This window comes from Eutrigla gurnardus (genome assembly GCF_963514095.1).
Source record: "Eutrigla gurnardus genome assembly, chromosome: 16".
Lineage (NCBI taxonomy): Eukaryota > Metazoa > Chordata > Actinopteri > Perciformes > Triglidae > Eutrigla > Eutrigla gurnardus.
This window is the reverse complement of record NC_139927.1, coordinates 4,334,490-4,477,005: the sequence shown is the minus strand read 5'-3', so window position 1 is coordinate 4,477,005 and position 142,516 is coordinate 4,334,490. Positions and strand designations below refer to the sequence as shown.

The 142,516-nt window shown below is 43.3% G+C and overlaps 9 protein-coding genes across 15 annotated transcripts in view; 6 read left to right on the top strand and 3 right to left on the bottom strand.

Annotated features, from left to right (window-relative positions):
• Window positions 1-21,379, bottom strand: part of plcb1l (phospholipase C beta 1-like) — a 95,758-nt gene extending 74,379 nt beyond the window's left edge. The window contains exons 1-2 of one of the 2 annotated variants that reach the window (XR_014598516.1): window positions 21,035-21,379; window positions 17,348-17,425 (exon numbers count right to left, since the gene is read on the bottom strand). Coding sequence is in view for 1 of the 2 variants with exons in the window: in XM_084030380.1 (XP_083886506.1) it covers window positions 17,348-17,425; window positions 21,035-21,133 (177 nt within the window). In the remaining variant the exon portion in view is untranslated. The remainder of the gene's footprint in view (window positions 1-17,347; window positions 17,426-21,034) is intronic. The other variant, XM_084030380.1, reaches the window with a different exon arrangement.
• A 25,189-nt stretch (window positions 21,380-46,568) lies between these two features.
• Window positions 46,569-52,546, top strand: bmp2b (bone morphogenetic protein 2b). The gene is made up of 3 exons (XM_084031187.1): window positions 46,569-46,991; window positions 47,836-48,206; window positions 51,261-52,546. Exons 2-3 carry the CDS (start codon window positions 47,849-47,851, stop codon window positions 52,169-52,171), a joined length of 1,269 nt encoding a protein of 422 aa, XP_083887313.1. The 5' UTR covers window positions 46,569-46,991; window positions 47,836-47,848; the 3' UTR covers window positions 52,172-52,546.
• Window positions 52,547-74,847: 22,301 nt separating this feature from the next.
• Window positions 74,848-84,100, top strand: fermt1 (FERM domain containing kindlin 1). The gene is made up of 16 exons (XM_084030384.1): window positions 74,848-74,947; window positions 76,433-76,587; window positions 77,086-77,183; window positions 77,770-77,905; window positions 78,005-78,142; window positions 78,557-78,740; window positions 78,823-78,925; window positions 79,018-79,125; window positions 80,003-80,134; window positions 80,330-80,379; window positions 80,562-80,686; window positions 81,378-81,484; window positions 82,300-82,524; window positions 82,596-82,720; window positions 83,315-83,456; window positions 83,561-84,100. The coding sequence occupies exons 2-16, from the start codon at window positions 76,437-76,439 to the stop codon at window positions 83,732-83,734; spliced, it is 1,998 nt and encodes a 665-aa protein (XP_083886510.1). The 5' UTR covers window positions 74,848-74,947; window positions 76,433-76,436; the 3' UTR covers window positions 83,735-84,100.
• A 1,844-nt stretch (window positions 84,101-85,944) lies between these two features.
• trmt6 (tRNA methyltransferase 6 non-catalytic subunit) lies at window positions 85,945-92,035 on the top strand. Its single transcript, XM_084030587.1, has 12 exons — window positions 85,945-86,220; window positions 86,318-86,448; window positions 87,031-87,140; window positions 87,251-87,342; window positions 87,424-87,507; window positions 88,452-88,576; window positions 88,665-88,835; window positions 89,047-89,189; window positions 89,668-89,753; window positions 90,215-90,317; window positions 90,776-90,862; window positions 91,454-92,035. The coding sequence occupies exons 1-12, from the start codon at window positions 86,114-86,116 to the stop codon at window positions 91,616-91,618; spliced, it is 1,404 nt and encodes a 467-aa protein (XP_083886713.1). The 5' UTR covers window positions 85,945-86,113; the 3' UTR covers window positions 91,619-92,035.
• A 302-nt stretch (window positions 92,036-92,337) lies between these two features.
• chgb (chromogranin B) lies at window positions 92,338-96,849 on the bottom strand. Its single transcript, XM_084030586.1, has 9 exons — window positions 96,703-96,849; window positions 96,547-96,593; window positions 96,370-96,460; window positions 95,519-96,050; window positions 94,307-95,386; window positions 93,908-94,174; window positions 93,713-93,812; window positions 93,359-93,469; window positions 92,338-92,485 (listed from the first exon to the last, which is right to left on the bottom strand). Exons 1-9 carry the CDS (start codon window positions 96,749-96,751, stop codon window positions 92,405-92,407), a joined length of 2,358 nt encoding a protein of 785 aa, XP_083886712.1. The 5' UTR covers window positions 96,752-96,849; the 3' UTR covers window positions 92,338-92,404.
• Window positions 96,850-104,788: 7,939 nt separating this feature from the next.
• Window positions 104,789-115,423, top strand: LOC311026574 (solute carrier family 23 member 2-like). 4 transcript variants are annotated; one of them, XM_084030216.1, is made up of 13 exons: window positions 104,789-104,933; window positions 109,152-109,277; window positions 109,822-109,979; window positions 110,997-111,156; window positions 111,342-111,523; window positions 111,690-111,810; window positions 111,897-112,053; window positions 112,652-112,905; window positions 112,984-113,148; window positions 113,332-113,440; window positions 113,533-113,628; window positions 113,845-114,056; window positions 114,861-115,423. In XM_084030216.1, exons 1-13 carry the CDS (start codon window positions 104,874-104,876, stop codon window positions 114,897-114,899), a joined length of 1,839 nt encoding a protein of 612 aa, XP_083886342.1. In that variant the 5' UTR covers window positions 104,789-104,873; the 3' UTR covers window positions 114,900-115,423. The 4 variants fall into 4 exon arrangements, with proteins under 4 accessions (XP_083886342.1, XP_083886341.1, XP_083886344.1 ...); XM_084030215.1 differs by lacking the exon at window positions 114,861-115,423 and having other exon boundaries at window positions 104,790-104,933; window positions 113,845-114,598; XM_084030218.1 differs by lacking the exons at window positions 104,789-104,933; window positions 114,861-115,423 and adding an exon at window positions 107,671-107,764 and having other exon boundaries at window positions 113,845-114,597.
• A 4,264-nt stretch (window positions 115,424-119,687) lies between these two features.
• LOC311026985 (uncharacterized protein) lies at window positions 119,688-122,316 on the bottom strand. Its single transcript, XM_084030716.1, has 3 exons — window positions 122,067-122,316; window positions 120,441-120,616; window positions 119,688-120,252 (listed from the first exon to the last, which is right to left on the bottom strand). The coding sequence occupies exons 1-3, from the start codon at window positions 122,206-122,208 to the stop codon at window positions 119,803-119,805; spliced, it is 768 nt and encodes a 255-aa protein (XP_083886842.1). The 5' UTR covers window positions 122,209-122,316; the 3' UTR covers window positions 119,688-119,802.
• A 973-nt stretch (window positions 122,317-123,289) lies between these two features.
• Window positions 123,290-136,212, top strand: gpcpd1 (glycerophosphocholine phosphodiesterase 1). 3 transcript variants are annotated; one of them, XM_084030728.1, is made up of 20 exons: window positions 123,290-123,304; window positions 124,408-124,481; window positions 124,965-125,055; window positions 125,196-125,274; window positions 126,314-126,389; window positions 126,993-127,034; window positions 127,371-127,494; window positions 128,207-128,450; window positions 128,532-128,694; window positions 128,774-128,903; window positions 129,664-129,718; window positions 129,807-129,899; window positions 129,994-130,071; window positions 130,356-130,395; window positions 130,495-130,553; window positions 130,636-130,701; window positions 130,781-130,917; window positions 131,136-131,271; window positions 131,900-132,060; window positions 134,820-136,212. In XM_084030728.1, exons 2-20 carry the CDS (start codon window positions 124,433-124,435, stop codon window positions 135,016-135,018), a joined length of 2,022 nt encoding a protein of 673 aa, XP_083886854.1. In that variant the 5' UTR covers window positions 123,290-123,304; window positions 124,408-124,432; the 3' UTR covers window positions 135,019-136,212. The 3 variants fall into 3 exon arrangements, with proteins under 3 accessions (XP_083886854.1, XP_083886855.1, XP_083886853.1); XM_084030729.1 differs by lacking the exons at window positions 123,290-123,304; window positions 134,820-136,212 and adding exons at window positions 123,992-124,268; window positions 133,832-133,871; XM_084030727.1 differs by lacking the exon at window positions 123,290-123,304 and adding an exon at window positions 123,995-124,268.
• A 1,380-nt stretch (window positions 136,213-137,592) lies between these two features.
• Window positions 137,593-142,516, top strand: part of napbb (N-ethylmaleimide-sensitive factor attachment protein, beta b) — a 5,974-nt gene continuing 1,050 nt past the window's right edge. The window contains exons 1-11 of the mRNA XM_084031229.1: window positions 137,593-137,775; window positions 139,430-139,509; window positions 139,753-139,869; window positions 140,183-140,229; window positions 140,529-140,606; window positions 140,710-140,765; window positions 141,127-141,211; window positions 141,292-141,396; window positions 141,482-141,550; window positions 141,647-141,697; window positions 142,318-142,516. The exon at window positions 142,318-142,516 is cut by the window's right edge and continues 1,050 nt beyond it. Coding sequence (XP_083887355.1) covers window positions 137,675-137,775; window positions 139,430-139,509; window positions 139,753-139,869; window positions 140,183-140,229; window positions 140,529-140,606; window positions 140,710-140,765; window positions 141,127-141,211; window positions 141,292-141,396; window positions 141,482-141,550; window positions 141,647-141,697; window positions 142,318-142,419 — 891 coding nt within the window. The 5' untranslated portion in view covers window positions 137,593-137,674 and the 3' untranslated portion in view covers window positions 142,420-142,516. The remainder of the gene's footprint in view (window positions 137,776-139,429; window positions 139,510-139,752; window positions 139,870-140,182; window positions 140,230-140,528; window positions 140,607-140,709; window positions 140,766-141,126; window positions 141,212-141,291; window positions 141,397-141,481; window positions 141,551-141,646; window positions 141,698-142,317) is intronic.

Sequence of the window (142,516 nt, the reverse complement as noted above, 5' to 3'; positions counted from 1 at the left end):
AAGAGGCTGACGAAAGAAACACAGAGAGAGCTGCAAACAACCAGAGGAGACAGTGTGTTTCTGTGTGTGGGAGGGAAAGGATTTTGTGGACATTGTGTTGTGTCTGTATGGATCGTGTAAAGACACTCCTGTCCTACTCTATAGGAGGGACCATTACATCGTAAATCAATTCTGCTTCTCACAGATTAAATGCTTTATTATGAGGTGCGAAGTGGAGAGTGACAGCAAACATGGGAGAGAACAGAGGTGTGGCACGCCAAAGAGGTCTCAAGAAAAAACTGGAGAGACTGGTGTATCCATGAGGAGGCCCAAGGCCCTCTCTAGTCTGAGAGACCACTATCTAGTATGAGAGACCACTATCTAGTCTGAGAAACCACTTCCTAGTCTGAGAGACCACTATCTAGTCTGAGAAACCACTTCCTAGTCTGAGAGACCACTATCTAGTCGGAGAAACCACTATCTAGTCTGAGAGACCACTATCTAGTCCGAGAAACCACTTCCTAGTCTAAGAGAACACTATCTAGTCTGAGAGACCACTATCTAGTCTGAGAAACCACTTCCTAGTCTGAGAGACCACTATCTAGTCGGAGAAACCACTATCTAGTCTGAGAGACCACTATCTAGTCTGAGAAACCACTATCTAGTCTGAGAAACCACTTACTAGTCTAAGAGAACACTATCTAGTCTGAGAAACCACTATCTAGTCTGAGAAACCACTATCTAGTCTGAGAAACCACTATCTAGTCTGAGAGACCACTTCCTAGTCTGAGAAACCACTATCTAGTCTGAGAAACCACTATCTAGTCTGAGAAACCACTTCCTAGTCTGAGAGACCACTATCTAGTCTAAGAGAACACTATCTAGTCTGAGAAACCACTATCTAGTCTGAGAGACCACTTCCTAGTCTGAGAAACCACTATCTAGTCTGAGAAACCACTATCTAGTCTGAGAAACCACTTACTAGTCTAAGAGAACACTATCTAGTCTGAGAAACCACTATCTAGTCTGAGAAACCACTATCTAGTCTGAGAAACCACTATCTAGTCTGAGAGACCACTTCCTAGTCTGAGAAACCACTATCTAGTCTGAGAAACCACTTCCTAGTCTGAGAGACCACTATCTAGTCTAAGAGAACACTATCTAGTCTGAGAAACCACTATCTAGTCTGAGAGACCACTTCCTAGTCTGAGAAACCACTATCTAGTCTGAGAAACCACTATCTAGTCTGAGAAACCACTTCCTAGTCTAAGAGACCACTATCTAGTCTGAGAGTCTGATAATCTAGTTCTGATCCAGGTCTTCCTTCCTTCCTTCTCTTCTTTTCAACACTTTCGATCCCTGAAGTGGATCCCCACCATGCATGAACGTGATTGGCCGGCTGGTAGATCCCGTTTCTAACGTCTAACCTTCACTGAGAGGGAAGAAGAGCTGGATCTCAGCTGAGACAGATGAGGCGTCTCTCTCCCAGCCACGACTCAAGGTCGAGACCAGGAAAATGATTCTTTATTCTATTATTACATCGTCACGGAAACAGTTATTCATTATCCCTGAGTCGTCTTTAACAGAGACAGCAACCTCCAGATTTGACCTGAGAAGTTTGGATACATCCGGAGTATTCACTTTATTTTATTCAGTTTGTCTTAGTCTTGCTGAGTCATGCTTCCACACACTTAATGCAGGGATTATAAAACGTAGGTCAGCAGGTAATGTGGGGGTTTTTGTCGTACTTTGAGTCCTGACTTAAAAGAAGTTATTCACAAGGTCGAGAAAATATGATCACAAATATATCTTTATTGATTTAAATCGACTCAGATTCTTTATCATCTCTATTTATCTCTATTTATCCTCTATACAGTTCCATACACTTAACTTATTTTATTTTACTTGTATTCTTATCCCTACTTTCTATATATTTAACTAAGAGTTTTTGGTTTATCTTATACTTATACTTAAGCTGCTGGAAATCCAATTTCCTTGCGGGAGTCATCCCAAAGGGATCAATAAAGAGAAGTCTATCAATCTGAATGTTGATCATGAAATACACATAAAAGTCATAACAACACAAATGAAGTCATAAATATGTACGGCATCACTTTGAGTTCTGGATCTGATGGGGAGGATGACGAGGGGATGACGGAGGAAGAAGAAGGAGGAAAGGCAGTAAGGAAGGTGTGAGGGAGGAACAGCTATGTGTGTGTGTGGGGGGGGGGGGGGGGGGGAGGCCGAACGATGGAAGAGCGAGGCTAGGCCGGGTCAGGCTACGCAAAACAGCTGCAGGAAGCTTTGTTCTGTGTTCTGTACATCACTCTCACACACACACACACACACACACACACACACACACACACACACACACACACACACACACACACACACTCACACACACACACACACACACACACACTCTCTCTCTCTCTCTCTCACACACACACACACACACACACACACACACACACTCCAACTCCTCATCAATCAGCGGCGTCTGCCGTGTTCAGTCATTCTAACGCTCGGGGAGCTGAGAGCGATGATGTGACTGGCTCTTCGGCTCACGCTGGTCACCATTTTTCTAGCTAGCTAAGACCAATCAAATGTGGGACACACACACACACACACACACACACACACACAGTGACGGATGGAATGTGGCGAGGCAGACCGGAGGGAGTGTGCTCCTCGCTGATAGATAGCAGAACCGAGTGGGATGACAAGAGAAAGCAAAGCTGCCTCCCTCATCTGTCCATCATCCTCTCGTGTTCCCTCTCTCACTGTCTTTGTTACGCTTCTGGCTGGACTTTTTTTTACTCTTCATGTTATTTATTTTATTTTAAGACATGTGTCTCTCCGTCTCAACTCTCCTCTCCGTGGACATCTGCCTCCTCCTTATCCCTCTTCGCCTCCCGTCTTCTCGGAGGGTTCTTGACAGCAGCTCCCGCGTCGATGGATGACGCTTCACATCTCGTCTCCTTCAGATTCGCCTTTTCCGACACATGCTAACACGCCGGCGTTTAAGTCTGCTCCTCCGTCCTACCACCAACTCATATCTCAGATGCCCGTCAAATCAGTCCACACTTGGAATGGATTTAACACAAACTCACAGACTACGATGCACACACACTGTCAATGTCATATATTGTGATTCTGAAAAGCACGTCTCCGGATTCTTTGGATATTCTACGCATTCAAGAAAATGGGCATTCATGCACACTGTGTGCTGGTCTATGGGCTGGAAGTGATCATCGGCCTTTGCCAAGGCTCTCCACTGAAGTCCTTTGAGAAATGCCTGCCAGTGGCAGATACAGCGGCCGCTCTGGCTCTCATCTTTCACATCACCTCATTTAGACGCCTCCTAAGTGAATTCCACCGGCTCTTTGAAGTCGGGACAAAGTGGACGGCTAAGAGAAAGGCATTTTCTGCCTCTCTGCTTCTCCAGCATCCTTCCTCAGACCCTCTCTGGTTATCCTTCCACCATCGTCTATCTCTAACTAGCAGTTTGATCAGGAGGCGGAAACACTAAATACGGGACTAACACGGTGATAACACATTAACTATTCAAACGGCAGTGCAAACACCAGACCACGATTAAAGTCAATCAGTTTGACCGACTGCAGAGCAGGACACGCTGGATTATATATCATATAATACAATAAAACAATATAGCAGGCAATATTTATTTTAAATACAAACATAATGTGTTGCTGTGTTCTTACTGGAACATTTTGTAATTGAAGAATACACTTGTGAGTTCTCTTTAGTGGACAAACACATAGGTTGTCTGTGAGAAACGGAAATGACTCAGACTATAGACGGATCCGAGTTGTAGGTAAGTAAGTAAACATGCCGTCATCTTACGTGTAAAACCCTCTAAAGTACACAGTAATGTATCGTGGTGGGACAATATATCGAAATATCGTGATACTCCCCGCTGCGATACGTTATCGATACACTAGCGCCAAATATTTTTTATTAAAATATGCAGAGAAACTGACCACAGTGCAGTGAAAAAACACAGTATACGATTAATTCCTGTTTTTGCATTTCGCAGTATTTTTCTCCTTCAGATACACAGATATCGTGATGCATATCGTAGATGATTATCTTGCAACGTATCGAGTATCGTGATTATCATCGTATCGTGAGTTACACATTGATTCCCTCCCCTAGTTTTGTAAGGATTTTATTTTGCACAATTGTCACATTGGAAATGTAGTTTTAATCCCAAACAGTGACTCATCCTGCAGGATATTCTAGTTTGGTTTCTGTGAATAGAAAGCTGAGTCAGCGTCAGAGAAGAGGACCAGAGCAGGGTGCCGGCCTGGACTACACATGAGGTTTAGGTAAGTCCTGTATTGGCCTCCTCGTTAGCGCTCTTATCCGTCGGCGGAGGTGATCGCCAACCGAACGTCAGTCAACTCAGACGCCAAGTGCTTTATTTCCCTCATTTGTGTCAAAAGCCCACAAGCAATTATGTGTTTTTCGTCGACAGGTCCTAAAAGCATTTGATTCAAATCGAGTAGCGAAAGCCGCAGATAACGCGAGCAGAGGCTGCGGAGAAGAAATGTGTGTAAAAAGGTTTCACCGCCACTCCTGCTTCCGCCTGTCTGCTAATGTACTGATGAAAACTAATTCTCTGGTCTAATGGGCGAGGTGTTGTCGGCTCCTCTCCCTCCTGTCTCCTAACTGCTGCACTCCCTCATCCGGCCCTCGTGAGCAGCATCTCCGAGCTGTTTAAACGCCATACCTCCTTATCATCCTACCAAATTGAAATAAGTGGAGGAAAAAAGGGCGACTGACCCACATTTGTGACACACTTAGTTTTTGCTCGAGCGGGAAAATGGAGCGGGGAGAGGAAAGAGGGAAGAGGGGGAAATTTCGAGGACGGACACAAAAGAATGATTGCTTAGCAGAAAAAAAGCTGCTGGATTCAACCCCGGCACTCTATTTAAATGTCAAAGTAAATTGTGGCGACAAGCCATGCCTGCACTTTGAGATAAACATAACAATGTGAAGGTGGGGAAGTCTGTCACGGCAGGTCGGGATTCAACACCTTCTGTCGAGGCAAGTGTCCTTTTCTGGCCCTTTGTTTGCTTTCATCAGGATTTCTTTGTGTGTTTTTATAACTTCAATTGAAGTTTGTAGATGTATCTATAGAGAGAGGTTAATAATCTACAATAAAGGGGGCACAATGAGGTGCCTCAGTGTGTCGGTAATAAGCTTCCCAATAGTCGGGCGATGGAGAGACAGCACCCAGAAAACGCCCGGCTGTTGGCAATTATGAACCTTTAAACATCACAAGCTCATCCGATGTGATCATTACGATTACCTCGACACCAAAGCCATCAATACAAGTTGAGAGTGAACTAGAGATGTTCCGATACCATTTTCCCTCCCGATACCGATTCCGATACTCGTGCTGTGGGTATCGTCCGATACCGAGTACAGATACCGATACCAGTGTGTTTAGCGTGACGCCTCTTCAAATGTTTGATTAAGTTGCTGGTGTTCAAATTTGCAACACTCGTGCAAACCCCTTGAAATTGAGTCTTTGCATACGTTGCATGTCGCCGTCTTACCGGTGGGAACATCCACTGTGAAGTACTGCCAAACCGCCGACATGATGCGCTAACATTAGCTCCTTTTAGCAGGTGTCAGGTGATCAATTCTTCACAGAAGAAAAGCTTACGGAGCTAACCAGTAAATAAATTCCTATTTCTAATAAATTACGTGGTATCGGATCGATGCCAGCATTTTCGGCAGAATCGGAGGCATTTCCGATACTGGTATCGGAATCGTAACTCAGAAACTCAACCCAGAAAACGCCTGGCTGGTGATAATTATGAACCTTTAAACATCACAAGGTCATCCGATGTGATTACTACGATTACCTCGACACCAAAGCCATCAATAAAAGCGTGAACACAACTTCCTGTATGCATCCCTTCCCAGCATGCTTGTGAACGCTGACCGTCTTTGCTCTCCCTTTAACTATCGGCATTAAAACCCGTCTCTTAGCAGACGACCGTCTCCGTGATTGGTCATTCATTTATGTGCAGGAAAAGCACTGGAAATCGCTCGAAAGCAGAGATGCCAGTAATTGGCTTATTAGCATTAGCAAATGGGACTCGAGTGAAAGTCATCCACTGCACTGATTCAAGCAAAATGAATTAAATGCAATTTATTGAGGGCTTTAACTGAATATGGAGAAAAACAGCTTGAAACATTAGAGGGGAGGTGGGGGAGAGAGAAGGAGGGGGGGAGAAAGACAAATGGCAGCTCTTCATATATTAATAGGGTTATTGAATTAATGCAGAGCGCCTATGTTCACTGTTATGAGAATGAATAAGCTGGCAGGCTCATAATGTTGATCTGCACTTTAAAGCCATACGTGATTTCTTTTTTTTCTTCTATTAGCCGGCTCCTTGAAGTCTCTTTCAGCATTCCTCAACAGGAAGCTGATAATCTTGTTGACTACCAGCACAATCTCCAGTCTGATAAAACGTACCATATTTTCTCTGTTTGTTAAGAAAGAAGCATGACGAGAGCCTTGATAAGGCCGAGTGGCTGCAAGTCAAACAGGGGGCAAACCTTTTTTATTTCATGACTCTCACTCATCTAACATTAACGGACAAAGCAATAAAGAAAAGTGCCTTTAGGTAATCATCCTCTCTATTATGCACAGACTCAACATTTTGGATGGCTTTTATTGTGAAAATCAACTGTTTTATTTATTAATCCGATTTGTAAAGACGTGGTTTTGTGAGTTTCAAGTGGATGTTTGTCAGCGCATGAAAAATAGATATTTTTGCAATTGTTGGCAATGCAGTAACTTACAGTAGTCTCTCTCTCATTGAGTATTCTCTCTCTTTATCAGGGAATTTGCCATCAAAGCCAACTTCACCTTTTGCCAATTTTACATCATTCCTCAGGGGAGAAAGGAATAATTTATCTGTCTTCTATTAATTTCAGTTTCTCATCATCTCTCTGTTCTGAGTGACGGCAAAGATGAAAGAGAGAGAGAGAGAGAGGGAGAGAGACAACGGGGGACTTCATCGCTGGGCGACCAACACCGAGCACTCAAAGACAAAAACAGAAGTGAACTAAACCGAAAAAAAGAGAGAGAGGTGTCTTCTCTTCCTATCAGAATCTTCCGAGGCGTGTGATGGGTGTGCATGTGAGCCTTGACATGTTAGGAGCGCTTGTCTCTTCCCGTCTTGGAAACCTGGTGTTGGATTTGATCCGTCGTTCATTCTAGTCCCTCGGTCCGACAAACACGAACCTCGACGGCGTTTTGGATTCAGAGGGGAAATGAGACGGATTGAGGATTATCAGATACAGTCAAATGTATCTTTGCAGCATTTACACCTGCTTACTGCTTAGCTCCGGCTAAGCTCCTCCCATCAAAGCTTCGCCCGTCAAAGCTTCGCCCGTCAAAGCCCGGGATGAGACAGGACGGTAGCGTGTTCTCGTGCTGAGAGCTCGTCTACAGAGGGACTTCAAAGTGGTTTGGCTGAATGCCTTTATTTGAAAGGGCTCCCTGAGGAAGGCAGCCACCTGGTGCAGCAGCGATGGCAGTCAAATCGCAGCAACAGGAGGGGGGATGTTTGAGTACTTTGCAGCATCAAAAAACAAGCTGCACGGATTGGATTGTCATGGCAACTGGGCCGGGTTAGCATCTGAAGCGGAAGGAACGGGAAGAAAAGAAGAAAAGAAGGGAGAGCGAGTCGGTCGGCGTCTCTTTGTGTAGCGGTTGACTCATTAAACACGCTCCTAACAAATCTTAAAACCAGAAGCGTCGGCGTTTAAACGTCTAAGCCATAAATTCTCTGAAGAGATCGATTTTTGCATAATTAAAAAAGCAGCGGCGCAGATCAATGACGGGGAGATTTTTTTCTGATTCATCCCTTCTGACTCGTGTTGGCAGCACTTTATCTAACTCACGGGAACAGTTTATCAGAGATCCATACGCGACTGTGACCTCGCACGTCTGACCCCGCGACCCCAGGGTCAGGCCACCGCTCCACCGCAGCATGCACATCACAGCTGACCTTTTTATTGACTGTGCATATAACAGTCAATGTCCAGCCAACATCACATTAGGAAAAATACTCCAAATCATCCACAGGGGAGTAAAATAAGAAAAACACTGGCTTCGTGGGGAAATCAGAGTCCTCCAATACACACTGGTGCCCATAAAGATGGAATATTTAGTTTTCAGACACAATCCTCTGTTTATTCCTATTTAAACGCATCAGAAATCACTGTAATCAGGTGCAATGATTACATTATATGTCCCAATTATACAATGGCATATTAGAGAGAAAAAAAGGAGCCGAGAGAGGTGCAATATTCCCCCAAAAATATGTCACTTTTTAAATATATATATATATATATATAGCCGATATAAACAAGTTGCTTGGTTCCCGTCAAGACTGGATGTTTGCCGTTGCTATGAAAACACGTTGGTATGATTCATTAGAAACATAAACGTACATTCATGGGAAGTTAGCATCGTAATAAACACTTCTTTCCTCTGAATATTGCCCCCCTCTCTCCACTCCATTTCTCTTTTGCCCTAACACGCCGTCGTACAATCACCCAGGTGAAATTAACACATGCATAACGTTTGTTTTGCACAATAAAAGACAACACATTTGCTAAATATTCCAACTCTGTGAGCGACCCTGTCTAAGACGTCAGAGTGAGGTCTCTTTCTGGATTCTTGTGCAGCCTTCCGCTGGTTCAGCCTGGTGGCACTGCCATAAACACGCTGACACTGACGGATTCAGCCGTGTGTTGTGATGCAGAGGTCGACCGCTCACTTCCGTCGCAGCCATGCAAATATCTAACTGACAGCTACAGCAGCAGCCCGGCCTCCGCTGCACATTTAAATCTATTCAAATCACGGCTCATCACAGTGACAGGGAGGTCTGTTAGGTTACAGAGCATCCACTTCTCACGTTTCATGGTCAAGCTTTGGCTCGGCGTATTTACTGCAAAATAAAGTTGTTTTTATGTATTCCTTGGTATCAGTTATCTGGTAGCCACTGGCAAAGATGATCTATTAATCACCTTTTTAACAAGAGTTGTTTCATTTCATCGTTGATAAATAAAATCACTGGTGTGAAATGGAGGGGCTGGCTTCCCTCGGAGCACAGCAGCTTATTATTGCACCAAAACCAATAAGCGATGCTGGCAGGTAACAATTACGAGGTAATCAGCAGGTCCAAAGAGAGTAATGACGGAGAGACGGACAGACAGGCAGAGAGACAGACGGGCGGAGACAAAGACACGACAGAGACGGAACAAAAACAGCGAGAGCGAGGCGGACCTTTACGGCTGATTGCAGTCTATTGAGGAGAGATGAAGTCGATTTGCTGGCATCACAGATGACCATATATCAAGAGTCATCCTCATCCAATCCATCCATCAAACAGCATCCTGGGTGACCAGTGTCAACATAATAATAATATTAATAATAGTAGTAATGATAGAGATCACTTTTGAATAAACAACACAGAAATAGGCCACCATGAATATACCTGGACCTGTGAGAAATTGAGCTTTATCATCAATCTTTATATTTTATACGAGCAATTCATCTGACAAAATGTACTTACATGATACATTTAGTTATATCGTCATTAAATCATCAACGTCTAATATACGACTTGTTTTCTGTTTTCCAGATGCCTGCTTATGTAAATCAACTGGAGTACTTTTAATGTCTTATTTCCTTCAGTCATAATTACAAGTCAGAGACATCAAAATGAATGAATCCCAGAATAGAGAGCAAAGCATACATTCTGGGCCAGTTGGATGTCACTGACATCACAGGCCTTTTTATATTATGTGTATTATCTGTGCATGTCTTCCAATTGAAAACCCAAAAGCCTTTTTCTTTAATCCCAGTCCTCAGCAGTGAAGTACCATCATTAAAAACACAAACTTGGAGGCAAATACACATGGTGGTCTCTTCACATTTAGCATTCAAAGAAATAATAGTAATAAAGTGATGCTGTGCTTAAAACGGCCAAAAAATGAATTGCTGTGCTATTAAAGTCATGTTTTAAAAAAATCTAAAAATCAGGGGATCTACCAGGGATCCTCCTCTGGTTGTAAAAAAGTCTGCATCTCATTGATGTATTATCTCAGTAAACATCGTAAACATGAGTTTATGGTCTCAATTCATTCAGTACATTATGGTCCAGTTGGAGTCCAACAGACCAGAAAGCAGTTATTTTGGTTTAGGAGGGGGCGATTTAGAGGTCAAAGAGTGTTTTTGTTTTAAAACTTCGTCCAGTACTTGTGTACAGTCTGTGCTTTAGAGGCGTTGATTGCTACACTGCAGGGCGTATTTACATATATTAAAAAAGACAAGTACAGGTGAGAGTACAAATAAAGAAAATCAAAAAGGGCAATACGTAGAATTGCACCAAATTTTAGCTATAGTCTGTTTTTTTTCCAGCCTCTATATCCCTTGAAATTCTAACTGACTGTGGGCCATTACCGATATCCTTCAGTGGCTGCCGCTCAACATCATTTTCCAGCCGCGTGATTGGTTGAGCTTATCACCTGAATCCAGGGTGTCTGAGCTGCCCAGACAGAGGCTCTGCGTCGCTAAATCACCTCTGTTGCCCCGGCAGACTCTGCGGACGGCAGACTCATACTGAGCAGCGAATGCACCGAGCAAGCCTTTAATCAGCCACAAGGCTCCAAAAAGACCAAAAAAAACCTCTTTACGGATCTCCGGCTGCAGGTTTTGTGAACGGCTTCAGTTGTTCTGGAGGGGAAATGAGGAGAACCCCCTCCCCCTTTAGTGTTACTCTTTTCACGCCTGCTTGAGCTTTGGTTTGTGTGCCCGTAGAGCAACACAGCGTGGCGGAAAAGAAGTCCTAATCGGTATTCAAAGTGAAAAACACGACTAACTCAAGCGCAAACAAAGCCTTCTGAAGTCACCCAGGAAGTGCTAATCCAAAAAAAGGGCGTTTGTAACGCTTTTCTTCTTCTAAGCACTCTTTTCCTTTTCTCTCTGCTTTCGAGTCGCAGCTCTGATAAAGAGTGACTCACTCTTCAATGCCAAGTCTCGGGTGTTCCGGGTGGGTGTTGTTCAGGGCACCTAAAACTGATCGTAATGTTATATTCTGCTGCTGGCGTGGAGTGGCTGGATCAACTCGTGAGTCGTAATGTTTAAGTGCCGCAGTGACAAAAACCAATGTGGATCCAATAAATAACATCTATAAAGACAGCTGAGGCCAATGACCCCGCCGTGACCTTTTTTTGCTGTAAACTTAAAGCCTTTCAGGGTTGATTGCGAGGCCTAACCCTCTCTGTGTGGCTGATACAGTATCTACTGGAGCTAATATACAAGTTTTACCCCGTGTGGAAAAGATTTTCCTCATCTTTCATGAGGACTAAATTTAAGGGGAAAGGCTTGTTTTGTTGACGAGACACTGACAGCGAACCTGTCACACAATAGGAAACTCCATGTGGCGATGACAAGTTGATTTCAGCATGAATAATTAATCCATCAAAATGACAATCAGGAGCGCTGCAAGAGTCGCTAACTCATCCAGTCCAATCTTTCAGCGCGTTTAGCAGCAGACAGTAAATTGTTCACCGTTGCCTCCTGTGTTCCCGGTAGTTATGGTTACGGACCTCGACTGAAATGCATTTTGTAGCGCAGAAACAATAAACATTTGACCCGGACAGAGAGAGAGAGACATCAGTCTCAGACTCACGTTGTGACCTGAATACTGCCCATCATTTGGATGCAACCCGACAGCTGGAAAGGCACATCTGTAAACGCAACGAGACTTTGCCAGTTTATGTGACTCGCCCCAGATCTCGACCGGATCAGATGACCCACATCAACCTAACGCGATCTGATATAGGACACGGTTTTCTATACTTGACATTACTCTCTTTATGGGTCCAATCAAATGAAACCCTCCCTCAGCGATGTCACCAATACGTTAACGTGGCGTGAAAGTGACTCGTTAAAGTGGCATCAGGCAAAGACGAACCGGATCGCTTCCTTCAGAGCCGAGCAACTACCAACAAAAGAATGTCAACTAAATGCCAGTTTGAAACCCTTCGTTAGTCCGAGGAGTTTTATCTATTAATAACTGGCAGGGAAAACAAAGAGCTATCCTCTTACTGCTGCCGTAAACCGAGCCTTCGCATCCTCATACAAGGTGAGACAGGATTGTATCATGAAAGTGTCATTATTCTATACACGTTAGATTGTGCAATCAACTATTATGATATGAAAAAAAACGTCTATTGCCACTTTACGTCAAATTAACTGAAACCATTTCACAGCTGATGAAGCAGACGAGTCGTTTTCTCCTTCGTGATCGTCTTCTTGTTTCTTCTTTTCTCCGTGTTTTTCCCCTCCGTCACCTTTTCTCACCATCGGTTCGGATGAAATAAGGCCTCTGGGTGCCAGGCTGTAACTTGGCAGGGGTCACAATTCACTTTCAGTAGATTGGCTGCAGATTTATGCCCCATCCCTGACTGCCGTATAGTGCTGACGGAGGTGCAGGAGCAGCAGCCTCAGTAATCACGGAAAATTGCTGTGTTGGGAGAAACAGATGCGTGAACTCTGCTATGATAGAGCGGAGAGAAGTGTGTGTATGCATCAAGTGTGTGTGTGTGTGTGTGTGTGTGTGTGTGTGTGTTTTAATATGAACCCAAAACATTTGAGGCTCATATAGATATGCTCTTCACACACAGCCAGCTGTCGGGGCTCCAAACCTCATCCAATGCCATATATATATATATACAAACACACACACAAACACACACACACACACACACGTTGAGTGCTCGTTCGGCGCTGAAATTGGCACACCGCTGAAACACAAATCTCCCGAGAAAAAGCATTTAACCTTTTTTTTTATGACCGCAGCCTGAGAACACACGAGCACAAGGAAACAATGATATCAGTTTCAAAGCGACAACATTCTCCAGGATGCGAGCGGGGGCCGAGAAAGGGGATGTGACATTTCCAAGGTGTGTGCCGTCGCATGGCAACCATGGCAACTAAACCAAAAGGCTGTTCAGTTTGAGTCAGTCCACCTCTCAGTGTTGAATAGCTCCTCCCCCTCCTTTGGAAACATGCGTAACCAACTGGAGCAAAAATTATTTTTAACCTACGAAAAAAAAAGGGCACCTGTTCCTGGTTCCTGAACATTACAGGAATGTTGGCATGCTGGTGAAGGTGGCGTCGTCTTCGGTGACTCTGTGTGGGTGATGGGTGTGTTGTGTTGATGCAGGTGAGTTTCTTGAAGCATATATATATATATATAGATATATAGATTAATGTTTAGATGTGTTGTGAATGCAGTACTTTACCCTTTTTCATTTTATTTTCAATATTTATTCCAGTGAATTTCATGGGAATTAATAAAATGGAGAGGCTGTTTTGAATTAAATAGTTTTGACTCAATTTGTCCTCTGATCAATATCATCTGATGTACATATACAGGTACTTGTGTTTAAATCTTTATATATATATCGCAATATCGTGATATTGTGATACATATCGTATCGTGAGGTACTTGCCAATACTCATCCCTAATACTCACACCTATATATATATATATATATATACATACATAACGTAGTACACGGTCAGAAGCTGAAGAAGTACAAACGTGTTTATCTGTCACCAACAAAATTCAAATACACTGCCCATTTCAAAGGAAGTGGGAAAATGAAACCTCCCAAAATATGCATTATTGCAAAACTCTGAACAAAGAAGAAGTATATTCAAGTTCCCTGTTTTGAATGGGGGTGGGGGGGTGGGGAGGGGGCTGAACCACCTGAGGGGTTTGTTATCTAATAGCTAATAGCTAACTGTTGCTGTATCCCTACATACCACCTATGTATGACCTCCCGCCAACATTTACGACACTGTGGTTAATGTATTTCCAGTGGACGGCAAGACGTTGACAAAAGGGTCACAAGCGTAGTTGTTCATTTGCATCGAGGCAGTTCTACTGGTGTTGTTGTTACTGTCGTTGCCATGGTCACCATCATTATCATGCAGAAGCACCGCCGCGGCGGTTGTTGTGGGACAGTGAAAGTATACACAACAGTGGAATCATCCGAGGTGAAGGAGAGAGAGCCTGCGGAGACGCAAGAAAGCCGGCCAAATGGACTCAAGCAAACCAAACACATACAAACACGGGAGAGTGATGACGGCGGGGGTTTACATAGCGGTGCCCTGTTTAGGAAAACACAGCGGTGTGCAGAAATGGAGACGAGAGCTCACACACACAGGAACCCACAACGGTTTGCACCTGTTTCCATCCGCATGGAGGGGAAGGAAGAGATCGCATGACGATATCAGACTTTATTGAGTAGCATTGTTCAAGTCACGCTTTTTGGCAAGCGTCCATTATCGGAGATAAAAAAATCTAATTAAGTCCGGGGTGCGTTCGCTCGTCTCCTGGGCCGCTGCCATCATTAAGTCACCTTGATTGCCGCGACGGAGGCGATCAAGAATCAATAAAAGCACGTTATTGCACATTTTGTGACGAGCCTTCCATAGAAGCACGACTGTGTTTGAAGCTGAGTGCATCGATATGAAACGGGAGGAATGAACGGTGAGTCATCAGCATAAAAGGCTATCCAGGAAGGGAACATCACGCCTAAACACATCTGACATTGAGTCGTCCCCGCCGTTATGGAGCTAAACTTTGCCTTTCTGACCTGAAACATGGCTGAAGTCCACTGTTGGATCAGAGTCCGACAAGGAGAGCTCATGAAACGAGAGGCTTCGGGATTAGCAGCTTCCATCACACGCCAGCACACTCTACACAAAGTCAAGTCTCCTTTATCAGGTCCAAGTCACGTCCCAAAGTTTGCTTTATGGAATTAAGCTTTAAACAATCATAGACAGCCAGTGTCAGACAATGCCCATTGTTTATTAATACTGAAAGCTTAGCCGCTGGCTAATGTCAGCTAAAGCCACAGCTGTCCATTAACGTTACCTTACTGGTTTTTGTGCGGCCTCAAAATGTCAAACAGTTTAGTTGTTTATGTTTTAAACTGTGTTTTGAATGTTGCCCCTGGCAACAGCATGGTCTTCATAATCGAGAGGGAGAGTCTGATGTCGTGTGCACAATAATAACTCCAAGTCTATATTTATTGGCAGAAAAATGAAATGTTGATTTGCTTTTTTTATACCATCAGTTTTTAATCTTTGGGCTTATAAAATCAGAGTCAAATCACATTTATGATTTAAACTAGAGAGTCAATAAAAATCCACAAATATGCGTCAGGGCTCCGGTGAAACGTAAAAACAGGGAAAAAACGGGAAACATCAGTGACAGCGTGCGGATGAAAGCGAGTGCTGAGTACAGTTCTGCTGTGCTTCTGAAGAATCTGAGGAATGCTTTTACTCTGCAGGCCATCAGGCATCAGGAGTCTCTAACAAACACACACACACACACACACACACACACACACACAACTGGACACGGCATCGCGGCTTGTTTAAGTTGGTCTGCCGGCCAGATGTGCAATACCAGCATGGATGGTGAGAGAAGGAATATAGCGGGTGTCTTTTTATGCCCTCAGAGAGTTTGTGTGCAGAGCTTGATTTTCATGTGTGAGAGGCAGAACACCCAGCAGGCATCATCAGGGATGGAAAAGGTGACTTTTAATCCCCGGCATAGGCATAAAAAGTAGAACATTTTTAAAGATTTACCTTCAGGAAGTATGCTTCTAAGTCCTACTTCTCCTTACTGAACAAAAGTTTGGCATTTTAACTATCAAACTTTATAAAAATAAAGGAATATTTCACTTCTGGAGACCAAAAAAAGGTAAAAGATCTCAATAGACTGTAAAACTGAAAATAATCTCATTTGCTATGAAGTTGAAAGCCTTAATTTCATTTGAACAGGTGAGTTAAATGAATATTTATTAGCTGTAGAGACCATCATCGCCAAACTCATGAGGCCATTTGAGGAACTGCAAGTTTTTAACACTTCCAGTTTGGCTTCATATACATATATATTCCCCCCACACTTCCAGCAGGTCACCAACACAATAGGACCCGTCTCTGTTACCAAACAGGAGTTTCCTCCTAGACGACATGTGTATGTATATGAGGGACGGAGGTAAACGCCTCCGTCAGCACTCCTCGTCTGATCTCCGGTACGGCAGCAGAGAAACACCCTCATCCAGGCAAACACAAAATCAATGCCAGCTATTAATTAGTCTCCCCCATACTGCCTGTGCTGATACAGATATACACACAGATAGAACAGGGACGCATCATCTGCCTGTTTGAAGCCATCATGTTGAAGAATAGAGGCAGACTTGTACTGAAGCTTCAAGTAAGAAACACGCTTTCAAGGTTAAACTGAGATTACAGAGACTGATAAGAGTCTGGTATCTTTAATTTCATGAGGTTGGTTATGAGGAAACATGAACTTTGACATCACTGGGGAGGAGACAAAAAAATAAAACACAATGCACGATGGGATATTCTCACAGGTGTCACGTTAACAGCACAGTGGAGGTGCAGCAGTTCACATTTCTGTGCTTTTCCCCAAAGACTTCCACAGAATCCATGTGAGCCCCTCCCTTCCTGGTTTGCTGCTACGATTATGAATGAAAGATTCATAAATGGCTACGAGGAAGTAGGCGAGTTAATTGGAAGACGCTAACACGTAACGTGCTGAACTCAAACTTGTCAGGCGGCTTCTGATCCTCTTTTTCTAATAAGCTGAGCTCCAGTATCAAAAAATGATGGCATGGCTACCACAGACTTTTAATGGCGTTGCTATGGTAACGACTATGCAGTGATAAAGTTGGACAGTTTCAATCATTTTTTGTTGTTGTTGTTGTTGTTGTTGTTGGTAATACAGCAACTCTTCAAGCAGGAAGAACGGCAACGCAATCTAAAAACCACAGATATGAATTCTCCGACGGCTGGACGGCGTAACGAGGGCGGGTATCCATCCCAACATGCTTTCAGCTCCTCAAATAACGGCAACAACGGTTTCACTTTCACTTCAGACAACAAACAGAAAACACTCGACTTCCTCGTTGCCGATCATCAGGGTGTGAACATTTGTGTTTTTTTACTTCCTTTACTCACTAAGAGCATTCAGCATTTCAAAACTGAGATGGGATAAAACAATTACTGATGCTGTTATAATAACTGTTATAATAACTGTTGGCATGAATCTCGGCCCAGAGGCGAATAAACAATGGTGTGATTCGATTTTAAAACGATAAATAAATAAGAGGTAGGACTGCAGAAAGTGTGAGTGAAAGATGAGTTTCACAGATGCCAGCTTCAAGGACGAGAGGTTGGAGCGCGGTGTCTTACCTTGTTCTGGTCGGTCCAATACAAGAAGTAACCTTTGGGGTCGACTGTTAGGGTCACCGGGGTCACGGTGGTGGAATCCTGCAGGAAAAGGATAAAAAAAAACACACATCTGGGGTCAATGTGTGTGCGTATTCCTGTGTATTCTCTGGGAAAACCAAGTCATTGTGTGTACTACCACTCACATACCAGAATCTGAAAAAACAAGCACACGATCGTTTCACGTGAACTGGCGTCACCGCGAGGAGCCCGAGGAGTCCCGGTGTGCAAGTGTGTGTTCGTTTGAGACGCCTGAAAGCACACACTGCAGGTCGCTTCACACCTGATGTTTCTGTTTTTTTTTCCACCTCTTGTAACAGACAAATGCTTTCCCACAGTTCCCCCCCCCCACACACACACACACACACACACACACACACACACACACACACAGTTTGACCCTGAGGCATACATGGCAACACCAGATATTATTGGATGCTTCTATAAAAAGAAAGAGCCTTTGCTTTTGTGTGTGTGTGTGTGTGTGTGTGTGTGTGTGTGTGTGTGTGTGTGTGTGTGCGTGCGTGTGTGTGTGTGTGTGTGTGTGTGTGTGTGTGTGTGTGTGTGTGTGTGTGTGTGTTGGGCACAACAGTAGCATATTGTCCTCCTCAATCAGCCACGGCTGTGAGATCACAGAGAATGGAAACCGCATTTGCCGCACAGAGCAAGAAAAATCTTCAAAGTGTCTTCATGAGGCTTCTAATGATGCCCCCCCCCCTTTCCTTTTTTAGTGGCATTGGGAGACTCGGCTAATGGTCTGCATCTGCCGCCACGCTTCATATTTGGGCGTGACCCCGTGTGACTTGCGAGTGTAGGATGTCATGAAGCGGAGGCGTCCGTGTGTGGAGATCGGACACTATTAGAGCTCTGAAAAATCATGTGTTTTTTAAAAAAACAATCACGCTTTATGTCACCTGGAACACCTGGAACACCTGGAACACCTGGAACACCTGCTCCATGACGGACCTCCACCCAAACCTGCCCCTCCTGTGTGGACCCACGAAACTGAAGAGTCAAAAGTGACTCGTCGGATGTCAGAACTGCATCCGAGGCATTTTGTGATCGGAACGTTCGCCATGGCAACCCATCGTCCCCGAGAAATCTCTGAAGAGACTTAAGAGGAATCGTTTTTTTTTGGGTTCCCGTTCACATGATTGCGCAATCTGCAGCACACACACACACACACACACACACACACACACTAACGGCCCGAGGACAGGGAAATAAAAAATAAAATAAAAAAGCCTCATGTTGCCAGTTCTTTGAGACAGCATCTCATCCTGCAGCCTCACATTCTCAAACGTCTTCGATTTAGTTTTCACAGATGAATCTCTCTCATCCCACATCACTTAGCCATAAAAACTTTATACAATCATAATGAGTCTGATGAGCACTTATACAGTAGGCTCTTTATAGTTCCAATAAACTCCCCCCCCCCCCTCTTGTGGTGATTGATGGCTGGTCTGTGATGTCGGAGGGAAAGACAAGAGGAAGGCTTGAGAGCACTGGGGATCTGCCTAATGGTGTGAGAGAAGTCATTTTCACCAGCTCTCTTTCTTAATGTGCTAACTCTCCATGGCCACCGCTACAAACACATTAAAGCCATTATCCACTCTTAAGCAAAACATTTCCTCGTGGGTTTTGCACATTTCCGGAAAAAAACATGACATTGTGGATTATGGTTTCCGAGTGATTTGCTGAGTTTACCACATCCGGAGTGGTGTTGTTTTTTGGTGCCATTGGAGGATTTTAGTCATTTATGGGAAGACATTAGGGCACCACTTTTGTTTTTCTGAATTAAGATGACATCAGTGATCGTACAAACATCCTGAGGGAACCCAACACTCAATGTTTCATTTCTTAATGGAAGAGTTTGTACAAGGAGATTTGGAGCACAGCAGGTTTCTATTGTGTACTAATGTCATATTCTACTACTTTTACAAGACGTTAGGCTCCCTGTGGAGCCTGATAATAACATACTCAATATGCACCAACCAGAATGGCCTGATAAGCCTATAAAACTCTCTTTTACACATCATCTGTCGCACATCTCACATCCTTCCAGTCGCTGTGTGAGATCTTTAAGATGGACGTCCGCCTGGCAGCCACTCTAGAGAGCGGCGTTACGACACTCCTCGGTGCTGGAGTGTGATTTGAAGTGTAATAACAAAACAATCCAGGCCAGGAGCGAGCCTTTTCTTGAGCCACAGCAACAGCCAGCCAGTCTGGAGAGGCAGCATCAAGATGCAACGCGTGTATGTGAGGGAGGCTGGAGAGGTCTGGCACTTTTCAAGAGGGGTTTTTTTTTGGGTGATTTCTCCTCAATTTTCACCAGAAGGCCAGACAGTCGATACGTCAACACGTTCTGCCTCCACAGACATGAAATCTGTCATTTTCACTTAAACAAACAAACTCATACACATTCAAATATTGGAAATTGCTTTGACAATTTCCTGTGGGAAGATGTTAGAGTGGATTCCCTCCCCCCCCCCCCTCTCCGCCAGCAAACCAAAGGCTGAGATAAGATGGAAAATAATTTAATTCAATCCGTTTCTCTTTTTTTTTCACTGACGATGTATAAAGCGTTATCTGTCCGGTCCTCCTCTGTGATTCTTTCCACCGAGTGGCAGAGAGGAGAGGAAATGGGGAGGAAGGAGTGCATGGGAAATGAAACGGGGGAAGGTATCCACGGTTACGTGTGTTTTCACAGGAAAGGCCTGGTGGGCATTCGATTCTGGAGACGAGCCCACATGTACAAACTACAGTACACAAACACGGCTGTTAGGGGAAACAGACCACCCCCCTCCTCCTATCTCACAACTAACCAACCTGATTAGTTATAACTGTAGAAAAACTTCTTATCTGGGAGACTGATGATTGACAGAGTGTTGCATAATCTCCTCTGCCTTGAAATCACCTGAGATTCAGGGAAGAGGATCATTTTTTTACTGTGTTTTTTCATTTTTCCGGATGAACTACAACTTCACCTGAATGCCTGAGCTGATCTGCATCCTTAATGAGATTCCATTCATCATTCTAAGGGCTTACACAATACAGAGATGTTTGTAGGAATATGCAAATGAGATGGACGTCATAAAAGGTGCGGAGGCAGAGAGTGAGGTCACTGAGCCAGAGGTTAGTTAGGTTGTGGAGGTGCAGTGCGCCATCCCTTAAAGGACACTTCTCTTGCGTGTGTGTGTTTTTTTTCCGCCTTCTACTCAAACAGAAGCGCAATCAATTGTGATCAAGGTCATTTCACTACACGGTCAGACAGGCAGACAGACAGGCAGACAGACAGCCGGTGGGACGCACGGACGCATGGCAGCACAACCAAACACCATCGATATCCAACTCTTTACGCTGCAGATGCGCGTTGAGCTAATTAAACGTAGTTAATTGATAATTAATAAATAAATAAGTAAAGCTTTCAGGCGAAGGGGGAGGGGTGCGCGCAATTCAAAAACATTTAATGAAATGTAAATAAACGGAGCGCACATTGTCACACACACGATCACGCACGCGCACACACATTGTAAATTGAAGAAATGTAAACAAAGCTCACGTCACGTTAGCTGCTTTATGGCAGTAAATGTGTGTTGCATGGTGTTGTCATGTATTCCGGTGGGATGCACAGATGAAACATGTACTCACATCATCCCATTTCATGAATTTGTTGCCTCTTCTCAGGCTCTCGGGCACGGACACCGGCTTGAGCTGCAGCGCGTGAACTCCCGGCTGTGCCCCTGCCATTGATCCGTCTACTCTTCTCCGGTACGAACGAGTCACTTCACTCCACGCTCTCCTCTGCTCTTATTCCCGACGCGGTGCCTTTTCTCTGGATAAACGCAGGCTGACGGAAGCCCCTCCACTACTGCTGCCTGTATGTCATGCCCGCATTGACGGTGACGGCGGCGGCGGCGGCGGCGCGTCCTCGGCTTTTGGAGAGTTGTGTGGAGGAGGCGGACGCAGGCGCAGCGCAGCGAGGCCACTAACTGACTGACTGGGCTGACTGAACGACATGCAGCTAAAACAGACCGGGAGAGAGAGAGGGAGAGAGAGACAGAGAGGAGGAGGAGGAGGAGGGGATCTGAATGAGTTACACGTCTGGGTTCAAATTGTACAAGTCCAGCCTGCAGGGACGGGATCGATGCTGGAAGTGATCTAGCGCCTCCGTGCGTCCGAGGCCGGATGAGGGGAATCATGAGTGACCTCAGCGTGGATGAGCAGCTACAGGGTAGGGCAGGTGCATGCAAAAGATTCAATGCATTCATATGTGAATGATTAGAGGGATGAGATGTCATCAGTATTTACCCTTTGGATGGAGAAGACAGACTGGTTCTGATATTATCACTGGACTCTACAGCTTTGAATTGGACATAAACTCAACTAGAATATAGGGATTTCAGTCCATCAGCTCATATGTGATGGATTATTATGTGGATATAGTTTGTATTTAGCGCCTACACGCCTCTGACGTGGTCACTAAAGGCACTCAGGTCACAGGTGGATGCAGGGTGGAGCTTCTGAAATGCAATATTTTCAGAAGCAGTGGCAGCAAACTCACTTTCATTCAAATAAAAAGTAAGGGAATCATATATTTCCAATATAATATCCCATGAAGGCTTTGAAATATGTCACGATGATCCTGGTTAATGTGATCTATCTATCCTCACCAGAAGGCAACTGCATGAGGGGGGGGGGGGGGGGGTGCTACTTTAATTTAAGAAATCCGTCCACACCCATCAGCTGGAGTGGACTCTGGTTTCTGCTTCAGTGCCCACACATGGCTGCCGGCCATCTTACTTCTTCATGACTAAACTTCTTCAAAGTTCCGAGTGTGTCACCGCCGTGGGGACTTTTATTTTTATTTTAACTTGCTTATTAAATAAAACATAGAGGGCCTCTGGGTTTCCTCCCACCCACGCTCTTTCTTCTCTACTGTTTCCTAGAAGAAGGGACTATCCGGCCACGCGTCCGTCCCCTGACCGTCAAACTCCTCAAACCTGTCAAACCTGTCGAAGTCTGACTGGCACTTTTCATGTCAGTCGTAATAGCGGTTTGTTGGAGTTCGCCTCCTGTCCTTAATGATTGATCTGTAGTGACAGCTCGGGTACCAGGCCATGAATAGAGTCGTCTGAGAGAAGAACAACCTTCAAGACAATATTATCTGATGACAGACTTGTTTCAATGACAACAACAAATACACCAAATACTGAAACGCAGAGACAAATGTCTTTACGCCCCAAAATGAGTCATGTTGCCCTCCATGCCCTCCATGCCTCAGACGTCGGCTCCCGTCATCCGTCTTATCAGCCCCGAGGTTCCAACTGAATCAGCCACAGCACCCAAACAAACCTCGAACTAAGGGGAGAAAATAATTGGATTGTCGTTATATAAAAGTCCCTGTTACCTTCTTTCAGAGAAACACTGAGCTTTAAAATGAAGTTTTTTATTCTTTCCTTTTTGTTGAAAGAAATAAAATGAGGAAAGTTATGCATCAGAAGGATCTCAGGCAGAGATTAGAATAAAGAATTATTCATAAATAATTCAATCAATCAATCAGGAGCTCCGAAAATGATGATGTGTGTTTGACAAAGTTGGAGATCTCATCTCCTGGAACCTCGACTTGTCCTCTAAGCCGTGGTCGGGATTAATTTCCCAGAGAGCGGCTCCTTCTTGAACGGACTTCCTGTCGAGCAGCAGGACTGGATGAACCTGTCGGGGAGCCGAACCGCAACAAAGAGCCTCCTCGGAAACATGTTGCAGTTCCATAGCAAATTGGTCCCAGAAGTCAGACAGCATTCCTGTGCTGGAATCCAACCCCGACCCCGGGTTTACTGCGTTCATGTTTGTGAGCAAAATATGGGATTCAAAAAGCAGCAGCAAACATGCAAAGATACAGAGGAGAGGATGTAGATGCTGCTTTGCAAAAAAAACAAAGGCAATTTTGTGAACTTATACTGCAAAGCATGTACAAACAGACATTTTCATGATTAGGCTGTATAACTGCATGGTCTAGGACTGAAAATCGGATGCCTGGTTTGCCCGGCAACCACTTTTTTTTAGAGTTAGTGTTGCAGCATAGATATCCAGCACACACACACACACACACTGCTCATTCACAGTCCCTCACACTGCTGTTGGTGGAGGAGGCGAGACGGCTGATTTGCTTTATATGCAGTGACAAGACAGAAGGAACAGCAGTGCAGCAGCAGCAGCAGCAGCGACTCGGCGTTCCTGTGCCCATGATGAGGAACAGGTGTTCTCAAATGACTGCCTGCTGGAGCTTTCATTATCGATATCCACTCAAGACTTCCTCCCCGAGCTGCACATTCAGCACACTGAATTATGGACTCGTCACACCAGCACGCCTCCTCTCTCCGCCAAGTTGATTTTGCTTCTTTCATTCGTGCTTTAGATGCCAAGACATGTCAATGTCGAGTGTTTGTTTTTTGACAGAATGCCTGTTCGTGAAGTGACTATAATAAACGTTGGTGGCTCGAATGGGGTTCATTTCTCCCTGAAGAGTTGATGTGAGGAACGTCGAGGAATACAGGTGTGAATGTGGACACGATGCCTCTGGGAAAAGGCGAAGGGTCTGTTTAGGTTGATGCCAGTATTGTCCTCTCTATGAACCCGAACAGAGAGTAAACCAAAGAGGCACATTAGCGGCATCTTCTGGACATCTGCTGTCACTGCACTTTGTGTCTGACGTTGAAAGATATTATTATTATTTTATTTTTTTTACCACTGGAAAATGATTCGTGCATACAATCATATAAAGTGTATTAAAAACATTTTTAAAAATATATATATATTCAAATATATAACTGTATATATATATATATATATATATATATATATATATATATATATATATATATATATATATATATATATATATATATATAAATATATAAACATAAAGAAATACAGACAGTCACGTTGACTGATTTTTGGCTATTCCATTAAATAAAAGAAAGACAAATCAGGTTGTTTCCTCACATTTGTCCAAAAAATAAAAAATGCAGTATTGCCATGAGCTACTCCTGCTAATGCCAACTTTCCCACGACGGCCGAATACAACCACAGAAATGACTGTAGAGAAGTAGCAACCCTGGTATACATGCTACGGCCTTTTCCCACCGTTTCCACTCACAGAATCGTCAGGTGACACATTTATATCAACATATATGCCCAACCCTGATTGTCTCCTTATTCATATACAACTAAACGAGAAGTCATTCCACAGTTTAACCATAAAACCACCTGATGAGTTCATCAGTTGGAGGACGGATGCAGCCGTTTTACTGTTTAACACGTCAGAATACAGTAAACTACTAAAAAAATAAACATGGGGGGAAAAAAACACATGAAACCTCGTTAAAATGTCTTACGTATCAGCCACATCCCACGGACTGCTAAATTCACACTTAAGTGGTTATAATTTGACTGTAATAAAAAAAAAAAAAAAAGGTTTTATTGGTCCGAATGTAATTGTTTCCTGTGCTTTCTGTTGTGGGTTTTTTGAGAGACGCGTCACCAGCGCGGCGGCCCACTGCTAAATTCCCTCCTCACAACTACTCGGACAGGAAGTTTCCATCCACAGCCTCCGGTATTAGACATGTGTGTATGTGTGAAAAATCAACACACCCATTTACAGAAGGAGGTAGGGGGGATTAAATCCTATGAAGCTGCGTGGTTTCCAACTTTTCTCTTATGCACCTGTGAAAGGGAAAACACTCAGTAATTCATGGGCATCCCTGCTAATTATGTGACTATAGTCTATTTACTTCTGTATTATGAAACCATCAGCCTTGGGATTCTAAATGGGTTCAGTTCAAAGAGTTCCTCCACCACTCGTACTTATAAAATAGTGAGTAAGTACTGGCAGGCCTAACTACTACTTAGTGAATACGAGCTCTTCAAAGAAACTGGGGATGTGGTTTCTAGCCTATAAAAAGACCAAAGCCGTACTTGGACTTTCAAGGCTTCCAGCGTGAGGGTGGGGGTGGTGGGGGGGGCAATGCATCAAGTTCACCAACAGGGGGTGCTGTGGCATAACATTCCCACCATGCTAGCTCTCTCTCTCTCTCTCTCTCTCTCTCTCTCTCTCTCTCCTCTGCTTACGATTAAGAATAATCCTTCTCTCAAGGTTCAGGAACTTCATTGTCCATTCAATCCAAATTCCTGGTAACTAACATAACACGGAACATGTGCAGTGAAAAACGATATGTTAAAAACTTAACAGCTTGCAGAGGGGGCCCAGGGCCTGTGGTTCAGGTCAAATTATGAGTTTAAAGCAAAACGCTGGAGCTCTTTCTGCTCCCCGACTCCACCGACACAAAAATGTGTGTGTGTGTGTGTGTGTTTTTTTTTTGACATTATTCACACCTGGAGAGTTGCAGCGACCTTGTGGGCGAGACAGGGGAGGCTTTAATATGTCTCATTCCTCTGTGTTTCTGTGTGTAACCAAACACTTCTACTGCTTCTATTGTCTTATCTGAGATTGAGGAGGGGAGGGGAGGAAAAAAAAACCTGGCAGGTGTTTCTTCCCTTCAGGCTACAGACTTCTGAAATGAGGAAAATAGAGGGTGGGAGTCAGAATGAAAGGGAACACGCATGCATGCATGTATACACACACACACACACACACACACACACACACACACACACACACACACATGCACAAGCATATACTTTGACACACATGTCTGAGTGTGTTGCGAGATCACACGGCCAGTGCTGTTACATGCAGTGTAAACATGTCTGAGGGTGTGTATTAAATACTCATTACAGAGGACTGGGTAAGCTCTGGGAGAGACTGGGAGAGAAAACAAACAAACCCCACAGGGTGGCTGAGAGGGGGGGGGGCTCTCCCAGTGTAATTCAAGTTCAATAACTGACCCTTAACCTCACTCTAACTCAGGTTACACAGTTCTGGTGAGACAGATTATAGGCGCAGTTACCTCACAGCTGTGGATACTATACACCTCTACAGAAGCTTCACACACACACACACACACACATACACACACACACACACACACACACACGGTACCAAAAACAAAAAGGTCAGATGGTAATGTCAACAATCAACGAAATATTGTTGAATATCAAATGGCAACGTGGATGACAGGTTCCCGATGCGAGCACCTTTTTGGGATGATGTAAAGAAACCGGGACCACACAGAGACCCTTTCACAGCCAGGAAGTAGACGACATCATTCACCTGCAAGAGCTGCAGCTGGGCCAGTTTCACTCTGTCAGAAACTCATTACGTGCATGTCAGAATGATCAGGGTGAAGCAGAACCACTTCACATGCAGGCAATTGTTGGGTTTTACACCTTGGAGATACGGAGGAACCGTGTTGTCTGCAGAGATCCTGCACTAGATGATCCCCCCGAGGATGAAAGATAGCATTTTGTTCTGTTTGTCTATGTTTTGGTTGGTTGAGGGGGTCCACATGGCAGCAGTTATCATCTTGTTATTTAATTCATCGTGCGTGCAAGCAAACCAACTAAACATGCAATCTCTAAAAAAAAAATCATCAATCAGACGATATTCAATTCCTGGTTTTCCAAACAAAAACTGCCACTTTGAATTAATATTTATTCCAATGTGTCCATCCGCCACATGAATCCAGATTTTTTTTTTTTTTTGCAACTTCCAGATGAGGCCAGTGGAAGGGCTGCAGATGCCACGGTTGTGGCCGCAACCTAAAAATGGTTCACATCCCATGCTGTGTTAGCATAACCACGGTCACATGTCTGAGGGAAAGACTGAACAGTCTGTGGGGGGGAGAGGAAAAGAGAAAAGAGAGATGTATCTACTGAATTCAACTTTTTTTTTCTTAAACACATGACAGAGATAGAAACATCTAGACTTAAAAAAATCGATTGGCATTCCCTTTTGACCCCTTCCCTCTCGGTTGGGTCCAGACATCTCCGCCTCTGGGCATCGCTTCGCTCCTATTGTGGGTGCAACAGTAGATGGGGCTGCAGGTCTGCAACACTACAACAGAGAATCTGGCTATTTGACCCAATCTTGTCTTTTTTTCAGTACTTTCCTTTCCACGAGTCCCTGTGGACTCAATATTTATGGATTGGTAAAACCAACATGGAACGGGGGAGTTGACCAACATATCGAGTGTCAAGGTCTTGTCAGAAAGGTCCTAAATTTGCATCATTACAGCTCATCGTCTGGGGAGACGGCGGGGCTAATTCAAACCATCGACTCGTAGCTGGGAGAGAGAGAAAGTGGGGCTCTCTCTTCTGGAGAGGAATCAAAAAAATGGTTTATATCATCATCTTTAGGTTCCACAACGTCCAGCTGTCACTTCAAAACCTGACATCTTGAGACAAAGCAATAAGGCATCATTGTGCCTCATAAATGAAAAGCAGGATTTATAAGCACCTCCCACTGTGACTTTACTATTAAGTGCGTTTGTTATAAGTCGATCTGCCAATCAGCAATGCACAAAGGGCCTATTGTCCACGGCCGCTGTGGCACAGTTCCAGAGAGGGCGTAAAACTCCTGTCTGCTCTGATAGCGATCTGGAACTAAAGCCCTTCGCCCAATCCCTACATGCAGCAGCTACAACAGTGCTGACTAAGCCTAGGCCGCGCTAAGATGCTGATCTGAGGTCAGTTTTGTGCCCTCAAATGGTTTTAAATGGGAGGATTAGCTGCAGGTAAGGTGGTCATAGGTCTGTGCCTAAGGCCAGGTGTGGAGTTAGGGATCAGGCTTTGTGCTGCGGTGGAGATTTTTTTTCTTCCCCCCCTTCAAGTGGGCCTAAATCCTTTCAAGAAAGAAAATGTTGATGTTTACATCCTAGCTGTGACCCCTTCTTGGCCTCTCCGCTCGAGCATTCCTGCCATAGCTGTGACATCTAGCTAAGCTTTAGGACACCAGGGGGATAGTGAAAACAGCTCTTAATCACAGCCACAGGGCACCTCCACCATAACAAAGCAACCCCTTAACCCCTCGGTGTTTGTGTGTGTTCCTTAATGCATGTATGCATATACATGCGTGTGTGTGTGTGTGTGTGTGTGTGTGTGTGTGCTCGGATTTCTTCATCCAAAGAGCACCTTTGGATTCAGGAGGCCACAGCACATTTATCATGAAGGAGTCACCTATTTCATTTCCTTTGGATAATCACACGTAATTCCACGCAGATCGAATATTTACTGTACACCTGGATATTCATATGCACTGAATGGAGCTGTAAAAAAAAAAACACCCAGAATGCCCCGAAAGGTCATGCAATGGCCAGGATCACAAACAACATGCAGCTGTGAGTATAGAACGTTAATCTCATGTATTTTCCAAATCCTGGTGAGCTTTGTTCCGTCGTCATGCTCTTCTTTTGAGATAAAAAACATAAATCTACGCTAGAAATACATAAATACAAGATTAAGTTCAAGTATAGCACAGGTTTAAATCGATAGTATAAATATAATACATTTTAATTGATTTCCTGGGATCAGGATAGGCAAAAAAGTTCGTTTTTTCTGAACATCAATCTATTTGATAGACGGTGTGATTCCTGCGTTACGAAGCGGTGTAGTAACATTTGTTTTGCTGGCGGACGGCTCGGGCTGCGGACTGCTGAGCTCGAGGCGATAAGGTCGACGCAGGTCAACCGAGTCCAGCTAAACAAACAAGGCGCTATCAAAGAGGAAATTTCCTGTCCAATCTGCGAGTTTTTCTCTTCACAGTTAGCGTACATTCACCAGATGATCCCAAGAGGGGGACGAGACGACAGAGTAGGAGCAGGCAGAGTGCAAGTCCAGAGGAACCGTTGGTCAACTCAATCCATACGGGGTTATCTCAACATTGTACATGACGGTAAACGGAGACAATCCACTCATTCAATTAGTCCTCAAAGCATTCAATCCCAACTATTCTTGTCCTCAAAGGATTTCTTCTATGATAAAAAAAGATACAGGATTTGCGATGCGATCTTTGTCTTCTACCCAAATTCTCCCATGTGACCCCCCTCCTCCGTGACCTCCACTGGTTGCATCCAATTCAAGACGATGACACTGGCCTTCAAGGCCATCAATGGAACGGCACCCATCTACCTTCAAACACTGGTCAAACCTCATGCCCCGACGCGAGCACTTCGCTCCTCTACTTCAGCTGGCCGGCTGGTACCACCATCGCTGAAATCAAACAAATGTCGCTCAGCAAAGTCCAGACTCTTCTCTGTTCTGGTCCTCAGTGGTGGAACGAACTCCCGACTAATGTCAGGACAGCTGAGTCACTGCCATCTTCTGAAAAAGGCTCAAGACTCACCTGTTCAGACCTCGACTCTACATAGCATGACCCACTAACAACACCCCAAAAAAGCACTTCTATGTTCTTACCTGTAGCACTTTGATCACAGCACTGTTGTACTTAAGGTATCCTTGCTGAACAGCTACTACTTTACTCAGACGAGGACCTAACTCTTGTTCTATTTTTTCACTCTTACTTTATCGGCAATGATATGTTGTGTTTTCTTTCTTATGAAAAATGTACTTATTGTAAGTCGCTTTGGACAAAAGTGTCTGCTAAATGCCATAAATGAATGTAAATGTAAATGTACTCTTTACAACATTTTCATTTCACGCTAACGTACACCCATCGGACGGTCACACAGCAATCAACCCGTTTCTCTAAAAACCTCGCAACGTTTCAAATTGCTTCCCAGCCATAATTCTTCCTCCATCCTCTTTGACTCAATTACCTGTCACCTGGCGGGACAAAGGAGACACTATGGAGGCCATTTCTTATGCAGACGTACGCCTGCAGACACACACACACACTAACAAGCAAAGACGCACACACCGAGGAATGACACAATAGTTGGTATGGTTGCTAGGCGCTGTAGTAATTTATGGCGGGATAGGGTTGCAGGCTTAGCGCCGCATCAGTGTCTCCGTACCGGGGTGATGAGCGTTTGCTGACAGCGTTCGAGCCCCTTCTCATTCTAACTGCTGGGGGATCGTCAGCATATTACATGGCCGACAGCACTCGCTGAATGTTTGGAATATAAACAAGAAAGAGATATTTTATAAGTAACTTAGCAGGTGGTGTTTTTCTATCGAGGCAAGCGCAAAATTTTTCTGGACCTTTTGAGGATTTTGAATGGAATTTAATATAAATTTTCAGCAGAAAGCTGCCAAACAAGCAGTATTGGGGTTGCCAACAATATCACATATTTTCGGAGACTGTCAAAACTTTGCTCTCAGTGTGCAGACCTATATATATTTTTACATTACATTAGCATTTTTGTCTTATTTTGTACTAAAATGTATCTTTGCTTTACGACACAGACGGCTTTTGTCAGAGCTCGGTCTCGTCAAAATTATTCTCTGGATTACACGGCTATTTCATGACGTACAAGCCCCTTTTTCTCCGACTGAAAAAGTCCAATATATCTTCCAGAGTGCATGTGTGTGTTTGTTTGTGTTTTGTTGCTATGTCTCTGCGGTTGTGTACAACGGTTCCTTCAAGTACGAGAGTGCGCATGTCAGTGTGTTCAGGCTGTATTAATGGTGCATGTGTGCACGAACCTCCCCCGCCATACTGCAGGAGATTTTTCATCACATGAAAGCCAACAGGGGGTGGTATGCATGCAGGGCGAGTCGCTTCCATCTGCCCTGTCCACTTAAATTAGTGGGGCCTCGCATCCAGCAGCATCTGGTTCCAATATGGAGCCAGGCGGAAGGGTGGGTGCCTCGCTGTGCGGCGGAAAATACAGCCTACTGTACCTTTAAATAGCCCTCAGGAGGCTTCGGGACGGATGCTGGCCCTATCGCCCGATCCCAAGATTCTTTGTATCTGGCCTGACACTTCTTCCCCTTTGAAAGAGGACAAATGTACAATTAGGCAGGAATGCCGGCAATGCTTGTTTCTTTTTTTCGGATCGTGTGTTTTCGAGCGCTGGCTCGATCGACCCATCAACCTTCCCCTCGCTGCTCCGCGGTGAGATGCACCGTCTGACCCCTGGCCAGGCCGGCAGACCGGGGTTCTCCGGTTCTGCTGGTCCGTGTTTGGGTTAGCCCTCTTGTTGTTCTGGTTCTGCTGCAGTTGGCCGAGCCAGGTCTCTGTCAGCACTCCTCTGTGGCACAAGTCTGTGAAGATCCCTCCTCCTCCTCCTCCTCCTCCTCTTCTTCCCCTGTACGAGAGGCACTTCAGAGCTTACCCATAATTCAAAGGTTTCCATCTCAACCATAATTCACACTGCGCTCGGCTCTAACTAAAGGGGCCGTCTGTAACTACGGTGATTGCATGTTTGTCAAACGAATTGTCAGTGCAGCCGACGCAGGAGGAGGAAGAGAGCCGGGCCAGAAACATGAAGATGACACGCTCAAACGCACGCGCCATAGTATGTGGGACGAACTTCAAACAAACGTCTTGATGAAGAAATGTCTGGTCGTTCTGGAGAACGTAAGTAAGTAAAGAGGTCATATCCCGCTTCCTGTCACGGCGTTGGGAAGTCAATGCTGCTCAGAGTCATCGTCAAACACAATAGTAGAGGAACGTAGGGACCGAGGGATCCGTGTCATGTCAAGAGTCAAGACCAGAGACTAGAGGTCTTCAACGTTTTCAGGCCAAGGACCCCCAAGGCTGATAGAGACCCGGTGGAGGGACCCCTTATTACATATCATATAATGTTCCTTATTAAACCGGCCAATAATAATAATGTGAAGTGCAGCCTATAGTGACATGTATAACAGTACTTTAAAATTATGTATGTATACAATGCTAAGACATTAAAATAATAATTGTTGACAGATTCACATTTTAATTCTATTTTGGCATCACAATATTAAACAAACAGGAAGACTTATATCTTCTTGTTATAGGTTGTATTCATGTTAATGTTGTGTTTAAATATTTGGAAGAAAATAAAGTTTGGGATCAAATAATTTCGAGGTCCCCCGCTGCAGTAACTCTGTGGAACCCCTAGGGGTCCCGAACCCCCTGTTGAAGATCTCTGGACTAGACTGTAATGTTTTTCCAAAACAATTGAAAATATATTGACAACACAAATGATTCTGTTTAAAGTAGGCTGTAAAATTGCAACAACAACAACATTTGAAGTGAATATTAGACGACAAACAGCATCATATCGTAGTTATTTGGCTCACTAGAGCACATGGAAAGAATCTGCTATCCAGAAAGCCACAAACTGTTGAAGGGGCCCTGTGGAGGCCCTCCCTGGAGTCTCCGGAGCACAGGGATTGTGTGTTTGCATTAGCAGCGAGGGAGGAGAACACGGAGCGAGGAACACAGTGCGATCAGATAAGACTGATGACAAGGCAGAGAGAATCGATGACAAACTTCTGACAGCTTTGGCCCATGTCTTCAGACCTAGCCCGCCTGCTGAAATATAGATCGCGGTGTGCCTCCAACACACACACACTGTCAGATACTCATTGTGTGTGTGTGTAATATGTGAGTGATTAGCTGGTAAACCCCAGGAAAAGCAGCACCATGGTGCCCCAGTGTCACTGAAGAAAAATGCTATCTACATTTTCTTTTTGGTTTCTCAAAGAGATTACAGATGTGTAAAAAGCACCTTTGTGTATCTCAAGTCTCCACCCTCCACTGCTATTGTTACAAAATCCGGTGCCCTTTGACCTCCCGCGTTGGAATGCACACATGCGCAGAGCAACAATCAAAGGGCAGATCCAAACCAGGCAGCAGGTTAAACTCTGTCTAAATCGGGGCTATAGATAGATTGTCATTTTTACCTGTAAACAGTCCAAGACTGCCGGCCACAAGTGCTAACCACCGGGTCGTTTTTTATTAAGTTGTGACTTCCTTCCCCCCCCTCCTTCCTTACATCGGGAGTTCAGAGGTCAAGAGGATCTGTCAGCGGTGACAGAGAGGATTATGAGTGTAGGCATTCCATTGGCAGTCATTACTGCCCTCAGTCAGCACCCAGGACCCCCCCACCCCCTTCTTTCTCATCCTCTGTCTTTCTGTCTCTTCTCTCTCTTGTCCTCTGACAGACTAAGAGGCAATTAGTGTCACATTAGCGATATCCAGTGTATAATTCTTATTCATGCCAAAACTGCTGCTGTTCACTCTTTTTTTTCCTTCTTTTTCTTCTTTTTTTTTATTTAAATAAACAGATGCTTTGATGGAATTCACTTCATTTCAAACTTGAAATCCAGAATCCTAATATTCTGCAAGTCGGCCAGAACTACTTCTCTACAGCAACAGTTCCTGCTGAATCACAATCCCCCACATCCAAACACAATAGAGAAGAAGAAGAAGAAGAAGAAGAAGAAGAAGAAGAAGAAGAAGAAGAAGAAGAAGAAGAAGAAGAAGAAGAAGAAGAAGAAGAAGAAGAAGAAGAAGAAGAAGAAGAAGAAGAAGAAGAAGAAGAAGAAGAAGAAGAAGAAGAAGAAGAAGAAGAAGAAGAAGAAGAAGAAGAAGAAGAAGAAGAAGCGATGTGAGGTTTTGGACCCCTGCACTAGAACCCCAGCCCAGTGGGGATTCCTCACATTCCAGCCCGAGCTGGAGCTGGAGCTGGAGCTGGAGCTGGTAATGGATCTGACCGGGGGCCTGCTGGGCTCAGCGCACTGTGGGCCTAGTCCTCCCTGCCTCCGTTTTTTTGTGCTTTTGGAACAAGACAGCGCTTTTCCGAGTAGGACACCTTCCTGAGAAACAGCCTCAGGTACTGACTTTCCCTCCCTCTGTCATCAAAAAAAAAAGAAAAGAAGCCCACGTGAATGCGTTTTTCCCCTTCCTCTCTGCCATCCCTCCAGCTTCTCCTCCTCACACAGCTGTAACAGGATAGTGGGAGTTTACATCACGGCCGAGTGAGGGGCTGGGTCTTTTTTTCTTTTTTTTTTGACAGTAATGCAAGGGACACTTGTTTACCTAACCTTATGGGTCACAGTGCAGTTTAGCAGGGAATGAATGACTTCATTTTTAGGGTTTTAAATTAAAGGGTTCCTCCTCTCTTGAACTTAAAACAGATTTGTGCATGCTTTGGAATGAACAAAGCACTCACTCAGGCCTTTCTACTCCGGCTGTGACTATAAAACAAAAAGAGGAAGAAAAAAAAAAAAGTGATGGTAAATACGTAGTACAGTACAACTCCTGAGGTTGCACACGTTTGCATACAATTATAACATTCCTTACTATCTTAGGCCTAGTTAGTGGTTCATACATATTGCAAAAAAAAAAATCTTTCATTCACCCTGACGCGGTGTCAGTTACTTCAACAGTTATTGGGCTACGCCATATTTGAGGGAAATTGCTACCTTATGCGCCTTTAAAAAAAAAAAAAAAAACCCCTGGCTTTTGAATGAGACCTTTTAAAAAAAGGGGGTAGTGTTTCATTTAGAGTTGGTGGTCATTTTGGCAATGTGATTTTACCGCCAGGGAGCCTTGGAACCATTTACACTCACACACATGGCATCAAGGCCTGCTGTGGTGGTGGTGATCAAGTGCTTTGGAGCTGCCTGGACACCATGAGAACACAAATTAGAGCCCATCTCGTCCGTACTTCCCCCCCCAACGCCAAAAATGCTCAGGCTACAGGAGCACGCTCTCACTCCAGCCTTTCATGCCGCTTGCTCGTCAAAGGAGAATTGATTAAAGGCCCCTTTTTAAATGACTTCCTTTTCAGAGCTATTATTTCCCAATAACCAAAGGAGAGCAGATTGAGATCAGTAGTCTAATCTGTTGTTTCCCTCTCCCATCTTATTGGTGTTTTTGTTCGAGCCCCGGCGAGAGAGCTCACCCCATTTTTCCTGTCAGTCATCGGGTTGTAATACCGGGGCTCATGGCTGTAACTTTAGCCTGCTCAAGCACTCACGCACTGGGCCTTTTTTTTGTGAATGTGAAACAAGTCACTCTCCAAACCCTCTGACAAATAAGCCTATGCCACAAAGAACCTGTAACTCTGCCGCCCGGGGGAAAAAATCTTTGAAGCCGCGACAGAAAGGACGGGCTTCACAGCGGGCGAACTTCAGGGACAATAGGAATCCTTGAACTCTTCATCCTATAAACAGAAACACAGCTCACCCCTGAGGTTAGTGTGATGGATTCTTTCCCAGAAGGCAAACTATTTGGTTGTCGCTGGTTTAAAAAAAAAAGGCAAAGACTATGTTTGGAATGGCAATATGTCATGCTTCCACGGCGCCAAATTGAGTTGAAAGTGGAGCTCGGCCATCAAAACAGCAGATGGGGGGGAAGAAAAAGAAATGAAAAGATAAGAAGGGATGAGGACTCTTTGGTTGAAACACCTACAGTGTCCGTCTTACTCAGCGGGCTCTAATCGGACGCCAGCATCTCCCTTTGGACTTCAAACGTTCCTGTAAACACCTGCTTGTATCTCGCCTCCGCATCTGTGTGGGTAAACACCGCCCATTCTTGTCCGTGTACAGACAAGACCTCTGGACAGTTATTTCTTCTGTAGCCATGCATCACATCTCCTCTCAGAGATGAAGAGCTCGGGGGAGATGAAAAGCAGAAAGCAGGAGGAAGGGGAGGGAGGGGGAAATCCGTTGTAAAGACGAGACCTTCAGGTGAGAAATGTGCGGTTTTGGCAAACAACAGTTGGATTCATCCAGGTGGTCCCAGACGGCCTATCCAAACAAGAGGCCTCAGATGGAGCGGCGTCGGGATGGTGTTAAAAACAATGGCGCGGTGGGGCTCGTATCTCTCCTCGCTTTAATGATTAATCTGATCGAGCCGACTTTTCATCTGTTTGACACCGGCGTTCCTCTGGGAGCTCTTTTGACTCGTCATCGGGACAAGTAATAACAAGAAGTGTTGTGTCTCACAGCAAAAAAAAAAAATCACCTTCACAAGCCGAGACGCCCGTGTCTCTCAGACGACATTAACGGTTAACTTCACGTTCATCAGCGAGAAACGCCGCACATAAAGCAGGTTAACGGGGATTCCTCTGTGCCTTGATATAAGTGTTACTTGAAGGTGCTGTAGGCTTAGACAGACTGCAGAACTGCCTTTTAATTCTCTGCATTTTTGACGCTCCTTCAGTACAGATTGGTGGCTTAGCACTCCTTCCCACTGCATGCCTGCTCTCTCTCACCTTTGCATGCCTGTTTCATGCTCGGCCCTGCTCCACGAGTCACCAATTGACCAAATGTAAACCCCTTTACCCCCCTCACCTCCCTCCCTGTGCCTCTGAGGAGTGAGATGTGACTTTTCTACCCCCCAAAAAAACGCTGCTTTCAGTATTGATTTCAAGCATCAATGTGCCAGTGAATTTGAAGAAACCAGGAACCACAGATGACTTTTCTAATGGCGAAACAAAGCCGGCTTTTGTGTCTCGGATTCTGGGAGGCCGCTCACTCTTGTCATGTACATGTGAAATTAATTAGGAGGAAATACTAAAACACTTGGAGTGGAAATTGCTTTTCACCAGATGTTCTACATATGAGGATCAATTTAGTATTCTTAGCATAGCAAAAAAAAAAAAATGACTATATAACTTCTCTACTTGCCCTCTTTTGATGAAAGCCAATCTGTCACTCAAGGCACATAAAAAGAAGTCAGGGTTATACGCTACTGTTTGTTCCACTTTATGGAGTCTTAGGTAATGTGATTACTTAACCAGGTTAGGAAAATAGAATGTTTCATTCTGGGGTAAAACGTCGACACACCGACAAGAGGCCCAGTGTTCCTCAGTGATCCATGGGTAAACCGAACGAGTGGTCTTTTCCTCGTCCCCTTGGCCCCCCCTCGAATGCAAGAGAGGCCAAATAATCACAGATAAATCACTGTCGGATGTGAGAGAGCCATCATAACAGAGGTGTTTAGGTAAGTCTGCAGCTGACATCTCATATGTCACGCATGTGTTTTCAGTGTGTTTTGGCGAAAGGGTCCAGCCCGTTTAAAAAAACCTCCACGATACGGATATATAATATATATAGAAAGCCCAGCGTTCAATGACAAGGCAAAGATGAAGTGGGAGAGATCAGAAACTCTCATTTCATTCCTTGTGTTTACATTGCCTGACCTTCTGCACAATGTCATAGATGTGTGAGGAACAAGGAAACTACTTTGATACAGCTCACTGCACTGCCAACAGATTTAAACATCAAGGAAGAACCGTCCAAGGGGGGGAAAAAAACCAACCTCTCAATATAGTTCCTCTTATTCTAACTGACAAAACACACACACACTTAAGCCTCGATCCTTTAACTTTTTGTAATCATCATTTCCGTGTCTATGAGGCCCTGCAAAGCAAGCTTTCACTGGAAGAGAGCTGGCTGTCTGAGGCAAACGACTACACAGTAAAAAAATACAGCAGCTCTCCCCATAGCTTCTGTTGCTCTGTGTATATTCAAGAGAATCCAAGCCATCTGGAGTCTGTTTATTGTATTACAAATGACACATAATGGTAATCTGGCATGCGATGAGAGAATGTGGATTACAGACAAGAGGGAGGGGAGGAGGGGGGGGGGGCATGAAACAGGTATTAACCTTCATTTGATTTCCTTTAAGGAGGACATTTTAATTTAAGGCCACATTTTATCTACCTGATTATTCATTACAGTAAGCTCGCCCCATCACTGCATGAAACAGGATAAACAGAGGAAACCGCCAATTAAATCACATTCCAGGGAAGATTGGGGGGCTTACTGTATACAGAGCAGTTGGTTTAGTGACATAAATATTTACACAAACTGTCACAAATTAAGACAAATGTTACCAGGAAATAGGCTACACTGTGAGGGGCCAGAGCGAGGGGGGTTTGTCTAAATTTATTGGCCTCTGTTGAGTCCCAAATGTGTGTGTGTTTTTTTTTTTAAACTGTTCCCCCGGTTGTTCAAAGCGAAGCGGAGCGGGACAACTGTCGCTGCTCTGTGCGAGGCTCGGCACGGTAGATCATCCCGCTGAGCTCTTTAACGCGATGTGCCTTTTGCCTCAAACGTTGAAAGCTTAATGTGATGTGAACATTCGTTTTCCATTGACATTTACAGCAAATACTAACATGGATCAAGTATCTCCAGCAGACAGAGCGAGGGAGGGAGGGAGGGAGGGAGGGAGGGAGGGAGAGATGGGCGGAGATATGAATAGTTGCATCAGACTGGCCCTAGTAGAAGTTAAAGATACATACTGCATGCCCAGGGAGTGGATGTCAGTTAAATGTTTATACAGCTGCTCTGAAGATTATTATTATCATGAAACCACACAGTTATAATGTCATTCTGCGGATGCCAGAGTACAATCAGGTCCTCCCTATAGCCTACTAAGCCTCCTCGCTCCCCCTGTCAGACAACCCTGCTGTTCTGCTCCCTCCAGGCGGGGATCAGACTCAGCACGACGCCGTGATAATGAAATGTGACAATGAAATGGGCTTGTTCCGCACTAACGTTGACCAGCCTGTGTTTGCATTTTGTTACAGCTGTAAAGATGCTGTAGTTTTTTTTAACTATATGTGCCAGAGGAGGGTACTGATACCTGTAGACAAATCAAGCTTTTAAAGAAAAGAGACTATTGGCGACTAAACTGCTCTTAGCACGTCGCTTTGTAGCTTAGCTGTGAACGAGAGCCTGCATGAATTGATTTTTTAGGCCACCTGGGGGCAGCAAACACAAGCATTAAACACAACACAACATATCACCTTTTTAAAAATGCAATACGCAACCGCTTCCAGAAAAAGAAATGCATACTGATACAAAAATAATCCCTAAAATCGTCACTTATGAACCACTAGAAGTTTGGCGATGTCTATATCTGCGTTTTCTCTTGTCTTGTAATTTTGGGGCGTCAGCAAAGATCTCCTCAAAGACCATCTGGACCCCACGTGGGGGTGTAACCTCGGCCAATTAGCAGGGTGTGTGCAACCTGCTCTCACTCCCAGGTCAAACACCGCCACTCTGTCACACCCCTTTGGTGTACCGAGGCCCACAGAAAGAGCAGGCAGGCCACAGCAGGATGAAGCCATTCTATCCAAATCTGGCACCTTCGCGCAGGTCCTTGAGAAGGTGTTGGTTATTTTTGGTGATTTAAAATAATGTTTTAATGCTTCTGAATCACGGATTTGTTCTCGACATTTCTTCATTCATTCATTCATTCATCCATTCATTAGCTCGCTTGCTCACTCACTCCCTGGGTGAGAGAGGAGGGGTGACTTTTGAATGCTGTTTTGAACAGTAACCGAAATGTGACTACATTATGCCTTTAAGTCGACACACATAGTTACAAATGCAGCAGTTTCACAACAACTGAGCATTTATATATAAACACAACATTTTTTTATTCTTATTGGGTATTAAAGAGTGTTTCCCTTTAAAAAAAACAAAGGTATTTTGGTATTTATCATCTTGCTGACTATTTATCCATTTAACAGTCGATGTACCGGCCTTGGCTGAACGATATGAGATGCTCAGTTTGGTCTAACCTTCTCGGTATCTCACATACGATAAAACCCACAGATTCCCTACGTCATGCAGTGGTCTAATCTCATCAAGTGTTGAAATGTTTTTTGTGAAGCCTCACCGTGTGTTACTGCTAATGGCTTGACACGGCAGATGAAATATTTCTTGACCTTTCATCCGATCCAGCGAGTGATTGAAAATGCTCCCAGTTAGTGGTTGCATGTGAAGGTCACAACACTTCTATCCGGATGTTTCCATTTGTCTGCTTTTTGGTCTCCTGGATCTTTAAAGGGACACGGAAACAAGCTTCGATTCACACCATGGTATGACTCGGCTGCATGCAGACATTAGCATGTTTAAAACCCGGGAGACGGTAGCATTTAGAGTACAAAAAGCCATCCACCATTCCAGCGAGTATATTGCATTAGATCTACATAAACAAGGATTAATTGAAACCGTCCTTGCTGGAGATGTGTCAGCTCCCGATTCCACTCTCATGTATAAGATAAGTGTTTTCCTTCCTTGGCCCATAAACAGCTGCTTGTGCTTAAGCGGTAAAATGTAAATCTTGATGCTGGCTGTTTATGTAGCCCAAGCTTCTAATCATGCAGACATATAATTGAGTGACGCATGGTGTCTTTATGAGTGGAGCTGCATTCAAAGGGCAGATCCCTGTATTTATGTCTCTCTCTCTCTCTCTGAAATGGAAGTAGCTGCCTCTCATCCCAACTAGTTTGTTAAATGAAGCATGTGTTTATATGAATTCCTATTGTAAGCTGTTTAAGTGTGAGGTCCGTACAGAGCTAAATGTTCCGTACGGGCATACTGATTTTATGGCTGCGTGGCAGAGTTACTGTTACACAGTCAGACCATCAGGCTTCACTTTGTTCAGCATGCGTAAGAACATTCAGGGCATTTAGCACGGAACAAAGACACGGCATTGACTTCAAAAGTGTCTCAAAAATTGAAAGGTAACCCATGTATTTTTATATGTATACGACGGCGTATGAGGGGCCACTGTAGGAAAAAAAAAAAAAAAAAACGAGCCGAGAGAGGTGGGCAATATTCTGAGAAAAAATAAGCATCAAATTTACGACTTTATAAAGTCGCAAAAGCTACTTTTTTATAGAGGTCATAGAGGAAGTAAACACGCTGCTTGCCGTTGCTATGACAACAAGTAAAAGCTACCACTAGCCCAACCTCCCCGATTAATAAAGATCCATAAGATGACAATTTGTCCTCATATAAATAAAAACCAACAATAAGCATCAACATCATCACCCTAAGGACCTTAACGAGGCGTTTAATCAGAAAAAATAAATGCGTACATTCATGGGAAGTTAGCTAGCATAATAGCAGCATAATAAAGTAGTAAATCACGGAATATTGCCCCCCTCTCTCGGCTACGTGTTTTTTCCACATACAATGAAGTGTTTACCGATGATAGTGATAATCACAAACTGCAGATCGGAGATAAAAGGAGCAACCCTCGCTACTGGATCAAAGCTCGTCCACTATTTAGGCAGGAAATTAAAAACACAAACAGTGTGCCAAATTGCCAAAGTGTCAGCGGACCAACCTCAGCGTGCTTTCCAGTATTTGAAACATGCAAGCAGGAGGTTTGGACCCCTGTTTTGTGATCTCTGAAAAAAAAAGGGGGCCGTATAATCTGGGGGTGGACTTGTTGCTCAAATTAGTGGGTAGAGAAGTGTGCCACATGTTCAGTATCCATAAATATTGACTCTGGCTTTCTAGCTGGCCGTCTCTGACCTTGGTGGGTTTCCATTTTGGGAACAACCTATATGAAATGTGTCCCATTTCCCCCCCCACAATCCCTTTCATGCACCATGTGCTTGTGCTCGGCGTAGCCCAGCATGTCGCGCTTCCGCTGTCAAACACATGTGGATTGATGAAGTTTTTTTTATTGGTTTGCAAAATTAATAAGACAACTCCGACTGGGATTAAGAGGCGATTTACGGCGACAAATCGCTCCCTGATTTCTTTGTTCAGCAACATCTCTGAAGATTATCTCCTTGTAGGTATGTTACTGTGTGTTAAGGCTACATCTGGCTCAAGGCAGAGGAATGCAGGCCCCGTGTCTCGCCAAGTTTCTGTTAACAGCAGGCGAAAGGCTAATAGTTGGATCTGCAGTGTCATCTCAGGGCTTCGTCTGCCCCCTGACTCCTGGAATGTACGTGATGACAAGAGAAGGCCGCACCGTCCACATCCAGCACAACCAAACACACACACACACGGACGCTGGTGAGTGGTGGACAATATACCATGTCTTCTCGTCTTCCTCAGAATTTATGTATTAAAACAACAAAACACATTCTATCCAAGAATCTCCCTCCTATAACCTCAAATATTCCCCCCTTGAATAGATTTCTTTGGTTATAAGTGTAATGTATTACACATTGTTCTCCCTTCAGGGGGGTTTCCATCCAAGAAAAAGATACACATATTAACCAGAGCAAAAGTACACGCTGGTGGTCTACTGTATATTAGTCTTTTGGTTGATGATTCCCCCCCAAAAGGTGAAGGATGAATGGAACATACCAATGAAGATATCCGACTCCCAAACAATGAGAACAATATAGAAAATTCTGCCGACGAGGGTCTGTATTATATAAAACCTAGTCTGGTTCTCCAGCTGTACTGTAGTTAATAACTTATGATGACTGGGCGCAAACTCTGTTTCTGAAAAGTGCAGCCAAGGCAGAAGTGCCTTAAAAGTGCATTCTCTCTGCTGGCCATCAGGGGGCGACTCCTCTCTGGCTGTATAGAAATCTATGAGAAAATGGTCCTACTTCTCTCTGCTGGCCATCAGGGGGCGACTCCTCTCTGGCTGTATAGAAGTCTATGAGAAAATGGTCCTACTTCTCTCTGCTGGCCACCAGGGGGTGACTCCTCTCTGGCTGTATAGAAGTCTATGAGAAAATGGTCCTACTTCTCTCTGCTGGCCACCAGGGGGCGACTCCTCTCTGGTTGTATAGAAGTCTATGAGAAAATGGTCCTACTTCTCTCTGCTGGCCACCAGGGGGCGACTCCTCTCTGGTTGTATAGAAGTCTATGAGAAAATGGTCCTACTTCTCTCTTGATGTATTATCTCAGTAAACATTGTAAACATGAGTTTATGGTCTCAATCTCTAGTTTCAAGTCTTCTTCAATCCAGCATGATGTTCATTTAGTACATTATGGTCCATTTAGAGTCCACCAGACCAGAAAGCAGGGGATGCTTTAGGGGGCGGGGCTACCTGGTGAGTAACAGGTCGCTACCATGCTACCAATGCTAGTTAGCTACTAAGATGACTTAACACTTAGCTGTAAAGTTGACCTTGAATTAGAGAAGCTAACTTTGTTAGCAGCTTCACACCAGAATCCAGATGGAGCTCAAATCCACCCGTCGCTCCTCCGCCGTTCTAAATATGGTCACTTCCTTCACTGGTTGCAAAAGAAACCAAAATAAAGGCTTCAAAACTGCAGTTTGCAAACCAACGGGTGACATCATGATGACTACGTCCACTCCTTACATGGTCATAAAACGACATGAAGAAAAGTGAAACAGGAACTAAAGATGGGACAACTGGATTTGTGACAGAAAGTGTTGTAGTTGGTGTTCCTAAGAACGAAAGCCTCGGGGCCGGATCAGAGACCAGTGGCATCGGTTCTTACTGGGACAAGAGGATTTCCAGGAACTTTAAGCTGATAACAACAAGTCTATAGCTAAACCAGCGTGATGAGGATGTACAGATGTTCATCACACACCTGGGAGAGATTTCGCCATCGAGGATTCTTCCGCAAACTAAAAAAAGTCAAATGTTACGTCTAAACAAAGTAACATTCTTGAAGTTTCCTGTCTGTGGTGAGGAAAAAGTAATGCAACCCTAATCTGTGAAGACGAACTGCCGCTCCATAAAACTGAGTATATACAGTGTGTTTTAAGAAATATTATGGAATCGAGTGTGTGGGAAACCTACAGCAATATAGACTTGTTTTGACAAAGCTGCATTTTCACTTGAATGATGCTTCCCCTTCCCTCCGAGCTGTTGGTCAAGGGAGTGGAACATCCAGAAGAAAGTTTGTAAACTGCTGTCCTAATGGGCCGATGGCTTTGTAGTGTTATAGAGATCCATGTGAGTATCTCAGAGGTTTATGCCGTCTCACTGCTATCACGAACAAACAAACGGCTGTCGGGATGGGAAATAATAACACTGGCGACGGCGGTGGTCGTGCTGAGTCACAGTTTAACTCGCTAGGTCGTTCATTTGTGTTCCAGATAGCGTATCTCTCTACCTGAACTCTCTCGGCTTGCCGGGGGTTTTTGTTGTCCTTTCAATCAGCGTGTAATTGGATCAGCCGCGGCGATTAGATAAGGGTGATGTATCGGGCCTCAAAACAATGATATATATAAATACTTACAAATATGGTATCAGTGTTGTGTTATCTTCTTAAATCACTCGGGGAATCGCTGATCAAGTCCCTCAACGGCCGCGGCGAGACACATTCCTCAGACACAAGCTGTGCCAGGACACACACATACAATATGTGTGTGTCCTGGCACTCAAAACACACTCCTGTAAATGCCCACTCATTCAAACCACACACCTTTATATATGTATATATATGTATACAGAAAGAAAAGAAGAGAGGGAGCAAGCATCAGATAAAGCCCTCTCTTTCTAATCCTCTCACTCGGATAATTAAAGATACTCACAGATTAGTGTGTGAGGCCTTATCATGAAATCTAAAGCATCTAAATGCCGAGCAGCATTTACCTGGGTTTGGGTTTATAGCTTAACTAAAGTGTCACTGCCAACAGATTAACACGGCAATAAAGCAAATCTATAGCAGAATGATTGTATTAACATGTTCTCCCATACCCTGGTTTTTATGAATAAATGAAATTGGAAAGGGGTTCGATACCTTTGGTAATTAAATAAAAGGCAAAAACAATGTGGAAAACAAAAGAAGTCTAAGAGATCCACCGCCACCACCAAAAAAAAAAGGTATAACAACAAAAGTGCTTGGATCCAGTGAGGGGAAAACCAAAAAGACATGCTGCCGCTTCAGGTAACGGTATGCACCCACAGGCCTCTATTCTGTATTTTAATTGCTAAGTGGATGATCTGGGATTATCCCTCATAAAATGTTATTGTCCCGGAGAGGAGAGAAAGATATCTTGTGATCTCAGAGGGATTTAATCTATTGCCATCTCTACGGAGAAAAACAGGCCCGTTGCTTTGGCCAAAACACAGCCGCCTGGCCCCACCATCATCGCCTAATGGAAGTCACTAGAGGGGAATCAATGGGGGCCTTTCTTATGGAGATGACCCCAAACATTAATGCCGTTGACTACACCCCGCAGGCTAAAAACAACGCAGCAAAGTTTCTCTCACCCCTCTTTGTGCGTACAACACGGCAGGTATCTCCCACGTCTAGCATTTCAACGTGAAGGAACATTAGTCGTACATTCAATAAAAGAGGACATAAAGACTTTAAATCAGACCAAAAACGGCCTCTTTAAGAGACACGTTTGTCTCTTTGTTGGATTCTGTGGCGTTCCTGCCTCTGCTAATAGTATTATTCTTGGGAAATTGCTGAGTTTCTGTTGAGACTTGGCTCCCCAGCAGTGTTGTAGATATGAGACAGCCAAGATCTACCTCTGATATACAGATGAACTGCTGGTGAATTGGAATGACTTGAAATGATTGATCCAGCGAGGAGGAAGCGTATAAATCTGTCCTGGTGTCAGACACACATGTCGAAGCGCGCACACACACACAGACACACACACACATACACACACACACACACACACACACACACACACACACACACACACACACACACACACACACACACACACACACACACACAAACACACACACAGTGAAGTTCAGCAGGAGGATGTGGATCCTCTGCAGGGACTAATCCTTTAAAACCATGCAACACATTGTGATGCCAATATCTATTAGCCTTAATCCAAAAGCTAAACATGTTTGATCCAGCTATTAACACCTTGATGGGTTATCTATTTATGAAGCAGAGTTGACATGTTTTTTTTTTTTTTTTTTGCAGCGTGTGGTCAAATTCACAGGAATATTACACCACCTAGGGACTGCAACAAGCCATTTTTATGTTATTTAAAGACATTAAGCAAATATAGTATGGAACATCACCTCAAAAAACAAACAAGTAAAAGCAACAGGATGGTTTAAACTGTTGACTTTGTGGCTATTTATATGGTGTGAATTTCCAGGTTATGTAAAGATGTGAGAAGAGTTGTTGTATATATATGCGTATATATATACAGGGTCGCCCATAAAGTTGGAATACATTGCAAATGTCTTGTCTTTTATAGCTCCAAACAAATGTTATGCATGTATTAATTTCATCTGGGGGCTAATTGTGACATACAATGGCTTCATTGCAGGTCAAAAGGGATTACTGATGCATTTAAATAGGAATAAATAGAATATTGTGTCTGAAGAAACACAGTATATATTTATATATAAATCCTCAAGACTTTATTTAAATTTCAGACTGTATAAAAGACTTTTCCAGCAGTCAAGCCACTACACAGAACAACGTCCTCCTATGCGGGTCCCCCTGTGATCTTATCAAAAGTGGCTCTAACGTGCGTGTATTTGACGTCATTAAAACGTGCAGAAGGAGAAGAAGTGTGTGGAGCCTCTGGGGGGTTTAAAGAGGTCCGCGGGAGGGTGTTTCATAGTGGACAAATGATTGACAGCCCCTCGGTGACATCACTGAACGACAAAAAGAGCCGCTCGGGGGGGAAGAGAAGGCACCAATCAACCCAACCACTACGCCGTGGCGCACAGAGGAGAGGCGACGCGCTCGGAGCAACACGGTCCAAGGAGCGACACTTCAGAGCGCGTATCCCTCCTAAAGACAGCTCCAACTTTCTGTCTCTGCTGCTTTTCAAAGATGTTCAACCAAGATGCTTCATGCGTAGACCGCGCCGTCCTACGCGAACCCGCTTCCTCATAGACTTAACATAGTTGTATTGTGTTTTTTTTTTTTCCTTTTTCTTCTTTTCCGTGCTGACCAAGACCTAACCCGAACTGCAGCTTGGGGGTGGGGGGGGTGGAATATGTGCGAGAGGAGATCGGCGAAGGGCATGGGCTGTCTTTGGTCCCTCAAGGAGAAGCTGCGTGGATTAAACACGAATTAATGTGGAATTTATCGGAGACCGGACACAGCGCTTCATCGTCAGGTAATACAGAAAAAAAAAACACCCTGGAAGTGTTAATATGCTCAACTTCTCCATAGAAGCCAATTAACGGCGTAGTATAAATGAAGTTGCGTTCCGTGAAGTGGCTCCGTCTCTCTCGCCACATATGCGTACAGGGTGTGTGCGTAAAAGTTTCCCATTTTGAAAAAACCTCGAGGAGAGAGAGGAAAAAAAGCGGTGAAATGAGAATTTAAAGAAAAAAAAGAAAGGAAAAGTTGTTTCTTTGGGGAGGTTTGAGCCACTCTGATGATATTAAGTTGTTTTTGATGTCTTGTCCCGGGCTACATCTGGCTCTGGCACGTCAGATCTAACACCTGCGAGCCTCTTGAAGTAACTCTATCCCTTCTGATTATACACGACCGTCAGAGCCTCCACATAGACGCTTGTAGCACCGTCTGCCTGCCTCTCTCCCCGTTTCCAGACTCTTTCTCCAAGCATTCTTTCAAGCCTCTCTACTGATCTCTTGTGCACGTGATTTCATATCTCTTCTAATTGGAGACTTTATGTCTATGGTCTTTGATTCACCTTTTTTTTCTAGGCTATCATCTCTTTCATAAGTTTCCCCACCTTGATATTTTCATGTTTCTGTTCATGTTGAGATCAATCTTCTGTTTCACTTTGCTATATTGCCCGCGGGGCTGTTATTCCCAGCTCTCCTTTTTTGTTCCACTTCAAAGCGCAGAGCATGCCTTCCCTTTTTTAACCTGCTCTCCTTTCAGTCATTCCTACTGTATGAGGGGGGGGCGGTGAAACCCCCTGCTGTGTCTACCTCATGTCAATACCTCAGCGCCAGTGTATTGACAGAAACCAACACTTTCTCACACAGGGACTGACTGATCATGGTCGCCGTGGTCCGCTCTCTCATGGTACTGCTGATCGCTCAGGTGTTGCTGGAAGGTGCTACGGGACTTATCCCCGAGGTCGGCCGCAGGAAGTACAGCGAGTCCGGAGGGAAGCAGACCCCGGAGCGGTCGGAGAGCGTCCTCAACGAGTTCGAGCTTCGGCTTCTCAACATGTTTGGACTGAGGCGCAGGCCGACGCCGAGCAAGCAGGCCGTGGTGCCGCAGTACATGGTGGACCTTTACCGCATGCACTCCGCCAACGGGGACCACAGCACCAAGCGGCCCAAGAGCATGGGGAAGCACGCGGAGAGAGCCGCCAGCAAGGCCAACACGATTAGAAGCTTTCACCACGAAGGTATGTATTAGTGACATACCTGTACCTGTCAGCCGGAGAGCGGCTCGGCTCCCTCAGACAGCGCCAACCTATATTTAAACATGACTAAGTGCTGCAGGAGCGAACTTCAGAGTCGGGTTTTATGGCGCGTTACTCATCCGCAGGTGACACGCGTCCAACGCCGTTTGCACCTCTTTAATAAACCTGCAGAAGCGTCGATTATCAAACAAGCATGCGCAATTAAATTAACCATACGTTGTGACGCAACCTTGAAGCAAACATCCCCCCCCCCCTTTTGCGCAGCTGTCACCGGCTTCAAAAACCACACGGGAGAGGCGGGCGGTGGGATCCCTGTGGTAATTTGTTTCTTAATAATTGATGGTGTTTGCGTGGGCTCTGAAAACAGTTTTTCCAGACACGCACCACGGCAGCGGGATAAAAGGGCGGTGTGCCGTGTGCGCAGGTGATAGTCATCACCCCTGTTACTTCACTAACACAAGACATGGCATTATACTAACACGCGTTATGACAAAGTCTGAGTCATTTCTACAAGGACTGAAATGAGTCCTTGGTATAAAAAAAGGGGGGGGGGTCGCAAGCCTTATTCTTTCCAAATCACCCCTCTCTCCCTGCGCGCTGTGCGTCATTACGCACGTTCCAATAACACCATAATTGCTCACTTAGTTTATGTGCTGGATACGTGCTGATTGTTGAGTTCGGTGTTTCAGTTCAATTCCAATTTTGCTTCCAAGGTAACATATGCTGCTCAGATGAATATGGCTCACACACTGAAGGGCCATAGATGCTGGATAAAGTGCGTTAGTTCACCAAACACACACACACACACACACTCTGTGTTTACACAACGCTGCTGATGAAATGGGTTTATTTTTAAGCTGCCTAAAATAATCATACAGGTGAAGTTTTAAACACGACCGATGCTTTTATTTATATTTTAAGCTGCGGAGCGGTGCACCTGGTCGTAATATCAAAAATGATTTATGTACGATAAAAATACCTTTACTGTCAAACATAGCAAGTCTGAATCTACCATTCAATTTGCGAGGGCCCATGTTCCAGTTTTTTTTTTACAACATACAAGTAGTCCATAGGGGCTCTACACAGAGTCCTTATACAGAGTCCTGAGTGTTTGAGTGGGGAAGTTTCCATCAGGGGGTGAGTCAGAGAGGGGTGGTTGAGTGGTTGCTTGGGTGCTCTCCAGAGGCCTAGAGCAATGACACCCAGTGGCTACACTGACACACTACAAACAAGCCTGGCCCCGGGAGGCAGCCAAGGCTGAGTGACTGCTCCCGCTCTGCCCACTGCTGGAAACCTCCGCAGCCGGGGCCAGCACACACCTTTGACACCACCGGCCATTACCCATGTGTTCAGACCGGTGTTTGCGTACTTTCATCCCGAGCTAACAGAGCCGCGGGGGTTGTCAAAGAGACGTGTACGATTGATGGCTACTCCACATGACAAGCGTGTATCTACACATGTAACTGCAGCACATCAAAGCAAAGAAAAACAACAAAAAAACGCCTCCGATCGTTCATCAAAACCTGCCTCCCGATATTCATTTCACAGGGATAATTACTTTCACTCCTATCGATTTTCACAAAAAAAGAAGCGTTTTCCGTGCCAAATAGAACATTTCCACCATTACACAGGAAGTGGCTGCCCCCCGAGACAGGTCCGTGATGAATGACCCAACATTAGCCTTTATCTTTTGTTTTGGCATGCGGCGCAAAAAGAAATTAGGAATGTTGATACACTCATATCTGCGGTTCACACGTTTCTGACAAGCCTCGACTTGTTCACACAGGAGAGAGAGAGCGAAGGGGGGAAAGGAGAACAGAGGAAAAGAGTGACACAGAAGGAGACGGGGGAAAGAAAAGAGGATTTGGGGGGCTAAGAGAACAGAGGGAGAAGGGGATTTAGGGAGCTGAGGGAGGAAAGAAAGAGAGGGATTGGGGACAGAGGAGAGGGAAGGAGAGACAGGGGGCTTTCCCACATCAAATGAGGAGTGATAGGCCTAATTGAGGTCTTTGTGCCTCTGGAGGGAGGTTTAGGATGAGATGGTGGAATTTCCTAAATGCCTCCTTTGAAACAGCAAAGGGTTCAAAGTTTGTGTTTATTTTACCACACCAAACAGAGCAAAACGTGTGTCTATACATCTATGAACTTCATAAAGCACAAGTTCAAAGTGGAGCTGTTCAAAGAGCTTCTGCTAAGATTGCTGTCGTTTATGGTACAATATAGATGGGCGGGCTTAAATATACAATATTAATATAGATTTATACTAGAGAGAGAGACTTTCAAATGCCTCAGGACATTTATAGATGTCTTCAACACACTTCCAGAGAGTGCTTCCAGGCTGAGAACAATAAAGTTAACAATAAAATATCAAAAATTGTATCAGCTTTACCATATGTGTACTCCAGATTCTCTCCAGAATTTAGATATTAATACCATCCTATGTCTTCTCCTGGGAAGGTAATAAGTCATTTCCACATTGCAACATTCACCAGTGACAGGCCATCCTGTAAAAAGGTTAACACAAAAGTTGTAGATTGATACTAAAGATACTTTGATTTATGCTCCGACTTTTTGTTCGCCGATGGTGGAAATCGTGTGCCGGTTCTCGTCGGGGCAAACGTGCCAATCCGAAGGCAGACGAGTGTGTTTGTGATCTTATCAGGAGGTGGATAGCTTTCATCTTCTGACATTTAGCCCGCTGGATTTACGAGCATGACACTAATGACGGTGTTACATCGCCGGGAGAATATTACACTGAGTCATGTATGCAAAGTGTAAATATGTGTCATGCCCCTGTGACAACGGCCCACTCCCACTCAGTGCAACCACGTGGCAGCTTGGCTGGCTGCGAGTTGTGTGCGAGTCCATGTGTGTGTGTGTGTGTGAGAAACGGTGGCCAATATTTCCCTTGCTCATGCAGGATCCATATAATCATAGACGTCGTTTCTCAATCTTGCACCATGCATACACTCTTTGTTTCACCCTTGGCATGCGTTTCACACCCATATCCTCTTACACTATGTTTGTCTCTTGCAGAGTCTATGGAGGCCCTGGCCAGGCTGAAAGGTAAAACCACCCAGCAGTTTTACTTCAACCTCACTACTATCCCCGACGAGGAGCTCATCACCTCTGCAGAGCTGCGTGTCTACAGGGACCAGGTCATGGGAGCTGCACCCCCTAACAACAGCTCCAGAAGCAGCAACACTAGCCTCAGTGCTGCTGCCGCCGGTGGCTTCCATCGCATCAACATTTACGAGATGTTCAGAGTTCCTTCCGCTCAAGGTGCGGAACCTCTGGCCCGTCTGCTGGACACCCGGCTGGTGCAGGACTCTTTGAGCCGCTGGGAGAGCTTCGACGTCAGCCCCGCCGTATCTCAGTGGACCTCTGGGAAAGGTCACAATCGCGGCTTCATGGTGGAGGTGCTTCACCCGCAGGAGGGGGAGACGGACGGGGTCCAGAGACGTAGCAGGCACGTCAGGGTGAGCCGGTCCCTGCACCCGGACCAGGACTCGTGGCCTCAGGCCCGGCCCCTGCTGGTGACGTACGGTCACGACGGCCGCGGGGACTCGGTGCTCCACACGCGGGAAAAACGTCAGGCGGCGCTCCGCAAACAGCGCAGGAAGCACCAGCACAAGGCCAGCTGCAAGAGGCATGCCCTGTATGTGGACTTCAGTGACGTGGGGTGGAACGAGTGGATAGTGGCGCCCCCTGGCTACCACGCCTTTTATTGCCACGGGGAATGTCCGTACCCCCTGGCAGACCACCTCAATACTACCAATCACGCCATCGTGCAGAATCTGGTCAACGAGGTCAACTCGAACATCCCCAGAGCCTGTTGCGTGCCGACGGACCTCAGCCCCATCTCCCTGCTCTACCTGGACGAATACGAGAAGGTGATCCTGAAAAACTACCAGGATATGGTGGTGGAGGGATGTGGCTGCCGGTGAGAAACGGACAGTGGTGTGGATGGAGAGAGAAAGTGGGCAGGAGAGACTGAAAGAGACATCAGAGGTTATTATGGACACCCGGTTTCCCAATGAAGACATTTATTTATATGAAAGACAAAACAGAGCTATGGTGGAAGAAGAAGAAGAAAAAAAGCTATATATGAATATATTTATGTCTACGTAAAGTTGGGAAAAATAAATATTTTAATCAGAGGAATATTCCTTTACTGGTTTTGAAAATGTATTTCTGATGTACATTTCGAAATGGGTGCAATACCACATGAAGTATAATGCTCAGATTTTTATTTTGTATTTATTTCTATTATAACCACTTTATTTGTAAATAAATTATGTGTATTTATCGTGAAAAAAAAACCCCAGCCCGTGGTCACTCCAATTTTCCCCGAGATCAGCTACGATGAACCGGTCGACCGTTGTTGATGTATCTGTGTCGGGGGAGGGGGAGGGGGGGGGGCATGAATAACAAGAGTTTCAAATTCTGACAGAAATTAGCTGCACAAATATAACACATGACACGACGCTCCACACTACACTGATTGCAAAGCAAGCATGGGACTCCTTTGGTAAATGTAACTGGAAACCAACGACAATAGAAGTGGAGAGGGGAAAGTGACAGCGAGGGGTCAGGGTGCTGCTGGTGTAATGGACTGCAGGGGGGGTGTGGGGTCACAGGACGGGAGTGACAAGTTACAAGCCCGCAAATGTGATAGACTCCCGAGGGAGGATTAGAAAAACACCAGAGCATGTTTTCATGAGTTTACATGTCACTGCAAGGATCCCTGGGAAGGTTCGTCCAGGAGAGTACGCTCCCATGTTTTTCTGTAACGAATCTACAGGGCTTCTGAGGAAGGTCTGACAAGGGCGAAAGGTTTATTTATAGTGAAATTTGAGCCCGAAAGATTGCAAACTGTGGCAAACCGAACAAGCTCTCAGCAAGAAAAAGAATCCGACTGGCTCTTTAATTAATAAAGACAAACAAACGCACACCTGCACCTGTCCACATACTGCACATGCTCAAACAGATCCTCCCCCCCACTTGAGAGTTTGGCTGCCCTTTCTTTGTCGTCTCTGAGTCATCAGGCTCTGTTGTATTTCGGCAAAAAAAAAAAAAAAAAAAAAAGAGAAGAAAGAGGCACGTCTCGCAAAACTAATCAAGCAGCAGCAGATATAGAAGTGCAACACAAGCAAAACCAAACGCTGACCTCAAAACAGCTAGAGTCACGTTTTTGTTCACTAACTTCTTCCTACTGCAACTACTGTTTTTGATTGAAACAATATAATATGGAGGCCAAGACTAAAAAGTCTGGAGAGAGACACAGATGAAAGTTTATATTGTCGCCACAATAGCAGATCAGATAATGAGAGGGGAGAGGAGAAAGAGAGAGGGAGAGTTCTTTTGACTGACTGGCGTTTTTCTGCTGTGTTTGCATTAGAAAAGGGTTTGGAGGGATCACAAGGCAGCTCAAAATGCTCTAAATAGAATGTTTTTTATGTGAGCGCACATTGGGACCGTGGAATGTTGGTTTTCAATCTCAGACACATGCATACGCTCGCATGGAAAACCGACGTGGTTGTTTTTTCAATCATCTATTCAAGGGTTTCCTGGTGGGCTTTTTCTCTTCAAAAAACAAATGTGCATCGAACAAAGATACGCTTGTTACTTATATAGGAAATGTAAATCAAAACATTTAGGAGGAGCCGTGAGACTTTATTCACGGGCAGGGAAAACATTGACATGTCACTTTTTCTTTTTTTTTCCTCACGTGCCCTCAGATCATATCTGTTTACCTATTCTTATCCCCTGGCAGCACGTTGCAGCCGTCTACTCTAGATGATGCAACTATCTAATTATTTCATACACACATGCACCGCCTCCTCCCTCCTCCACCACATTTCAGTTTCAATCTTCTGCATGTGTTATTTTATTCTACCTTGCATCTCCGCCCCCCCATCGGTCCCATCTGGTGTCCATTTCTCCAGCGTGGACCCCACCACACCACAACCCTACACATGGGCTGCACATAACTCCGCCAGTAGCATTATTTTAATGGACTTCAGGAGGAAGTCACTTCGCTGGCACACTTTATGAACATTTGATAAAAAAAAAAAAATCACTAAAAAAAAACCATAACCCCCAAAAAACGTCTTTTTTTTTGCATTAAAAAGAGTGTTAGATTTAGTGGTTTGCCTTTATAGTTCAAGTCCATAAACCTTTCATTGGGTTGGGTGGAAATACTGCTCCCAGGGTGGGTGACACATGGGTAGCACTCCTGAAACTGCACCACAAGACCGGCTGAGCTGGGATCCGGTCGGACTCTTGAGTCGGCCCACTGTTCCCTCCGACTTCTCATTTTCAGAGCCACGTTAGCGTCGGACAGCTCCTCGGGGACCACTCCTAAACTTCTCACTAAGAACAGGGGGGGGTCAAGGTTCAAAGTAATAAGGAGCTATTATCTCTGCCATTACTGACTGACTTCCAGGCTCATCACGTCATCACGGACTTCAAGAGTGGTCGTTTTTACTGGTGGAGACGGAGAACATGTTTACGCTTTATAAATCTATTTTACAGCATTAAAAGAAGCTATGATGATAAACATCCAGCCTGTGTGTAACACTGTATTCCATGACTTTGTTACAAAAAGCACAACTGTGAGATATGTGTTCTTGGCAAGATTCTCTTCACCTGCTACCCAGACCTCTGCAAAGTCCCTCTCTGAAAACAGATTTTCCCCTTCCTTGTCCATGAACATCTGGTAAATCTGTTAAAGGTGTCCTCCGCTGCCTTTGTTTACGCACAAACACACAACAGAGCAGCCGCACAAACTGATGAACATAACACTGGAAGCCGAGACCTACTAGCGAGGCCGGGGCAGCAAACCACACCAAAACTATCTGCAGCTCCAAAACAACCCAAATCATAAGGGTTATAAAATCAGATTTCCAGATTTCTGGCTGGCCCAGAATTGGAAAGTATGTGGCGTGCCGTGTATCTTTTGATGAGACAGAGGGCTCGGTCACTATGGGAGATCTCATTGGCTCGGAGCCAAGGCGAGACACGAAAATGTAGTGAAGAGAGACAGTGCCCACTTTACAGCCTTTTTTCTCAAACTTCGGGATCTTTCCTCCTTCATGCGCTGCAGACACTAATTTTAGAGGTGGCGCACATGGTGTTTTCTCTGTATTCTGAGAACAGCCAGCGAGATGACGTCCGGCATAGCTAAGACTGTGGCATCTGTGCTGCAGCTCTGAACACATCAAACAGTCGGGCGTCCACAGATTCAGGAGCAGAGCAAATATGGAAATTACTTTTCCAGAATGACTGCACGGATGATTGTACTTTTACATGTATACAATCTTGGGCTCTCATTTCTTCCCTGTGCGTACGTCTGCACGTACAAGCACACACAAGTTGAAGTTTATCTGTGAGCACGTGCTAGAAAATGCACTTCTTTTACCTCTTTACATGTGCATTCACATTACAAAAAAAAGGTGCAACGTTACCAATAAACTAACGCTAACTTGCTCCTGAAATACGTTCTGCTACCAACATTACCGTGAGAGCTAATCATCCATGCAATCACAGTGCAGTTGGCCTGGAGTGACATGCTGAAATCATTACCTCTGGCTGGGACTCAATGGAAGAGACCATTATATAGCCTTATACTCACAGCAGAATAGTCTTGTAGTTAAGCTGTAGTACAGAGTTAAAACGCCTGTGTGCCATTATGATTCTCTCGTGAACAAGGCAATGAAACCTTAGAGTATGGACAAGACCTCGGGCCAGACTTTTTTATCGATGGGCAATGGGGGGCAGCAGCGGGAGGAACAACCTCGTAACATCAGAGGTGTTCATCTCTCACCCAAGGACTGCTAATAATTCACACATTTCTCTGGATATCTGGACACAATGTGCAAACACTCCCTCATGCTCTCTCACTGCTTTGATTAAAATACATAATAAATGGTTTGAGAGAAAATACTGGAGGATTTATTCATCTTTTATCAGTGCGATTAATCAACTTTTCAACCTTTATTCTGCTATCAAACACCAACGGGCTCCAGGTTGTGTACCTTGCACTTTCCAGAGGATACAGGAAGTAGTTCCATATGGGCCACATATGGGCTTCTAAAACAGGCTCGAGGATGGATTTGCCTCCAGATACTGATCTAAGGTCAGTGTCGTGTTTACTCCTCTGATGGTTACAGTTAGGTTTGGGGGGGGGGAGGGTGAACCCGACTGATCCTGGAACCTTGCCGAAGGGCGTCTCCTACACACCAAGCTTGAAAGGAGTTGTGTGGTTACGGGAGCGGCCTCCATCTTTGTAGCAGGAAGTGAAGAGATCAATCAAAGGGAACTACATGACATCCCCCAGCATGCCTGTTAAATAAATGTCAATCTCAGGCACAGTAAATCTCATGCGTTACCACGCACACAACTTCAAATCAGCGACTTGGAGCTGGCAATGAAAAGAAGAGCTCAAAAAACGAATCTGTTCTGTCCAACGACAGTAAATTAAATGTCAGAACGCACAGCGAATAAAAGCCAAATAGCTACCTTATGAAACGGAACATACTCGTGATGCAAAATTACCTAATCTAACTTGATAATAACAAGCCCAAAATAACACAAATTCCTCAAAAAAATGTATTATTTTGTACTCGAGTTCTTGATAACAGCATAGAAAATACAAATTTACCAGAAATCAAGCAATATATCTAGTTATGGAGGTATGAAATGATCTATTCTTGTATAAGTATAACAGTTTATGGGTTTTGTTGTAGGCTGGATGAAGTGATATTTCAGTGAGCTCATGTGACCTTTTATTTGTCCTTAGCCAGTAGATGGCAACAGCCCATCTGCAATGCTGCCTGGGTGACACAAATCCTCTCCCCGTCTGCCGGCCCACAATAGAAGACAGATAAGGTAACGTTTGACTTCTTTACGACCACAGTCCACGTCTCCATGGATTAAGGCTGCAGAATGTGAGCAGTGTTATCACTGTCACGAGTGGCAAAGTGTCGATTCGGCACCTTGAGGAGCTCCAGGCCTGGAACCCAGTCAGTCCGCCGAGCATCGGTTGATCCAGGGCTATGAAAGGAGACCTGTTATGGAGCTTTTTGGGCCTCACTCGGTGGTCTATGAGAACAAGCTGGTGCTGAACCTTTTGTACTTAGAGCAGATTACCAGGAGGCTGCTTCCAGATGCAGTGCACCAGGGGGAAACAGGCCCTCTTTCCCTGGGTGGTATGGGACGAATCCATTCCCCCCACATTTTTCTCATTAGCGTAATAAGCTTTGTATAAACCACTGGACTGACATTGTCAAGGACACATGCACTGTCTCCTCCATCCATCCATCCATCCATCCATCCATCCAGTACATCTGTCACACCTCTCTATGCTGGAGTGATGCAGGTTGTGTTGTTTTCAAAATACTAACTAAAATGCACAAATTATAATAGTACCCAATGGCATTATCTATCCTCATTAGAAGCTGCAGGCCCAACTGATCGATGGAAAACAGAGAATCGTGCCATTGTTAATTAAAGGGAGCTGGAACTACCATGTATTGTTTCTGTAACACTAGTTGCACAGTGGTCCTTGGGGAGGGAGGGAAAAATGTCCAGACCCGTCTGCTATTTCCAAAAGGAGGATTCATCAACCTGATTGCGGAGGGAGATGAGAGAAGCCTGTTTATGTAAAGAGCCGGTCCACAACCTGAGGGGCCCGGCCAGCTCGGCTACGAGGTGTAACTCACACTCCTTCCACCCGCTCTCCCACAGCCTGTCAGTGGCATGGCAAAGTCTGCCTCACCAAGCTTCCTGTGACTCACTTCCTGTCCCGGCCCTGCACCTGCACTCCCCCCTGGGTGATGTCATGGCAGGTTTTCCTCTCGGAGTCGCCTACTACCGAGCACACTCCCACGTCTGGCACAACGCATGCATGCATGCGTGTGTTTACGCGTCGTGCATCCGTCAGCGCGCCTGGCTCCAACATCAGTCGGCGGCCCTGCGGTGAATGCTTCCCTTCATGGCTTCAGTGATGACCTCTTCCGTGTGGGCAATAAATAAGGCACATCAAACAGACGGGGAGGAAGAGGACAGTGGTAGATGGAACATGGATTCAGTCCCAAAGCTGGATTATTGTGATTTTTTTCCCCCTCTCCTTTGCTTCACAAATATGTCCATTTGTTGCCTCCTTGTGTCTGCGCATTAAATTACTAGTCAGAATCCTTCTCTGAATCCTCACTGAGCTCGACATAATGAAAACTTGACCTCTATGAGAAAGGAGTAGTTCTGTTTTCCAGTGAGGGGAAACAACCTCTAGATGTCCTCAATATCTGTAGGAATAATTACAGCCGGCCTTTCTACCATCAGTGACCGCAGTGAAAATGATAGATTGAGGGGAACACACTACTTGGACAGGCCCATGAGTAAATGGAAATATTGTATGAGAATGAGTGCATACTTTTTTCCCCTCATCCTCCTGGGCTGTTAGGGGTGATGTTTTTTTTTTTTGTTTTTTTTTACAAAACCAACTTTTTTTTTGCTCCTTTCTCCCTCTTCGTACGTGAAAGGAAATGCCTTACAGCTCCCGTCAGCGGAGGAGAACCCCGTTAGAGGTCAAGGGTCGCAAGAGGAAGGCAGCAGGCATATATCAATATTCATTTCCTTTTCTGGTACATTCACAGACCTCTTGCTAGCTTCACTCCTTTATAGGGTGTGCTATGGATCATTAGTTCTTGTTAGCTGCCCGTTGACAACATTAGCTGACTCTAATGGTCGTCTGTGGGAAACTCATGTGTCCGTGTGTGTCACATTCATCTGGCACTGGTGCTGATAGATGCTATAAACCAGAAAAAGGGCCAGTGAGAGCGAGAAGGAAGGCCTACTGTGGTTTTCTTTGACATCCACATAATTTCCTTGTGACTAGACTCTCATAAAGTATCCTGTCGCCTGTTTCGGACAAAGCGGTCTTGGAGAAAATGCAGTTGTGATGCACTATTATTAAGTTTACACAGTTGTGACTACGGAAATTGATAAAGTATACATAGAAACGTCTTCTCCTCATTAGAATGGGCAGCATTTAGAGAGCCACAGTTTACCAACATTCAGGGGTTGACATTGGACTGAATCTCGGTACTGTCACTGTGCAAACAGCGGGCGTTCTGTTGACTGGGACATAAAATAGTGCTGTTGGGTTTTGGGTTTCCAGAGCGGGATCAGGGCTGCAGTATATTGAGTCCATGTGGGGAGCGCGTTTTTAATCTGAGCCTTACCCACAGTCCTTCCTGTTTCTAATTTGGCGCTGCAGCGGTTTTGTCCCGAGGCCAAGAGCCTCTCTTCCACAGAGTGTCTATTTCCTCTGAAGTGAATAGTAGCAGGTGTGCTGGCCCGAGATCCCTTGGAGAAGTCTGCTTATGAATGGCCCACATCTCACTCTTTCTCGCCTGTCTTTGTTTTCTTTTTTTTCTTCCTTTCATTCTTATTTTTCATTCTGTCTCACATTCTTTCTTGCTTTTTTCCACATACTTTCCTTCTTTCTTTGCTGTTATGTCTTCACCACTCTGTGGTCAACCCTTTGTCCGCCTCATCTCTTCTGATTTTCTTTCATTCTTCCCCTTTGCTCTCCTTGCTTCCTTCAAGATCAAGGTGCAGGACTTTGATAAGTCATAAAAAGGCAGCTTGTGTTGATGAAAACAATAAAAGACAATAGCAAGAACAAGGGCAGCACAATCACATATCACCCGGGCCAGACATCGGACATCATAAATCACACCAAACAGTGAAACTGTCAAAACATCCAAATTAGGTTTAGAATTTGGTTTATTGGTATTGCCTTTGTTGTGGCAGGAGTGATATCCCACAAATCCTTTAGCAGTTACAATCACTACTATCCTCGGAAACTTGACTTCCGCACACACGATGCAAATCCCCTAAATAATGACCACAATACATTTATACACGCAGGGAAATTGGTGTTTCCGAGAGACTCTTCCACACGTTGTAATCAGGGCAGTCTGGTCACCAAGAACTCATCCAATCTGTGAGCAGAGGAGACATGCTGTCACGCTGCTTCAAGGAGGCACTGCGATTGGAATTAACCTCTTGTGACCTTCACTTCTCCTCCCCCCCTTCCCCAAAACACACTCCCTAATGAGTTGGGCTTGAAGGGGTTGTAGCCCCAAATAAATCCTATCAAGGCAAAGTCATATTCTCACTTATCTCCGAGGAAAACAAGGCATAAGAAACCACGTTTGGGTTGCCAATGATTTGTGACTTAACACGGGGGTGAAATACGGCTACAAAGCCATTAAGGAAATGAGAGTCTAACCAAAGGCTTGTTTAACTGGAGCACATGAACTCTTAATGGTGTTTGTGTTTATTCAATTTTGTTTCCACATCATTTGCCAAAGAAGAATTTGGTGTAAAGGTCGTGAGGAGAGGTTTGCAGATTCTGTTCCCAGAGAGCGTGAGTCTAACTAAGAACCTCTTGGCACATGTTATTGCATTGATTATAATAATCTTTGTGGGGTGTTCTTATGTGTAAACTATAGAAATTATTTTAACCCTCGTCACCCATAATCAGTCTATATCACTTCAATGTACTCGTTTGTACATTGAAGAGGTAGACGTTGACCCTCTAATAACAATGAAGGCTCTCCAGCCTCTCTTCAGGCCTCATTCCCCCGTCTACTCTTCTGATTCTCTGCCAAAGCCAACCGCGGGCATTTACGCTTCCAGCCGTGGCGTTTCCGGCATCTGCACACGCTTGTGTTTACACAGGATGTTCAAACTTGATGCAGATTAAACAAATCCAATTAGGAGGCTGAGTTCAATCACCTCCTTTATTTCAACATTAAGTAGAAGAAGCTGGGGGCCAGATCACCACTACCATTTCCAAGAGATTTGGGTGGGAGGGGGGGGGGTTGATCTGTACACAAGTAAGTCCAGAAAGTATTTTGAGAGTATTTATATGCGGATAGATGTCATCCGCTAGTTCCCACAGGCTTGCATGTGGTTGGATTTGCTCAGTGTGGTGTAGGATATTTTTTCAAAAAATCTCCGGCTCTCCCTGGCAGAGAGTTGTGGGCCTACGAAGGGCCCATGGGTAGTTTGGCATTGGTTCTGTTCCCACACTTATGGTGTAAACGGAGGCCTGGCTTTGTGCTCACATGCCCAGACCAGGCACACGTTGCACAATTCAATGTTATGAACATTTCATTTTGCCAGGTCTTTTTCATCTTACATCAGATAATCACTGATTACTTAAACTCAGGAAACACAGTATAGGTCAGACGGCTCTCATGCCAAGTTCACTCTCTCATATGGGAGAGTAGACAGCTTCCAAGTTTGACTAAGGGCGGGCTTCTGGCTTGCTGGATTAGTCCTCTGTTGAAGCCAATCTTCAGCTCCGTGGGTTCAGGATTGGGATGGGAAATGCTACAGAAGACTGGATGGTCTCTGACCTTTTCACAAGTACAAAGAGACCTTCTTTGTGTCCAGAAGAGTCATTTGTTCAACAGGATTTTTAATTGCTGCTCACTCCAAATAAAGCGCTGAGTTTGGCTGGTGTTTGTGTCCTCACCTGGGTCCTCTCTCACATTTGGGAGGGGTTTTGACCTTCTGTGGCACCTGTTTGGCTAGCGTCCGGCAGCCCATCTGCTCCTAGCTAATGCAGCCATCCCACTTCTATGGAGCATTCAGGATGGCTAGCTGTCCGCCTAATTGTATCACATTCTACAGGCATTGTCCACGCATTCCCTCGCCAGCTAAAGGTTGCCGAAATCTCATCCGCCACATCAGAGGGGCCCTATTAACCCCTGACCCCTGGTTGGTGTGTGTGGACAAGGTCGCTCCTCACACCCAACTCCAGGCCCATTAACACGTCGCCCCACAGCAGAAAAACTATTTTGACGGGCTGTAATTGGCGCTAAGTGATGGTGGACAAAGGCCCCCTCTGTGCTGCCTGCTGGACTGAGCAGGACTGACCACTCTCTGAGCTTCACGCTTGACATTTCCTTTCTGAGTCCGATGTGAGAAGAGAGGAACTGGGGAAGCCCCTTCCTGCACCACCACCTCCTCCAGCTCTCCATCCCTTCAGCCCCTTCTGCTATTTACCGTGGCACTCCTTTGAAAACGTGAGATAATGAGGTTCTAGTGGGGAGAGCTGGCCGGTGCAGAATTGCATGGTCCAGATCTGTGGAGGCTGATTAATCCAATGGCGGGCCATTCCTTTCAGAGCCAGCCTAATTAGTTTATGTTAGCTGGGGAAGGTCAGGGGGCGTGTTTGACTGAGGCCTTTTCTTTAAATGCCACAATGGTGCGATGATCTGTGGATGCAGGTGCAGCAATCGGCTGCTTTAATGTTGCTGGGCTGCTTCGGATATTAGTTGTACAGTCAAGTCGCATACTGGCAAAGACAATGACGTCTTTTTACTTGAGATTATATGGCGTTTATAAAGCAGACGTCTCCAGCCATGTAGTTGGCTTCCCAAGTTGATTAGTCTTGCATCAAAAGGTTATAATGCTCTACAAATGAGCAGGGAAAACCCCTCCGTGTTGTACGTGGGATAGTGGTTAAAAAACGGAGGACTTCCAAACAACTAAAGACGACGAAGAACCATTATCCTGGTAGTCTTGGCAATTGTGTTGTATTGCTAACCCAGAGTCCACCCAGTGAATTAGAAACCACTTAGTATGAGTCACTATGTTAGTATATGGAAGTCCCTCCTCCTTCAATCTTATCACCTTTTACATTGACCGAATTCATATTTATGGCAGACGCAAATCCCTTTTGTGATTGACTGTGATCCCAAATTCCCCCCGCGCTGTGTACAGCTTGTGTCCTTAGCAACACTTTAAGGGAACCCAGCCAGGCTTCTCTCACACAACGCTGTATACTTAAGACAGGTCTAACTCCCTTCCCCATAGGCCATGCCATGCTCTCATCCCCGTATTTAAAAGCCTGACGTCAGACAGGAGCAGAGCAGGCAGCAGAGGCAGAGACTTTAATACTAAATCTCTCCCCCTGTCATTACCGGCTTGTGTGACCGCCTATCAGAGGCCCTTGAGTGATGTGGGAAACCCTGGGCCCTGTCCTCCCAACCCCTGTAGGCCAGGCCGCCTGTTCTGTCCAAACCAAACTGAAAACTACAGGACAGACACAGCTAGGGTTGACATCAATGAGGCGCCGGGCTCTTTATGCCCACTCTGTGGTCAGGAGGAGAGAGGCCTGGATATTAATCTCTCTCCCTCGCTCTCGTCTTTACTCGCATGCTTTCTTCCTCTTTCCCCTTTTTCACCACGCGAGCCGTATTTCTGGGCCCGCCATCCCATTAGGGCTAAATCAAACGAAGGCAGGGACTGTTCATTTTGATAGCTGTTGCAGTTGCAGCTGGAGGAAGTATCCTCTCAAACACTAACACTGTGGATGGGAGGTAGAAAAAGAAATTAACGATCTGGCCTAAGCCCAGTTCGGCGTGATGGATAGTACCAGCAGCTTAAGCTGAGGCCTGGGTTATTTTTTTATGTTCATCTCTCCATTAATAATTGCCCGGACTGTTTTGCTTCAACGTGAATAAGTCAACCACACCTTCCTTGACACTCAAGACCACTGAAGTCGACCACATTCTTATTAAATCCACACACAGATCACTGACATGTAATGGAACTATAAACCAATACAACAGCATTAAGCTGACTGACTGATGACTGCTTATTTACACATATTTGAAAATACAAAAATCATTATAACAACTACACATATAGCACTTATATAATATCACATGATTTTGCCTTGATTTTTTTCAACACCCATGAGGAGGGGAGGAAAAAAAAACTCAGTCCACCAGCCCATGTGATGTGGGTCTTTATGAGAGGACACCTGCAGCACCCAACGTCCCCAGTCGGCTTTGTGAAAGCCTCTGAAGCGAGCGGGGGGACAGAGGGGAGAGCCAGAGGGCCAGACCCAGGTTTGGCCCCGAAGGCCTGAACTATCACTCCGGTCCACGGGTTGCCTTTGGCCTTGCTAACTGTTCCATGAAATGGGCCCCAGGAACAGTGCAAACCTCCCAGAAACAGGCCGCTTACTGTTAGCCAACAGTGCTCTCTTTGTGTGAAAATTGTCAAAGCTGGCCCTTTTTCTGCACCAGCCCTGCCTTTCTTTTGAGCCTCAGCTGTGAGCAAACAAAGCTGGCTTAAAGGTTTGCATGATGGTTAGCTAGCTAGCTGGCTATCCGTGTTAGTGTTTGTGTCAATGAGAGCAATGGAGTTTGTGTTTCCTGTGTTGCTGCAGGTGGGACTTCAATGGCTAATGAGAGAAGACCCAGTCAATGCTCCACTGATGAAGCCATTATAAAAAAAACAATCAGACTATTCTGTATGGTTGGTGGGGGTGTGGAGCTGAAGGAGTCAGAATGTGATCCAAAATAAACACTCAATGAATTTAACGCTCATTGGGATTATTGTTGGTTACATATTCAATAAAATAAAATATAGCTTCCAAATTATCTAACATTTTGTGTCATCCACAGTTAAACCCATCGAGGAAAAAAAACCTATTGAAAAAAAAGATCGGCTTTCTGACAGGTGTTTTGGGGTGACAAGAACTTATATTCCTAAAATTCCTAAAAGGACTTATTGGTAGTAATTCATATTTTACATCTGTCACTGTCTATTCATCTGTGGCTCCATCCACACACTTGTTTTTAATGTTCATTCTATATTAATGACTCACCCGTGCGCTAATAACATCTCATACAGTATCATATTGTGGACACTGGTGAATTTCTATGGTTGTGTATCCTGCTGGCTTTTCATTGCAGTTTATTTAGCCAACTCACACTGTGCGTTCTGTCCAGAAGTTCTCCAAATAAAGAGGAAGAGGTTTGTTTGCCAGTTGGCTGTCACAGGCGGTGACGCTTCCATCAAACTTGAACACCGTCAGCGAAACACCGTCATGTAAACATTTACGTCAGTGTTGCCAAACCCAACACTGTGGTAATATATACAGCAACGGCAATAAATTTGAGCCAAGAAAATAAATGAATACATGAACAGATGCATAAATCATCATCCTCTGTTCAGCTCATTGCAGAAGCAGACATAATTACTGTTTATCTCAAATGGTATTTATGGCGTTGCCACAGCACAACAATGTCCTGAGGAAATGGCAAAACATTTATTAAATGCTATTTGTTGTTTTGCTTTTAATATGTGGTCGAAATTGTCCATCAACACAGCTGTTGGTGGAATGCATGAACTCACTACTGTTCACTTTTAAGACTGTAAAAAAACTACACAACACTACAAAATTGAGCTATAGCTACAACTTCCACGGCAAGGATATATGCTAACATATTTATTGAGGGAGATAAACTGAAGCTAAAGCAGGTTTCTTTCCTTTTTTCCTCCCTTTTGGATAGAAATGAAAACCAGTAGCACTTGGTTTAACCGCATTTCACTTTGCATAATTGTTCCCAAGGTTGCTGTTTTTTTTTTATTTCTAGGCTTGCCGTGCCAATATAATTCAATTTCTGTGGCCAAGCCAAATATTTGCAGCATGGCTTACGCTTCTAAACTGAGCTGTAGTTTGGGCAAAAGAGGGCTGTGCCCTGCCAACGGCTCCGCACAGACAAGGCAATAAACGGATTCACTGTTCAACAACAACTCTGCTTCTGATCACGGTCATTCTCATTACTCGCCCCGGTTGCGTAACAAATTCTCCAGCAGCAAAGGTAAACAACACACCGCCGTCCCCTTCAACCCAGGTCGCACCGAGCTACGTGCCGGACGGTCTTGATGGTGAACCGACTGTTTACTACTTCTCAGGGAACAGATGACACAAACTGGAGAGAGTCAGAGTCATTTACAGTTAGTTCAATTCCCTGCTGAGAGGCCCTGCTAAATGCTTCTTCCACAGAGCTTGCTGGGAAATATTTGCAATGGTTTCCATCCAGATCTGGGTCACTCGGTTCCACATTCACTGCACAGGTGAGCTGGAGCAGGTTTGTTTGGCATTGGTCATTGGCTGTCCTTTCCTTTCCACAGGGCTGGGAAAGCAGCACCACATACAGCTTGCGACAACAAGAGATGCTTTTGTCCACGGCTCGCCACAGCGAAACGACACCGCTAAGCCGCCTGTTGCCAATGTTGTCCAGGTCTCCCAGGTCTCCCAGGACAGTCCCCGGGGACTGCGAGACCTGCTCCGGGTCAGGACCAACAGAGGCAGAAGGAGAGTGAGAGCCCTCGGGAGAATAGGTAACTCTGCTGCTGCAGCACGCCGATGAAAACAACCTCTCTCACATGGAGTGTGTTTTGGCTTCTAAGGCTGTAATCATGCATGATTAGCCTAAGAACTCAATTCCCAGCGAGGACTATTCCTTATTCCTGTCACACCGTCGGAAATTATATTTACCCACCACTTTTTCCCCCCAACTGTCCAAAGACATAAAGCGGAGGCTTGACTGATTAGTGGAAATCAGGCAGGTGTGTGATATTGATTTAAATATTTAAAAAAAAGTAAAGTACACCTCGTTTCAGAACTTGTCACGTCCAGGTGCATACAGGTGATCTCAAGACAGGTTTCACTTCCAAGATGTGTTTAAACTACATCTACATCAATTCAGATATTTATTTTTAATTGCATATTTTAATAAATATCATTCTTTTATATCCTTTGCATTTTTAATATTTACAGAATCAAACGCCTGCAATGCTCTTTTAACTACTTATATAAGGATATGATTCAGAAATGCGTACAAAGAGCCGTCACTGGCTTGTAGTTGGTTAATAACTCAAGCAGCGTGATACGTTACGAGGACTGATGTCACCCGTGGCCAGATCATCACCCCACAACAGGTGCAGCCGTCTCTCTTCCCTCTCCTCATACTCTACTTGCTGCAGCTTGTTTTCCTTCTACATGTGGAAAACATCTGCATAGGTGGTCCCTCTCTTTTCTTTCTTTCTTTCTTCCCCTCCACCCCTTCTCTCTCTTTCCCTCTCCACCCTCCTCATTTCCTCCCACCCCTCTATTCTGTCTCTTCTTATGTCTTTTCTACGCCGGAAAAAAGGGAAGTGCTGATTGTAAATATGGAGAGGTGTCAGCGCCAGAAGAAACGGTCCGTGTATTTCTGGATCCGAGCTGCAGAGGTTGACCGAAGCATATTTTTATCATGAAAAGCCAACATGGAATGGGACGGCCGTGTGCAGCTGCTGGTCTAATTTGCTCTAAGCATGTACAAATAGGACGGCCCACACAGACCATAAAAGTGGAGTGGAGGTTTTGCTCAACGCGGCATTTTTGTCTGACCAGAGGCACAGGGACGCCTTCCAAAGAACAAACAGATCACAAAAGAAGGAGAACACACAAGGCACACTCGCTCAGTTTGAACTACAGTAGTGCTGCTGCTGCTGCTTTAGTGTTATTCCACAAGTAAACAGTGTTTCAAGCACTGTTTACTAACACCAAGTCCATTTCATATTGAATTTGCTAAAATTAGAATAATCTCACCGTTTCATTGAAAAAAAAAAACACGCAATGGAAATCTTCTTTGTTTTAACATGATTTCCGATACATTTCTTTAATTTACAAAGTCATGGTCAGTGGCTGTCAGAAAATATATACATCAAGCCCTTATGTATATATTTTTTCAGCAAAATTCTCAAGGTTGTTTCCCACCTTCAGAGTCGCACCAATGTCCCTCCTGTTTGTTCTCCATACGTTTCATTGCGCCATGGAAATTTTTATTTGCTCTTGGGCAATTTGCTGTGGAAACCCCCCGTAGATCCATATGAGTACTGTACGTTTGTACAAGTACACTTTACTTCCCTGCGCATGGAGACACACACACACACACACACACACACACACACACACACACACACACACACACACACACGTCTGAATGGGGTTCCCCTTTGGACACCGGATAAATAACTAACTTCAAACAGTAAACTAGGTGCTAATGAACTGGATCCTGACAGGGTTTGCTTTCCGCGAGCACAGACCCACCCCCACAATGGATCCATTCACAGGATCTCAGCCATGGAAAGTGTTGGTAAAGTAATCCCGCTAGAGTTTATACGACCTTTTCTAACTCTCAGTACGTCTTTCTCCCCTCAGGCCTTTAAGGCCCGGCCAAAAACAACACTGACCTGCATCAGCTGATACAGGCGGGAGCGCAGCGCGCATTTGCATGTTTCAAAATGGCACCCATTCACAACCAGTTGGCAAATTGACGTGGAGGAGGAAAGGAGCACAACGCCCCACTTCCTCTTAACGCCGTTACCTGTGAGATCAGTCACGGCAACTTCAAGGCCAGTGTCAAGGGTCGTTTCTTCCGAGCCGCTCCGTAGCACAGGACGTGGCTGGACGGCATCTTCCACGCACATGTGGGCCAGATCACACAACATCCTCTGCAAGGAAAAGGTGTTATTTTATCTTTCAGCCAAAATGGGCAGTCTTCCCACGGTGTCTGTATACGCTGACAGACCTAATAAAACTCACAACATTGCATATGGCTTTATTCAACAGATTTGATATTCACGCAAGAACCAAAAAATGACAGCTGCTTCGAATTTTCATGCACACCTGCTAAAAGAAGCACGTAAGATTTCAGCATTTCATCATAAATCCTGCTCACAATAAATAGTGAATCCATCAGGATTAATTTCTAAAAACGGATATCTATCTGTTTTTCTTTTTGGACAACGTCGGACAGGCAGACTTTATGGCTCGGTCTGATGTCTAGTAGGACGGTCCAACACGGTATTGAGTAACTGTTAAGGAAAACTGTGCCAAATTTCGGTGCCTGATGGTAATTTCTCTATTGCCTTAGAAGGGAGAAGAAAAGACGGACCTTTGACTGCGAGCAACTTGAGAAACGTTTCAACGTGCGATCCAAAATATGTGTTCCCCCTTAATTCATGCACCACTGCTAAAATTTCACACCATCATTAATACCCCGTTATTGTGTTAACGGACAGACAGGTGACGTGAAGACTCAGTTGAAAAAATAGCCTTTTAAAAGATAGATTGCTTGTCAGTAACCGGCATCAAAAGTAGCGTATTTTCTTTTCAAATAAGTCCTGTGTGGTGGGTCTAAAATTTAAATAAAAAAAGATTTAAATTGGACAATTTGGTGGGGTGCTTATGATTAAATGTTTTCTTTTGCAATTAACTAATACATCATCTTTCACTTTGACAAACTTGTTGCTGTCATTTCAAGAAAATACATAATAAACAAATTTACATATAGTAGAGAAATGAGCTGTGGCAATTTACAGAAACATAAGTTGATCTACTAATTAAGCTGTGAGGTTTTCATTCACACAAAATATTAAAAGAGAGTACTGTTGTGGTATAGGACTCAAAATCAGAATTTAAACGGTACCGGCCCCGAGGAGAGTATCTGCCTGAGATGAATGATCACCATCCCATGAGCTGTGCTCATCTATATCTATCTTTTATGTTTTCTGGGCAGCCAAAGGGATGAAATACTGCCAGTGACAGGTAAAGCGATACTCTGTAATGGAAGTTGTTTTACAGTAGCCACTTTTCAGAAAGAAGTGCAATATTTAAACATGTGATATCCTGTTCCAAACCACGCCTCTCCTCTCGTTGTGAGGGTCACACTGGCCTGACAACCTGGATTTATGGATCTGACCTGAAACCATGAAAGAGTTGTATTTCTATCAGATGTTTCCGTGCAGGGGGGTGAAGAGAAAAAAAAGGGAATATCAGTCTTGGCTGTCTCATATGGAAAGTTCAATATACATGAATTTCTGCACGTTTAAACATGTTCTTTTTTGATATTTTATAAGCTTTGATGGAAACATTCCCAAGTATGGATGTGAGACGCCACTTACTGAAGCACCTTTCGCTCCACCCACACAAATAAACAATTAATTTTAGAAATAAAAGAGCCTTTATACTGAACCTCCACTGCAGTGCGAGGATTATACCCAGGCTATATATGAGGAGGTCAGTAATATTTAGGCAAATAGATTCACTTTTGTCAACACATGCAGTCTGTTTTTAGTCAATCACTCTGCTCTAAGTCATCGCTCCTCTCTCGACCATCACACCTGTGTTGCTCGACTCTCATCACGGCAGAATTTCGCATCACGCTGACATTTGTAAAACAAATAATCTGCCAGGTGCAGGTTGTCCTTTCTTGAGTTTTCTATCTGAAGGGGAACTGGTATGGAAGTTCATCGTAGCTTATGGAGGTCAGTTCCCATTATGAAAAGAAAGTGAGAAACAATGACAGGGTTTGATCGCCTTGAAGACCCAAAATGAATCAGAGATGCAACACATTGCGGGTCGTAAAGGCGGTGTAGCCCTGGTTCCTCAGAGCCCGGTGCTCTTCCAATGCCTGCTGACCCCCCTCAGTCCCGGTCCCACAGCATAAGACCCGAGGTTTTGTTGGGTTGTAGAGGTGGGAGCGTCCAAGGGGATGTCGGGGCTGAGGTGAAGGGGATGTGGAACACCGAGGTTAGCGGTGGTCGCCAACTTTATGAAAACAAGCCCTTTGAACAGTGTTTACCGCCGAACCCGTCACGAACGAGGCCTCCGTCGACACGTCAGGCGAGGTGGTGAGGTAAGTTGCGTTTCTTGCTGCGTTCATTACTCCCTCTCGCCTCTCCCGACTCCCCACTACATCCCGAGAAGAACAACCCCACTACCCCACCTCACCCCGAGAGCATGGGGCTCGGCAGCATGAATGGGGCATTGTGATGCGTCTCCGTCACGGCAGTGAATGTTTTCACTTCCATTTGATCCGTCGGCGAGGCTGCTAATTGGGTAAGCGTGTTCCCAGGTCACCAGGAGGTTTCTCTTTCCATAAATACAGAAAGCCGGCGAAGGCTTCTACAGATGTTGTTTCCCACCCGCTTCCAAGTAGGTTCAGACCAGCTTCAGGCAGTAGATGTAATTTATTGTGTTTAAAACCACAGTCCAATTTTTTCCCTCTCTCTCTCTCCTCATCACTCTAAAGACTACATTTTATCATTCTCCCAGGCACTGTAGTAAAGCTCAGTTGATATTTGTCCTTTCCTTCAGCTCCATTAGGACCACAGGTGTCACGATGACATGGACATGGTGTTAGTTTGTCTGTACTCCGTCCAGGTCTGACAGGTCCAGATGATGTTATTTTCCATGTGTCTGTCCACCAATGACACAGTTTATGAGGCTCCGGGCTTATTTGTTTGTTTTTGTCATGGAATTTACATTTCCTCTCTTACACAAGGACTCAAAACGAGCCTGTGTGCCAGCACCAGAGACCGAGCTGGAACAGAGGGCTTAGACAGACTTGCAGGCATGTTTACTGGAGTCGATCTGCAGGGCGTGGTCAAAATGGTCAAGTGGTCAAAGAAACTGTCCTTCAACTGGAGTACAGAAGCGTATAAGCCCTTGTGTTGGCACGCTGGAGTGTCCTTACCAATTCTAGGGAAAGTTCTCCTGCAGCGTATTTCTGGTCAGCGCTGGCATCTGTACTGCCCGGATCGGACGAATAAAGTTCCCCACTTAATCAATAAAGTATGATATCATCCTATCACTGAGATGGTTTTTGGCACGGTTTCATAATCACAACCTGAGAGCCAGGGCAGCTCGTCGATATGACAGTAATTGAGAGGGACTCTGAAATATTGCCTTTCTTTCGTGTTACCATGTTCTTTTAAATGTTAAATGTCCTTTTTATATTGTGATAACTTGAGAAAAATATCATGTGATAGACGGGGATGATGAACTACGGAGCGAGAGCAAACAGTGGCCGTCTCTAAGCCAAAGACTTGAAGCACCTTTCTCCCAAAACTGGTTCACAATCTCAGTATCTTTCCCTCCTCTGACTCAGTTGTGGTATAATGGCGCCACCTTCTGGCAGCAACAGTACTTCATTAAAGTAGTAATGTCAAATAGCATTTTACTGGACCTCTCAGCATTTTCAGCCATAATAAGCTGGTATTAGACAGCCATACTATTACATTCCTCTGTGTGGAAGTCTGATTTAAAAGACGTGCAGCTTATCAATCTCTTACATGTTTATAATACCGTATATAATCATATAATATAATAAAAACTACCAGTTACCAGCAGTAACTAATATTGACATTTCAAAGGGTAATGTAACTTACATTATTTAGAGTTTCGGACATTATATATGTGCAACCATGAGATGCAATTTTGGGGGTTCATAGCGTTTCCACAACATAACAGCCTGTTACCATTTAAAAAATACCATTTAATGAGATGCAGAAATAACTTAATCCTTTCAGATGGCACTTTTATCCATTTTGAGGAGCTCTGCTGGACAGCCAAGTGGTTAATTAATTACCAGCTAAAGGGAAATAGGTAGAGTTCCAGTCCAACGCACAACACCGTTTCCAGGATCTGTGGAAATCCTGTCAAATTGCTTGTGAATATCTTTCCACAGGTGAATGCAGTCGCAAGTAACTCCTAAATAAAAAACAACCAACGATTACAGAGTTGGTGAATATTACTGTGATGCTAGAGATGATATTTAAGTTACAGTATTATAACTAATGGATTATTGCCCATTTAAATTACCATTAAAATGCCTAATCACCTATCTTTTTCCAACAAGATTTAAATAACAGACTTTTTGACTGCTTGACTATGAATGTGCAGCCATATTGAATTTAAAGAGTACAAATTAAATCATGTGAGAGAGAAAAAATGAGATTTCTATCATTTATACATGACATGCAAGTATACGATTGCAACATTGCATTTTAAATAAATAAACTGTGTGCAGGATTTGCTTTCTTTATTTCTCAATGAGGAGGTTGTCTTTTATTCAAAATACAGCGTAAACTTAAAATGTAACTTTATCTTGCTCAAGATCACTAATTACCCTCCGCAATCAGATTCATGTCTTCCACTTGAATACATAAGTCTGATTTGTTCAAAATATTGTATAGTAAAATACTATGTATTGTGTACTTACCAATAAAAACCAGGTGGTGGCAGACTTCACACATGGACTCCCCTCATGAACAAGTGGCTGTAAGAAAAGAAAAAAAGCACAAACTGCTGAAGAAACACGCCCACATATTAAAAATCTACTAAATTGGCTGATTGGTTCTCAGTAAAAAATGCAACAAAAAGTACGTGTTATTGCAGTTTTATAATCTGGCAATATCATTATGTGGGAAAGACCAGGTGACTCATCTTGATGTAGTCATTGGGCAGGGTGTGGGCATCAAAGAAGGCGGGCTGATTCATCTGAGGTGTTATTCATTAAACTGTTATTCATCATGTTGTCTATGAATCTACTGAGTCAACAGTCTTCGTATTTTGATAGAGAAACCTTGTGTTGTGGATTTGTTCAGTTCCATGGCAACAATTACTACATCCATAGGCTGAGTAGCACTCACTCCCCATGACCTGACCTTTGTGTGTCAAGTTGGTGGACTGCCCCTTTAATATGTGTAACTTTAATTACACAACATTTAAACTCCTCTAACAATCAACGATCAGTGGAAGACCCAACCAAATAAAATTACACTTTATCACACTATAAGTCCATCCATCCATCCATCGTCTACCGCTTATCCTGTATTCAGGGTCACGGGGGGCTGGAGCCGATCCCAGCTGTCATTGGGCGAAGGCAGGGTACACCCTGGACAGGACGCCAGTCTATCACACTATAAATGTATTTTATTATTACATTATAGGGTTACACTATTTATATCTGGTGTTACATTGGTCTCACATCACATTCTTTTATCAAATAAAAGTTGTAATAGCCTATTTAGTAACATGGCTGCTCAGTGAAAAACGGGATATCAGTTGCTAACTGCCATTTTATTTATTTATTTGGTCCATTTCCTTCAAATTTGGGAAAGGTGTGTTATTTTAAAACCCATTCCACCAGTCAGGAAAAAAAGAGAAACCTGACTTAGTTTCTCAAAATGATGAGACATTTTCTCAAAATAATGACTTCTTATTTGCAAATAATGACCAATAAGTGTGTTACATCTGATACCAAGTAATTATTCTGAGGTTTCTCACTATTTTGAGTTACTTAGTCATTATTTTGAGAAGGTTTCTCACTATTTGGAGTTAATAAGACATTATTTTTGAGACACTAGGTTATTATTTTGAGGTTTCTCACTATTTTGAGTTACTTAGTCATTATTTTTGAGTTACTAAGTAATTATTTTGAGTTTTTTTCCCCCGACACTGATGTAAATGGGCTTCCATATGTATTTACTTAAAGTACTATATATTTCAAATTATATTAATCATTTTCAGTTGTATTATCAACCTGCTGTTGTCGTTAATTTGCTCCCCAGGGGACCGGCGGCCATTATTAGCATAAGCTAATAAGCTAATGCGTTAGCTTGAAACGCGTTAGCGTTATGCTAATAAGGACCGTTATTAAGTAGGTTGAGCGTGTTGGCGTTGGTGGTCGGCTAGCTAGCGTTAGCTCCCTCTTGTCGTGTATATAGTTAGTTAGCTAGACGTTTAAATTGGCGTGTTTTATACCGAAGTAGCGGTGAAACAGCACACTGGACATCGTGTGAATTCAAACACTCAAACCCACCTCTGGTTTCCGGAGCGGTACTTCCGGCTAACGGTGCCGCCTCCATCTTCCTCCTCCTCCTCCCCGGCGCTACCTGTCTGAACGGGGCGTGTCTCTGCTGCCGAAGGAGCCTCGTTACCGGTCCGATCCAGCTCACAAGGTATTTCTAGGAATAGCTCACCGGCAGAAACACTTTGAAACAAGGTAAGAGTGGTTTCATTCGTGTTTAACTAACGTCATGTATCCAGATGGGATTGAATAAAGCAGGAAAAAATCACATTATATGATTGTGAACGGTGTTGCTCTAGAGAAGGAAGTCAGTGGGTCATTTCTAGGACTTTATTGTACAGTTGTATTAAGTAAGGCCTGACTGACACTAAAAAGTAGTGTTGGTTATGGCTTAAAATGTCACAGGGTTTATTATATGTTTATTTTGCTTTATGTATGAATTATAAAGCAAAGAGAAGCTGCATGTTGCTTTTTTAAGTTCTTATGTTGTATTGTAAAATAAGTAGATAAAACCTTTTTGTGTGGAGGTAAGTCTATAAGAGCTTCCATATTTTCTAAGAAAAATTTATTTTATTTCACATTCTTTGTCTTTTGATGAAGGCCATTGAGACATGGTTGCCCCTCTTCCATCTTTTTTTTTTTGCAGCTAGTTTTATTATTGTGTGAGTCGATACATCACGCTCCAACACATCTCAACAAGCCTTCTTCCCTCCGCAAACACGCACGCTCACAACTTTAAAACTGTACCCTACAGCTGCAGAGGGAGTAGCACCAAGAAAAGTGTGTTCATTAGAAAAAACAAGCCTCCCAGGCAACAGTTTCACACACTATATGTCTCCACTAGGCTACCCGGGACCAATGAAAACAGGTATTTTCTATTGATCACCCCCCCAGTCTAGTGGAGTGTGTGTGTGTGTGTGTGTGTGTGTGTGTGTGTGTGTGTGTGTGTGTGTGTGTGTGTGTGTGTGTGTGTGTGTGAGTTGGCAGTGTCTTCCAGCATTGATATGAAGGCAGATCAGTGCAGTGTGTGGAGATTATTGTTTCTCCTGCACCACATTCATGTCCGTGCTCGTCACACATTCCACAGATGTACCCTCCCTCCTCCTCCTCCTTCCTCCTCCTCCTCCTCCTCCTCCTCCTCCAATCTTCTTCCCTTTCCTACCTGCCTGATGTCTTTCATCCACACACTCTTTCTCTCATAAGTAAAATCACTCCACCATAGCTTTGCTGGAGCCGGAGAGCTGTGTTATGTGTTTACAGTGAGCAGAGAAGCAGAGAAGACTCTGCCAGTCTTCTGACCTCTCAGACTATATATATATATTGTATATATTTATATATATATGTATATATCGTCTGAGAGGAGTACTCCAGGGAGGCTGTGGTATCATTTGCAGGGAGAAGAAAGACACCGTGAAAATCCCTTTCTTTCCGTTGCTCCTCGGAGCAGAAACCCAAAGGGAATCTGTGTTTGTTCACAGTTGGCCAAGATCATTTGGATTCCCACAGGATGTTGAGAAACACTTTAACCGCTGACTCATGTTTTCATCCCAGATGTTTCCTAATCTTCCAAACCAAAGAAAGCAGGAGAAAAATAGTGATTAATAAGAGATGTCGTACTCCTTTGTGGCTCCGTGATGGGAGATATCTTCACATCTCGGTGCCTCTTTCTTTTTCAAACAGGGCCATGATCACACCCGCGGAGTATGGAGAAACATCCTGGGAGCTGTCGGTGCAGGTGGATCAAAAAGCCGGCGATGAGTCCATGAAGTTTAAGCTGAGGGTGAAGGGGGACTTGCACATCGGAGGCCTCATGCTGAAGCTGGTGGAGAAGATCAGTAAGTCAGTTTTGGTTTTGTTTACCAGGTTAAAAAAAAGCACAGTGTCTCAAACCTCCCCCCACTGCTCCCACTGCAGGTCTGTTAGTGAAGCCACACCCTTGTTTGCCCTGCATTTCTCTGCACCGGGAGCCATTGTTTTGTGCCACAATGCGTCGGCTCGTAGGAGCCCCAGGGGCCAAAGTTCAGACGCGATCCCATGTGATATCTCTTCACGTGAATTCAGAGGAGCGAAGTGTAAAGGAAGGTGCTTCAAACAGCATGAGACATAATAGATGACTAAGTAGCTGGTCATCGCCGGGTGGATTTCAGCCCGGCGTCACAACATGATGTCAGGTAGACTCATAAAACCACGCGTTCTAATCGTACTCCGCCGCCCACACAACAGTAGGGGACAGGAAGTGCTGGTAGCAGATGTAGCAGGTTGTTATTAACCAGAAGTCCAGTTATGTGACTGTAGCATGGTAGTAATCTGTTTTTTTCCTGTCTTGTCTGCAGAGGCTCCCCAGGACTGGTCAGACCATGCCCTGTGGTGGGAACAGAGGCAATGTTGGCTGCTGAAGACCCACTGGACCCTGGACAAATATGGGATTCAGGTAATGGGTAGATGCCAAAGTGATTTATTAATTATTATAGTAGTAGTAATAATACATTAGAGTTTTATAGAGCTTTTCCAAACTCAAAGACGCTTTACAAAGAGAGAAAAAAACTAAACAAAGAAAAAGAATGAAGAAAAGAAAGAATGGTGTAGATCTTCAATATGTTTTAAAATGCATAAGCAATTAAAAATGTCCCTAGAAATGTGTTTATTTGCAGCTCCGTAAGGCAGGAAGAGCAACCGGTGGTTTTATTTTGTCAGTTCAGCCTGAAAGATTTGTCGGCTCTATAATTCAAAGTATTGTTCAACAACACAAAGAACTAAACAATGATAACGACTGTTAACAAAGCGACAACAACCCATTTAATGGGGAATAAAAAGTGTGTACAAAAGAACTTTAGTGCAATTTATATGGCACTCCAAAAACAGGCTCACTGTCTCTTTGTGTGAACACTTAAACTATATTAATAACATACATTTTATAGACAGGGATAGTTTTCCCGAAAATCTCCAAAACAGCACAAAAAGAGAGGAATTCATGGATATTACAGGTGTGGTTCTAAATCCAATATGTTTCTACTCAGGCGGATGCAACCCTGCGCTACACCCCCCAGAACAAACCCCTGTTGATCCAGCTCCCCAATAAGAAAACCATCAAAATGACCGTCAGCTTCTCCAGCGTGGTCTTCAGAGCGGTGGCGGAGATCTGTCGGGTTCTCAGTGAGTTTCTCCGTCCTGTGTGTTGGACGCAGATATTCTTGTTTGATCTTAGTAGTAAGACCTTCAATCCACGTTCTTTCCTGTTTCGCTCCATGTCAGACATCAGAAGACCAGAGGAACTGTCCCTCCTGAAGCTTCCGGACGATCCCTCCAAGAAGAAGAAGAAGAAAGACAAGAACTCAGGACATGATGACATCTGGGACATTGATTTACTTAGCGGGGGACCAGCAGGCACAGGTACCCCTGAAACACAAGTTATTAACAAATAATTAGTTCAACCTGTGTTTTTCCCTGAAAATCAGCTCTGATTGGATTGACGTGAGACGGATATTAATAATGCCTGTAATTGGATTCATTGAGATTCAGTCCTAGAAGGGGTTCTTTCTACGAGTGACTGGAGGAGGAGAAGTAATGAGAAAATGTCTAAATATAGTTCTGCAGAGATCTGACAGAATCGTTCAGTACCTTCTTCAGGGTTTACCGGACACGCCCCCTCCCTTTCGACCTTAAAGATCACTCCAATTAAGACCTCTGATCTCGGCTGCCTTTTAACGTGGTACATTTCCAGTTTCACCATGCGTCATCCGTGTTTTTATGATTGAAAATGTTCCTTTTTAATGCCTTTTCACTTTTCTTTCAATCTTACTCGAGGCCCCATGTACAGTAAGACCATGACAGCCACCTACGACCCGGAGAACGGGATGCCGGTGTCGGCCACCAGCCTCTGGTTCGGAGAAAACCCTCTGGCCGAGTCGCAGCCGAACCTGCCGCCCGCCGAGCTGGCCAAGATGTTCCAGCCGCTCTCCCTGGTGGACAAAGCAATCAACCACGCGGGGTAGATGGAAGTCAGGTTGACCTGTTTGGATGGTATCTCTCACCACGGCCCCCGTCTCATCGGTCCTCTCTATGATTGACAGGTGGTTGGACTCGTCACGGTCTCTGATGGAGCAAGACATCCAAGATGAAGAAAAGCTGTTGCTTCGCTTCAAGTACAACGTCTTCTTTGACCTCAATCCTAAAGTAAGAGACATAAAAATGTATCCCTTCTACTTTTAAATATATACTTTACTGGGATTTAATAAAATGTGTGTGTGTTTTTTTGTGTGTTTTAGTACGACGCTGTCAGAATAACCCAGCTGTATGAACAAGCCCGCTGGTCCATCCTGCTGGAGGAGATAGACTGCACGGAGGAGGAGATGCTGATGTTTGCTTCGTTACAGGTGAGCAACACGCCGGCATCGTGATATAAGGTTCTGTACGTATGAAAGCAGTATTAAACTCTGCTGGAAGCAATATCTTTAACTCTTTTTAATATTACATGATCTTCAGTCCTGATTTAAATTGGCTTGTGATCCTGAACTGCAGTTCTCTAAAGGGCATGGGGGGGTAATGTGGCCTAAATTAGCTTTAGGTACAGTATATGGGTGTCTTGGAGCTGTGAATAGGGTCCTGGAGAGCTGGTTTGGTATCTAAATCCACGTGAGGACGTGTCAGGACATGAGGAGAATCCCACTGGAGAGGGAGAGAATTAGTTTTAGCTGCGACTTTGCCGTCTCCGATCTGCTCAGCTGTTTTTATTTGTGCAACTTGGTGATTCAACGAGAAATCAATGTTGCACTCACCTACACATTTGTTCCCGTGGCTGATCCCAGAGCTCCCTCTGACTCATCCCTGCCTTGCATAACCTTCCTTAGTCTTAATGACTCGTACTTATTCAAATATCTCATCATCGCTATTAGAAAAGTCAGCAGAGAGGTTTTTTTTCCACTTATAGACACTCCTCAAGTTGATCTGAAAAATCCACATTCCCATAAAAATATTTCATTCATCTATTTTATTGCCATATATACTGTATATGTGTGCATATATAAGAGATATGTATTGATTTAATAATCAATAAGGCATCGCAAAGGGGAATTGTCCTTTTATGAGCAAACACAGAGGATGTAAGAAAATAAATCAGGCAATTTAGTGACCTTGAAATAGAAATCATCCTCTTTGTCTGAGATGGAAACGAGACGAGACCTTTAGAAAGTGGTCTTCACACCTGGACCAGTCTTCAGTCCTGCAACATAACTTGAATCCTGTCATTTTCAGTATCACATTTGTAAACTGACCGTATCCAGCGAGCCGCTGGACCACTCCGACGAACCAGAGATCGATGAAGTAGAGGCCGCCCTGTCCAACCTGGAGGTGACGCTGGAAGGCGGACTCACAGACCGCATTCTGGTAAACATTTTATTAGTTTTAAGCGAATATGAACCGTCATTTCGAGGCATCGGGGTCTGTTGCAGCAGAACACCTGTTTTTGAAGCAGGAGTGATAGGTAGGCCTCCGATGATTGCATGTCTTAACACGGTGATGTCAGGAGAAGACGCAGGATAATTCACAGTTGTTTGCCCCCCCCCCCCACCCCCCCTCCAGGAAGACATTACAGACATTCCAGAGCTGGCAGATTCCCTCCGGCTGTTTAGGTAAACCCACCTTTGTTCCTATCACATTAACATGCAATCAAATGCACATTTACTCACCTGATAGTGCCCTGAAATCAGCTGGATTTAGTGGTTTGATGATTTATGGGTCTTTTTCCTCAGAGGAACTGTTTCGCAGAGCAAAAACCATGATTTGTTTTTTCTTTCTTTCTGTCTGAAACCAGGCCCAAAAGACTAACGCTGCGGCCGTACAAAGAGTACTGGTTTGTGTTCAAGGACACCACCATCTCGTACTACAAGACCAAGGAGACCTCCAGTGGAGAACCCATAGAGCAGTTTCACCTGCGAGGTCAGTGAAGAAGAACACATTCAATTCATTTTCATGGTTTTTACACTAGCAGTCATCTAAATAAAATGATAGAGAAGCAGAATAAAACATATCTAAATACAGAAAAGAAAAATTGTTGTTTTGTTCTCTTATTGGTTATGGAAACGTATTAAAAATCAAATATCAGGTCCATGTTTTTTGTGTTTTAAGGGAATAATTGGGACAACATTTTGTTGTAATTGTTCCAGTAATAAAAAGAGGACGCTGCAGACAATAAACAGGCTGCAACTGTCCATGTAAATCCAATAAAAAAGTGCTTATTTTTGCCACACAGATTTATTATATGTCTGACAACATTATAGAAAAAGATCCTGCAGAGAAATACAACATTTTTATTTGCCCTTTTGCTGGATTGTGTCTCACTCGGAGATGTCTCCTTCTGAAATCTTTGAGTGTTGTGTCCACATTATCGAGATCAGCTAAATATTAAAATATTTTAGATGAATCTCTGAACAAACACCAGCATCCCTCTCCGGACCCATCCCATGATAATATAAAGACCAGATTATTTCTCTGTAGGGTCATTTCCATGATTTTGAAACCATCTTATAACAATCTGAGCCTGTAGTCTATTTAGCGTCTACTGCCTTCTTCTTCAAAACTGGAAAAGAAATACATGAATTGACTTCCTTCGTCCCTCTTGATTGGACAGGTTGCGAGGTCGTCCCCGACGTCAACGTGACAGACAAGAAGTTCGGCATCAAGCTCCTCCTCCCGGTCGCTGACGGGATGAACGAGGTGTACATTCGATGTGACAACGTAAGCTTCTTCTCTTACATTTACATTTTTACATTCAGGCCATCTAGATTTTATCCAAAGTGACTCACAATAAGTGAATTTTGACGGAAGAAAGTGAAACAGTATATCGCGATCAGTACAATACGGATCGAAGTGCAAGATAGGAAAGTATCTTCTTCTTGGTACCCATACTTTCCATCTTTTCATACGTTTGTGTTTTGCCCTATAAAATTGTCATTTTTTACAGTATCATCAAGTTATACACATCCCCAGAATCAGCACAACCTCATCTAACTGTGTGTATCACTCACTAAATACTTCTATACACTATAATAGGGGATTTTAGCCCATAAATAAAAAACGCACCTTGAATTTATACACATTTTATTAAAAAAAGCACTGCAAACCATTGTAACGAAAGAAAAGCTCAATGTAGAAAGTTTCACACACTTGTTTGGATTGTTCTAGAAGTTATTTGAAGCTTCTAGTTCCTTTTGTTTATGAAATATGGACATTCTTTTGGTTAGTGTTTTTTTGCCAGAATGAGAACTGATCGATATACATGTACAAAATGGAGACGAGGAGACGTCTAGTCACATCTTTACAACTTTACGCATTTGTTTTGTTGTTGGAAATAAATGGCTCACATGGGCAAACAGGGTACCGTTGTTTAGCCCCGTTTCTCTAGTTTAAAAGGGAAAAAACACTTGTTTCTAGCACAAACCATTAAGGAGTTATGACACTCTAAAGACAACATGATCTTTCGTAGCGTAATAATATTAATAATAATGCTGCCTTCTGTTTAACCTTTTGTACCCGTGCTGTAATTTCTGCAGGAAACGCAGTACGCCAAGTGGAAAGCCGCATGCATCCTGGCCTCCAAGGGCAAGACGATGGCCTACAGCTCCTACAAGTCCGAAGTGAGGAACATCCAGTCCTTCCTGCAGATGAAGAGCCTGGCGCCCCCTCCTGGTCAGGCGGCTCCCGACCTCGACGCCATGGAGATGAACGCCGAGTGTTTCTTCTCCCCGCGCTACACCAAGAAGCACAAGACCAAGCAGGTCTGTTGTCCGACAGCTTAAATCTCTGTCTTCTCCACGCTGCCTGTTCTAAATCTGGTGATCGTTTCAAGCTGACGGCGCGGATCCTGGAGGCCCATCAGAACATCGCACGGCTGTCGCTGGTGGAGGCCAAGATGCGCTTCATCCAGGCCTGGCAGTCGCTTCCAGAGTTCGGGATCAACTACTACATCGTCAGGTACAGTGCAGGTGTATCACACACACAACTGGTGACGTTCTCAACATCTAGGTCAGACAACTTCAACAAGGGGGTCTGCAGTCTGCAGAAAAAAACTTTTTTTTCCCAAATATGTCCCAAAATACACCCAAATTAACATGAATGCAACCTCTAATAAGGAAATATAAATAAATAATAATATAAATATATTTGTTAAATGTTATGTTGTGAAACTGTGATGTAGAAATGCCGATTTAAAAATGAGTAATAGTTATAACAATGATAATAACAACTTTATTTATATAGCACCTTTAAAAACTACAGTTTACAAAGTGCTTTTGACAGCAGAATATAAATACAAACATAGTTATATGAGTATATAATAATATGATAATAAATATGTAATATATGAATCTGTCAACATGACATTGTATCATTACAAAGTACTTCTATTCATGGTACTTTAGGCTGCACTACACATTATTATTATTATTATTATTATTGGCCCGGTTTAATAAGAAACACAATTTTATACAACATTTAGTAGGGGGTCCGTCCACCGGGTCTGATCTAGATGATGATTTATAAATGATAATTTGGCCTTTTTTATTTCAGATTCAAAGGCAGTAAGAAGGATGAGATTCTGGGGATCTCATACAACCGTATGATCCGCATCGACATGTCCTCCTGTCTGCCCGTCACCACGTGGAGGTTCGCCAACATGAAGCAGTGGAACGTGAACTGGGAGATCAGACAGGTGAGGAGGGATCATATACATATACATATAATATATTCTGATTTCACCCGCCGCCTCCAGACGGCAGTACTCCATAGACGTGAACACCCTCTGTGTGATTCCAGGTGACCATCGAGTTCGACCAGAACGTGTCCATAGCCTTCAGCTGTTCGAGCTGCGACTGCAAGGTGGTGCACGAGTTCATCGGCGGCTACATCTTCCTCTCCACCCGATCGAAAGACCAGAACGAGACGCTAGACGAAGAACTGTTCCACAAACTAACCGGAGGTCAAGAATGAAAGGATCTATAAGCCTGTGCTTCCTGTAGTACATCTGTTGTATATTAACACATGTTGCAATGTGAAAGTACAGCATTCATCGGCTGCAGCAATGGAAATAAAATACTGTAAATGTAACATTTTCACTCACACAACAACACCTTTTTTTTGTCGTTAGATATCCTGCTGTGAACAGTTTAAACAATCTACCCTGCACTAGAAAAATACTGGCATTGATGTAAATATTTGGTCAAGATTCTTTCAAAACTTGGATTAATATTTGGAGGAAATAAGCTTTTTTTTTGTTTAAGGTTAAGAGATGCCCTTGTTTCAGACAGAAAAAAACATTTTGTAAAAAGTCATTAAAGGGTATAACTTGTATTTCAACACTCATTTTCATTTGTTCGTTTGCAATTTAAACAGGAATTAGTTTTTATAGTCAGGGTTGAATACATCTCGATTCATAGACTGTAATGAGCTTTGATGCTGACAGTGATTCGATATAAGTATCATATTCTGTGCTTAAAGAAAACATGACTCGTGGCAGGCGGGGAATATTTTATTCTGCTCAATTCATATTAATATTACATGGACGTACTTAAGTTTGCATCAGAACGCATATGCAGCCATAGCCATGCTTTGATGCCTGAAGAGACAAGCTTCACAAGAACTCTGAAAATGTCATGAATTCATGAAGGACTTCATAAACTATGTGATTTATAAGCTGCTTTAAGAGACATTGCACGCTTCAGAATAGTACAGTAGAGCTAAATTTAATCTTGAGTCTCACATCTAGTGTCTAAAAGTGAATATTCTCAACGTACTCAACAACTCTATCTGACCAGAATAAATGCACGTCATCAATTCTCCAGTTAGTCACAAAATGATATGTGAAATAAATAAAAGAAAGGGATTTGTTTGAATATAGTTTGTTACAATGTATACAGGGGGGTGGGGGGGGGGGGGCAAACAACTGTGAATTATCCTGCGTCTTCTCCTGACATCACCGTGTTAAGACATGCAGTCATCGGAGGCCTACCTATCACTCCTGCTTCAAAAACAGGTGTTCTGCTGCAACAGACCCCGATGCCTCGAAATGACGGTTCATATTCGCTTAAAACTAATGAAATGTTTACCAGAATGCGGTCTGTGAGTCCGCCTTCCAGCGTCACCTCCAGGTTGGACAGGGCGGCCTCTACTTCATCGATCTCTGGTTCGTCGGAGTGGTCCAGCGGCTCGCTGGATACGGTCAGTTTACAAGCACAGTAAGTACAATAATGATTATATTAACCATATATTATAAATATTTAATGCATTCGGCATCTTTAAATACATACTAGCCTATATGAAGATATATGTGATATTATGAACATTAAAACAGCTAGACTGGGAATAGTCTATCCTACATCTCCCATGTCCCTGGACAAGGAAGGGTGCTGTGTGGGCCTGTCTACTTACTGATAATAATATGGTATAATCCATTTATAATCTAAAATTAATTCACCAATATATTTAATGTGTATGTATGTTATGTGGCAAATGTAATAATAATTATATTAATAATAAACGTTATTTGTATAACACAAAAACAGTTTTAAAGTGCTTTATAAGATAATAATAATAATAATAATAATAATAATAATAATAAAATAATAATAAAATAATAATAATAATAAAATAATAACAATAAACGTTATTTGTATAACACAAAAACAGTTTTAAAGTGCTTTATAAGATAATAATAATAATAATAATAATAATAATAATAATAATAATAATAATAATAATAATAAAATAATAATAATAATAATAATAATAATAATAATAATAATAAACGTTATTTGTATGACATAAAAACACAGATTCAAAGTGCTTTACAAGAAAATAACATTAATAAAAATAATAATTATAATTATAATAATAATAATAATAAACGTTATTTTTATAACACAAAAGACCGTTTCTTAATCATAAATAACTATAAATAAAAAAATACAAATAAAAATCCTTTCAGCAACACTCTCTCCCGTGTTTTAGCGCCCCCTCCCCTCCCTCTCCTAGGGAGACGATAAACTAACGTCCATTGATGATTCTGAAATCGACACGTCGACTCAGTCACCGCACCTCGCTCCTATTGGCTAGCGAGCGCAGCGACGCACCTCCAGCCAATCACGGTGGACTAGCTTGGAGCGTTGCGTTCTGAAATCGTCTACCCGTCCTTGGGGCGGAGAGCTAGGCGGAAACGGAAGCTAACACGTGGAAACGTCGCTTCGCGGTGTTTTGCTTGTACTTCAGGTTGATTTAGTGCCTTTAATGAAGCCGTGCCTCGTCAACGGCGACTCCTAAATATTAATAAATATTATCTGAAGGTGACTCTCTCAGCTTTCTCCTGCTTAAACAATGGCGGACAGCGGAGACGACGATTCTCTGCACAGAATCAAAGACGGGGACTACGTCGTGTTGAAGCGGGGAGATATCTTCAAAGCTGTGCAGATTCAAACGAAGAAGTAAGTTAAATAACTGTACAAGTCTGGGGCTGAACCATGAGCAGACGTGGGGACGTAGAGGTGATTGTGCTCTTTGTTTGTTTGTTTATCTCTGCAGGAAGGTGATCTTTGAGAAGCAGTGGTTCTTCCTGGATAACACCGTGGGTCAGCTGTACAGCACCACCTTCGAGTGCGTGTCTGGAGGGATGCTGCAGCCACGGAAGCCCAAGGAAACGGAGACCTCCACAAGTGTGTAACCTGCTGTCAAAACACACACACACACACACACACACACACACACACACACACACACACACACACACACATGACACTTTGGTCATCAGAATAACGGGAAGTTGTCTTCCTGTCGGACCTAAAGTGAGGGATGAGTGCAGGTGTGTGTCGGTGGGGGAACAGGACATGTTAAAGATCCTAACTGTGGGAAGAAGAGAGAGAGCATAGTGTTACAGCAGCAATTAAACATTTAGACATTAATCACAACAGAAACACTTCATGCAAGACAAACATGAAGTAGTTTAAAAACACACTCAGATTCACTATAGATATATTCAATAATCCTATAAACCAAATATACATGTGCATGAATCCTACTGTATAAACAATAAATGAAGGGAATGACACTGAATGCATCATTTTACATGTTATTTTCCTAGACTGTTGCATGGTGTAAAAGGGAATATTCCATGCTGTTTTTATGCTTTCACTTTCACTTTGAATCATCTCTTTTTTTTTCTCTCTCTCTGTGTGTGTGTGTGTGTGTGTGTGTGTGTGTGTGTGTGTGTGTGTGTGTGTGTGTGTGTGTGTTCCCAGATGCAAAGGAGGCAGGCACAGACAACAGGAACATTGTGGACGATGGAAAATCCCAGAAGCTGACCAGGGACGACATCGAGACGCTCAAAGAGCAAGGACTGAAGGGTCAGGTACGTGATGATGTCATCACCGACACACACAAACGGGGAGGCAGTAATGAGCTCATCCATTTCAACCATTGGCCAAAAGAAAATATTTAAAAAAACTGTGTGCTCTGCAGGAAATCGTCCAGCAGCTGGTAGACAACAGCTCCACGTTCAGAGATAAGACTGAATATGCCCAGGCCAAGTACATCAAGAAGAAAAAGAAGAAGTGAGTCACAGTTTGTTTTCAGACTTTCTATTAAATAAAGTCGTGGAATTATCTGTTCATTCCTTGTGCTTTTATTTCCAGGTATGAAAACACGGTGACGGTTCTCAAACCATCGTGTCGCATCCTGGCTATGATGTACCACGGCCGGGAGCCGGGGAAGATCTGGTGAGTCGGCACATTTTGGGGTTGTGGTGGGACCCACTGAGACTCCAGACCTGTTACAGACCAGTGGTGGGACCCACTGAGACTACAGACCTGTTACAGACCAGTGGTGGGACCCACCGAGACTCCAGACCTGTTAATGACCAGTGGTGGGACCCACTGAGACTACAGACCTGTTACAGACCAGTGGTGGGACCCACTGAGACTCCAGACCTGTTACAGACCAGTGGTGGGACCCACTGAGACTCCAGACCTGTTACAGACCAGTGGTGGGACCCACTGAGACTACAGACCTGTTACAGACCAGTGGTGGGACCCACTGAGACTCCAGACCTGTTACAGACCAGTGGTGGGACCCACTGAGACTACAGACCTGTTACAGACCAGTGGTGGGACCCACTGAGACTACAGACCTGTTACAGACCAGTGGTGGGACCCACTGAGACTACAGACCTGTTACAGACCAGTGGTGGGACCCACCGAGACTCCAGACCTGTTACAGACCAGTGGTGGGACCCACTGAGACTCCAGACCTGTTACAGACCAGTGGTGGGACCCACTGAGACTCCAGACCTGTTACAGACCAGTGGTGGGACCCACTGAGACTACAGACCTGTTACAGACCAGTGGTGGGACCCACTGAGACTACAGACCTGTTACAGACCAGTGGTGGGACCACTTCAGACTCGGGCTGTGAGTGGAACTGGACCGGTCCTTTTATAACAGGCGTGGCCTGCAGAGCTGTGCATTGTGGGAGTTGTTGTCTTCCATCCACATGTGACAAAATGTCACTTTCTGCCTTTTCTCAGTCAAATTGGAAACGTGTTTTACATTTCGACTACATATATGACCCGTTTATGATCCAGATCCATGTTCCCACGGTGAAATGTCCCTTTAACGTAGCCGAGAGAGACAGACAGGTGACTGTGTGTCTTCCTGTCATGCAGCCACCTGCGTTACGACGCGCTGGCCCAGATGTTGACTCTGGCAAACATCCACGCCGGCAGTAAAGTTCTGGTGTTCGAGACCTGTGCGGGCCTCGTGCTGGGATCCGTCATGGAAAGAATGGGGGGTACGTCGGCACTTTTCTTACATTATTTCATTTCGATACAAAGAATGTATTTTTCTCTATAATTGGCCCCTCGTTCCTCCTCGTCCAGGTTTCGGCTCGGTGATCCAGATGTACCCGGGAGGTGGACCGGTCCGGGCGGGGGTGGAGAACTTTGGCTTTCCTGCACATTTTCACGATACGCTGCATGAGTTTCCCATCTGCCACGTCAACGCGCTGCTGGAAGGCACCCTGGACACGACGGCCAAAGAGCCCAGCACCGGTCAGAGCCTTTTTTATGTTTTTATATTCATGTTTTTAGATGGTGCTGAAATACAATAGAAGACAAAGTATTTGCATATGATCAAAGTATTTGCATAGACAAAGTAGACAAAGTATTTGCATATGATCCCCTGATATTCACTCATTTATATCAGTATTTTCTACCCTTTCTGACATGAATCTGAGGTAAATTTTCTCCGTCAACATTACAGATTCAAAGCAGTCTGACACGGCTGCAGAGGAGGACCAGAAACCAGAGACTAGTCCGGAGGGAGCGAGCATGGAGACAAACACCGCCGCTGACGCCGCCGCTGACCCGAAGAAAGACGAGATGGAGAAACGCAAAGAAGCCAAAGTACGCCCACTACCTACAAATTTATACGACATTCCTAATATTCTTCCTACTGTCATGCCTTTAAATCTGTAATATAAGATATTAGTCCCACAGTGGGGAAATAGTCAGGGTTACAGCTGCAAAGAGGAGAGTGCAAAATACAATAAAACATTTTTTTTTTTTAAATCCAAATATAATAGACAAGAATAATCATTGCTGTCATATTTCATAGAGAAGTGAAAGAACACACTCAGGTTTGAAGTTAACTTGCTGGATCTTCTTCTCGTCAAAGAGAGGTTTCTTGAAACCATGGCAACGCTACTAACCAATGACTGTGTTCTGCACCTTTTGCTATTGCAACCTGCTTTAGGCTATCTAACCTTCTTCCTATATATTATCAAACTGATTGCATGAACATTATATATTATATTTATAAACGTATTCTTTGTATGCGCCTGTACGTTAAAATAAAAGGAAATATCGCATGTTTTTGTTTCAGGCTCAGGACAAAAAGGTGAAGCAAGAGGAGAAACGGAAGAAGCTGGCGTCGGCCGCCGCGCTGCTGGAAGGCAGGAACGCAGACGGGTTGGTTCCAGATTTAGACCCGAGCTTCTGCTTTCACGGGTTTCTCTTCACTTTTTTTGTGGTTTTCTCTGCCCGGCACTGTGGTAAACAACAGGAAGTAGATCTACGGGGATTAAAAATGTGCCAAGTATGTCTATAAAAGTCCCGATAAAGCATTCGCCCCTTTAGCAGGCGGCGTCCTCACAAGGTGACCAAAGGGAGTTTCCTGTCATACAGAATAAAAGCCTTTGCTTTATAGCTTTTTCTGATGGTTGAAGTATTGATCTGGTTAGCCTATTGACCTAAATCAGCCCCTTCACCGACTCCCATCCAGCTAGATAAAGTGTGAAGTAAACGTCTAACATGGGGGTTAAATCTCCAACACATGAGCTGGATTTACGATGTTGCCTCCGTATGCCTTTTCCAATACGATGTATTTCACGTCCGACAGGTTTGCTTGATCATCCGTTTGTTTCCTGCAGGTTGGTCATAGCCAGCCGGTTTCACCCGTGTCCGGTCCTCATGGGCCTGATCAAGTTCCTCTCCCCCTCCAGGCCCTTTGTCGTCTACTCCCAGTACAAAGAGGTGGGGTCATCGACAACACGTATGAGGATGAGGAGTTATCTGGGGAAGATTTCACATTAGCACAGCAGGTTTTTAGTTGTTTTTATTTAGAGTTCCAGCGGGGGAATGTCCTTATTCCATTACGGCCGTGGACATTTTAAGAGATGCTCTGTTCTGTCAGCTGCTCGATCTCTTATTTCAGATTTGGTCACATTCACACACACACACACACACACACACACACACACACACACACACACACACACACACACACACACATAGTGTACTAGGTGATAGTTTAATTCATTCCCATGCACGATGCTCTGAAATCACAGTGACCAGCTCTTCAGATTTTTAAAGAAATCGGAATCGGGGAAGAAAATTAGAATTGGTGCATCTCTAGTTACACTACTTATCATGTGTTGCTGAAAATGTTGCTGTGTGTTTCAACTCTCCCTTCCCTTTGCTTCCCGTTGCAGCCTCTTATCGAGTGCTTCACAAAACTCAAGGAGCAAGGCGGGACGGTGGACGTCAGACTCACAAACACCTGGCTCCGCCATTACCAGGTCAAACTTAATCTTTTTGTTTTGAGTTGTATTGATAAAGCTGCTCTAATCAATACTTTTTATATTAACGATGGATCAAACGACTGTTTTGGTTTCAACCCACTTTGTTTTTTAGTATTTCTATGTATTTATTTTTTTCATTCAGAGACTCAGAATTGCTTCTAAAGCTTTTTTCATAAGCAATTAATCTCTCAATTATTTTTATTATTATATATAAAATTGTAACAAAGATTCAAAAAGGTTCCTGAGTCTGACTAACATCTATTGTTTGTCCATAAATATTCACACTTTAAAACAGGAAAGCAGCTAATTCTCACAGTACAGTTATATTTGCCATTTTTGATTCCCCTTAAACCATTAATTACTTATTTTTGTGTCATCTACTAATTGTTTCTGCTCCAATCCTTCATCTACCGCTAGAGAAAGAAAGTAATTTCTATCCTATTGGTTGTCCTTTGGGATTAAAATCCTCGTCACGGCCCATTCTGCTTTTTTTTTTTTTAATAATTGTGTGCTGTGCAGCAAGTGGATGAAAACGTGTTTGCATCCTCGGAGAGACAGTGGAGTTAACGCCTCCTGTCTCGTCTCTAGGTGTTGCCTAACAGGACGCATCCCGTGCTGCTGATGAGCGGCGGCGGGGGCTACCTCCTCTCGGGAACAACGGTTGCCGCGGACAACCGCTCCAAACACGCAGCCTCCCGGCCAGCCGAGGAACCGGCGCCGAAGAGACAGAAAGTGACCGACGCCGACGGATAAAAGGAAGTCAGAAGCGATCGGATCTTTTCAGGGCGCGTTGACGATGACGGCCTGTAGGGATCGCCCCCCTCGGCGAGGACTCCTCTTCCTCTTCCTGCTGAACCGATGTGACACATCTGGAATGAGTGTCTGGTTGGCGTTCATCAGAGCACGAGTGTATAGTGGAGAGGAAGGAAATGCTGAGGAGTGAACTATAAGCCCGTTTAGGTGTATGTACTGTATTATGTAAGGAACTGCTGATATTAATCACAGCGTGTTGAGAGCAAATTCAATTATTTTTTTTCACCCAGATAATGTTCTCCAGCTTCAACTTTTTATTTTAAGTTTGTTATCCCTGCAGAAAGTGCCATTTGTTATATGATCCAGCAGCTAATGTGATCTGTTTCTGCACAGAATAAAAGAAAAAAGAGACGGAAATATGAACACATTTTCTTTTTTTCATCAGGAAAATAACATGAGAGATATAAGTTTGGTCCCAGAATAACTCCTTTTATTGAGTGCAGACTGAACAAGCTCCTTAGAACACAATGTTTTGAATACTTTGTCTCAGACGTGTTTATTTTAGAATCTCATATTTTCTCTTTATACATATAAACATCAAAAGCATTCCCATGCTGATTAATTAGAGAACATCAGAATATCATAAAGACCATAATAAACAAGTTGTTCAAATGTTTTTGGCAAGACTCCAGGCTTTTTTTTTTTTTAATCTCTTAATTGTTTTTTAACACAGTAAGCACACTAAATGGACTGACATACAGTAAGACAGCTTTTATCCATCCTGTTTTATGCACTGTGGTCATGCAGCTTGGCAGCGATCTTCTGCAGCTCCGTATCCATCGCTGCAAGGTTTTCCAGCTCTTTCTCCTGAAAACATGAGAAACATGTAATTGTTGAATAGGATTATCAGGATTAAATCATAATAAATTGCGTTTTTCTTCTCTTGCCTGCTCAAAAAACCTGCGTAATATACATGAATGTGTTATTTAGGGTCCTTAACATTCCCTTATAATCCCTTGAGTCAGATGATATCACTACACTTCCTCCCTGATTTGTTTTTCTGCTTCAAAGTATGCGGGAAAAAAGGGAAAAGATAGGGACGTCTCTCTTTTTTTTAATGGGCGTATTACGACATTGATTGCTCTGGGAGGCTGTAATCATGAGGTTGTAAGTGTGATTACTGCAGCAGTCGTAAAAATGAGATGGGATGATGTTCAGAGTGGAGGGACGAGGCGCTGCCGGTGAATTTACTGGTCACACTTCTTTCCTTTCATGCGTTCACGACGAGCGTCCCCGGTTCTCGATGTGCATTTGCACAGATGCATATCCAGTGATGCTCTGAAGGCTGAATGCGGACATCTCCATGAAGACTAGACATTCCCATAATGAGCACACACTGAAACAGTGGTGGAGGGCATTTGATGTGCTTCGTGGCTTTACTGGGTCAGCTAAATATACATGGGGGTTTTCGTTTTTACAGAACCGCCAGCAGAATGAAGTCTTTATTTTTTTAAACATACAAATCTATCTGTTCTCTATGATATGTCAGGGTGGACTTGATATAAATCTTGGCAGCTACATAGAGCTGCTCATCAGTACCAGATGATGCACCATAAATTAACATAATTCCTACTGTACTTTAAGTCCGGCGGTCTAGTTAGAGGTTTAACAGAGTGAACGTGGCAGCAAATGCATCCTCACGTCACTCATATGTTAGTTTCCTCTCTCTTTTTTTTTTACCTCCTGCGGGGAAAGTGCTCTCTGGTGCATGCTCCTCTTTGGCTCCTCTTGATTAGAGTGGTTGGCCAGCTGGTTCATCTTGTAGCTCAGCAACTTGGCCAGTTCTTCCATCTGAACACATTAAAAAGGCAGGAGAATCAAGAGAAAAGTGTGGAGTCAATAATTAATTATTACAAACACATTAATTCAAATTTTAATAAGCAAAGAAAAATGATAGAATTACCCCAAGGACATATTTAAAAAAAAAAAAAAAAAAAAGCATGGTCAAATTTCCTCAGTCTGCATATTTGTAATTTTCAATAATATTACTGTTTTATATGCAGGCAGAAACCAAATCCAGCACATGAAGCCCACCTTGTTGGAGGGTGCAGCGTGCTCATCTGAATCCCTTTTATACCATGCAGGGTGGTAGAAACCGCGATAAATCCAGGGGTTGCGCTTCTCTGCCACATACCTGGAAAACCAAAACGTATGTTAAAGTCACCACATGTACACTTGCAGGATGGATGAAAGTAGAAGTTGGTTAGATGTTACGACAGATGGAAGTACCTCGTTGCTTCGGCCTTGTCCTTTGAGTCCTCCTCTGAAGCACCTCCCTGCTCCTCCTCTTCTTCTGAGGATCCTCCGCCACGCTTGTGATATTTCTTTTTGTGGTGGTAGCGATGCGTCGGCTTCCAAATACGCTTTTCTACTCCGGCGTCTTCCTTTCCGTGTCTTTTGTCGAGACTCCAGGATTCCTGGCTGCGTTCTTCTTCAGGTTCCTCTCGTGGTTCTTCTGAGAGTTCTTCATCACGTTTGTGTCTCCTCTGGTGGAACCTTCCGGCCCTCCATTCCCTCTTTTCTCTTCCAGTATCAAAGTCCCAGTATTCCTGACTGCGTTCCTCATCCGGCTCGTCCCTGGTTTCTTCTGAGAGCTCCTCATCACGTTTGTGTCTCCTCTGGTGGTACCTTCCGGCCCTCCAGTCCCTCTTGTCGAGACCCCAAGATTCCTGGCTGCGTTCTTCATCGGGTTCCTCTCTTGCTTCTTCTGAGAGCTCTTCATCCCGTTTGTGTCTCCTCTGGTGGTACCTTCCGGCCCTCCAGTCTCTTTTGTCGAGACCCCAAGATTCCTGGCTGCGTTCTTCATCGGGTTCCTCTCGTGGTTCTTCTGAGAGTTCTTCATCACGTTTGTGTCTCCTCTGGTGGTACCTTCCGGCCCTCCAGTCTCTTTTGTCGAGACCCCAAGATTCCTGGCTGCGTTCTTCTTCCGGTTCCTCTCTCGCTTCTTCTGAGAGTTCTTCATCACGTTTGTGTCTCCTCTGGTGGTACCTTCCGGCCCTCCAGTCTCTTTTGTCGAGACCCCAAGATTCCTGGCTGCGTTCTTCTTCCGGTTCCTCTCTCGCTTCTTCTGAGAGTTCTTCATCACGTTTGTGTCTCCTCTGGTGGTACCTTCCGGCCCTCCAGTCTCTTTTGTCGAGACCCCAAGATTCCTGGCTGCGTTCTTCTTCAGGTTCCTCTCTTGCTTCTTCTGAGAGTTCTTCATCACGTTTGTGCCTCCTCTGGTGGTACCTTCCGGCCCTCCAGTCCCTCTTGTCGAGACCCCAAGATTCCTGGCTGCGTTCTTCATCGGGTTCCTCTCGTGGTTCTTCTGAGAGTTCTTCATCACGTTTGTGTCTCCTCTGGTGGTACCTTCCGGCCCTCCAGTCTCTTTTGTCGAGACCCCAAGATTCCTGGCTGCGGTCTTCATCGGGTTCCTCTCGTGGTTCTTCTGAGAGTTCTTCATCACGTTTGTGTCTCCTCTGGTGGTGCCTTCCGGCCCTCCAGTCTCTTTTGTCGAGACCCCAAGATTCCTGGCTGCGTTCTTCATCGGGTTCCTCTCGTGGTTCTTCTGAGAGTTCTTCATCACGTTTGTGTCTCCTCTGGTGGTGCCTTCCGGCCCTCCAGTCTCTTTTGTCGAGACCCCAAGATTCCTGGCTGCGTTCTTCATCGGGTTCCTCTCGTGGTTCTTCTGAGAGTTCTTCATCACGTTTGTGTCTCCTCTGGTGGTACCTTCCGGCCCTCCAGTCCCTCTTTTCTCTTCCAGTATCAAAGTCCCAGTGTTCCTGACTGCGTTCCTCATCCGGCTCGTCCCTGGTTTCTTCTGAGAGCTCTTCGTCACGTTTGTGTCTCCTCTGGTGGTACCTTCCGGCTCTCCAGTCCCTCTTGTCGAGACCCCAAGATTCCTGGCTGCGTTCGCCATCTTCCTCCCCCTCCGACGGTTCATCGCCGCGCTTGTGGAACTTTTTCTTGTGGTGGTAGCGATGCGAGGGCTTCCATATGCGCTTGTGTCTCTCCTCCTCGTCTTCGTCCTCGTTCCCTTGCCTTTTGTCCACATCCCAGTACTCTTGGCTACGCTCTTCCTCCGGCTCGTCTCCGAGAGGCTCCTCATCCCGTTTGTGTTTTCTTTGGTGGTATCGTCCAGGCCTCCAGCCGCTCCTCTTCTCCCGCTCTTCCTCATCCTCCTCGTTCTCGTGTCTCTTCTCCTTCTCGTCACCCAGACTCCAGGACTCTTGGCTGCGCTCGTCTTCGGGGATTTCTCTTTTTTCCTCCGCGGATTTCAGGAGAGCCTCGATGTCTTTCACATCTGCTCCTTTTGCCTCTGGCTCCTCAGGATGACCTTTGGCCCCCTCTATCCCTTCGCTGCTCTTCTTGTCCAGCGGGGCATGTTTAACCCCTGTGACAACAAAAGAAGAAATCAAAAGGTCCACTGAGTAGAGCTCTAAGTCTCAAACATTAATGTCAAATCCCATCTTGTATTTGATGATTTGATCAGTCACTTGTTTGGTATTGGTAAGTAGTATAAAAGCTGCAAGCGATCACGGTACCTCTATGTAGTGATGAGCTGCTTGCCAGGATAAAGCCTACTTGATCAAGTTTTCTATGTGTTGCGATGTCTCAGCAACATGACAGTTAAAAAAAGTGCTGCATCAGCCATGTCCTTGATGCTTTAACTATGCCTGCCTGCTTACCACCCCCAATGCACACTGACAAACCTGCTTGGAGAATGTCTTTGCATTCCTGGTCCAGCTGGGAATCCGGTTTGGAGAGGGCTTTGGACAGGACTTCAACCAAACAGCGTGTTATCTGCAACAAACAATTTAATTTCTGCATATAGCTGCTCTTTTAAACTTGATAATAAACATATAAAAATGAAATAAAAAAAAGCATACCACATCTTCTCTCTGCCCTTCTTTCACCACTGGAAGCGCTAGATTTTCTGCATTACAAGAAAGAGCTCTACGTTACAATCAGGTGTCGCTGTCCATGGTGCTGAACTGTTCTCATTAACTTACAGCACTCTGCAAGAAGAACAACTCATCACCTACCTGTCGACAAAGCCGCCACCGCGACGACGAGGACAAAAACAAGTTTCATCTCGGCGGGATGAAGGTATTTCCAAAGGTATACAAAAGCTCAAAAAGGCTCCAGTTCCTCTGTTTTCCCGAAGCAGCAGGAGAGAGCTGCGCTGACTGGGCGCCTGCTGCTCTGAAGACTGGAGCCGAGCAGCGCCTCCTTATAAAGAGAGGAGTGGGCTGTGGGAGCGTGGGAGGAGGAGGCGCTTCAGGCACCGTTAATGTCATGACTCATTAGACCCGCCAACAGAGAGTGGTCTGATTGAAGTTTGATGCAGGCAGAAAGTGAATTAGCATTTAGTGTCACTCAGGTGATGATTTACACAGATTGGAGGAGACGGTGGGATTAGGTTCACGCCCTGAGGACGGGCAGGTGCAATGCTTTGTAAAGAAGAGTGTTATTTTATTGATCTCAGAGAGTGTGTTTATGCTGCCGGTGTTGTGAAAAGCACCATATTTGAATGTTAAATCATTTTTATTGCCGGTCTACCGTGTTGGATTCTATTACATTTCCAGTCAGACGTATTCATGATGTTCTGCCCTGTGGTTGAATCACTCAAGATAAGATTTTTTTTTTTCCCTCCTTTGTTTTTCAGAAGAGGCTTCCCCCTAGTCTCTGGCTGAGGTTATGTAATCACGTACTGCAGTGATGCCCCACATTTAATATTTGCTGATTAAATATAGACTAATGCACCATTTTGTCCAAGAAAGTTAAAGCCGTATGCAACAATGGAGTCTGACCCGTCAGAATTCAGCCCAACCGACTTCTCAATAATTCATTCAGCCTGCAGCACATCCCAGTTCCCCATGGGAACATGTGAGCATCAGGAGGAGAGGAAAAGCTAGTGATCGGAGATCGATAGCGTAGTAGTTGTGAATAACACTCAAGTGAGAGGACTTTCTGCTGTTTGTGATTCTAGTCGATCCTGGACTCTTAGTGTGAACTTGTGATCTGATCTTGATTCCTAACTTTCTGAGAAACTACACGATGCATGAACAGCATCTCCATCACAGACCGTGACGGGCGGACGTGTGCAGCGACAGAGCTCAACCGTATTATGCTGAGCTCAGCACGACTCGGAACATTCAAACTGACAACCGCCGGCATCTTCTGTTTTTTCTTTGCTTCCTCGTTGGGAAGTTTGTTCTTCCTCAGTGGATTTAGTCATTTCATTCAGACACGGGGAAAAAAACACGAGTCAAAGAGTGAGACGTTTGAGAATCAATTCACAACGACTCGTCTTATACACTCTTAGAAATAAAGCTGCTCCCTCGATCCTTTAGTCCTCATTGGAGTTAAGGTTTCACCTCAAACCCTTGTTTTATAAGGTTCTACCTAGATCCCAACATGAAGGGTTGAACTAAGAACCCCTATGAGAGGTTCTACAGCCAACCCTTCTAGTGAAACCCTCTCTGGAGGTTTTCTGCAAGGAACCTTTCCAGCTTTTAAGGGTGCTAACAAGAACCCACAAAGGGGTTTCTATCAAGAACCCTTTTTTATTGGAAGGGTTTCAACTAGAACCCAATCAGGGGCTTCTACGGAGAACACTTTTATATATAAAGAGTTTTATCTTGAATCTAACCAAGGGCTCTCTACTGGGAACCCTTATATTTGAAGAGTTTCATCTAGAACCAAACCAGGGGGTTCTACTGAGAACACTTTTATAATTGAAGCGTTTTATCTCAAACCCAAATAGGTGCTTGGAATATGAACATTTATATTTGAAGAGTTTAATCTAGAACCCAAGCAGGGAGGTTCTACAAGAACCCATATGTCATCCAGATCCCTACATGACCAGGGCTGATGTGGTGCAGTGCAACCACCAACAATCATGGTTGAGTTTATTGGGTGTGTGTGTGTGTGTGTGTGTGGGTGTGGGTGTGTGTGCTACCCACGCTTTTTAACAATCCTTGAGGAACTATTTCTTCAAAAGCAGGGTTCTTCAGAAGCAGGTAGTTCTGGGTAGAACCTGTATTTCTCAGAGTGTTTATCTCTGCGGATGCTTAGAAATGCACGGGGACAGAAATGTTTACACAACAAGCGCTGACCTTTATGTATGGAGATGTACATTCAAATCCAATCATGTCTCGGCAACCATAACCCAGAAAGTCTAACAGCTGCAAGCAGAATCTCGTGCTCTCGTGCCTCCACATCTATCTTTGTTCCTGCAGACGGCCTGCATCCTGGGATCTGGAATAATCAGCGTGGATCGCACATCCAAGCAAACACGCCGTCGCAAACCCGGTGGTTGGTGTGAATGATGGGGGATTTAAATCCCCTTGTTTTGTGGTGGTGAGCATCGAGCAGCGGGGGGGAAGTCTGTCACTGAGAGCAGAGAGCCATCCAGCCACCAGATATCAAACGCACTGAAGCACTAAATTATACAAGGACCCATGCTCTGATCAGTGTGTGTGTGTGTGTGTGTGTGTCCAGAACGCGTGTGCATCCACATGCGGCGCTGTGTTTGTGTTGTCGTGGCCTTACTGATATTGCTGCAGGCTTATTAATATTTTAGTGAGCCATGAAGATATAGAGGAGGGGGGGCATCACCGCTTTCATCACGACTATTTACACACAAGAACAAAAGGCAGGAGGACAATACGATGCTGCATGAATAGCTTCGGATGGGCTTTGATCTTTTTTTTGGGAGGGGGGGGGCAAGCTTTAAAACCACTGAGACGTCCGTCCTCAGACGATGCATCCACTCTGGGTTAATGTCCGTCTGGTTTAAGTGTCTTTATAGTCTGAGATTCGGCTCTTTTGTGGAGCCACTTTAGTCTTTTGTCCGCTCGCTGATGTAGAAGAACTGAAGCAAAGTTCTCCCTAATTAAGAAAACATTTCTCCATGCCTAACATGAAATATGAGATCATCTCGGTAATAGCTGAATCCGAACGGTCTGACGGCACATTTATAAAAATAAAAAAAATCTTTTAAAAAACCTTCCTCAATAAAATTCATTCATTCTCTTTTTAGGAACAAGAAAAGCACATTTCTCTGTTCCTCCTGTTTGCTGTTCTAATATAAACAGAACAACATCTACAATTTTAATATTAACATTAAGATGTTATTAATGATTAAATTAATTAAAGTCATATACATTAATGCCATTACCCTTGCAGTAGACTTAAAGCCTGGACTGTTGCACTAAGATGCAGTTAATATGACGATGCTCATCTTATTTGTTGTTGTTTGTTTGTCCCCTCCAATTAATCTCACATATTCATGTTTTAACAACAGGAAGTGTTCCTTTGATGAAGTCTGATTATATTTTAATTCAGTGTTTTAAAAAGTATTCAAATGATCTGTGATTATCAAAATCACATCCGAATATGGCTTTAAAACTAAAAAACAGGGACAAAATATCCCCAAATTTAAGACATAGACATAGAAATTGCAGCAACCAAATATAAAGATGAAATAATAACGGGTCCTCCTGAAAATCAACAAAAGGATGAATAACAATCTGCTTTGTTGGGTCGCCTACTTGACAACCAACGCAGAATAAGAAGATGCATGCAGGTGTCATCGTGGAGCTGCCCGTTATTGTGATGCGTTTATTGAACGGGATGATGGAGGGCTTGTATCTGCACACACTGTGCAGCTCCTTCCCACAATGCAGCACTCCATAGCTCCCACGATGGCTCCACCAAGAGGATTCAGCTGTGTTTTATTGTGTAATCCAGGATTTGAATGATCCTCGTTAACGGCCGAGCAGGTGACGGCTAATTAGAATGTGTAATACTTGCTTCATCAGATCTCTTTCTGTTGGAAATCAGAATCGGATCCAACGATGATTAAATATGGAGATAACCTGAAGTGAACCGTGGGAAATAAAAGAGGTTTTTTTTATTATTATTAATGTTTTAGTCAAACAGTTTCCCTGTTTATGAAACATATATATGAAAAGGTGAAGATCCTAATGAGGTGTTTGGGGAGAAAAGGGTGACGAGTACAAACGGAGGGAAGGTAAATATGAATAAATTATGAACGGGGCCGGTCTTTATTACCATGGTGGCATCTCTAAACGTTTATTAGCCTCGGGGGGGAAATGCAATTAAGCAACTGTGTGTGTGTGTGTGTGTGTGTGTGTGTGTGTGTGTGTGTGTGTGTGTGTGTGTGTGTGTGTGTGTGTGTGTGTGTGTGTGTGTGTGTGTTGGTATTGCCACAGTGCAGAGGAGATGGAGTTTAAGTTGTTTTTTCTTTTGTGAAACTTGAGTAAAAGCAGTCATTCTTGATAACATGACCCCCCGACCTTATACTGCAGGGCAAGCTAATGCTAATGCTGTTAGCTGTAATGTGCTAACAAGAGTCACTGGGTTACGGGTGAGTCACCACTGTGTAAACACAGCGAGGGCAGCCGGCCCAAAGAAAACACATTCTGTATTCGTTAGCGTTTCCGGAGGCTGACTTTACTTTGATTGATTACATTTACAATCAGGGAAACTCATAGATAATAAAGTCCATGTTTGTCTTTTGATTTTTATGCAAGACATGAGGGCGGGCTCAAATCTGATCAGGCGGTAACCATGGTAGCACAAAGTGTAAAATAAACCTCGTCAACACTGTAACACCGAGACGTGAAACTATCCATTCCTATGTCAGTTTTATATTTTATCTTTTTTTCTACGATTGTCGTCTTGTTGGTGTTTATTGATCGGGGCGGTTGCGCTAAGATGCTAGCGGTAGATTTCACTTGTCATAGAGGAAGTAAACAAGTTGCTTGACCAGTTTGCTGTTGCTATGACAACTAGAGAAAGCTACCGCTAGCATCTTAGCCCAACGGCCCCGATCAATAAACACCCATAAGATGATTTTTTACTTTTTGCCTTAATATGCCGTCGTAATTTCCTCGGTTTTGCAGCAGAAATAAAAGTACATGTAAAATCTCTTCTCCTTGGCCTTTGGCACCCAGTAAGATGTCGACTTGTCTCCTTGTTTTAAATTTCTTATTTTCATTGCTTTTTATTGTGTGGCCCTTATTATTTTTATGTCTTTTAATTTATTTATTTTTTGTATTTTTATGTAATTTGGGGCTTTTCTTCTGTACAGCACTTTGGTCAACTTTTGTTGTGTAAAGTGCTTAAAAAAAAATGTTGGATTGGATTTGATTGGATAAAAGTAGCTGGAATCCTTGGCATCTTTCTGACAAATTAAAAGTAGATTTTTTTATATTTTGTATAGCTCTGCCTGCACAGACAGTCCCGTACTCCAGTCTGAGACAGTTTTAGAGAGCTGCTTTGAATCTCATATTAGGCCTTTCATGTCATTGATTTTCTTCCCCGACTAATTGCACCCGAGACGCCGCGTACTGGAGAACTTTACTGCTAAACGTTTCAGTGGTCTTGGCGTGTTCGTCCGTCTGTTTAAACACGGGGGGGATATCTTGCATTTACATAACTGCAATTATGGATTAAGTACTTGGAAAAACACTTGCAAAATACCTTCAGGAGCAACTTTTATCTAATTAGGCTGACTGGTGAGGTGGTTATAAAACACAAATCTCACAAAACTGTAAAGGATTTTCCCTGTTTTTTAATAAAACATGCACACATTTCTATGCATTAAGTGATTTATACCTCTGTCTCACTGCTCCCTAGCATGCAATAAACAGAGTTATATAACTCCTTAATAGTCCAAGTCTCTCATATTGACGCGATATTAAAGATGATGGAAGCCTCTTCCCCGCTGTGACCTTCAGCTCTCTGGTTAAACTGACACTGATGTTAAACATCGCTCGCGGGAGTGATCCCATCACGTCGGCACGGGGTCGGCATGGCGACAGCTCAGAGACTTTAACTGGATTACTTTCAATATTAGAGCTCGTCACTTAGAGGTTCGGACCAACCTTAGGCCGAGGCTCAAAGGGGACTTTCAACGATGACCTTCTGGTGTGAGAGGTGACCTTTGTTTGTCCGGGATTTAAATCACAACAAGGAGACGGAAATAACAAAACCCCAAATACCAGCGTTTCTACACTTCTAACTGCTTCATAACTTGATTTTGAGCCACACCGAATGTTGGCTTCATTATTGAAGTTCACCTTTTCATATATCAAAGACTTCCTGTGATTTGGAAGGTATTTTTCTCAGCCAAATTATGACAATAATACGAGAAATGACAGTTACCTCCTTATGTTTCATACTGCACTCTATCAATTACACATTAACGGGCAGTTATATTCAAATTTACATTTCAATCTGAATAATCTCAAATATAAGACGTGTCTTCGTGTCTCTTACTAAATGATATTATTCATTTTATACATTATTTTGTTTTCTCTTCAGGATTTTTAATGCTTTCTTTCTGTTTGCTTGTTTACTTTTGTGGATTTTTGTTCAGCCGCGTCATGTTTTAGTTTTAATCCCTCCTTTTAATCTGCCCTCTGATCAGTTTCACCTGTCTCTAATGAGTCCTGGGGTCGCCTCACCTCCTGCTCACCTGTTCCCACTCCCCCTCGTTAGTCAGCCATTATTTATACCTCCTCAGGCGAGGCAGGTTCACCGGATCAGCTTCTTTGTTCTGGTCTTCAGCTGGTTTGGGTCCATAGCGAAAAATCAATAGTTCAGGCTCAGTTTCTGTGGCAACGTATGCTGGGAGGCTAACTGTTGGACTAAACCTGGTGTTGCTTCATTCACCAGAGATCCTGCAGCAGTGACGTGGCGGAAAAGCAAACATTTCACCGCTGTGTTTCTGGAGAGCTGCCATGTTATTTGACTTTATTTACCACCATGAGTCAAAAGATAAAGTCTCACTCAGAATGACCGCAAGAGATAAATATTTAACAGTACAAATGTAGAATCTTAATCCTCTATTTCCTGATATGACATGTATTGGTTAATAGAACAGCTTTACTTTTTACAGATTTAATTAAACACAAGACACACAAGTCACCCGATTGTATTTTATTTTTTTAAATCAGGTTGAAGCTGCCTATGAGGGGAGAAGGAACACAATGAAATAGTGTCAAAAGGTCAAGTGTTATACTCTTGCTTTCTCCCGTTGTTGGATTACTTTCATGTGACTCCCCCAAACACACTAATCAGCCAATCACAGTCCTCCATCTCATCTAATGTGGATCACACTCGATCGCCTCGACCACAGAAATCTGACTCGAGTGTGAGTGTGTCGTCTTCAATTGGCCTGAATGTTTATTGAGATTCTTCCTGTGAGCCCCGTCGGCTTTTATTCAGTCTCACCTGCACAACGCTTTGAAAAAAAGTCAAATTATCGTACCTTGTGGGCACTTTTGGGGCATTTTGATGCAAAATGATCATACAAATATGATAATTATTGTACATCTGGCAACTAACCTGACCAAAATGCAAAAAAACTCATCATTCAACACACCTTCTGGTTTGCAGAAAGCATTTGTTCCTGTCTCATATGGCAAATTTATAGGCACATTCAAGCACTTTCAATGTATTTTTTAAAGCCTCTTTATTCAAAATGCATCTAAAAAGAAGCTCCATTCATTTATTTCCATCACCTTCTGAGCAGAGAAACTGGATCGTCTCCAGGTGGACTCCTATCAGGAGGAGCTCACTCGCTCGTTGTGCATATTGATCACTAAATATTCAATTTGTGTTCCTGTTTAGCTGCAGTTTAATTTCCATGTGTGTTCCCTGACAACAACAAAAAACACCCAGCTGAGACTGTGTCTGAGCCTTTTTAACACAAAGTGCTTCTCCCTTGGACACAAAGGGAGAGATACAAAAACAGAATTAAAATCAGGACGTTGCAATAAAAGCTGTAAATGGATTAAAGCTGTTCGACAATAACAATCTCTGCAGGAAGTCTTGTTTAAATAGCACTGAACCTTTCCCGTCTGCAAGGCCACTCACACTGGTGGAAAGTTCAACGGCAGCTCGGGAACAAAGTTTTTTTTTTTTTTTTCTACTTCACAATTTGAATGGAAATGTGCCGGCGCTTCTTTGCTTTGAAAAGAAAAAAAGCAAAACTCTTTGCTGGAAACCAGTTATAACCATTAACCCATGTTTCCTTATCGTTACTATGGTGACAATAAAGTCTTTGACATGACATCAGCACTTGTAACGTGTCTCTATAACGTGGTTACACCCTTGTTGAGTCGATCCTGAGACGAGAAACGGAGGTTTTCGGTTCTAGAAGTTCAGTTTTTGCACGATGACTGAGCAGAAACCATCGTCAATGGAGATCCAATGCCACGAGTCACCACGGCAACAGGTAAAGAAAAGATAGAGCCTCCGGTTTATTTCAGTGGATGTGGAAATATGAATGTATGGAATGTGTGTGCACAAGATACAGTTAACTGGATAAAGTTTTATTAAGTTAAATTCATCATTTACCAGACTGAACGTTCCCTTAATGGATGGAAAAGTTGTGTGTTTTAAACTTTTGTTCAGCTTTAATCTGAGGGGACAAAAAGTGAAGATAGAAAAATATATATAGTTTGTTTTTTTAATATATCAATCAAAGACACAGGGACATACATGACTGCAAGCTCTTAATCTGACCCAATAACAATGTGTTCGGTTCATTTTAAGGTTAAAAATAGATTTAGCTTTAAAAAGTAACTTGTTACTCTTTATTTTAAACATTTAAACATTTAATCTGACAAACAGTGAAGGGATGAAAGATATAGTTTGTTTTTAATATATCGATCAAAGAGACATGACAGCTTTCAATCTGATCCAATAATTAATGTTTGGTGATTTAAATGTTAAAAACAGCAGCTTTTAGATTGTAGATATGTTGCATTATGAGGGTGGCAGAGGTTTTTATTCTAGGCTGAGGGTGACCGGACGCTGTGTGGGCAAAAAAAAACCCACTGTCACCATGGTAACTGAGCCCATTATTAAATCATCTCTTTCTGGAACTGAAAACTCTGAATTTCCCTCATTTCACATATATACAGTTAACTGACTCAGAGTTTCCAGTAAAACCTGATCTCTTGTTTGGATGCAGATCAAATGTTATGATATTTACAGAAAGTTATGGATCATGCTGTACTAAATCTGCACAGATAGCTGTCTTTTACTGCTTGTGACCATAAAAAGGCATAATAGACGAGCTAGCTGACGTCTTCTGACTGATATCGAACCCCCGGTGTTTGCGTGTCGTCATCCTACTTTTCCCCGTCAGAATGTGTCACAGTCCGTCTGTTCTATTGTGCAAAATAATGATGTGCGACTTCGGATGTGACTCAGTATCTTTTATATGCTCTCAGTTAAATGTCTTTATTTGTATTTTTGGGGGGAATGTACAGTTGTTAGAGGGAGCGGTTTCCCAATGACTGATTTGGAAACACACTTCTCTTTTTCTAATGAGTAAGAACTGAAAATATCTTCCCTTAAACTGACTGAATCGCTCCTTTAAACTCAACACCTGAATAATACGTTTTTTCAACAATCATATCACAATAACAAGACAAGGGAAGAGGAGGGGGGCTGCAGTTAAATATATTGAAATATGACATCCAAATACATTAAATATACATTAAGGTTCTCATAAAGTCCAAGGGGCCTCTCCAGTGGATTGAGAGACAAGGCAGCCTGTTTCATAGCAAGGATGAAGTTATTATTAAAGTTCTGCAAAGAGCATCCTTTCAGAATAAAATGCTGACTGCACATATGAGCATTATTCTAAAAGTGATGGTGTCTCAAAGTGCTTCCTTGTTTCATTTAGGGTCAGTTTGACCCGATTTAATCCCGTGAAAGCGTTTTAAAGACAATAAAGGGAGGAAGGGGACACTTGTCCTATATAGCATCCTCCCTCTTAAAACTAGAGTGCTTCTTCACATCATCTCTGAGACTGTACTCCCGTCTTTACGCATTTATCAGCATCACACGGAGAGATCGTATCAATCCTCCACATCCTCGCCCCCTCTGAGCGAGGGGGAGGGGGTTCCCTTTGAAGGCCTTTAAATCTCCTTATCACATCATCTTCCTGTCCTTGTCAACTCCACGGTGACAGTTTGAGGTAACGTGCAAGTCAGTTTGCTTCAGTTTTTTCCCTCAACATAAATAAATTAAATGAATGTGATTTTTTAATTGGGCGTTATTTATTTCTTAAGTGATAAATCTTAACTATCCATCCTATTTTCTGGGTTATTAATCAGTTCTTGTGTGAGTCCGTTTGTCTTTCATATCTAAGTATGCCGTTCACTATTATATTATTGAACCTCTTTCATATCTAGACACAATAAATATCTCTTTTCTTGATGTATAAGGCGACGTGAAATAAGTAATGTATTAACATGTAATATGTAACTGAATGATAAGTGAGTTGAACTTTGATCCTGAGATAAATTAGCTGAATTTGGTCCGTCTTTTTTTTCCACTTCGAAAAGTAAAATTACCTTCTTCCTAGATTTTTTTTTTTTTTTTTTTTAAGAACGCCACCTCAATAAGCCAAAAACATTTTTTTTACCTTGTACTGAATTAACAATGACTTCAGGGAGAGGAAGTAATGCAGCCACCAAGCTTGTATTTGATGTAAGTACGACTCCTGCTAAACGTGCCTTGCGTTGACAATATATCTATATATAAATGCTTCTGATTGTGCATCTTGTTAAGCAGTGATTCTGATTCATCCTGCTGCACACGTACACGTGGTTTTAGTTGGAAGTTTGTAAAAGTTGTGCAACTTCTGCTAAAACTGCCATTGCATAAGTGTGAGCCACACAGTGTTGTTCATATTATTAGACTCATTAAAGACACATTAATTATTTCATTATTATTCATTATCCATTCGGTGTAAAATGCAAATGATGTAAAAAAAAATAAATGATGTGAAGACACTTCAGCTACTCCATAGACAGATCCAGATGTTGCGTTTTATTTTGAAGGGTTCAGAGGAACTGGTGTGAGGGGACAGCTGGTCATTTAATGGTTAATTGGGGCAGGAAGTGGAAGGCAGAGCTCGGGACTGGATTTGATTCGCCTGACAGATAAAAGCGGAGACAGAAAGTAAGCTGGAAGTTTCGAGTTGAGCTGTTTGTGTTGGATTTTCTACTTCGGACGTTCCTTTCTGACTTCCAGCAGCAAGTAACGGGAGTACGCACCGTTATATAACTGTTTACTAAACCCAGCTGAAACATGAATGTGCTTAGTGTACTAAAATCTAACATACTTGTGTGTACTTGAAGCCACACTAATCATAGTTATACTTCTAAGTGTGTTCATGACTAGTTAACGTGAAGCATGCTATTTTGGAACAACTTGTACTCAATATATTTTAATTGTAATTAAATTGTAGAAAACTTGAAGTGTATTTAGTGTACTATTATGTGCTAAAGTGGAACGACTTAAAGTATATTTTGTATACTTTAAGCATATGGCTTTATATTTACTAATACATGCTTAATTAGTCAAATTAACGTGTACTTTGTTTGCATTATAAGTACATTAAAAATTATTTATTAGTGTCTTAAAAATATATAAGCTTTATACATTGAATATATTCTTACTGTGCTACTAATATGCTTAATTATACTTTTGGCTTATTCCAATGACTAAAAAAAACATACTTTGCAGTTAATAGACAATATACTTTATCATTACTTTGCTATATTACTTTCTACCTTTCACATACTTCCAAATGTATTACCAGTACTACTTACTAAGTACCAGTATACTTAAGGTTGAAAGACTTGTGGGATTTTAGTTCCAGGAGAAAAAAATACACTTTAATGTATTTGTAACAATCAGAATAGTACATTGTAAATACAAAAAACTTGTACTACCTATTAACATTTATACAACATGTGTCCACTTGTTTCTTTTTGTAGAATTTTTTTTTCATTCTTGCTTCTGCAACTTTACCAGACTGAACGTGACCGGCTGCACGTCACAAACGTGCGTTATAGTTCATATCTGTCATTGAAGAGGCATTCGGGTCCCAGGGGGATCCACCTCCACCTGTTTTTTTTCTCACTCTGACACCCTATTTATGTTTTAATCATCAGGGAAAACCTTCCAGATTATTGATGATGATTGATGTAAAACAATATATTAGTAGTTGTTTATAATTTGTATTATAAAGAGTTGGGAAACGTTATTTAATGTTTTTATGTTAGCTGTGGTGGGATGTAATTAAAAGCATTATCATAAATACCATAGTAACGTGCTATATATTATGCTCAAACAGTATGTGAGTTTTTTAAGTATGTATAAGAAAGAACACTTGCTTATTAAACACTATTTCCAGTGAATTATTATAGTTTGCAAACGCTGGACCCTATATCCAAACAGATACATTCTACTGTAGTCACACTAAAGTATGTTGAACAATAGTATGCATATTGAGTATGTTGTATATGTATATGTAATATTTAGCATGTAAAAAAAAAGTGTGTCACACATTTGCAAACAATAAAGAAAGACGTTGACAGAGATGTTAATCAAAATAATAAATGTTTTCACTGTTTTTGTTTTTCTGCAGATGGGTGTTAAAGATGGCCAGAGAGGAGAGGAGGACGGCAGCGAAACAGAGGAAGACAGAAATAAACCGACCTATTGTGTGACAGATGTTCCCCCCTGGTACCTTTGTATTTTCCTGGCCATTCAGGTGAGTGTGACTAGGCTTGGGCCGGTTTAAACATTTTCAAACCGGTTTGATACTAAGCCAAACCGGACCGAACCGGTTATACGGACATTTCCCACTAGGTGTAGTACTTGCCATCGCCGACCCTCCCGATCGCAGTCCGTGTGACGTATTCAATGAGCGTCGGAATTCTGATTAGCCCGAGGCGTCTGTTGAACCCACATTAATACAAATAAATGTGAAAATGTTTTATTGGTACCAGACAAATGTATTAATTTTACAGCTGTTATTGTCTATCTTATTGACTGCTGTGCATTTACCTATTTTTATTTTTGTAATTATCACTACCACTAATTATTTGTCCCTACCAGGTGTGGAAGTACTGTGATTTTGGAATGATGTGAATGTTTCTTTCTTGATTAATGACATGTATACATACATAATAGCAACATGTATAACTTCTTTTTCTTTTAATAAAAAGTTGAATAAAAAAAAAACACTCGGTAACAAGCGGGGAGGCACATCGGTATTGAGTCATGATCCTCATCCCTGTCCTCTCGCCCTGCAGCATTACCTGACATCGTTCGGGGCGATGACCTCCATCCCCCTCATCCTGTCGGAGGGTCTCTGCCTGCAGCACGACAGCCTGACCCAGAGTCGCCTCATTAACACCATCTTCTTCGCCTCCGGCCTGATCACCATTCTGCAGGTCACCTTCGGCATCAGGTCAGACCGGCTTATTAAAACAAGACAGAGTGGCAGAAAAAGTTTGACTTTTACGGTCTTGAAGCTCCACAAACTTATTGTTATATATTTACGTTAACTAAAGTGTCCTAACACTTGGGAGGTCCTCCCAGCACTTTTTGTTTCTTTTGATTTTATGCCATGTTTACTTGACGCTTCCAGTCGAACATCTTATCAAACCATTTCCAAGCAGCCGCAGGCAGCTGTTTTTCACAAAAACGATAACCAAGTTATGTGGTGAAAAAATCTTAAAAGGATCCTCATTAACAGCGGTGGGACGAATCATTAATGGTGAACACCGTACCAGCACACATTTTATTAAAGGGATGTATTTCCACACACGTTGGTTACATACCATGATGTTAATATTTAATAAAATACCCTCAAAGCCCTCAATTTTAATTGATTTGTAATAAGTAGAATACAGCAAAAGTAGGGCTAAAAGTTGATTTATTTAGCACAATTAAAATACAAAACATAAAACAGAAGAGACAAAACAGTGAAATAGTGCAAGGAGAGGCATGAAACCCATAATAATAACTCACCTATTATACAATATAGAGATATAATATTATATAAAGTAATATATATGAAGCATGGAAATACATATACACAAGTTTTTTGGAGTTTTCCTTTTGCTATACATGAAAAACACAAAAAAGAGGGGTCCCAGGGGGGTTCTGGGCGGTGACCCCTGGTGACCTGATCTCCTGGGCCGTGCACTTCCCATGCTAGATTGTAACGTTTCCAGTCAGGATGTTTTTCTATTGTTTCTGTAAAAGTTAACGAGAAGTCGGTTTAGGAATTTCCTTCAGATACCTCGGGTCATTTATCACCACGTCAGGTCGTTAGTGAAAGCGGTTTAATATGGAAACTCTGCTGCTCAAAGTAAGATATCGAAATGATCGTAACCATTGTAACCATCAGTTGCATAATGTCCTGTTTTGTAGTCTCCTAGACGTGCGGCTTCCTTGAACTCGGTTTGTGTCACCCTCGCAGGCTTCCCATCCTTCAGGGGGGCACGTTCGCCCTGTTGACCCCCGCCATGGCCATGTTGTCCATGCCGGAGTATCAGTGTCCAGCCTGGACCCACAACGCCAGTCTGGTCAACACTTCCTCGCCGGTCTTCGTTGAAGTCTGGCAGACCCGCCTTAGAACGGTGAGCCAACACAAACACTCCATGAAAGCCAACGATAACATGAAGGGAGAGTCGTGATTAACTCCTGTAGTTTCCTCTCCGGGGAGGGGGGGCGGGGGCTGGTCACATTGGTGTTATAGTCTGTCACTCAGCCAATGGGAGAGAGAGAGTGTTGATGCTAATGACCTTGACCTTCCTGTTTGCAGCTGCAGGGATCCATCATGGTGGCGTCCGTCCTCCAGATCGTCATCGGGTTCTCCGGCCTCATCGGCTTCCTGATGCGCTTCGTCGGCCCCTTGACCATCGCCCCCACCGTCTCCCTCATCGGCCTGTCGCTGTACGACTCGGTGGGGGCAAAGGTCGGCAGCCACTGGGGCATCTCCGCCATGTACGTACACAAAGGGCTAAAAATGTCTTATTTGGAAGTAAAAAATTGATGTTTTTTACCTTGTGAACCAGCAGTATTTTGGCAGATTTGATGATGTAATCACTCGTTTCTGATTTTGCATCATCGTGCTAATGACAGCTCCTCTCTCACACACACACACACACAGGACGGCGATGCTGATCATCCTGTTCTCCCAGTACCTCCGCCGCATACCGATCCCTGTTCCTGCCTACAGCAGAGCCAGGAAGCTGCACACCTCCAAGCTGTACATCTTCCAGATCATGCCTGTATGTTCCTCTAGAAAGGCATTGCAATACACTCGCATGCTGTTTTGGACTATTATTTATAGATATGTAACGTTTGTTGTGATTAGATTCTGCTGGGCATCTCAGTCTCGTGGTTTGTCTGCTACCTTCTCACCATCACTGACGTCCTACCTGCTGATCCGGCCCAGTACGGCCACCTGGCTCGCACCGACGTGAAGGGACACGTGCTGAACGAGGCTTCCTGGTTCACCATACCGTATCCCGGTAGATATGATGACATAATCTGTTATCAATGAATGTACACGATGACAGCAGCAGGAGGATAGTGAGGCAAAACGGGACAAATGTAATGAATAAGTAACAGTATTATATTAAAAATAATTAACAATAAATATATTAAATAAGTAACAGTAAATGTATTTAAAAATAAGTAACAGTAAATATATTAAAAATAAGTAGCAGTAAATATATTAAATAATTAACAGTAAATAAATTAAAAATAAGTAACAATAAATATATTAAAAATAAGTAGCAGTAAATATATTAAATAATTAACAGTAAATAAATTAAAAATAAGTAACAATAAATATATAAAAAATAAGTAACAATAAATATGTGAAATAAGTAACAGTAAATATATTAAAAATAATTAACAGTAAATATATTAAAAATAATTAACAATACATATATTAAATAAGTAACAGTAAACAACCAAATATAAAAATCAGACTGACGATATTGAACAAAATATTGATATTATTCTTGTTATTGCACATTAAATGAAAGAGTCAATTAAAGAATGGATGAATACATGTCTTGTTTTTCGTAGTAAGTAGTATTAAGTACCGTTTCTACTCTTCAGGTCAGTGGGGGATGCCGACGGTGAGCCTGGCGGGTGTTATCGGGATGATGGCTGGAATAGTCTGCTCCATGGCCGAGTCCGTGGGCGACTACCACGCGTGCGCCAGGCTGTCGGGAGCCCCTCCCCCGCCCAAGCACGCCATCAGCCGGGGCATCGGCGTCGAAGGCATCGGCAGCTTGTTGGCGGCCGCCTTCGGCACGGGCAACGGCTCCACCTCCTTCAGCGAGAACGTGGCGGCCCTGGGCATCACCAAGGTAACCGGCGGTTTGACCTCCGCGTGACCTTGTTAGAAACACCAGGCAAAACTTCTTTAATGGCTTGTGTTCCGACAGGTGGCGAGCCGCATGGTGATCCTCGTGAGCGGCGTTTTCATGATTTGGATGGGGATGATGGGTAAAATCGGGGCCATCTTCACCACCATCCCGACCCCTGTGATGGGCGGGATGTTCCTGATCATGTTCGGGGTCATAACGGCAGCAGGAGTCTCCAACCTGCAGGTACTCAAATATACACTGTTGTATACATAAAGTCCCAATCCTGTGTTTATTCCTGTTTAAATGCATCACCTGGTGCAATGATTTACATGATGTGTCACAACTAGAACACATTTGTTTGGTGCTAGAAAAGACAAATGATTTTATTGTATAATTGTCACTGTTCTGAATTTCTCGTTGTCACAGTTCACAGACATGAATTCCTCCAGGAACATATTTGTTTTCGGCTTCTCCATGTTTTCCGCCCTCGTCATTCCCAACTATATCATGAAGAATCCGGAGGTGTTGGAAACAGGTACGTCATCGCCAGCTCGCATTCGGTCCTTTAACTCCCTTAGATATCAACGTGGGAGTATTTTTAATGTCGTTTTTTTTTTTGTAACTCAGGTGTCAGAGAGGTTGACCAAGTGTTGCGCATATTATTGACGACCAATATGTTCGTGGGAGGCGTTCTGGGCTTCTTCCTGGATAACACAATCCCTGGTAAGTGCATTAAGTGCATATGTGTGGCTCAGAGGTAGAGTGAGTCGTCCTTCACTCAGAAGATTGGCGGTTCGAATCCCAGCTCCTCCAAGATACGGCTCCTCTGCCATCAGTGTATGAATGTGTGTGAACGTAAAAGTGTCTGAATGTAGCTAGTTAGCTAGAAAAGCGCTATATTACCATATGTGTATCAGATAGTTTCTTCTAACCCCTTAGGGACCAAGCGTGAGCGTGGCCTCCTGACCTGGAACAAGGTCCACGACGACGTCTCCGGCTACGCCGCGGGGACGGACGAGGTGTACGACCTCCCCTTCGGCATCACCTCCCGCCTCTCCTCCCACTCCTGGGTCCGCTACGTGCCCTTCTGCCCATGGAAGGATCCGGCGTCTCGGCGCAGGTCGGAGGACGACAGCACGCCGCGAGGCCGGGTGAGAGACCAAATGCTCAACAACGGCGTGGGGGTCGATGAGCACGCTGTATGAGGAGGAGGTGTAGTGAAACGGACTTTCTGGAGCCAGTATATTTATGCACACTGTGATCCTTTTTACAAATAAACTCATTTTCCAATTCATGCCTGATTTATTAAAAATGACGTGGCTGTGAGAACAATAAACTCTATTAGATGCAGGAACATCCTCGTGGGAGATTTTCACCACGATGTGGAAGACCGACGTTATGAGGAGCTGCAAAAGCAACTTTTTTAATGTTTTATCCAGCGAGCATAAATATGTCACGATATGTGTAGCTTTGTCTTCTCTTTTGTATAATTTTGTATCATATTTTTTTACTCTGTACTGTTTTGACCTGCCAAAGAACTAAAGATGCAAATTAATTTCAGTATTTAATTTGTTACGACGCATCCAATGGTGGCATTAATGTTATGTTTTAAATAAAATAAATAATAATCCCTTTAAAAAATCACATCAGCCTCTGTTTTTAGGTCACACTGATATCTCTTATGTAACGAGGGTCGTTCTGCAGAAGGATCGTTACAGAAGCCGATAGGTGATAACAGGAAGTTAATGTTTACTTCCAGCTGTGGGAGTCACATCCTACGGGAGTGACACCAGGTATTATCTACAGCCGGCTCTGCTTTATATAATAATAATAATATTATATGCTGGGCTCCCTCACCACCATGCTGCCAGATCGTAGACTGCATCCCCATTAGTGAGTTCACTTCCAGCCTTCTTGTGCTGAGAGTCTAACTTCTGTTTCCCTTTCACCTGCAGCCAAACTCAGATCAACACCTGCCGTCGACCCCCTTCTGAACCCCCCCCCCCCCCCTCCTCTGGAGTCTACCTGGGACTCTTACCTCCGACGCCTCACCTACCTCGTCACACTCCGTTTACACTCTATTGCACAATTCTAGTTCTGTTTCATGAGTCCTATGTTTACAGTAGAGGTCTTCAACAGGGGGGTCCGGGACCCCTAGGGGGTCTGCAGAGTTACTCGAAATGATTAGATCCCAAACTTCTTACAAAAATGTTAATTTGTCCAAAAATAGACATTAACATGAATACAACCTATAATAAGCACATATAAATAAACATTCAAATATGAATTATTAATGTAATGGCTTAGAATTGTCGACATACATTTTATATCTGGCACTATAGGCTGCACTACACATTATTATTTAATAAGGAACACACTATATTACAATTATATGTAATAGGGGTCGCTGTAAGCCAATACTGGTCCTTGGCCTGATGACCTCTGACCTCTGGTTCACAAACAAGTCCCTGATTAGCTGCTTTCATTTTCTTGATTAAACTCATGTTTTCACTGTTACAAATACAAATTAATTAAAACGCATTGATAACTGGATGTTACTGTGTCTCACAGTTATTCTACCAAACCCCCCCCCCCCACACACACACACACACACACACCCACACACACACACTCAGACACACACACACACACATTCAGACAGAGAACTAGAATAATTCCTTCTTTCATTCTCTTCTTTCAAAAAGGAAATTAAATTTGGCCCCGTGGATAAACTCATCTTCCCACCGGTTAGCCGTTATTGTGTTTCCCTTTCTGAGATCGCACATCTTTTCAATCTGTCTCTTTGACCTCCGCGCCTTCATCTCTCTTCCTCTCACGATTCATTTCCTCGGCCTCGCCAGCTCTGACGGGCAGGTGGGATATTGTGGAATAATGATTCATGTTTCAGGTTTGGGGTAACGCGGTGCCAGCAATCTGCATTTCAAAGGGAAATGATAGTGATGATCAGTCTTCTTATCTCAATTATTATTATTAGCATTATGATATCTGTTGTGAGCTCTTGAACATTTTCAAACGCCAAGTTTATCTTTTGAATGTCTTTTTTTTTTTTTTTACACAAAACGGGATGAAAGACATATATTATTATTATTATTATAACACAAACATGAATAAATTAAAATAACATGAGTCAATATCATTTCAGCTGATCTCATTTAACGGTATCCACCGAGATTTCAACATTAGATGCTTTCTTTTCTTAGAAAATTGATAGCAAAGGCCTCAAAACAATGTAGTTAGTTGTTTAAGAAAATCACAATCCCGGCATATTGATGTGTTCATATTCAACCATGTTGTCGGAGCCTTGGTGGGAAACACTCATCCAGCTAAAGCGTGGCCATAACAGTTATTATATCATAAGTCTGGTGAAGCCTCAGGCTCTTTGTGAGAGGGATCAGGTCTCTTCATGAGAGGGATCAGGTCTCTTCATTTGCTGAGCTCCAGCTCGGAAGTATCTGCTGAATCAGCACAGCGAGGAGAAACTGGCTCTCCAGATAAACCTTCCATGCAAAAACTCTACTGTAACCTGGCTTTTATGACTCATAAACACCAACTGACAGGAAACTCATGCAGACTCTGATTTCACATCCAAACACTGGAACCAACCTCACAACCAGAAGTTCTGTCTCTATTGCTTTTATAGACATGATTTTATTATATAGACATTTGTGGACATAGTTATTATATATATATATATATATATATATATATATATATATATATATATATATATATATATATATATATTATCCTCAATTTGGTCTTTATATTTCATTATATACACTTTGTCATATAGATTTCTTTTAGTATTTAACATTATTTATGTCTGGGCTTTTAATGTACCATTTCATCGACTTGCTGTAACTATATGGATGTTACTAAAACATGATTAGATCATGTTTTAGTAACATCCCACATTGAGTGATGTGTCGTTACCACTGAATCCAGCTGCGTGATTGATAACATGGCTGTTTGCTGAACTTCTTCACAGAATTGCTATTAAAATCAAATGGATTATATTTTGTATCTGATCTGTGACTCCATATTGAACTCACAACAGTGACAGAAAAAAAACGTGTTTTAATGATGAATGAATGATGATGGGCGCTGAGAAATAGACTGAAATATTCACAATGCTGCAGTCTCTCTTCGTGATTGCTCTCTGGGCGGTTCACACCTACGGAATTACAGCCGACGCCATACGTTCCGCGCTTGCGCGAGATGTAATGTCTCCAGAACAACAGGCGGCGCTAATCTGTATTGTGGGCCACGAAAACCGGAAGTAGCCGGTCCTCTCTAGACCATAAACACAGAGCACGCTGTCCTCACCAGTCACTGTTGTCAGCAGAGTGAGGTTGTAGACTGTAGTTGTGATTACTCTCTGAACGGAAAAATCTAAAATGTTGGATGATGTCGATACGGAGACACTGGCCTTGTCAGCTCAAGCACTTATTCTGGAAAAAGACAGTCGTAAGCGAAAAAGAACGAACAGTTATTAGGCGCACTAAGTGGGTGAAGCCGTGGATACAACAGCGAGCAGCCCAAGGAGTTTATCCAAATTTGTGTCGGGAACTGGAGATGGACGAGCCAGGTGATTTCAGAAATTTCGCTCAGCTCTTTCCTGATAAGTTCCACATGCTGGAAGACTATGGGTGCAGTCGAATAGTCAAAAAATAAGGTCCTAACTCCTATTCCTTGACCTCTGGGGAAAAGGTCACGGGGTTAAGGAAAGGCGATAGGAGAACGCAAAAGGATTTAGGAAAAGACTATGGAGCTAGAACAGTCTCATAATTCATAAATGCACACAGAAATTCATAAATGCACAAAAAAGATTTACAAATGTATTTGGGGATTTGTATATACATGTGACTCAAAACACGTAAGTAGTAAAAAATATTCACATATAAAAAACAAGATTCATAAACATATTTCCAATGCACACACAAATCAAAAAAAAAATCACAAATACATGAATGTTAAAGTATTTGCAATCTTCATCAAATACGCATTTGGGGCTTGTTACATTCATATATGAACTGTTGGACCTGTATTTACAAAGTGCTTTTCATTTGTAAACCTCCCTGCATTTGTGTGTGAAACTTTTGAGACTCCCCTGACGTGACTCTGATCCACAAATGCGTTTTTTCTAAGAGGAGGTTGTCTGTAGCCAATCAGATGTCTCCCTCCTTTACAGCCAATCACGTGAGTGTCTCCCCCAAAAGTCTAAAACACAACTCCGCCCGCACCAGTTCATCTTCCCCAGAATGAGGGAATAAATTACTTCCATAAAATGCTTCTTTATAAAAGAAAAATAGATATTTATATAACTGTACACCTAATCTATACAGCATAAAGACAGGGAGCACAGGAAGAAGGGAAATTATCTCCAGAAATAAGGTCGATTCTGGCTCTAGCACCCATATCCCTCCAACGCAACGCACTCACGTGATTGGCTGTAAAGGAGGGAGACATCTGATTGGCTACAGACAACCTCCTCTTAGAAAAAACGCATTTGTGGATCAGAGTCACGTCAGGGGAGTCTCAAAAGTTTCACACACAAATGCAGGGAGGTTTACAAATGAAAAGCACTTTGTAAATACAGGTCCAACAGTTCATATATGAATGTAACAAGCCCCAAATGCGTATTTGATGAAGATTGCAAATACTTTAACATTCATGTATTTGTGATTTTTTTTTAGATTTGTGTGTGCATTGGAAATATGTTTATGAATCTTGTTTTTTATATGTGAATATTTTTTACTTACATATGAAATGAAACATATTTGTGTGTGCATTGAAAATGTATTTGTGTTTTGAGTCACATGTATATACAAATCCCCAAATACATTTGTAAATCTTTTTTGTGCATTTATGAATTATGAGACTGTTCTAGCTCCATATTCGACAGACTGGATCTTCATGGACACGCTGTGATTTTCTTTTCTCCACTGTCAGTGATTAAACCTCATTTGAACCAGCCACAGAATTGGACCTGAAGAGTTTTCTTCTACAAGTCCATTGTCCTGGCTTGTTGTGCTCTGCATAACTTCCTGCGGAGTGAGAGCAGAGCTGCATACATGGCAGACATTCTAGACCGGGAAGGACCAGATGGAGGCATTTTTCCAGGAAGATGGCGGCAAGACCCTGCCCTACAACAAGCGCACTTGCCACAGACCACGAATACAGCAGCAAGGGCCAAACAGATTAGGGATGGGTTATGTACACATTTTATGTCTGAACATGGTGCAGTGCCTTTTCAGTGGGACAAGATATAGGACAGATTGACTGTGTTGGGTTTCAACTGTGGTATATACTGTGGTTATTGTAAATATGTCAACTGTGGCCTTTTCAATGGGACATGATACAGGACAGATTGACTGTGTGCTGTGATTATTCAGAAAGATAAATAAAAATCATATCAATCATAATTGACTCATGTAGCATCATCAAATCAGCATTTGTGACTGGCTCACATGCAATAGGAGCAGTCCATGGTCTATTATATAAGACAATATTAGTGTGAAATACCTTGTCATACCTCTATTCACTTCTAGTCTATGTTGAAATAGGGTGAAGGTGATAAACATTGCAAATGAGAATAGCAAGGCATTATTGCTGAATAGTTGTTAATAGGGATGGAGATCATGGAATGAATGGAATGTGTAGACAATGTTGAAATGGGGTTGCAGTGGATATGAAAATGCAGGGAGATTTGCTTTTTCAAACATGTTTTATTGTAAGAAGTAGAAAGTATAAAATACAAAAGGAATGCAATATCAAAAGCTCAAAACATAATGTATAAAATATAAGTAAGTAAAGTAAAGTGGAAAATGCAAAAGGGTCAACTGTCAAGTCGTACAATATCAAATAAAAAAAGCCTCAAGGACCCAGTTCTCCCAAGTGAGTGCGTTCCTGGTTGTGCTTTGTGGTGATATTATAAATGACGTTGAGCATTTCATGTTCAAGGCTCGCCAAGAGTTCTGGTGGCGCCTGCCTTAGCTTAACCTCAAGGATTTTGAGGGTCGCTGTGACGGCATCGTCCGCCCTCCTCTCTGCTTTCCTCATGAGTGCATGAGTGCATGAGTCTATTATCCGCAGAAGGTCTGTGTTATCTGGGTACTGGGGAGAAGACCGTCTACGCTTAGAAGAAGGCCCTGCTCGGGACTGCGTCTCGTGATGGATGGTCTCTTCACACACACTCGATTCGGCCAATGGTGATTCGATTGATGAGGTCTGATCCTCCTCGCGTTCACTCTCTCCCTGGTCCTGGTCCTCGAACCTGGCGCCTGTAGGCCTACTGGTACTAGTGTTAGTGGGGGCTGTGGGTTCCTAAAAAATAATAATATATATAATATCATGGAATCAAAGCATTCATAAACAACACAGAAGCACATTTTTTTGTCAGTGGCAAAGCTTCTAAATTCTTAAGAATACATGATAAGTCGGCAGTGAACACTAATCGAGCTTCATTCAGACGACAAATGAGTACTATTCAACAACGGGAGAGCCAAAGTTACCTGAGTGAGGTTTGATCTGCTTTCTCTCTTCTGCATGTGTGGCTCGAGGAACTGCATCCTTCGTAAAACCCATATCTGTCTGGGCGTCTTCTCTGCTCCACTTCCTGATGGAGGGAGCTTCTTGTAGCGGGTGAACTGGGTTCGGAGGGAGTCCCATTTCTTCCTCAGCTCTTTCACTGAAAAGTTCATACAGTTTAGAGTTGAATTAAATTCTGGTCAACCTACACAATAACACTTACAAAAGCCTGCAAATACACAAGACATTTTTAAGGGTCCCTGCAACAAGTGTACCCTGTGAAAGGATTTTTTCAAAAGCAGGGGAAGTGTTATCCAAAAAAAGAAACAGACTCAGCCCAAAAAGAGCTGAACAAATATTATTTCTGAATAAAAATCGATTATTGTATTGCATATAACAATGTGTCATTTATTTATTTTTAATAATGTTTCTTTAATTCAACCTGTATTCTACTTAAATTAAGGAAACCTAAGACCGGCTCATTTCATAGTGGCACATAATTAGGAGTTTTCTTTGGCCAGAGCATGTAGTTCACAGAAGTGGCCACTAGATGCCACTGTAGAGTAGGGCTGCACGATTCTGGAAAAAATGTGAATCATGATTTTTTTTTGCTTAGAATTGAGATCACGATTCTCTCATTTTTTTTCCCACAAAATGTTTATTGCACTGATGAACTTTAACAAAACAAAAAAACGTGTGTTGCTTTGGCAGAGGCATAGTAGTAGTTCTATCATTGGAAGATAAGTCGTTTTTAAACGGGAGTGGACGCTTCCCAGTATTGCACGCTTGGTGGTCTGCCACTGAGGATGATTGACAGGCGCTCTCCTTCATAGAATCACGCGCACACTTCATGGCTGCACCTGATTGGACGATCGCTTTCACATCTGTCTGCGCCGGAGTTCACGCAGACCAACATGGCGGCTCGTTTGGAAACTCTCTTATTTTTACGAAAATAGTTCACCGAAAGGTGTTTCTGAAAACATTTTAAGCGAGAAATAAGCTATGCAGTTGCTGAATCTGTCTTTATTTTAGATCGACAACATTCCGTTTAGAAGATTTTCGCGAGCGTTCGCGAGGCGGCGAGTCGAGCCCGGCGCAATGAATGGGACGCGGGGAAACACCGCTGCCTGTGGACACGCACCATCTTTCCAAACACTCAACTGCAGGCGGCTTCCTCCACTGAATCACGTGTTGTAAAGACGCTTTACCATAGGTTGAGGGGGGGGGGGGGCAGCGGCAGTGCTGCGTTTGGGGGCGCTTCAAAAATGTGGCGCTTTGTGATGCAGCTCGAGATATAAAATGCTTCAGAATCGCTGTGTGTAGAAATGAGATCACGTGTATGTGTGAATCGAGATCGCGATTTTTTTGTGCAGCCCTACTGTAGAGTCAGGTTTCATATTCGTTTCAAGGCTTCAACACGTACTGAAACATCGCTATCCGATGGTCAAACGCGAGAGAGTGGGCTACACATTGGTTAGCAGCTAGCTCACGGGCAATTTCGATCAAAAGTTTCGACGCTGCAAACGTTGCCCTTTGCCCCTACACATCGTACTACGGTGGGGTGTAGGCTACACACAAACGCGATATTTGTATACAAATAGAAATCTTACCTGGTAGATTCAACGCCTCTGAGATCTGGCGCCAACTTTCCGTTTTGACCTGCTTGTTTGAATAGGACTTGCCGACCAGAAACAGCGACGGTCTATCCTCCACCATGGTGATGAACTGTTTCTCAAGCTTTTCAGTCCACATTATTCAGACGAAGATCAACAATCAAGCGACTCCAAAACAATGCGGTGAGAGAGTGTGTCGACAGTGGGAAGAACTGCCCGACTCGCGTCGGTAAATGGGGTCGGGCTACTTAAAATGGCCGACTCGAACAACGACATGGGCGGTTCACAGCTACGGAATTACAGCCGACGCCATACGTTCCGCGCATGCGCGAGATGTAATGTCTCCAAAACAGGCGGCGCTAATCTGTATTGTGGGCCAAAAAAAACCCCGGAAGTAGCCGGTCCTCTCTAGACCATAAACACAGAGCACGCTGTCCTCACCAGTCTGGTTGTAGACTGTAGTTGTGATTACTCCCTGAACGGAAAAATCTAATGTTAAAATAAAATGTTGGATGATGTCGATACGGAGACACTGGCCTTGTCAGCTCAAGCACTTATTCTTATGGAAGTGGAATTCTTCTTCGATTCCACTGTTTATCTGGTATGTTTACCATAGTCACTTCCGGGCTTCACTGATTCGCTAGTCAAGCTGCCAAGCCTCCACCAATCAGAATGGCGAAAGAGTGACCGACTCGAATGGATGATTATACATTTGAATCGGCTGAAATGAACGCCGACGTGGGCCGAGCGAGTAGTCCTCAAGTCAAGGAGTCCTCAAATGCAAAAGTGGGGGTTACTGTCGTTTATGCTGCAATGTTGCATGGTGTATTGTGTTTATTTCAACACCAGGGGGAGCTAGAGGCTCATTCAACTTGTGCACAGGATCTCTTTCTTTTACAGCTTTTTTTTTTTTTTTAATTGTTGGAGGTTTGTTTTGCACAAGAGAGAGAAACTCTAGGAACAAGTCTGGTGAGGTTTAAAGACTACCTCACCTTGTATGTCCCAGCCAAAAAAAAAGTGTTTTGACAGCTGCACATTCTTGTTGTGACTTTCGGGGAATCCGTCAGACTGAGATCAACAGTTCTTTGCGCAGCTTTCAAAACATCCCATCCCTGCTGCTCAAAGCACCACCCCCTGCCTGCTCCCCCTCTTCCTCCTCCTCATTCTCCTCTTCAAAACAAGTCACAGTTAGTTAGTTTCAACAGAATGCGCCGGCGTATCGATTCCCGCTAAAGGTATGTGTGCACGAGCCATTAAAAAAAAAGTACATTTCTTTGATGGACTTTCACCTCACGTGTGGGTTAAACAGTTCAACATAGTGAGGTGATAACAGCTGATTCACGAAACCTCGTAAAACTCGTTATCTCGTTACTTTCGACTCGTGTGGTCGCAAATGTTTTATGGCGATGCGTCGCTTCTACCGTCATTGTTCCACTGTAATATTGGCAGCACAATATTTATTGTATTTTTTTAAATGGCACGACTTTACGGTTTGTTTACCACTTTTTTAGGTAATCGCGTAAATTCCGAGGGTACGTAAATGCAACTAATTGACACGCCAAGGATCCAGAACAGGGCGGTATGAGCCAGCTTCGCCGCGTAAGCAAGCGGAAGTTAGAAAGCAACGCGGAACGTCAGTGATACATTCAAAATAAAAGTGTTAGCAAAAATAGACGGAAACAAATACAGAGGCTATTCCCTCATCAAAATCAAAGCCAGTCCATTTTATGCCATTCATTAGTAGTTTATGGTGATTAAACATGAATTATATGCCCGATTTATTTATTTTTGCGTCATTGTTTACGATACTTACTATTTGACGCATTGTGCATTACATTTACTTTGAAAATGTACACCCGGAAGTCGTGTTTTTTCTCCATTTTGTTTCTAACTTGATATGTTATTTACTCGACACAAATGAGCCGAATGTCAGCTATTGTTGAGCCTCGTCTCTCGGCAGCGGGTTATTCAACGTTAAATACTCTCGATAGTATCGTATTTTGTTCGGGAGTTTTTATTTTGTTTTTTAAATATCGTTAGCGGTGTAGCAGCCTGGCCGGATTGCCGTTATGCTTTCGCTTAACGTTGACGTCAACAGACCGATAGCTTTCAGCGGGACCGTCGACCCCTGCTCACTGTGACCCCCCCTCCGGACTGCCAAAGGGGGGCTACATCCCGTTAGCTGCCAAAAACAAGAAGGTAGCTTTCGTGACTGTTAGCAGTTCTAGCTAGCTAGCTAGCAGCCTCGAGACAGACGCAGCTCAAAGCTATTCTGAGCCTCCGTGCAGCTTCTTTAAACGTTATTATTGTTAATTACAACACTTTTTTTGTCTTCCAGCTGTTTTTTTAGCCGCCAGTCAACCATGGAGACCGCTCAGGTGACGCTGGCTGTCAGAGGAGAAACATCCCCAGGTATGATGCTAAACACATTATAGTCAACCTACATATAGAAACATCAATTTATCAACACGATGATTATTTACCCCCCCCCCCCCCCCCCCCCCCCATGGATGATGACATAATCTATTTGTGTCGTTTCATTTTGTGTCATATTGCCAAAATATTATACTATCCTTCCACAAATAATAATAATACTAATGCATTTTATTTAAATCTGCTTTTCAAAGCACTCAAGGAAACCTTTACAAGACATTCACAAACAACAGTACATCAAACAGTGATAAATAAAGAAATTAGTCTACTTAGTGCAATTGTCATTATGCATTTAAAGTGTGTGACAGAGTATACCGCTCGGTGGGATTTGTGTTATAAATAAATATATAGAAAATCAGTGTTTGAGCAGTTGTTTAGAAACAACAAACTGAAGGTTAGGAAGTTTGCACGTTTTATATATTTTATTCGACACAGAATGTAAAGTGAATTAAACGTTTCTAGGGGAGGTGATTGCTGTTGTTGGCAGCTGTGAAGCCCTGGGAAGCTGGAGCCTCCAACAAGCTGTGATCCTCCATCCTGACGGGAATGATGGGTAAGTTTATATTAATTAAAAAAACACACACTTTTAAATGTCTCTCTGACTATGTTGCATGCAAAAGTCAGGCGGCCTGCTCTTCCTTGCTGGTTTGTCCCTCTAAATCCTGAATGTATGTGTTGACTCCCTGACTTTAGGTGGACTACAACCGTCACTGTGCCTAAAGGAGCCGTGTCCAAGTATCGCTATCTCAAAGGCTTCTTTCTGGAGTCTAAGGTGAGCACAGTCTCATTTTTTCGTTGCTCATTGTTGTCAAAGGTGATCGTTTGAAAGACACATACTGTAGATTCATACCTTTCCCCATCAACAGGGACGGCGAAGACAAGTTAGTTAGTTTGTTTGTTCTGCTAACGTTGAAACAGTTTGTCGTGAAGCGCCACATTTGATTCCACATACAAGATTGTTGTCGCCTCTGCCCATACCTCCATGTCATTAGGGTGCGGTGTTGTAGGACAGCCAAGCCCGGGCAAACTTCCAGCCCGGCTTACTCCTATAAAACACACAAGCCAAACTTCCCTGGCAATAAAGAGCCAGAACATTTGTCGTGAAATACACACAGTCGCTGACTTCCCCTCTTCATATTGCCCTCCTCGTGTCGGTATGTTATCGTTGTTCTCCGTCGCGTGAGACATAAAGCACACTCTGACTTGTCTTCCTCGTGTTTTTGTGCCCTGCTGTTTGTGAGACGCCTCGCTTTGCAGGCTCAAAGTTCCCGTGAGGTCTATCTTGCCGTTGGCTTTCAACAGCCGACGCAAGGTTCGAGACGTGGTGATTTATTCATGCTTGATATTTAATCAGAATACAAAACTGAAGTGACTCTCGCCTGAGGGGGAAAAATGTAATTTAAAAAAAAAAAAACAGATTTTAAAGTTAAGGATTATGTGTTTTTCACAATTAAAAAAAGTCTTTCTTTGTCTTTAACTCCTATAGGGATACAATGAAAAACCAACAATGTGATGCTACTTCCATATTGCTCCTAAAGTTGATGACAGCTCTGTTACAGATGAAGAGGCCGCCTTGATCTGTATCTGATGACGCTTTTCTTTTTCTTCACTCATAAAAAAAAAAAAAAAAAAAAAATCTGATTTTCAGATTTTCAACCCATGGTGGCTGACTGCCCCAGATGGGGACCGGTGACTATCCCAGCTCTAAATCCTTTCTGACACTCCAACAGCACCTTTTGAGAAGAGACTGCGATGTAGTTCGATGTGTCTGATTTGAAACCATAACACTGTAACAAACATTGGAATTGCAGAGTGCGGGTGGTCCCCTTCAAGTGATAGTCAATACGTGGGAGACCCATCAACAACCCCGCACGATGAGCCCCACAGGTATAGAACAACAACAACAAAAAGGTGCATGGTGTGGTTTGATATGGTCAAATGTGTCAGGATCAAACCCCCTTCAGACTAATTCCCTGCCAACACTTACATAGGGGCAGTTCTTTCTTATCCGTCCCTCTTACCACTGAGTTCATATTTCAAATCTCCTCACTGTATTTTACTCTGGATATTGTTGCTTGTTTGGCAAAGAGCATGGAAAAGCACTTTCTGGAATAATCCATAGTCATAAAGGAAACCCTGCAATGCAGCAGCTGTCACAACCTGCTACCGTAGGCCTTTTCTAGTTACATCACCATTGTGTCGGCCGAAACAGACAGAGTTCATTCAAAATGAGTTTCATGGGTACAATGCACCCTGATGTCCCGGCACTCCCCCCCTCCTCCTTTCCTCTGGTAAATCCCACTAAAACACTAAGTCGACATATTTCCCCCGATAAGTCCACTCGAGAAGTTTAGGCAGATCAAGTTCAGAACAAAGAAAGGCATCAAAATGAGATTTTTCCTCTGTGAACACAGAACACCTGACCTTAAACTCTGTACTGTTGAGGTTTTTTTTCTATTCTGTATCTAATGCACTTTTCATTTATTGCAGCATTACAACACATTATTGATGATGGACAATTTGGAACTCACAGTAAGTTGGATTTTAAAAAAAATAAAGAAATATATATATATATAAAGCCACCACTCATGACAAAAACTACATTGTGCACGTTTACAGTATGTAAAACCTCTGTAACCCCTCCCCCTCCCTCTGGGAAACTGAAATCCCTAAACACCACATTGTAGTCACTTCCTCTGTTTTGTACTGAAGAGCGTTTGAGGTCATTCTTCATAACAGAACAAACGGGTTCTCTCCTCCCTGTTGTTGTTGTCGTTGCCAACCGGTTCTCAGGCCACCGGTTCTCAGGACGACAGGAAGTGGATAACACGTTTTAAACGCCTGTGTCCTCCCTTTTTTTTCTCGTAGATGGGGTGAGAAGCGTCGACTCTGGGTGGCTCACGTGCCAAACCGAGATTCGCCTGCGTCTGCACTATTCAAAGACAGCTCCGGTGTCGATCACCAAGAAGAAATTCAAGAAGTCTCGCTTCAGGTGGGGATGACGCCGAGGTCGAATTTAACACCGCCAGGAGAAAGTTCCACTTGAAAGTGACATGAGGCGGATCAGTGGATCATTACAGTGCAGCCGTTACCCAGCCTGTCACCGAACACCGGGGCCACCGCGGGGCCACCGCGGGTCCCACGCCGACAGTTTGGCTTTCAGAGGGTTTCATTTAATTAAAAGTGTCCTCTCTATTCATTTTAAACAGGAAACAAATCAAGAATAACAATCCACAATTAAAAGCCACCACTCAGCCGGCATTCATTTATGGAGCCGTGCATATTCCACATTATTATTACACAAATATTTCACAATAAAAGCCTTGGGATTCTGTTCACAGAAAGATGCCACAGGGCTTTTATTTTGAAACCGAAGAATGGGAAGAATGGAGATAGGATAAATATCTTTTCGTATCTGTGACATCGACAGACATCCAAACTGAAGTAGTGTTGCTGGTACGATGCCATTAGACCGTCATAAGGTCACTTAAGAAATGCCAGTCGAGCCGCACCTGAGCTGCTGTAACCCGGCAACATGTGCATTCGCTTCTCACGCTGGCCGTGTCTTGGTGTAATAAAATCATAATTAGAGAAGTAAAAAAACATAATTGAACCTTTTCATTTCTAATTCTTTTAGAACCGTGGTTTTCACATTCACCATATCTGTGTAGTTGCTGAATTGATTCTCCTACTCGTCTATACAGAATCAAGCTGACGTTAGAGGGCTTTGAGGAGGACGGTGAAGATGAGGAGGAGAACGAGCTCAGTCCTTCATCCTTGCACAAGGAGACCACCACTCTGGAGACCAGTGTGATCAGTGCCAACGACTACAAGTCGCGCCACTCGCAGCCTGAATGCGGGTACGCGCTGGAGCCCTCCCAGTGGACCGAGTACAGCATCCACAGCATGGACCCCTACAACCTGGAGCTCACCTTTGAGTTCTTCGAGGTAAAACTCTGCCTCTCTGACGAACCAGCAAACCCATTTCTTACTGAAGAAAAGGAATAAGTGTATTCATGTGTTTAACAGGAGGACATGGGTGAGCACGTAGTCCAGGGCGACGCTCATCCAGGACAGGTGGGCACAGCTTGCCTCCTCTCCTCCACTTTCGCAGAGAGCGGGAAGGACCATGGAGTAGCAACGCTTCCCATAATGGGCCGCAATTCCAGACAGACCATCGGGAAAGTCAGAGGTAAGCTGCTTTTCTGTCTCGACATTTATCTTTTCACACACTAAACGGCAATAATAAACCACTTTGTGTTCTGTTCTAGTGGATTATCTGGTTATCCGGCCCATCCAGGGCTTACAGTGCGACATGAGCAGCTCCTTCACCAAGTACTGGAAGAAGAGGAGTACTCTGGACGTGGGCCACAGAGGAGCTGGCAGCACACACGCAGCCAAGTGAGTCATCGCGGCGGAGTTTGACTTGGGGCTCACATATAAAAAACAAAATAATTAGTTAATTGCATAGCAGGGTGTGTCAATCCGGATTAAAGTCCCAGTCGGCAACATTTGTTTGATCATATTCACTGAAGCCGACACTGCGCTCCAATAGAACAACATAAATATCCAGTTTTAGAAAAAAAAGCGTGCCTCTACGTGCACGTAGAGCCTGAGGGAGGCGGAGGGAAGTAGCAACCAGCTTCCAATTCCTCGGTTAAAAACCGAAACGAGGAGGTCCAAAAACAACCGGGAAAAGAGTGTCCGTGATAAAACCAGAGTCAACATCGGACCCGCGTTTCAAAGGTGGGGTGATCTAAGGGAGTTCAAAGGGCACGGAGTCGAGGGGAAGGAGCTCGGTGGTCGAGGGGGAGGAGCTTGGTGGTCGCGGGGGAGGAGCTCAGTGGTAGAGGGGGAGGAGCTTGGTGGTCGCGGGGGAGGAGCTCAGTGGTAGAGGGGGAGGAGCTTGGTTGTCGCGGGGGAGGAGCTCGGTGGTAGAGGGGGAGGAGCTCAGTGGTCGTGGGGGAGGAGCTCAGTGGTCGTGGGGGAGGAGCTCGGTGGTCGTGGGGGAGGAGCTCGGTGGTCGTGGGGGAGGAGCGTGAGAGTTGGAAACATTCAGAATCTGACAGAGTGACCTCCATCCGCCGGACTTGCCGACTGGGACTTTAAGAAGCCTGCATCTGTTCCCTGACAACCAATTCTTTGGATTTGGGTTTCACAGGCATCACAGAGTCCGGGAGAACACCATCGCTTCGTTCAAAAGCGCTGCCAAGCATGTGAGTTACGCTGATGATTAAAGCTGAGGAGCATTTACTGTATTAACAAGAATTCTGCCTTAATTATGCGTCAATTGTGTGCTCGAAGGGTGCGGCCTATGTAGAGTTTGATGTCCACCTCTCCAAGGATGCTGTTCCCATTGTATACCACGATCTGACGTGCTGCATATCCACCAGGAAGGTAAAACTATGATGACATGTCATGTTTCATGATGTTTCATGAAGTGGCAGCCAAACACACGATTGTATTTTTTTTTTTTCTATCACCTTGACAGAAAAATGACAAGACCTCTCTGGAGCTTATTGAGGTGCCGGTCAAAGACTTGACATTTGATCAGCTGCAGCTTCTGAAGGTAAAAACCTGGATTGAAATCAATAAAAAGTTGAAGCCATTCTTTATTATCCATGAGGTGAAAGTGGACAGAGAGTTACAGCATAAATGTCGTAATAAAATGGACGTTAAGCAAAGCAATGAAGCATTTTCTGGGATTTGTGCCAAAGCATTAGCATTAGAATGCTAATTTATCATCATAATATACCTTAAAACACTGCAACAGTTTCAGGCACAGGATGCAATAACGAATCAGCTGAAGTGTGATGATGTACTGATGGAGATAATGTTTGTGTTGCTGCACAGCTGGTTCACGCCACCGCCATGAAAGAAAGCGACGACAAAGGTACGCCACCTACCGTTTGTGTTTGTTCATCGTCACCGGCTTTGAAAGCTGAGTCAGCAGCTCATTTGTGTGTTTGACAGTCGTGTGTTTGTCGTTCAGATCTGCTGGACGATGAAGATGAAGTGGATGAGCATCAGCCGTTCCCTTCACTCTCACAGGTAAATCGTGATTATTAAATGGTTTATCGAGTCTTAACCTTGACTTGGCGGTAGATATGAAGTTTGATTTACCTTTTTATAGATCTTCCAAGCGATTCCGGAGCACGTGGGCTTCAACATTGAGCTCAAGTGGATCTGCCAGATGAAGGTGGGCACACTCAGGTCGAGTTCACGCTACATGGCTTACTTACCGTCTAAGTCTCACCATTAATGTTGGTTATCGACAGGACGGCTCCTGGGACGGAAACCTCTCCTCCTACTTCAGCATGAACACCTACCTCGACATCATCCTGTCCTGCGTTCTGCAGAAAGGCGGGAAAAGACGGATCGTCTTCTCCTGCTTCGACCCGGACATCTGCACAATGTGAGCTCACTTATCGATTATGATGTATGAGCTGATTTGATCAGGCTGTTGAGAAACGCCTTCGATTCAGAGATGCAATCACTTTGAACAGCAGTGCTGTTTTTTTTTGCATTCATAAGGTTACAGTAGATTTCAAGATTTTTATTGTCACAGTAATGACCTCAAATAGAAAATATCATATAAAAGATTATGTTATGTCTTCATGTGTATCCCCTCAGGGTGCGTCGAAAGCAGAACAAGTACCCCATCCTCTTCCTGACTCAGGGAATCTCCGTGAAATACCCTGAACTGATGGACATCCGCTGCCAGACCACTCAGATCGCCATCAGTTACGCCCAGAGTGAGAACATTCTGGTGAGTTCTTTGGAAATAAGTCAATTATTTATGATGTTACCTAACCCTGAAACATGTCATGAAAAGGTCATTCCACACTTGGAGGTTTTTAAAATGCGACATACAGCTTGATTCATAGTGTTATTAACATGTTGTAAGCACTACTCTATCACTAATCGACGACCTGCAATGCTTCAGTGACCGACCAATGGGAAGACAGGATTTAAGGTGTGAAAAATAACATACGTTAATTCGTTAGTTGTGCTCAAATCTGGACTCTGATCCTAAATTCTAAAAGGAGCAAGAATTTGCCCTTTTGAGCAGATATCCGGCTTGCTGCAGTGCCCTTGAGCAAAGGACTTCCAAAAATAGAGACTCTCACGTCAGTCGCAACAGTTCAGATAAAAAAAACAGGTTCGCTGGTGCTTTTAGCAGCGGCTGAACTTCACACAGCTTATGCAGCACAATCTGACTCAGTTGCATCTTTTATTTATATTGAATACACAAGCTGAGTTCTCTCTTCTATCTCTCTGCTCCGTTTTTATTTATTTTTCTTCCTACAGTGGCTCTAATACACCGTAAGAGTGAGTCGGTAAGAAGTCACTTTAATGTGGAGATGAACTCACCGTCGTCTGCTCCTTTTGTTTAGGGGATCAGCGGACACACCGAGGAGCTGCTAAAGAGCCTCTCCTTCATCGGGGATGCCCAGTCTAAAGGCCTGGTGGTGTTCAGCTGGGGAGACGACAACAACGACCACGAGACCAGGAGGAAGCTGAGGGAGCAGGGGATCGACGGGCTCATCTACGACAGGTTGGTTCACATCAAACCTTTCTTATCTGTTTTACCTGAAGACCTGTTGACGTGTAGAAACACGTACGGGGAGAATAAGGGTGTGGAAACTACACCATGTTAAAAACGAGATCCTTTTAAACAGGCTTTGTTTGAAAGGAAATTGGATGTTCAGGATTTCCAGCTGTCAAATATTGTTTTTAGGGAGAAGCTTGTTCAAACAACATAGTTTGGAGATGTTTTCACAGCAATATAAACTAGATCTTAGAGGGCCTCTTTAACGTCTAACCATTGCTCTACGCAGCTTATAATACGTAATTAAAGCCACTCCTGCCAAGATTTATTTATTTTTTTAATAATTTAAATAAAAATACAATAACTGATTAACTAATCATTTGAATTGTGTGTTTTTATGCAAACGACCACAATGACAAAAACAATATAAAAGGATAGGATTTCTAATTTTTTGGGGGGTTTACAGCGACTTTGAGAATGTGGGAATTATTTTTCGGGACATTGGTAAAGAAAGATCTGGAGCATCGCTGTCAATTAAAAAAAATTGCAATCCGCAAAAATGTGAATCAGCAGGTCGGACTATTTAAACAATGTGAAATTGGGTTTTTGGCTAATAAACAGGTTCATTTCACCTACATGCCATTTCTGCTTGTTTTCCAACAGCCTTATTAATCCGGGCTTTCAGTGTTCATAGATGTGATTACTGCACCGTGTTATGTTTAAAGGGCCTTCCTCTTATCAGCAAAGTTCTCCGGGTTCGAGGTCATGTGACCGTGAAACTTGTCGATGCGTCGTTACGCAACGTTTCGTCCAACAAACACGTTGCCATGCGGTTTCCTCTTCTCCCTGAAGGCCTGCACAGTCAGCTGGTCGTTTGTTCGGCCTTTGGCCCAGACTTCCAAACCCGTCATGTGACTTCCTGTAACATCTCATCGTTGTTGATATGTCCAGGTTGCTGTCGTCATAACTGTGCCTCTTTCTTACAGAATTTGTGAATGCCATATGCCACGTGCCATAATTTGACTCGAGTTCTCCAGATTCCCGTAATGTCTCTCTGGTTCATGGCTGTGTTTTGTTTAATTTACTCACTCACCCCTCCACGTATTCATATGCAGCAGCACTACTCATACGTCCATAATACTTAGGGCTCCATGAAACAAACCGGAAAATGCAGATGGACATTTCATAGACTTTGTCAAAATCCAAAGTGATGATTTTAAAAAGTGGGTGTTATATTAGGGTTATGACCATTTAGAATTAGAACTACTAGATATGTTTCTTTCATTAATTTTTCATATGTTCTTATTGATTTATTGAATTTTTAGCCATCTACCACATGATTAAACACCATCTGATGGGGAAAAAAATGCTCTTAAATTGTAAAACACAGAATTTAGAAAAAGGAAAAAGGAAAACACAGAATTTGGGGAAAAAATCAAACAGAATCTGGAAATAATGGGATTTCATCGGGCCCTATATACTTTATAGTACTTGACCTTTCAGTGGCAATGCTTGTGTTAATCATTTGCCAGGTAACTCCCTCATATTTAATGCCTGTTTATGGTTTTTGATATGAAAGGTCTTATCTTATGCTTGGCATGATATCAGTGATATTAATTTTTGAAGCAAGAGAGGCACCCAGGGAGAATGGCTTGTTTTAATGCATGACTTTTACTTCTGTATGAACCCCAAAAAATATGTGTAGGCCTCTGCATTTTGAATCTAATTGGACTTTGGCAGCGAACCCTCCACATTAATGTGAACTCACTGTGTGCAGCTCGGTAACGGTCGTGGAAAAGTGAGCGTTCGAACCTCCCGGTAACTTTGGCAGATGTCACCATATTTTTACAAGTACGGTTTCTAATTTTTGCACCACATTTTTCAGATTTGTGGACGATCTGCTTGGACTGCACTTTGGTTTCTCTACAAAGGGGGGGGGGGGTGATTGCACTGGACTTTGTCGGGTTGTTGATCGGTTGCACTGCTGTGCCTTCGGCGGCACGTCTCATGACGTCGGTGGAACGTTCTCAGAATGTCACGCATTTGCTATCTTGGATTACCACGCTGGGATTATGTGGCTTCTTCTGCCGACCTCCTTCCTGTTTCACTTTAACCCTCACTTTTATCTCACTGGGACAATGTGGCGCTTTAGTTTTTCCATACGTGACTGGTGAGGATGTGAACATGTGATTTAACCCCGGGTGCATGAACTTGCTGGTTACCAGTGCAATCATCCCCAAAATGCAAAATGAATGGAGCAGATAGTTTCCATTAACACGGGTGCATGAAATAATGGGTGTTTGAGCTGTGTGGAAACCTTGCTATTACGTTTAGAGCAGAACTCTTTATATATTCTTGCATCTTGTCCAATGGATATTCTACCATTTTTCTTCCCTTTTAATCCGATCCATAAATTGGAATTATATATTTTTTATAGTACATTTAGTTCAAGTAGACTAATCAGTAGGGCTGGATGATAAAATCCAATTAATTTATAGACTTTCAGTGGTTTTTGGTTTCTGATGTGATGCATAAAGATACATTTAATTATACTGCAATCTATATAAATATTGTTAGTTATTTTGTATGTATATATTTGATTTATTCCAACCTTATCGCCAAGCCCTGCTACTCGTCAGTGTGAATTAATAGTTATTTTGTAATTTTTTAAAAGCTAAGTTATTGGATCATCTCTGCTATGACTTTGGTTTTTTTTAATCTGCATACTAACTGCTTTCACTGATCTCCTCTTTTCTTCCTCTAAGTATCTGCGAGGAACAAGGAGAGCAGCCGAACCTCTTCCAAGTAGAGGAGCAACACTCGCTGCAGGAGGTCATCACAGAGGAGACCCGAAATAGCTCCTCCTGCTCCTGCTACTCCATCCGCTGCGCCGCGCCTCCCTGCGTCGCCTCCAAGGCCCGCTCATGCAGCGGCGAGTCCGATTCTGGCCTCAGCTCCTCATAAATCTCCCCGAGCTCCTTGGGATGGACGAGCAAACAGAAACATTTATGAGGTTTTACAAGATCTGTAATCTCTAACACGATCACAAACCAGTTACACGCTCGATTTACAGCTTTTTATTCTATCGGCTTGCATCCTCACACAAGTTTTTATCCATGCTTTCTATAGAAATAGGTGAATGTTTTTGCCAAATTATTTAGGCAGCCATGTTTTATAGCTGAACACAGTCAACTTGTGGAAAAACTCCAATCACAGTGGATATTTATTTAGCTAAAACGCTGCATCCTTTCATAGTCTAAGTGCTCAAATTGAATGTATATGATATTGTACAGGTGTAAAAAAAAAAAAAAAAAAAAAAATGTATCTGCAAATTGTACGTCAATGTTTATGATGAAGTAGCATTATGATTTTCTTTTTCTGTGCATGTAGCCATTTAGCTGACGTGTTATTTTCATTGTCTCAAATAGCAGCGACGGATGATTTACCCGTCGCTATTTCAGGTTCCAGGCACAGACATACTTTGGGAGGTGCGGCTTTGCCATTTAATCAATGCTCCACTCCGCCTCCATGATTTATTTCCTCACAAGTGGGTGTTGAACGGACCGCTCCTACTTATTGACTCTGGATAGCTTTGTATTACTGCAAAGTCAAAGTGCTGTGTTGATTCTCTTTACTTGATTTGAGGGGAAAGCAGGCGAATGTTTTATTTGTGACTGTGTGCATACTGTACATATCACAGCCTTAAAGGGGAGGGGAGGGGAGGGGAGGGGGGGGATCTAAAACCGCCAATACCTCACTCATCATCTATTAGAATAGACTTGAGTTGAGATATGTGTACAGAATGAACACACACTTCCTATTTAACTTGACAACACAGCATACTTTTTTATTGCATGAAGATATTGTGTGGGTCACAAATGCTTGGAATGTGCGTACTGCTCGTGTGTGCATGCGTGTGCATGCGTGTGTGCATGCGTGTGTGCATGCGTGTGTGTGTGTGTGTGTGTGTACAATGCAATTGTAACGCAGCGTTTTGAACGCAAAAACAAATCCATCCGTCTGTGTGTATCAGTCTCATCATGCCATCTCTTCAATGCAATCTGTAACGATGGTCTCCATATCTGTATAATATGAACTGCCAATTTATGACACAAAGGGTGTAAAAGGTAATGTAAATAAAATCCAAACCTATTTGTATATTTTGTCTCTTGACTTTTTTTTCTTTTCTTGTACACGTTTTGTTTTGCTGCTGCTTATCAAGTCACACAGAGAGATTGCATGAATACACAAAGTTCAGCTAGTTCTGACATTTAATCATTAGTCATAATTCCTCTACGTAGCTGTCGAAATCTTTCCTTTGACAGCTGTGACTTTCAGCCACGGTTTGTTTACACTCGAGTGAGACCATGTGACCTGACAGCTGTGAGATAAGGCTCAAAGATCAGCGTCATCCTTTCAGGTATTGACAAGCACCACTTGGCCTTCATCTATACATCATGCTGCTGACAGTTATAACCAGATAACACAGGTGCACTCGGCAGAACGAGGCACTGATTATCAGCATTTTCTTTGTTGAAATCTTGAAACTGATATCCTACTGGTCACCCAGCGTGGCCCGATGAGGACTAAAAGCACACATTGTTTGGCAGGTGCAGGGTTGAGGAAGACGGGTATTAACGGGTAAGGTTAACGAGATAACACAGGTGCTTAACATGCAGTCGGCCTAAATATATGTTAGCAGCAGATGGCTCGGTGAGGCTACAACGGACTCTGCAGACGACCATCAACTTTGTGCCAGCCCTGGATTTTAAATGACAAGTAGCCCATAAATCAACATTGCATGTAATAGCAGGTAATTCCCAGGTTTATTTAAGAGCATAGCTTCTTTCAAATTAAGTGCCAGGGTACTGTGAATCATCTCTTCTTTCTTGAGATGGCTATAACAACAAAATCCCAATTTATTTATTTATTTTTGTAATTTTACAAAAAAAATGTGACATGACCGTTCAGGGATAAAGCACCTTATATACCTGCAGTATCAACATTTTATCTACACATTTAACACGATTTAACGGTCATATACATAATTAATTGTTGATCAATTTTACATGTTTCAATACAGAAAATATATATATATATATATATATATATATATAAAAAAAATAAAAAAAAATAAATGTTATTCTTATCGTAACTTCTTTAAAATTAAGATTTTGTGTGTGAGAGACAGGGTGTAAGAGGTTGGTGATGCTTTCGCGCCCTCTGCTGTACAGGAACACAACGTACACTGACTGTCGCCTCTTTAGAATTTGTATTATTATGTTTTTTTTTTCTTAACGTAGACGAGAATTAATAAATCATAATATGACAGTGTGTTAAATGTAACGACAAAAATAAAAAAAAATAGTATTTTCGCGAATCGCCATCAAATCATCTTGTTTCCCCCCCCCCCCACTGGGAGTTGTAGTCCATTCCGCTTTGAAGCCCATAGCGTTCGTCACGTAACGCACTCCAACTCCCGCGATAGCTAGCTTGGTGTTACACGCCCACGCGCTGAATAAACCCCCCCGTCGACTGTATAATCCTCACTAGCGGAATCCTCTGCGGGTATTTTTCTCAAGTTTTTCTCTCACACACACACAAAGGCAGAAAAAGAAAAATGGACAACACCGGGAAGGAGAAGGAAGCGATTCAGCTAATGGCCGACGCGGACAAAAAAGTCAAGTCGTCCGGCTCTTTTTTGGGAGGGATGTTTGGAGGGTAAGACGGCAGCACTGCACCAAAGAACAAACAGCTAGCTAGCGTTTTCACTAGTCGCGTAAGTTGGCACGCAGCCGAACCTTGACGTAGACACACATTCAGGTACTTATATCCACACAATGACATGACATATTGTGGAAGTTCAGTTAGATGTTTAAAACTATGGGGGTGACACGTGACATCCAGTTTGACAATCGCTGTTAGCTAAATTAGCTTCGTTGTAAACAGACCGTTGGTTGTCTGCGCACAGTTTTTTTTTATATAGCTAACTATAGGTTAAGACATCTGACTGTTCTACTTCATATTGTCTTATTTATTTTTGATTGTGTTTAATAAAATAAAATAAACTCCAGGAATTTTGTTTTTATATGCAAGTCATGGTACACCAGTTTTAGTGGAAAAAACGTTCTCTCCCCTGGCCTGACGTCATAATCCCCCGACGACGCATTGGGTTCGTATTTGCTTTGTAATGTTCACTTTTTAATGGTTCTTACTTTACAATCAGGGACGCCGAGACACATAGAGCCACGGTTTCCTGGAGGTTATTAAAGGTTAGCCTGCTTGCATTGACTCTCCATGGGCAGCATAAATAGCAAAACATATAAAAATAAATGTGGGTGGGACAATATTTACGGTGGTCCTCCTGGTTCAATCCCAATAAAAGCCTTAAACCCTGAACCCTCAGGGACTTAACTGACGTCACCTAGTAAGAAGTTGAGTGTGAGGGTCTGAAATGGTAAATATAATTATGACTTTAGCATAATTAAAATAAATAGTTGATGAGTGAACCAGGTGTGCAACCCTAATGCTCCTGTTCCTGTGATTTATTTTATGTTCCTTATTGAATCTTAAATGTTTCTGTATAAATGTGATATTCCACACATGTGCTGTCCTCTTTGATTACCTTTTATTATTTTTATTTTATATTCCTCCGGGCTTCCCTCTGTTTTTTATGTTGAAACCCTATGAATTGTGGGTAATTCCCTCAGGTGAAGTCTGCATTGCTGCCCCCAAAAACCTTCAAGGACATATCGGGTCCCTGAGTGTGGACATTGAGGCCCATCTCGACAGATGTGCTGACGTTCATATATATATATATAGATATAGATATAGATAGATAGTGTAATTTAACTCTAATAAAATGCATCTAATCTTTACGATGTCACAGAGACAAGAAGGCAGGGACATCTATTGTCTTGCATGACTCAGTCTTTTTCCCCCTTTTTTTTCTTTCCCCAGATGTTACTCGTCGTAAATTCTCTTGCATGATAACTCTTGGGCAGACTGTCTGGTAATTCTGTGGCTGACCGAGCCGTGATGTAATCCTCTGCCATGATTGAATGGCCAGAGTATTATTACAACTCCAGGGAGCTCCCAGGGGTCCACTTCTGTGTCATTGAAGGGAGGGAGATCTAGAGTGCCCGAGTAGAGGGATTTATATACGCCAGTCCACCAATCGGAGCATTGCATCACCCAGAGTAATGCAGCAATTTAGCTCGTTGTACAATCCATCACCTTATGGTGCAATTCAGGCATTATTTATTAGCTACAACTTTATTATGTAGTTCAGACTGGTGATTTTCTTATTTTTTAAGCTCAGTCTGTATGAAAATGTGTACTGTATTCATCTGTTTTCTTTACTTTCTTTGTTTAGAGGACCGCACAAAGTGGAAGAAGCATGTGAGATGTACTGCAGAGCAGCCAACATGTTCAAGATGGCCAAGAACTGGAGCGGTGCGTTAAGCTGTTTTTCCTCCAAAAATATATATATTCTCCACCTTATCAATTTCAACACACCTGAGAAGCTGTAGGATTATGGGCTGCAATTTTGGCACTGTAACTGCAAAGCGCAGCATTTGTGAAGGTGCCGCAAGTGTGCAAAAAAACGGGTGGAATTATGTGCATAAATTAGAGTGTAAGCTAAATGCAAAGTATAGATTACGTTTCTGTCCTTCGTCTTCTTTCCACTGTCTTCAGCTGCTGGAAATGCGTTTTGCAAGGCCGCACGTCTCCACTTGCAGCTGCAGAACAAACACGACTGTGCCACCAGTTTCATCGACGCAGGAAACGCTTTCAAGAAGTCTGACCCCAATGGTGAGATTTCGTGGGAACTCATTACAAACCTAATCTTACATTTCAGTGCCCAGACCTCATGTTTCCCATCCATTACTAAAATAATAACTATTAAGTGTTTTCATGAATATTATTTGCCTTTAAAGTCGAGGGATTTCCACATCTGGATCATAGCTCATAGATCAATTAAGATCTGGACTTTGGTCGTATCATTCCCCTCCCGTCACCCTGTTGAAGTAACGCAGCATGCTGACTGACAGAATGAGAAAAAGACTTGAACTAAACTATCATGATGTCTAACTGTCCGTTCCTCTTGCCTCTATGCTGCCAAAAGAGGCAATCAAGTGTTTAAATGCTGCCATCGATATATACACAGACATGGTAAGATGCATATAGAAACGTGTCCATCTATGTTTTCATCCACAACCGTGAATGTGGCCACATTTATTTTAATGAAGTGTTTAGTCGTGATTTCTTCTGGTATCATCTAGACTGTCTGATAATCTTCATATGAGGCCATAACTACATATTCGATACCTGGATCAAATTGTCTACCAAGGATTAATTTGAAAAGCTAAATCGCTGCAGACTTGAAGCCACAGGCTAATACTTGACTAAGAATGGGACGCGATATTTATATATATTATTTATATGATTTATATTTATATTCCCTCCTCCAGGGAAGGTTCACCATCGCAGCCAAACACCACATCAGCATCGCAGAGATCTACGAGTCTGAGCTGGTGGACATCGAAAAGGTGATGTCACGTGACCGGAGGTTACAGTCGGTTAAAACTGCTGATGATGATTCATTCTATCACTATAAGGCGTAACAGTATTTGTTGTTTTTCCTTTGTAAAGGGTATTGCACATTATGAGCAAGCAGCAGACTACTACAAAGGGGAGGAATCCAACAGGTACTGTGAGATATTGTATCATAACATGTACATGTATAACATCTGATCACTGTCACCCAAAATAGGAGACGTCTGTTTACATTTTGTAGGCATAGTCCACTTATTTTTACTTATTTTTAGACGAGAATGTTGTTAAGAATTACATTTTTGCATGATTTTCTTCTTTTTTAACCTGTGTTTTGCTGCTAATGATAAGATCTCAGATCTGGAGCGTTATTTTTAAAGTAGTTAGCCTCCATTTAGCAGAGAAAGCTAAGCAACGAGTACAGATCAGGAGTTGAACTGTGAACAGCAGGTGATTTGGTGATTTCGGACACAACCATAGTCGTATTAAATGTTTTTATGTTGTATTTTCCCTCAGCTCCGCCAACAAGTGTCTGCTGAAGGTGGGGGCTTACTGTGCCCAGTTGGAGCAGTACCAGAGGGCCATTGAGATCTACGAGCAGGTGTGCACGACTATTCTCACTCCACGGCGATCTGTCACCGCCGCTGCTGTTGCTAATCTGTTTTTACTCGATGTGTCCAGGTCGGAGCCAACACGATGGACAACCCGCTGCTGAAATACAGCGCCAAAGAGTATTTCTTCAAAGCGTCCCTCTGCCACTTCATCATCGACGAGCTCAACGCCAAGGCCAGTTTATATATATTATTCCTTTTTGTGGGTTCGGCGTCGGGATTTGCGGCGGTAGAAGTTTTAACACGATGTGTCTCCACAGATGGCTGTTGAAAAATACGAGGAGATGTTCCCGGCTTTCTCAGACTCTCGGGAATGCAAACTGTTGAAGGTAACGCTGAACCCCCGAGGAATCTGTTTGGCTTACTTCCCTCTGCAGTTCCTACAAGCAACCTACTTTCTTTTCTTTCTTTTTTTGTCTTTACAGAAACTTCTTGAGGCTCATGAGGAACAGAACAGCGAAGCTTTCACAGAAGCAGTAAGTCTGGTATACCCAGAGAAAGTTCTCAAGTTTTAGAACGAGGCGTTTGTTGTGCACGGCTCTTGTAGTTTTGTTGGATCCCTTGTGTGTTCGGAAAAGAGTCTGGATCTCGGGTATCCATTCAGTCTCCCAGGACTCTTGTGTTTATGTGGAACTGGTGCAGACCGGTGGAGTGCATCCATAGATAGAGCTGAGCTGCTGGAAGAGTTTTCAAAGTTAATTCAGAGTGAGAGAGAAATGCATCGCTATTTTAACAGGCGTGTTAGTTTTTAGAGTGGCATTAGGAGGCGCTCTATTACGCATATTCATATGCACTTTGTGTTTGCACTATAATAAAATGTGATGCAAACTTCCACTTGGATTCAAGGCTGAACTGAATAAAGATTTAGTCACTGTGGCTCACAAAATGCAATACAAGAATGTATGTTAATTATGACAATTTTACATGTCTAGTAGGATTAAATGATGTGTTTGGGGCAGAAAACGATGTAAACTTCCACATGACTGTTGTATGGCAACCTTCCCAAATGCATCTTGAAATAACGCTAAGTGAGTAAATGTACTCCTTATCGGGGGTGGGGTGAGAAGCTCATCTGCGTGTCTCCTTGTACCTGCAGATAAAGGAGTTTGACTCGATCTCCCGTCTGGACCAGTGGCACACGACCCTCCTGCTGCGCATCAAAAAGACCATCCAGGGCGACGAAGGGGATTTGAAATGAAAGAAACCCAGGGTCAGATACACAGCATGGAGGGACGAATCCATCACGCATGCTTTCACACACACACACACACACACCCACACACACTTCACTGTGT

Bases quoted from the DNA above. Each gene is read 5' to 3' on its own strand.
- bmp2b (XM_084031187.1), top strand. From the start codon at position 47,849: ATGGTCGCCGTGGTCCGCTCTCTCATGGTACTGCTGATCGCTCAGGTG. The intron at 48,207-51,260 runs GTATGTATTAGT...TGTCTCTTGCAG, and splicing joins TAGAAGCTTTCACCACGAAG to AGTCTATGGAGGCCCTGGCC.
- fermt1 (XM_084030384.1), top strand. From the start codon at position 76,437: ATGATCACACCCGCGGAGTATGGAGAAACATCCTGGGAGCTGTCGGTG. The intron at 78,741-78,822 runs GTAGATGGAAGT...TATGATTGACAG, and splicing joins AAAGCAATCAACCACGCGGG to GTGGTTGGACTCGTCACGGT. The intron at 79,126-80,002 runs GTGAGCAACACG...TGTCATTTTCAG, and splicing joins TGATGTTTGCTTCGTTACAG to TATCACATTTGTAAACTGAC.
- trmt6 (XM_084030587.1), top strand. From the start codon at position 86,114: ATGGCGGACAGCGGAGACGACGATTCTCTGCACAGAATCAAAGACGGG. The intron at 88,577-88,664 runs GTACGTCGGCAC...CTCCTCGTCCAG, and splicing joins CGTCATGGAAAGAATGGGGG to GTTTCGGCTCGGTGATCCAG. The intron at 89,754-90,214 runs GTTGGTTCCAGA...TGTTTCCTGCAG, and splicing joins GAAGGCAGGAACGCAGACGG to GTTGGTCATAGCCAGCCGGT.
- chgb (XM_084030586.1), bottom strand. From the start codon at position 96,751: ATGAAACTTGTTTTTGTCCTCGTCGTCGCGGTGGCGGCTTTGTCGACA. The intron at 96,051-96,369 runs GTTTGTCAGTGT...TTGTTGTCACAG, and splicing joins CAAAGACATTCTCCAAGCAG to GGGTTAAACATGCCCCGCTG. The intron at 95,387-95,518 runs GTACCACCAGAG...GAGGGCCGGAAG, and splicing joins AGGGACTGGAGAGCCGGAAG to GTACCACCAGAGGAGACACA.
- LOC311026574 (XM_084030215.1), top strand. From the start codon at position 104,874: ATGACTGAGCAGAAACCATCGTCAATGGAGATCCAATGCCACGAGTCA. The intron at 112,054-112,651 runs GTAGATATGATG...TCTACTCTTCAG, and splicing joins GTTCACCATACCGTATCCCG to GTCAGTGGGGGATGCCGACG. The intron at 113,441-113,532 runs GTACGTCATCGC...TTTGTAACTCAG, and splicing joins TCCGGAGGTGTTGGAAACAG to GTGTCAGAGAGGTTGACCAA.
- LOC311026985 (XM_084030716.1), bottom strand. From the start codon at position 122,208: ATGTGGACTGAAAAGCTTGAGAAACAGTTCATCACCATGGTGGAGGAT. The intron at 120,617-122,066 runs GTAAGATTTCTA...TGAACTTTTCAG, and splicing joins AGAGGCGTTGAATCTACCAG to TGAAAGAGCTGAGGAAGAAA. The intron at 120,253-120,440 runs GTAACTTTGGCT...ATTATTTTTTAG, and splicing joins GCAGATCAAACCTCACTCAG to GAACCCACAGCCCCCACTAA.
- gpcpd1 (XM_084030728.1), top strand. From the start codon at position 124,433: ATGGAGACCGCTCAGGTGACGCTGGCTGTCAGAGGAGAAACATCCCCA. The intron at 129,719-129,806 runs GTGAGTTACGCT...GTGTGCTCGAAG, and splicing joins TCAAAAGCGCTGCCAAGCAT to GGTGCGGCCTATGTAGAGTT. The intron at 130,918-131,135 runs GTGAGCTCACTT...GTATCCCCTCAG, and splicing joins GACCCGGACATCTGCACAAT to GGTGCGTCGAAAGCAGAACA.